This window comes from Synchiropus splendidus, chromosome 1, assembly GCF_027744825.2.
Source record: "Synchiropus splendidus isolate RoL2022-P1 chromosome 1, RoL_Sspl_1.0, whole genome shotgun sequence".
NCBI classification, from domain to species: Eukaryota; Metazoa; Chordata; class Actinopteri; order Syngnathiformes; family Callionymidae; genus Synchiropus; species Synchiropus splendidus.
Window position 1 is genome coordinate 2881789 of NC_071334.1, and position 142572 is coordinate 3024360.

At 46.6% G+C, this 142572-nt stretch overlaps 7 protein-coding genes across 10 annotated transcripts in view; 3 read left to right on the forward strand and 4 right to left on the reverse strand.

The window, feature by feature from the left end:
* The first annotated feature begins 2952 nt into the window (after positions 1-2952).
* LOC128765604 (insulin-like growth factor-binding protein 3) lies at positions 2953-24017 on the forward strand. Its single transcript, XM_053876411.1, has 4 exons — positions 2953-3328; positions 7360-7601; positions 11355-11474; positions 22142-24017. Exons 1-4 carry the CDS (start codon positions 2992-2994, stop codon positions 22265-22267), a joined length of 825 nt encoding a protein of 274 aa, XP_053732386.1. The 5' UTR covers positions 2953-2991; the 3' UTR covers positions 22268-24017.
* Positions 24018-25827: 1810 nt separating this feature from the next.
* On the reverse strand, positions 25828-28505 carry LOC128762764 (insulin-like growth factor-binding protein 1). Its single transcript, XM_053871247.1, has 4 exons — positions 28063-28505; positions 27819-27982; positions 26798-26926; positions 25828-26666 (listed from the first exon to the last, which is right to left on the reverse strand). The coding sequence occupies exons 1-4, from the start codon at positions 28484-28486 to the stop codon at positions 26556-26558; spliced, it is 828 nt and encodes a 275-aa protein (XP_053727222.1). The 5' UTR covers positions 28487-28505; the 3' UTR covers positions 25828-26555.
* Positions 28506-37368: 8863 nt separating this feature from the next.
* Positions 37369-83728, reverse strand: LOC128767022 (adenylate cyclase type 1-like). Its single transcript, XM_053878703.1, has 20 exons — positions 82731-83728; positions 80274-80423; positions 74591-74709; positions 70400-70511; positions 63243-63370; positions 61826-61984; positions 61192-61333; positions 52065-52220; positions 47219-47413; positions 46195-46292; positions 45679-45763; positions 45453-45542; positions 44281-44546; positions 43238-43364; positions 42479-42595; positions 42133-42279; positions 41962-42060; positions 41771-41885; positions 40486-40610; positions 37369-40226 (listed from the first exon to the last, which is right to left on the reverse strand). The coding sequence occupies exons 1-20, from the start codon at positions 83343-83345 to the stop codon at positions 39912-39914; spliced, it is 3360 nt and encodes a 1119-aa protein (XP_053734678.1). The 5' UTR covers positions 83346-83728; the 3' UTR covers positions 37369-39911.
* Positions 83729-99770: 16042 nt separating this feature from the next.
* Positions 99771-101954, reverse strand: LOC128770668 (tripartite motif-containing protein 16-like). Its single transcript, XM_053885849.1, has one exon. The coding sequence runs from the start codon at positions 101815-101817 to the stop codon at positions 100207-100209; it is 1611 nt and encodes a 536-aa protein (XP_053741824.1). The 5' UTR covers positions 101818-101954; the 3' UTR covers positions 99771-100206.
* Positions 101955-103186: 1232 nt separating this feature from the next.
* On the reverse strand, positions 103187-110529 carry LOC128748035 (NAD-dependent protein deacylase sirtuin-5, mitochondrial-like). Of its 2 annotated transcripts, XM_053846849.1 has the most exons (8): positions 110362-110529; positions 110176-110300; positions 109861-110086; positions 109487-109574; positions 107135-107188; positions 106929-107052; positions 106432-106547; positions 103189-106126 (listed from the first exon to the last, which is right to left on the reverse strand). In XM_053846849.1, exons 1-8 carry the CDS (start codon positions 110384-110386, stop codon positions 106063-106065), a joined length of 822 nt encoding a protein of 273 aa, XP_053702824.1. In that variant the 5' UTR covers positions 110387-110529; the 3' UTR covers positions 103189-106062. The 2 variants fall into 2 exon arrangements, with proteins under 2 accessions (XP_053703653.1, XP_053702824.1); XM_053847678.1 differs by lacking the exon at positions 106432-106547 and having other exon boundaries at positions 103187-106126.
* Positions 110530-111267: 738 nt separating this feature from the next.
* On the forward strand, positions 111268-122365 carry LOC128769804 (alanine aminotransferase 2-like). 2 transcript variants are annotated; one of them, XM_053884205.1, is made up of 23 exons: positions 111268-111539; positions 111605-111693; positions 112757-112846; positions 112908-113016; positions 113152-113285; positions 113697-113940; positions 114005-114084; positions 114145-114281; positions 115084-115258; positions 115318-115473; positions 116070-116167; positions 116263-116355; positions 116602-116731; positions 117794-117883; positions 117948-118056; positions 119001-119137; positions 119194-119437; positions 119526-119605; positions 119667-119803; positions 120087-120258; positions 121349-121504; positions 121744-121847; positions 122204-122365. In XM_053884205.1, exons 2-23 carry the CDS (start codon positions 111685-111687, stop codon positions 122286-122288), a joined length of 2769 nt encoding a protein of 922 aa, XP_053740180.1. In that variant the 5' UTR covers positions 111268-111539; positions 111605-111684; the 3' UTR covers positions 122289-122365. The 2 variants fall into 2 exon arrangements, 1 of the variants encoding a protein (XP_053740180.1); XR_008416517.1 differs by lacking the exons at positions 120087-120258; positions 122204-122365.
* Positions 122366-140272: 17907 nt separating this feature from the next.
* The window catches only part of LOC128771325 (pituitary adenylate cyclase-activating polypeptide type I receptor-like), a 24650-nt gene continuing 22350 nt past the window's right edge, over positions 140273-142572 (forward strand). For both annotated transcript variants that reach the window (XM_053887055.1, XM_053887936.1), the window contains exon 1: positions 140273-140519. The gene's annotated coding sequence lies outside the window, so the exon portion shown is untranslated. The remainder of the gene's footprint in view (positions 140520-142572) is intronic.

Consider the following 142572-nt stretch of genomic DNA (forward strand, 5'->3'; position numbering starts at 1 on the left):
CATTAGCTGGTTGTAGTGAAGCGTCATACCAAGAGAAGAAACTGGATCTGAGGTCGGCTGAGGTCTCAGGGGTTTAAACCAAAGAAAGAAAGTCTGCAAACTGTGCTCACTTCCAAAACTCACCAAACTTTGGCTGAACAAGACCAAGCAGTTGTGTTTCAGGAGACCCGGACAAACGTGCAGACGACGATCGGGTCGGAAAAATATGTCAGAAGTTGAAAGAGACAAAACAGAAATGAAGTCGGGTCTTAGCTGGAGAGCGTTCCTTTCTGGTCGCTTGTTTTTTCTCGTGCAGTCTCAACACTTTCTCTGCTTCTGGGATGGAAATCACACAACGGCCGACACTGAGAGCTTTATTTTTTCGGAGAGCGCCCCCCTCTGGTGTTTGTTTTTGCACAACAGAAGGGTATTCTGGACTGGCAGGGGGCTGTGCTGCGCCTGCACTTTCCAAAGCGTCTTAATAATGTTAAATCCCGTGGGGTGGAGGAGGACGGTGCAGGGGGTCTGGACGTGGGGCAGACGTGGAGGAGGGCGGAAGGTGAGAGTCAAAACATTTCAGTGTTCGCCATTTCTGCTGAGCAGACCAACACAAATCGTCTTGTTCAGTCAGGAAATAAGGATGATCCCACTACCATTATCCTGGATTAAGAGGTCAACTTCACCACACCCAGAATTGGGACTTCAGTGCGCAATTTTGTGGCCAGAAAAATCCCTGCCAACATGAGCGAGTGCATTTAGGAATCTCTGTCGTGAATAGCCTCATGATCAGACTACAGTTCTGGATCCTGGCTGCACGACGCCCATTCCTAATTCAAACGTTGGGAGAAAACAGAGACCGTTTGTTTTAACATTCAACATGTGTGAAGAAGGTGGCGTCCACCAGAGGGCAACGATGAGCAGCAGCATGAATTAAATACCTGTTTAAGCTTTAGATGGGTGGTTTGGGGTTTGACTCGTCGTCCATGTGCAGCGTCGATCCAACGGTCTCTCCTGGTATCCTTGTCTCTGAGCATGTCTTTGCTCGGCTGCGAGAGCTCCGCCTATAAACCACTCGCTGTGGCGGGTGGCGGAAACCGATACTGGTTTGTTTACAAACTGATGGAGTAGGATCTTCTAGCTTCTATTTATTTTTCGCCGGTGGCATGTCAGACTTGTTCAGTTCGGAATAAATGCTCAGCGCATGAACAGTCATGTCTGAATCGGATTGTATCGCTTCGCCTCATGACAAGAGGGAAGACTTGATCTCCAAAAGAGATTGAGGAAAAAAGTGCCAGTTCATCCAGTCTGAAATCCACAGATGATGACAAAAGAGTGTTTTTTTTTTTCTGCACACAGAACAGACTGACAGGGCTGGAGGTTAGTTACAAGGAAAGACATTAACTTGGAGACTCCACAGTGTTTCGTCGATGAAGTTCAACAAGAAATCACATGCTATTGAAGAGCGGTAGGAGTCCTGATCCAGGGTTCTAGGAAGCTTAGTCTGGCATGGATGCGATGATTTGTCCAGTCAGGTGAAGAGCCAGCTGGTTGTCGGAGCTCATGGATGGTGATGCAGGCAGGAGGTGCACCACAAGCTCCTATTGGTGTTGAATGGAAGGTGGTTTTATACACGAGGTTTTATCCCCCCAATCCTCCATTCACTTCAGAAGATAAGGCTGAAGTCTGAAGTCTTCCATGTGAAAAGGAACAGACAGAGAACTGAACCCTGTGAACCGCATGTATTTCTCGTCATCCCCTCCGCCGCCAGTTGTAGTTGAACTCCAGGAGTTTGTCTTTAAATATGGTGTTGGGCATCATGACTGTATGAAACCTTCTAATCTATAAAATAATTTGATTCGATTCTACGGCAACAAAGGCGCCAGAGAAATCCAAGAACTGCATTTCAACCAACGTTATGATATTTTTTCATTTTTCATTAGTTTTTATTTAGTTGTGATTTTCTGTCTTTCAAATTCAGTTAGTTTTAATCCGTTTTTTGAGTGGGTTAATGAGTTTCAGTTTTTGAAAAATGCTTCGTTTCAGTTTAGTTTTTATTAGTTTTAGTTGTTTTTTTTTTACCCTTCAATATGGAATATTAGAACAAGACTGTAGATTGAAATAGGTCACGAAAATAGTCATTAATAAACACTGAACAAAAGACACAATGTAAAAAAATGCATCAATTTGGGAAGATGACTACCAGGCCAAAATAAATAGATAATAAAATCATCTTCAAAATGCTTCTTGAAGACATAAATAAAGGCGATAATGTTGAAAACTTTTGCAATAATTTTACTTTGATTTGATAAGTTTTGTAAAACAGCATTCAGTTTCAGTTAGTTATTGTCTAATGAAAAAAACTTTCGTTTTTATTTATGTGTATTTCAGTTAACAGAGTTTTCGTTTAACTAGCACAATTTGAACTGAGCTCCTCGTGTCACACTCTTGAAATCTGTGAGCCCCACACATCTGAATGAGTCTCCGCGACATCAGCAGTGGGATGGAATGAACATTTTCATAACATAGTTCATTTATTTATTTCCATTCAAAGTTTAGTTTTTGAATGTATGTATTTATACATTTATATTGCTTGGATTAAAATGTTTTCTTTTTTAAATGGGACGCCTGATAAATAATAACCATAATAATAGAAAGAGAGAAAAAGGCATAAGGATTTGACACATATTTGACCACATAAACAAATAAACTCGTGTTTTGGATTATGAAGGAAAGAAAGGGAGTAAAAGTTTTCTCCTCATGGATCGACTCGACTCAGCTATGAGCCCAAATCAGGCGCGCAGCTGATACATTGAGCAGCGGAGTCCGGTTCTGGTCCCTTATTTCTGACTGGGTTACATTATTCATGGGGAGGAGGGTGTAACGCGTTGGCCCCGTATAAAACCAGAAATTTGAGTAAACGAGCGCACACATGGAGCGGACCAGTCGTCTCGCTGCGTTCAGCCCCCGCGACGATCCGCACACCGTCCCTCAGTGACCCGGTTGATCGGCACGATGCGCGCTTTCCGCCTGCTCTGCCTGGCCGTCGCGCTGGCTGCGTGCGCCGGTCCTGCCGCCGCCGTGGGCCCGGTGGTCCGTTGCGAGCCGTGCGACGCAGGCGCGCTGCTGCAGTGCAAGCCGCTGCCCACTGAGTGCGCGGAGCAGGTTCGGGAGCCCGGCTGCGGCTGCTGCATGACGTGCGCCCTCGAGCAAGGTCAGGCGTGCGGAGTTTACACTGCGCGCTGCGGCTCCGGCTTGTCCTGCCAGCAGCAGCCGGGAGAGAGTCGACCCTTGCAGGCGCTGCTGGAGGGTCGCGGGGTGTGCGCCAGGAAAACCCCCGTGCCAAAGCAAGGTAAGGGTTTGTGCCTCGTCCGCTACATTTCTCACCAGGATATTTGTCAGGAAACTTCCAGAATGATGCGCGACATTCCAGCGCGTGAGGTTTTAGAGATGAGGTCTGACATGGCAACCAACCCGCAGAAAGTTGAACTTCCCTCCACCGCCGTCGCTCCTGCGCGCGGGAGTCATCGCTCGAGCGGTGACATTTCGGCTCAGTAGGACTCGTGGATTACTGCGCCTTTACGCGCGAAACCTGGTATTCTCGCCGAGATTGAAGAGAGTTGCGTGTTGTTTTGCGCGCGCGGAGCTGCCACTGGAGGGTTGGCACACATGCCACCGAGGTGTCAATACAGACTGCTGTGTGTTTAGGTGCTGCTGACGTCAGACCTGTGTATGTGTGTCTGTTTATTCGCAATCTTGGTTATTTGGTCGGACCACAAAAATGTGCGGCGAGTACGCAACCACTCGACACATTGTCACACACACAGACACAACATTGTGAACAACCACACTCGCAAACAGTTTCTCCATTAGGATTTTGTAACGAGTTTTCCAAGTTTGTGCTACTGGTGATGTCCAGTTCTGGCTCTGAATTTGGAAGTGAAACCCCTTCGGCTGGGTGAGAGACTCGAGTCTGCTCTCCACTTTGGGAGAATTCCTGGAGTTGCTGGACAATCTACATGCAACAGCGGATGTACCTGGTTTATCTGAACTTGTGGGGACCAATTCTTGGAGCCCAGTTCAATATGGTGGTCTCTTCTCGCTGCCCTCTATTGACAGGTCAACTTTGCTTGAACGGGAGGAAGTTACGACGCCACCCCTGGTCACGGAGGTGGCATCACTCACTAACTCGGTTCTCAGTCTTATGCGACGTCACGTTATTGAGTTGACAAGTGTGTTCTGTCTAAACTGATTTGTTGTTGTTTTTACTGTTGCCGTCTTCGGTAAAGAAGACGTTTGGATGTTTATTCTTGCAAATACTAGTTTTTCCTTTTATCATTTGGAAAAATATTGCCATTTTATGTACCTTGTTGCTCTGTCTAGCAAGTATTTGTATTTACTCATGTTACTTGCTGTTGAAGAGTCGACGGTCGTTTTACGTAGTGGTGGTGTTGTTGGACGTTGGACAGTGGGTCTGGTACCACAGTTCTTTTACACTAATCTGAATGAGGAGACAACCTTTGTACGTCCTGCCTGAGTTGAGATTTCTAGTTTTGCACATTTCTGAGACGCTCCTTTAAAAGTGCCCTTCCAGATCCGTGTTCATCCCAAAGGCTTGTCATTGCAGCAAAGCTGGACGGGGCCATTACTGGTTGGGTTTTTCTCATTTATGACATCACAAATTGAGACGGCATATAGGGGTTGTGTGGGTGTGGGATCGCAGATCGTAAAGGGAAAAGCTGGAGCTGCTGCTTTATGTTTTTAGTCACATGAATTGTGTCCTGCGGCACTTTGGTCTGGCGATCCTGGCAAAGGAATGGTGACAACAAATGGTTACGTTGAGGGTGTCACGATGGTATTCCCACTCTGGTTTCAAGTGTTCTCAAAGTCGGCGGCGACGGCCCCAGACAGTGGTGAATTCTTTTGTATCTGTCGGCACCTTTGTGAGGACTTCTTGAGTGTGGACTCGCACCTGCCTCTGCTGGTCAGGGTGTGCAACAACGCTGTTTTCCTCTCAGCTGCAGCACAAACATGTTTATTTCTCAGGTTTGCAACCCCAGGACCATTTCACGCACCATTGAACAGGACTTTTTTTTAGAAGTCTGCATGTATTTATAGTGCTCGTGCGCCGCCTCGTTGATGTTGTCGTCGCTCGGGTAAGACGGCTGCTACTACAGCGTGTCACAGATCAGCTGGTCTCAGAAGAGCGGTGGCTTTTCCCTGGCGTGTCGACCGCAGTGCTGCAATCTACCGAGGTCTGCTTTCAGTTAGAAACCATCGGCGCTCCGCTGGTCGGGACATCTCGCTGGTTGTGGCCTTGTGGTGGCAGAACCGACTGAGCGGCGGGACGTTTGGTGCCCTTTTTATTAGAGAGGAGCCTGCTCTCTGGCTGCCGCATCCCTCGCTCCTTACAGGAATCTATGCCAACGTGAAGGACTATTAATACCTCCAGTCCCTCATCGCACCCTGCAACTGCAGTCTCCTCACTCACACTTTCCCTTCTCCCTGTTGTTTACTCACTTCATTTCCAGCATTCCATCACTTTTTTTTACTTGCCAGCGGGGGTCAGAGGTCGAGCTGGTTACATACTCCCGGGCGGGTGACTGCACCGACTGCTGTATGGGACAAACAAACCATGACACCAACAAATAAGCCGTTTGCTGTGCGAGTCAGCGTGCTGCCGCATCTCTGTGGCGTCCCTCCCTCATATTTCCTCCCCTGGGGAGTGCTCGCTTCACTTCATATATCAGTCAGCTCCTCTTCAATCGTCCATATTCAGGCTTCAAAGTCTTTGTGCCTTGTTTACTACGAGCTTCAGTTTCCCTGTTGCCTCCATGAACCAGTGCACACACCTTGTCACATTTCCCCACACATAGAGCTCAAATTCCACGTCATGCAAGACATGCATCACAACCTTGAGAAGACCTTGAAGAGCTACCATCTCCTGTGATCCTTTGGCATCTATAGAATGATCCAAACTTGATACCCCTCCATCACAGAGGAGGGGTATCACTGTCTACTCTGTCTGCTTGGCTTTAGTGCCCCGTCTCCCTCTTTGGGTGAAAGCTATAGACAAACTTCAGACCTAAATAACTAACAGGAGTAGCCGTGAGCCACTTTCCATTTCTCTCGGCTTCATGCCACATCATTTTCCTCCTTGACCACAGCTTTTGTGATCCCTCCTCCCTTTGTCATCCTACCTCTCCCTCCTTTTGAAACAGTGATGAGAGAACGTCTCTTGGGATCCTGAATTCACTTGCCCGAATGTTCTGGAAACACTGGGTCGACAGTACGGTTCTCCTAGTTCCTGAAGCTTCTCTGTCCATCTGAACCTGTTGAAGCTGACCACCTCACTGGCTTTCTGATGATTTATTTATCTATTTTCATTGGCACCAAAAAAAGAAAAAAAAGATCAGTCCCACTGCTTGTCTTGTGGGGTCACATCATAATTTTGCTACAGAAACACATTTCCTTGTTCTCAAAAAACAAAGTTTCATTTTTTCCAACAGTTACACTATAGATTCGGGAACAACTTATATACATGTTATTTATATGTGTATTATGACACCTCCCTCCCCCGCCCGATATCAATGCAAAATAAGTTATACACGCAGTTTAAACTTTTTTTTAAACTTCTTCATGCCATCTATTGTCTCTGTTACTGGGCTTGTCTTAAACACTGAGCTCATCACGGGTTATTTTCTCAGCACACCAGTCCCTCAATTCCACCAATCGCTTTTGTCTTCTTTGTCCCTGTGGAACAGAGCAGCAGCTACTGTTTGAATGAGCCGCTCACACACACCTTTACCTCTCAGACTCCGCCCCCCTCCAAACCTCCGCCAGGCTCCGCCCTTGTGAGGTGCTGTCAGCCCGGAAACTACTTGCGGAAAATATAAGTCCATCGTAAAAGTTGGAGCATCAGTCGCATCAGTTTTTAAATTTCCTTCCACGTGAAATCCGCATATTTGGATGGATGTATTTTCAGGGTAAAAATGGACTCTATTTTTTATTTGCTCATTTGCAAAGCTCCTTACTTCCTGTCATGTTGTTTCATCGCGACTTTCAACGGAATTTTTCATGTATAACCTGCTGCAAAACCTGCTATTATTGGCCTTAACAATCAAAAACGTCTCATGGGCTACATTTAAGTTTGAGTTTGACTGGTCACCTAAATAGATGACAGGGTGGTCACAATCGTATTAATATCAACATCAATATCAATATCAGTCAGTATCGTTCTAAAAATTGCAGCAACATGAAGGCCATTTGTCAGAGAAACCAAGACCTCTGGACAGCGCCTCCCGTGTCTCCGTGAGGAACGGCACCTTATTTGTGTTCAGACGACTCACTTTATTTTATTTTCTAATTTTATTCTTTTAACAGAAAACAACCACAATCAAGTAGAGAACAACAGCAACGTGACATCGCCGCAGCTTCCAGGCAACAGGATCGTAAAGTGCTTGTACGGGCGCGGGCTGACGGACGGACGCGCGCCACTGCAGAACAAACTGATCAAAAAAGAGCAGAGCAGAAGAACGCACAGCTACAAAGTGGAGGCGTCTTTGGGAGGAACCAATGTGGACGTTCAGAACTTCTCGCTGGAGAACCCGAGAGAGACCGAGTATGTAAGTAGAAGTGTCTCAGCCAGATATTACAGCGGGAAGTGGGGTTGATGTGTGAGCAGGTGACAGGGCTTCAACACCCCAAAAATGGTTCTACCCAAGAACAAACACATGAAATGATGTGGACATATTGAAAATGCGAACTTCACTAGTTGTTCATTATGTTTGTGGCACACTACTATGACTCCATGTAAGATCAAGTGCCACGTCCCACTAAAGGTTTCTAAAGACTGAAGCGCACCTTTAGGCCCATTTGCTCCCTTTACTTTGTATATGTACCAGTCAAGTTTCAGACAATGTTACAGTCGCAGATCCCATACTTCCGTGTGTTCTTTGCATTTGCATTGCTGTTCCCCAATATATCCACCAGAGGGAGCATCCCACAGTCAAAGTTTATGACAACAACAAACTCCGAGACCAACATGGCAACTGTGGAAGAAGCATTGATGTGAAGCACTTGCACAAAAGTGGAAACGGGGGCATCATTGTAGGAGGCAGTGGTTGGTGAGGACGTTAAATATATCGCGACAGGAGGATCGAAAGTTTCCGGCAAGTTTCCGTTTGTGTTCTCTTCGTGTCTCATTAGAGCTATAGATCGGGTAGTAAGAGCAACACTGCCCCCCAGGGTTTCTAGCAGTACTGCTCTGTTTGGTCTGTATCCGAAAGCTTTGTTGAAACGTGCAGAAATACAGAGGAAATGAAGGCAGAGCACGGACAGAAGGACCCGTCTGTGTCCGGATGTGTGTGCAGTCACCGGGAGTTGACGTGTGACTCGCAGCTCGGTCCGAACACACCTACTTTGGTGGATATTTTGTTATACTTTGTTTCTGCTTTCTAAACTCATTGAGAAAGCATTTAAAAGCAGTGAGACAAACCAAACAAAAGACAACAAACTGTCGACAAAGAGAAACAGTAGGTTTAAAAGATACATGTATTTGTATGTAAATGTATCTTTGTGGTATCCCTCCTAAGACAGCAATAAAGAAACATGTTCTCGCTGCTCTACAGATCTGGAAGCATTTCTCAAGACACAGTGTCAAAGAGGACACAAAAAGAGATGTACTCCAGGCAACAGGGAGCAGCAGGGGGGTCACGGTTCGATGCCTTCACGGGACTCAACATTGATTTCCATAGGTTGTTAATCTCAGAATTATTCGGAGTACATTGACACTGATAACAATATATAAATAAAAGCAATGTACATAAGTATATTTTTTGATGCAACCTTTATTTTTCGTTTTTAACTGCAATTTTCTTTTTCTTTTTTGCATCCTTTTAATTCAACATTTATTTATTTATTTTACCTGCCAGGAATGGGCTCCTGCAAATAAATCTTTGATGTTCTTGGATGAAAAATCAAGGACATGTAGGACATTTTATGGCTGAAGGCAAACAAGAAATCCACTGGAAGTCATTTTAGAAAAAGAAAATGCTAATCTGTCTAAAAATGTACATAGAAAATGATCATAAAAAGCCAACCTTAGAAGAAAGTCCTGGCGGTTTGAAATCTTCTGCTCACTCTAACTAAGAAAAAGTCCACGTGGCCTGACCGTCTGCTCAGCTTGGCCAAATCCAGAGGCTTGTTGGGGTCTATACGAGCAGAAGCTCGCCGACCCCAAACCACCCAGGGCCTCCAACAAACTCAGGAGCCAGAACTTCAAACACAGCTTGTGCGTTTGACAAACATGTTGTATACATCCTCCACCTCTCCCGCCGCCAGGACAATCATTTCAGTGTTTAGATCTCGACCTTGTTTAGGCTTTAGCTCCTGCGAATGACGCAGATGTGTGTCTTCTCCGCGTATGCGGGAGCCGCACGTGCAGGTAGCGTCCAAACAATGCCGCCGCTGGCTCATCAAGAGTTTGCCCGAAGCCCAGCTGGCGGTCGGAGCCCTCCACGTCGTGTTGTCGGAAACAGCGGCCGTGGTGATTACACGCCTGCGAAGAGGAAGGTGAAGTTTATACATCGTTTGGTGAGTCTGTGTTGTTGAAGTCGGACCAGTCTGTTTTCACACACGGCCATTTCATTCCCTCTGATGTGATGTTATCGTCTCCATCCGGCCTTCTGTTTGCCCCCAAAGTGATTTGCAGTAAACATGTGGACCATGTGCCACAGAGAAGGTCATCTGAAGGTCCCACAAGGTGAACAAACCGGCTGTACCATTTCAGCACCTCATCATGCCTTAATATCAATATTGTCTCCAAAGGTTTCCTCCTGCTGTCCATGAGCAGATTCTTCTTTTCTTGTTAACGGATGACTCCAAGTCTGAAGGTGGGAGTGGAGCCCAGAGAGGTTCCGGCGTCTGGTTTGGTGGACAAGAATGGTCTCTAGATGCCCCGTAACGGCAATGAGCACAGCTCAACACCAGCTCCAAACCTCGAATCAATAAACCAATAAACATGGCAGTGGTTTTCCCTTACTGATCCTGAAGTTAAGGTGTGTTGAAGTTGGTTCCATAACACTTTGTTTGGAATCCAGCCTGGTGTTCCACTCATCAACCCTGGCAGATGAGCTGCCCGTCCGTCCGTGAGTGTTGGAAGTCTCTGAACGAGGATTACAGGACCATTATTGATAGTTTCCATGGTGTTTGCCTCTTCATTTTATTTATTTTTTACTGGTGTTGAACTGAGCTACCTGCACTCTGCTGCACGAGGGGTGTGTTGTAGTGAGAAGCCTGGTTCAGGACCACAGCTCCTTCAGTCCAAATACTTCATGGTTCTGGACCTCAATACACAACAGGCGCCACTGTTTCTCAGACTTCGTTGTTTTTTGTTTTGTTTTTTATTAGCACAGTTTTCATTCAAGAAACAATGCCTCAGTTTCTTTTTTAAATGGTTGTGGACTTTCAGTCAGTTATTCCCTCGGTTTGAGTAATCAAACAATCTGTATCTATGACACAACCACGGACAAATTCACCGCATTGCCACGACTCATTGAAAGGGAATCACCAGCTGTAACTCTGCGGCTATATGACACCGCATTAGTCCGGTCGTCTAATACCATTATCTGCACAAGCAGGTTATGTATCTTGATGAAACTAAGTCACCACTAAGAAAAATCACCATTGTGTGTGACATTAACTGACGCTGTTGACAAACGACTGAAAAATAAAAATACGCGTTGGATCTCAATGAAGTAAATGATCCATAAAATGGGCATGAACTAAGATGATACAATGTTTTTTGTAATACTTTTATCTCCATTAACAAAGAAAATACTTTCATTCGTAGCTCGCCTTGTTTGCCGATTTGGAAGCCATGTTTATTTGCTGAAAATAAAACACAATGCATTCTGGGTAGCTCTCGCTCCCAAGGCTAGTAAAAGGTAAACGCGATGGACACAATGAGGAACCAAAATATCTCGGTACAACAACCAAGATGAGGAGTGTTCGCATGGTGGGGAGGCAGAACATTTATCTGGGGTTGGAAACAAAGAGAAAGACCACGCAGCAATGGAAAGCGATCGTAATGTTAAGACTTGAACAACACAATAGAGGGCCCCTTCTCTTGCTCAAAACGGTCATAAAACTTTCTGAGTTGATTGGAAACTTCACGACTAATAAAGGGTGAGGTTTTTGGTGGGACATTACATATGTGACGGAATGGGATTTTATGTATTTATGAACATATTCCAGGAAAGGAAGCTGTGATTGGTCTGTGTAAAGGTCTAAACGCAGCCTGCCAAATGACAAACCGACTGCGTACACTGTGTCTAAAGACTGGTGTTTAAATGTGCGCGTCTTCGCTGTGTCACCAGGGTCCATGTCGGCGTGAGATGGAAGGCATCCTCAACAGTCTGAAGATCAACAACGTGCTGAACCCGCGAGGCTTCCGCATCCCCAACTGTGACCGAAAAGGTTTCTACAAGAAAAAGCAGGTAAGTGGCTCTCCCTGTCTCCCTCCACACACACACACACACACACACACACACACACGGACCTGCGGACAGAACCGCCGCATGCCCCGACACTTCCGAAGAATCTCCGCCGACTCATTCCAGCCACTCACACGACCACATTCCCCCTATACTTCTCACAGGTTGCCCTGACAGCCACATCAACACTATATTATCAGAATGGCTAATAAGCACGTATCTCTCCAGTAAATGCATGTCTGACTCACAGGAAATGAAGCGGGTCAGGTGTGTTTGTGGGTGTGGGAGAGTGTGGGGGGGCAGGGATGTAAGAATGTGGTCTGGGAGCGTGTGTGTGGCACGGTGGATGTGGCGGCGGGGGAGTGTTCGCATGGCGCTTGTTTGACGGCGGTAGTGTCGGTGAGGATGCTGCCGGTGAGGTTAAAGAAACAAACAAAGGCCCTCGCTGGTTGGTCTTTTTCTTGTCTGTGGTTCCGGTTCAGGCCACCCAGGTCCTAATACCGCTCCCTGGACCTGGACCACGGCAAGTCTGGTGCAGTAGCTGCCAGCAAGACATGAGGCAGAGCTGTGAGTTGGAGGGGGTGGGGGGCTCCCGTGTCATTGAGACTCTTATCTGAGGGGCTCCGGGATCCATTCAGGGAAGTGTATGAGTCACCCGAAAATAAACCTCTGGCAGCGTGACTCACTCTAGTCAAAACACACAATTATTCTTTTCCTGAAGTTTGAAATTCCAGCGTGACTTTGTTCGTGTCATGCAGCAGGTTCTGGCCCTTTATACAAGCGACGGGAAGTTTTGAGTCACTACACTGACTCAGATCTTTGAATCTCGTTTGGCAAAGTGACTAAGATCAAAGTCGTTTCCGAAGAGTTCCCCAACACATTTGTGGTCCGTCCGGCCTGGAAAACTAAACTGGCGGATGTGGTTGTGACCCTCTGTGGGTCTGCAGGTCAGAAGAGAGCAGAGTCGCAGCAGTAACTGCAACCGTGTCTTCCTAGCTCCTTGACAGGTTCTCAGTCCGTCACATAGGATGTATAGCAACTGTAAGGGTTTTTACTGCAACACCTTAACATGCGTTGACTCTTGTGCTTGGACTTTAAAGGAGAGTCTCGTGTTGCCATGACACAATGGTGGTGTGGCCCAATTGGTGCTGGCCCAACTCTCACTGTTACTAGGAAGGAAAAGCAAGTGAAGCCCAGATTGCCTTTTATTTGGTCAAAACCAATTGAAGTTATTTTTTTTTTTTAAACAAACCTATTAAAAGCACATATGACACATGTGGACAGAACTGGTATCTGGGTCCAGGTTTGCCTTTAGCTGCCCAAAGCTCCGGTCTTCGACCACAGAAAATGGCTGTTTGTATCAAACAATAAACTCCATTAGCATTGGTTTCGCCTGCGGTTCGCTCCTGCTCACTTTAGCCACTACCTCTTGGTAGCGCTAGAATTCACGGTGGTGATTTGAGTCCGACTTCGCAGTGTTGCGGGTGGGTCTACATCATCATCATCACAAGGGGCATGGTTTCCCGGGGAGGTGCTGCTAACGGTTGTGTTTTGCCATTTCTATATCGTAATGTAGAACTTAAAGCCACAATAAAATGACTCATCATGTATGAATAGTATCTTGCGAAAAAACGGAAAGAAATCGCCCCGTTGATTTTCTGGTATAGCCCTAAAGAATTGACCTTCACAGACAAGTGTTGAGTTGGAGCCTTGTCTCTGTACTTTGGTCCTATACACACAAGGACACACCATTATCTTTCCGATCTGTTTCCCTAATGTTCAACACTGACTGACGACGAGCTCAACCAAGACAAGGGAGAGTGGCCGGGGTAGAGGTTTTTTTTCTTTCTGTTGTGGCTTGAAGGTCAACGTATGAAAAAAAAACTCTCTGGAGATTGTACTTTGCTGCTTGTTACGAAAGAGGTGCCCAATCCTTGTCTTTGAATTTGTCTTTGAAAGACTTAGGGGTCCTCAAACACAAATGCAGAAGGGCCTTAAAACCTTATTTTTCCAACTCTAAGGGCCATTTATTAAGGTTGGTCAGGTGACTGAGTGCTGTCGCAAAATCACTGAGATTTTCACTGTCCACTTTTCTTTTTGCATCAAACTTGCATAATTTTCATACAACAGAGCTGGCAAATTGTGTATGCGCATACGTTTTCCCTATGTGTCATTTTTTCAACTTTACTTCTATTTTAAACTAGTAGATGTACTAGGAACAAAGAACAAACTTTCAATGTCAATTCTGTGTAAGACCGAGCAGCCTGGTGGTCTCACTTGAATAATATTGTGAGAAATAGTCAATGAACCGATTGCTATTTTTTTAAATGGCACCAACTGTTCAGTGGTTATTGTGTCCCTCATAACTCTTAACAGCGAGGTGGGGCCACAAGGTAAATCAGCCTCATGTTCAGGTGGTCCCAGCACATAAGTGGTGACATCATATTGACAGAACCCCGGTTCTTGTCTTTCATGTGGCGTTCAGGGACCACAAATAAGCATCTCGCTGGCCTCGGGACTAGAGCAGAGGCAAACCTGTACCACCAGGGCCCATTTGACTTCCAAGTCGAAGACCCCTGGACCAGAGAAATGAGTGTACAGACGAAGGCGTAGAACTGGTGGTGACCGTCTTATGTGGAGGAGAGACTTGTACGAGACAGACCCGATGGATTCTGTGGACGGGACCTAAATTTCTGTTTCAGAGTTGCTGCAGGGGCCACACGCATTTCATTAACCCTAATTGAAGGCATTGAATGAAGCCACAAAAAGGTTCTGTTTTTAGCAGCTGTGAGAAATACTTGTGGCACAAGAAGCCTCAAACAAAAAAACTCATAATCCCCTTCACAATGAAGACTTGACAATAGGAATGACTCCGAGCGCTAAGCCTCTAGGTAGGACTCTCTTGCAGTACACCGTGGCCCCCAAGTTAGTGATGACTGGAACTGGAGCTGCTGTAGTCGCTGCTTCGACACTGTCCTAATTTGCTCCCCTGCTTTAGTTGGCCTTGGGAAAGGTACTTAAATAACAACCCAGAATCTCAAAATGACTTTTTAATCTGGTGAGCAACTGTAAGATAAGACTCAGTTCTGTGTGTGTGTGTGTGTTGCAGAGTGCCAGCCTTCTCTCGCTGGTGTGCGGCTGAGGCAGAGCCGGGAGGGAGGGGGGGTTGGTGTTAAATCCACTCAGAGGGGATGTGTCTTCACGGTGCGTTGCAGATTTATGACCGGAAACACTGCGAAGAGGAGACCGTGTGAACCGTCTCGAGTGACAATACTGTGAAAAGAAGGAGTGTGGGGGAGGAGAGGGGGGGGAGGGCGAAGCGTGGGCCGTGAGTGGGGGGTGGTGGTGGTGGAGGTGACGGCTCGAACAGTGCTGGAAGAAAGGTCTTTGCTCATAAGACACTAGATTCCCGGATGGTTGAAGTGAATCTTAATGTTTCATTTTTTAACATTGTGATGATTCGTGATCTTAACTCTGACTGTAAAATTTAGAATTTCTAAAATTGTGTGTTCACACGCTTGTGTGATGATGGTGATGATATTCTCTCTTAACATCTCTAACATGTAGTCCTTATTTTTCCAGAGGTCAGATGAAGGTGAAAACTTCACAACACAAACACAGGTCTCCCCAACTCCTCTCAGAATTTAATTTAAAATCCCTGCAGTCACACCTTTTTAAGAGCAACCGGATAGTTTCCTTGTGGCTCGCATAAGACTGTAGACTAAGATGAGCAGCAAGATGATCCCACATATGGACCATAATGTCTGCAGATGATATAGTGATTCGTGGTGAGACAATGGAGGAGAAGCTGGATAAGGATGTGCATGAGAGGGAGGCTGGGCGACCAGAGGAGAGGTGGGGAAGGAAGGGGAAGAAAAGGCTGGTGACTCATATGGATGTGGGGGACTCCCCTGGTCTTGTACAAGTCCATGAGAAGGTAACAAGCAGACGTTTAGCACGAACAGACGCGAGGACCAAGTCACACACAGAAGTGACCCTTGACTCACAATTATGTTGCACCAGCATCTTGTGGATATGTGTTGACATTTTTTTCCTGAAAGACACGTTTTGGTCGTGTTCCAAAGTCAGGGTCTATGCTTGGGTCCTGTATTTTTTACCTCATTTTCATGGATGGTAAAATGTTTTTTTTTTTTTGACTCACTGTAAACAGGATTCATGGGAAGGACCATCTGAATTTTTTGTGTGACTCTGTAAAAGACAAGTCATTGTGAAATGAATGTGTCCACCAGTTCATGACTGACAGTAGTAAAAATGGTGTGTAATTACTACCATGTACTTACAGAAGGATCTGAGTGACTCATTTAGTGGGAAACTTGAGTGACGAGTCACAGGGGACACCACAATCTAGTGTCTCCAACTGAGTCAGAGGAGCTCCACAAAATCATTTCCAGTGATGAGAAACATTCTTGGTGAGTCAGAAGCCTCGGGGTTTTTAAGGAGAGAAAGTGAGCAGGGTCGTGACTCGCCGTCGCAGATCTGTTTGTGTGGCTGGTAACCTGAGTGAATCTGGCGCGCTCGGCTGCAGGACCTCTATTTTTAGCGGCGGTTCTATGAATTGGCTCAGTATCCCGACGGAGGCCATGCGTGCCCGACACAGAGCCGCTCAGTACAACTGTCTCTCATGGCCACTTCTGCCGTTCGGCCTCTTTTGTCAGGACTCCACTGTGGCTGCCACTTCCTTGTTTGGCCAGGAATCACTCACAGAGGTGTGTGTGTGTCCGTGCACCTGTGTGTGTGGAAAGACAAGCGTTGGTCACGTCCCCTCACACGTCCAAACTGTGGGAAGGGGTCCATGCTTGGGTCCTGATTGTCTTTTGTGTGGACAGCGATACATGCATATATATTAGGGGTGGGACTTTTTATTACGATTAATAAATTACAACCAAAAATGCGTTAAAATATTTTAATAGCGGTTAATCGTTTTTATTTAATTTTATTTCATTGAACAGTTTGCTCTCCAGACAACAGGGACCCTTTGTCAGTGCAGGAGTTCCTGCTCCACTGATCCCACTGATGCACAAGACACGTGGCAGCTAGGATGAGAACAACAACAACAAACATGGAGGAATCCTCCCTGAACCAAAGCAAACTAAAGCAGCTGTTGGCTTTGGTTCAGGGAGGTTTTTCACTACACAATGACCAGGGTTTCCACCACTCTGAATGGACTTGACATTCTTATACAAATATTTTCAAGACATGAAAAGAGCTTTAGTTTCAAATCAGGTGATATTAAAACTTGAATATAGCCACCATGGTGATTTATTGTGATATTGTCAAACTGATTTATATTTGGTTGTTTAAATGTATGTGTTGGTGATATACCAAATCCATTCAAATTGGAAAATGTGGCTTCTTGTGGCAAATATTCTTTTTGTTTTGTTTTATTTATTTATTTTATGATATCTATTTTTTAAACTTTTTTTACGATTTAAAAAACAATTATTTTTATTTTTTATTTTTTATTTATATATATATATTAACTTTTTTGTATTTTACTACATTTTATTATGTTTATGTTGCTTTTTTACTTTTTTAGTATTTAAAAAAGAAAAAAACATTTTTTATTAATTTATATTTATAAATAATAATTATAAATAATATAAAGTCTACTATGCCTGTAATCACACTCTCAAGTTAAAGATGAAACTCATGAGCGAGTGAAAATACAAACAAAAAGAAAGCAGACGCACCAACATAGAGGCTCACAAACACATTCAATATGAAAAGACAAAGCCACATTGGATGCACAAGAGAGGCAAATGCACACAGACGATCAAACTCACAACACATGAATAAAAACGGAGATAGGACAGAAGAACGGTCATAAATCAGTGCAATAGCCCAAAAGCATATGCAACAGAAACAAAGCAAAAAGGAGCCAAAAATAAACACAACAAGCATGAAAGCAAATGACTTGTCTAGTGGAGAGAATCCTTCAGGTTGTGAGCCGCATCAGATTCAGTCGCCTGAAACGCTCTTGGCTCTTCTGTGCGACTGTGAGGTGGGCCGGCTGGAGCTCTGCTCAGGACGTCCAGCCTCGTACCGAGCGTGACTCAGACGGCTCTGTGGAAGCGAACGCAGCAACCACAACGACTTTATAATAACGGACGTGCTCAAGTCCAGACGGCTATTTTCTGCTCGGCTCCGTGTTCCTCCAGTTTTCATGTCGCTTCATTACGGCTTGGTTCCCAAACTGGAGGCAAACATGCCTTTCTGAGACGAAACGGAGCGTTAAAGGTGCAGTCAGGAGTTTTCAGGGTGAGAGCGAAGCGTCACCTGCAGATCTCAGGAGCTGAGTTTGACCCTAGAAAGGAAGCACAACGTGGTGGGTGCCATCAGGATCTAAAGGATCATCAGTAACTGTGATTCATCTGGTCAGTAAGTCATGGAAAACCTTCACATCAACTCGATTCCAAGGGCTGATTTTTGATTCATGTCATGAATGGACGACAGTTTTGCGGTTCGGAGATCATTCGCGAGCTTTGTGCGTGTGCAACATTCTCAGTCGAATTCCTCAACTCACGCAGCAGCTTCATTCACCAGCCCACATTCAGTCCTCTATTTTAAAGCTGCTAAAAACACCCAATATTTTGGGCAGGATTTCGGCGAAACTCCTATTGAACGTTTTATTTTTAGAATAAGCAATATCCTGAAACCGAAAACTCACACACACACATGCAGCATGTAGGCAGCTCTGAACGCAGCAATCACTACAGGTATGAGCAGCTGTTTGTCCTGCGGTCCGCCGCCTGCTTTTAGCGCACGTGAAGCTCTGCGGCGCTCTGAGAAGGCCGCGGTCACAAGAGTCTGTATTCATGCACATGACACGCTCCCCCCACCCACGCGCTCATACACTCCAAACCTTATTAATGTGTGTGAAATGTTTTTCTGCTGCGTGGACCGGTCAGTGCGCCGGGGGGTCTCCGAAAATAGAGCCAGGTTTACTTTTGGACGTCCAAAACAGAGTTCAAGTGAGAAGTGACTTTTGGGTTGGACACATTGGCTGCATGCAGTTGATAAAACAAGGATGTCAGACTGGGCTCTAACTGCATTCAAGACAATAACCAAGCACTTATGACAATAAATGAATCTCCAAGTAAGACGTTGCATCACGGAGCTCTTAAACACACGAGGGCTGACAATAGATGAAGATTTTTATCTCAATGAATCGCACTGAGTTGCACTGAGTTAACTCACCATTCATGGCTGATGACTCACACTTCGTGTCTGTTCCAAATGTAGCTTAAAGGAAGATTGTACTTGAAAATGGTTTCACAAAATGCGTGGTCCCACGCTCTACTTTGTGCTTTGTTTGTGACTTGACAAGACGAGACAATGACTAGACTGGATTAGACAGGCCATGACCAGACAGTCACTTGACTTGATCTGGAGACTTGACTTGACAAGATGAAACAATGACTAGACTGGATAAGACAGGCCATGACCAGACAGTCACTTGACTTGATCTGGAGACTTGACTTGACAAGACGAGACAATGACTTGACTGGATAAGACAGGCCATGACCAGACAGTCACTTGACTTGATGTGGAGACGTGACTTGACAAGACGAGACAATGACTAGACTGGATTAGACAGGCCATGACCAGACAGTCACTTGACTTGATGTGGAGACTTGACTTGACAAGACGAGACAATGATTTGAACCAAGAGTTTCTTGACTTGACGTAGAGACTTGAATTATCTTAACCAGACAAGATGATGAGTTGGTTAGACAAGTCCAGACACGACAAAAATGTCACTTGACTTGATGCGGAGACTTAACTTGACTAGACGAAATGATTGCTTTACTAGTTGAGTCGAGACTGGACCAGACTAGACTGTTGACTTGACATGGAGATATTACTCACCTGACAAGAAGACAGACCTGACAAAAAGGGACTCGACCAAACAGTTTATTGACTTTATCTCGAAAATGGGTGGTCCCACGCTCTACTTTGTGCTTTGTTTGTGACTTTTTTTTTTTTTTTTTACATCTTTATTTATTTATCTGGTGGTTGTATTTTTCTCTACTCATGCAGGCGACACTTGTTATTCCTCTGTTGTTTAGTGATGACTTTGCGTGTTGTGCTGTGATAGGACTTTACTAGTTTCTGCTTCAGCTCATGTTGTCTTTATTCAATTCATGTGGTATGTTTGCTTGTCGACTGACGCTAGTTTTGGTAAGCAACTTATTTTCTGCTGATTCAGTGTTGTGCTCAACAGTGCGTTTCTGTGACCTCAGTCGAGTCCCACATTCAGCAGATGTGAGTCTCTCTCGCTGGTGACCAGGTTTAACAACCGTCTCCACTGGTGTGGCACCAATACTGCTCCCTCAGAGCGACTCGCCTGCTGCAAGTGTGGGAGTCAGCTAGCAAACTGGCTGCAGGATTGTTCTGACTTCAGCATGACAAAAAACAGCTGTTGTTTGAGAGGAGTGCCAACGTGTGCTGTGACAAGTCACTAGTGTGTGTGCTGGTCATAATCAGCTCCAGATGATTCAGGGCATCCCAGAATAGTGGCTCTGGTTTCCCTGCTGCCCGCCTGGTCGGCCTGGGCAAATATTTTAGCAGCTCCGTGTTTACCTTCACTCGCTATCGAAAATAATCTGCATGTTGGTATTCGACCTGCAGAAAAGTGCTGACGCGGCGGCACGTGGAGATCCGCTTTCGTGAGGCCACCGGCTACATCACCTCGCCAGACAGACGTCATGACGGCGAGCGCGACTCACCGTCCTGATCGATCACTCGTCAGACTGCTGCGAGACTGAGGTTGTGACTGCTGAAGTGTGATCTGTGAAGTGAGAGCTGCTCCCGTGTGTTAGCAAAGAGCTGCCCACCATAACCACAGCGACCAGACTCACGATGAAAAGCTTTTGTTTTTCAGAGTCAGGCGTTTTCAGGGCATCACTCAGGAGCACTGTCACTGAAAACAAGTGTGATGGTGGCGAAGTGAATGATTCAGGTTCTTCATGTTGTGATGGGACAAGATGAGTTCGCTAGACGAGACTGTTTGTTGACTTGACATGAAGACTTGGCTTTATGGAGCCAGACGAGCGGTGACTCCAGTGGACAAGACAGCACTCGACCAGACTTGTTGACTCAATGTGGAGACTTGACTTGACTTGACAAGATGAAACAATGACTAGACTGGATAAGACAGGCCATGACCAGACAGTCACTTGACTCGATGTGGAGGCTTGACTTGACAAGACGAGACAATGACTAGACTGGATTAGACAGGCCATGACCAGACAGCCACTTGACTTGATGTGGAGACTTGACTTGACAAGATGAAACAATGACTAGACTGGATTAGACAGGCCATGACCAGACAGTCACTTGACTTGATGTGGAGACTTAACTTGACAAGATGAAACAATGACTAGACTGGATAAGACAGGCCATGACCAGACAGCCACTTGACTTGATGTGGAGACTTGACTTGACAAGACGAGACAATGACTAGACTGGATAAGACAGGCCATGACCAGACAGCCACTTGACTTGATGTGGAGACTTGACTTGACAAGACGAGATAATGACTAGACCGGAATAGACAGGCCATGACCAGACAGTCACTTGACTTGATGTGGAGACTTGACTTGACAAGACGAGACAATGACTAGACTGGATTAGACAGGCCATGACCAGACAGTCACTTGACTTGATGTGGAGACTTGACTTGACAAGACGAGACAATGACTAGACTGGATAAGACAGGCCATGACCAGACAGTCACTTGACTTGATGTGGAGACTTGACTTGACAAGACGAGACAATGACTAGACTGGATTAGACAGGCCATGACCAGACAGTCACTTGACTTGATGTGGAGACTTGACTTGACAAGACGAGACAATGATTTGAACCAAGAGTTTCTTGACTTGACGTAGAGACTTGAATTATCTTAACCAGACAAGATGATGAGTTGGTTAGACAAGTCCAGACACGACAAAAAATGTCAGTTGACTTGATGTGGAGACTTAACTTGACTAGATGAAATGATTGCTTTACTAGTTGAGTCGAGACTGGACCAGACTAGACTGTTGACTTGACATGGAGATATTACTCACCTGACAAGAAGACAGACCTGACAAAAAGGGACTCGACCAAACAGTTTATTGACTTTATCTCGAGACTTGATTTCAAGAGTGAGACACGACTCGACCCGGCTGTTACTTAGCTTGATGTGTAAACTTGAAAGGGCAACACGGGACGATGACTTAACTAGTCGAGACTGGACTCCACCATACTGTTAGTTACTGCATGACTTTACAGGGCAAGATGAGACTTTGACTTGACTGAATGAGAATGCGTCGGACTCTTGCATGACTTGACAGAGCAAGATGAGACTGTGACTTGACTAGTCGTGACTTGACTCCACCAGAGTGTTAGTTGGCTTAATGGGGCAAGACAACACGATGACTTCACCAAACGCAACGAGACTAGTCAACCAGACAGGTTGACTTGACTTGACATGGTAACTTGACTCAACTGTACAAGACGGCGAAGGCATGAGGAAGACACAATGTGTGCGTGACATCAAACAAAAACAGACCTACACAGGGGCAGAAGAAGGAGAAATATTTGATTCCTAAATCATTTATTTTTCGTCCGTATTATTATTGTTGTTGCTGTTGCCTTTACAGTGTCGTCCCTCCAAAGGCCGCAGACGAGGATACTGCTGGTGCGTGGACAAGTATGGACAACCGTTGCCAGGCTTCGACAGCAGCCACCGACTGGAGACACAGTGTCACAGCCCCGACAGCCAATGAGAGGAGGCTGAGACAGTGGGCACGAGGAAGTGAGGAGAGCAAGACAGAAAGCTGACCCAAATCTCCTCTGCATGTAGATTTAGGGAAGACGTCTGGAGGAAGGCTGGATCTGGGCAAAGGGGCGCGGCCAAGCCTCCTTGCCGCTCAGTGAAACTCTCGTCTTATGTTTTAGGTTTTAAAAAAGAGGCGAGAGCGAGAATCATCTGCACTACAGCCGGAGAGCAAGGAGGGCCTTTCCCACTCCCGTTCAAGAGGACTTGTTTGTGACTATGACCCCCAAAATTGTGAGTTTGTCATCTGTGCAACTCGCGACTGTTTAGAAAGAAGGGGAGGGGTTGAAGCTTAGCCTCCCTGGAGCTACGGGGGGAGGGAGGGCAGGGAATTGAAGCTTGTGCTGCCAAGTACCACCGACACTGTGCGACTTTGTACCTTTCTGTTTCACTTTTGTCTTGTTTTGTGTCGATAAATCCAAAAAAAAAAAAAAAAAAAAGAATTGTAATGTGGACTGTCTGGTTCGTGCGTTTTGCAAAGGAAACTTCAGGGTAGCGTTGAGCTAACACGTAGCGTTGCATCGCGATGCTAATGGCTACATATGAAATCCACAGTCCCTTTTTTAGAGGGACGGTTGTCAGTCAATAATAATACTGTTGTGATCTATGACATCACTTCCTGTTCGGCCAGCAGATAGTCATTTTGTAAAGATATTCTTTTGTCAAACGACTCACAGCAAGTATCACATGAATGTCTCATTCAGGTTTGTGGGACTCGTCTCTTTGGGGGAGTCCAGCTTTTCCATCCGTCCACTCGGCTGCCTTGTAAATATGTACATCATCAGCATGAAAGCTAACAGAGCGACGTGGCTGTCGCCGCTAAAGACGTTCAGGGTTGAAATTGCCAAATGTAAAGATGCAGAAACACGTTAATTCTGGGATGTCTGTCATAGCTCAGAGTTACGCTACCTTGCTCGCCGATTGTAAGCAGCTTGGGAGGAGTCTGAATGGAAGGAGCCAGTGTGGAGGTGGGTTGTGAGGCAGCAACAGAACAAACTAGCATGCACAACAACATGTAGCCCGCTGTATCACATGACTGAACCAACCCTGAATTACTCAATAAAAATAGCAGATTCAGGACACACGATTGAAAACAAACCTAGTCCTTTCAAACACATGAGCTTTGTAATACTTTAATACTATATACTGTCTGTTTAAAAATGCACACGTGAATTTGTCATAACATTATGACTGCCTCACTGATCATGTGTTGGACACCTGTTCTTGGAAGCCCCGCCTCCCACCTTCAACTTATTGGAAGACTTTTGACCCAACAACGGCTGCACTTTGGGTATAGACATTTTTAGGGAGTTACGCTGGTTGGTCACAATCTTATGGTGCATCAGTGTTGTCATTTCTCTGCGCATTCTTGTGTATTTTTATGGACATAATGTTAAAAATTGTTATAGCGCCAAGTGTCTGACTCGATGACATGGACAGTTGAAAATAAAAAGATTTTCTTCAGAAAATAATTTTGAGTTTGATGCGTTTCAGTCAATAACATTTGTTTTAATTGTTATTATACAATAATTATATTTTTAAAATGCATTGAAAATAGTAATTGTTATTATGTCATTAAATTAAATGAAAATTAAATTATTTTCCACAATGGTCCTTAAGCTCTGTTTATTTATGGATTGACTTTAATTTTTCTCGACTTCTTTAGAATATTGTCTTTTCAAAAGATACCAGACTTCAATGCAAAAGTGAGGAACAAAGGAAACGTCTCTGCAAGAGTCGACAGGTTTTCATGTCCCACCACCTGTTCCTGTTCCGGACACGGGTGCATGCAGGAATACTGAGGAAGGGGTTCGCCAATAATGAGTGAGGGCGAAACGGCCAACAAAAAAAAAGGGAACTTTGACCCTTTTTTTACTCAAAACTTGGGCAAAAATTCCACCGGTCTCTCCGTGCACTCCCTGCCATCCGGTTTCCAACTTCTGACTGAGCGCTCTTCTTGTGGGAAAAAAAAGAGAATAAAACCGAGTTGAAGTTATCGGCTGTTCAGATCAGATTCAGTCTTTTATTTTGGAGAAACTCCGTCAGCAGAAGCGAAAACTTCACCTGAAGCGGCCGCAGCACAAATCCGCCGCTGTGGAGATGCAATCAGGCAGCTCGCCGTCTGGAATGTGTCAATACGGATGAAGCAAAGGTTCAATTTGCAAAGGTGTAAAAATAAACCTGGTGGTGCCGCGCAGGCTGGCAGTGGGCACCGGAGGCTGCAGCGGATTCCTGTCGCCCGACCAAGGCAAACAGAAACGGGTCAAAAGGCAGAACGGATTTGTGATGAAGCTAAAGTTAGAGCAGAACTGCTGCGCGTCAAGATAAAGGAACCCGGGTGCTGGTTTCATGTTGTCGGAGGAAAACTGCTGCTACAATAGATAAAGATCAGTCCTCGCTCAAACGCCACTGCAGTGCCTCGCGGGTGTCACGGAAGCTCGTGGATCAGGGGTCTCAAACTTGAAACACGTGGGCTATTCATGGCCCTTTGGATGCAGTTTTGTGGCCCAACTCTGGGGGGTCCAGTTTAGCCTGAGAGAGGCCCTCACAGGGCATCTTCAAGAGGACCTTGACCAAAGAGGGTCATTTTGTTGCAAATCAATAACTTCGATGAAACGAAACGGCAAAACCATAAGACCCCGCACCTGCTCGGCCTTCGATCTAGCTTGACCAAGACTTTGCCTCTGGCGCCCCCCTCTCAATGGAACGTGACACCCCTATCGTAGATAAAGACCCTGTGTTCTCCGCGAGTCCCTTGTCTCAACCAGAGAGTGGGCTGAGCAAGAACAACTGGAATGTGGAGACAGACATAGTTTAGTCAAGTCCCTTCCATTTCAGAGGAAGTGTCCTTACTTCTTGCACTTCATTCCACATGCTGGAACTGGAAAGAAAAGTGGTGACCTGGATGTAGAAACTTTTGTTTCCTTTAAGTGAACTGCCATTTGAGTTGACTTGTTTCGAATGCTGAGTCACTAGAGTCGCATGCATAAGACATGCAGGCATTAGCCAAAAGTGAACGCAAAAAGTGCTCCACGGGAAACAACTAAAAAAGACAGTGTAAATACTTGAGATTTACAGGAGACGGTTTGGCGCTCGATGTGAGTATGTAGCTCATATAAAGGTCTACATCCATTCAGGAAACCAGCTGACTGCTCAGCGGGCATATCTGCCTTGTGTACAACTAAGCAAAGAAAGGACAAAAATACGAGAAGGTATAACCAAATTTAGACCCGGTGACTATCGGAGCTTTTCTCTTCAAGCGCATTGATGTGTTCTGAGAACCCGGAGTGGACATCCGACCGAGTTTTCTGGCCTGTGATGTATTTCAATATGATGAATGTCAAGCTCACATGACGTGACAGCTTTCAGTAACTTGCATCTGTGAGTGTTAAAACAACAACCTTTTGAGTTTAATGTTGGTTGTTACGCAAAGAACTTGGCGGTAGAGTGCTCTCTGGCGCCCCCGCGTGGAGCACTGCACTGTACTGAGGGAAAAAAATCTCATTCACGTGAGGTTAATGTTTTTATTAAATATATCACTTCTTTCTTTACATAACATCTTAGTTACAAAAGTGTACACACATGCGCACATACAAGCAGTTTGGAACATTGAGCTCTCTCCGACAGCAGCATGTTCTGTAGAACCGAGCCCAGCGGACCGGTCCCAGTGGTGGTCATGTGGTCAGAGTTTGTTTTTTTTTTCACAACTCAAAGCACAACAGACAGATAAATATCGGAGGTAGGTCGATGTACAAATACCCGTCTAAGAGGCGATCGGCAACCCCATGGAATCATGGGGGATGAGTTCTGAGAGTGAGTCCAGACGTCACGGGTCAATGTGTCACGCGGTCGGCAGATCAAAAAAATTAAATATTTAAAGAAAAAAAAAATAAGAGAAAACATTTGTACACTCAGTGCTTTCCCCGGCTCTCACAAACCGAGCGGCCCCGACGATGGAGTTCGTCCGCGCCGAAGTACATTTAAAGAAATCGCAAGGCATAAAAACAACAATAATAAAAACATAAACAACACAACTGATATAAATAAAATAATTACATAAAGTCGTTGGAATAAATAAGGCTGAAGAGTCGAAGTGAATGCATTCAAAACAAAAATAAATTTCTCTCTCTTTGGGACGGGAGTTTGAGGAGTCGGACCTGCAGTCCCACGACGACAGTGTACCTGAATCAGACACCACCATGGACAATAAATAAACACACAACTTCTTCTTCTGGTCTCTAAGGACACTCTTCTTCGGGTGCCAGGTCGGTGGAACCCAACATCCTCTTGCCGTTCCAGGAGTGGACGCACCAGCACCGACCCCTCTGTCCGTCCAGCGAGGACTCACACTGTGGAGAGTCAGAGGCAACAGTTAGCTTTCCTGCTCCGACGTGCCCCGTCACGGCGGGCGACGTCACCCGAGTCGCCCCGCAGGCACGACTCATTTTTCAGCTCTGACATCACCGCGTGAGGAACCGACCTGCTTGGGTTTGTAGAGTCCGTGCTTGTCGCAGTTGGGGAGGTAGAACCGGGTCAACTTGTCCCCCAGTTTCTGTTGGGACAGGCCGATCCTCTCCAGTGCTCGCTGAAGCTCGACGTGACAGGGACCCTGAGGAGGAACACCATGGCTCATCAGTGTGGCTCAGAGTGGACCACAAATGAAACAAATGATTCCCTAAAGAATATGCAGTGCCAGGTCTTATTCATTCACATTCAAGAGTCTCAGAGCAGCCCGGGGCCACAGGCAGCCTTTGGACGGCCCTGTCTGCTCATATGACAAGTAACATGGATTTTCTAGATGTTAATATTTATATTTACCTTGATTTTTGTTTGTTTTGAATGTTTTAAACATATCATTTGTGGGTTCTCTGTATAGGCTTCGGCCCCTACAACAGTGCTGAGTCCGTCAATATCCCTACCTTATATTAAAGCTATATTTACACTTTCTTTTCAAGTCGCACATTGTAACACTAAATCTTACACGAGCAAAATCGCTTTCTAAAAACAGTTCCAGAAATAAATTTTACTGTATGTTTTGCTTGTATTTTCCCAGCATTGTACTTAGTGCATCTTTCAACATTGCATCATCCCTGTACAGGATGAAGCGTCTCATTTGGCCCCTAAAAATGACCCCTCGATCCCCTTGCAAGGTTCTCTCTGTTGCTCTCATTTTAAGAGTTGGATTCTCACATAGTTATGTGTGAAATATATGCATGAATATTTAATCACGTTGTTGCAGTGCACCAATAGAGAAACTCGCGTCATGGAGACGCGTTTCAATGCGCATCAAATCCTCTTTATATATCAAGTTATTCTGCACGAATATCCTCATATTTTGGGATTACAGCCCGTTATACCACTCGCGCAAACGTTAAACTCTATATTTGAATAACACAGTTGAAGCGCAACATCGCTCCCTAGTGGCACACCGAATCCCAGGCTCCGGTCATCTTTGTTTTAAAACTTGTTGGGAGATGGAAATGAGAAGGGTCGAGTCTCACCTGTTCCACCAGCTTTTTGTGGATCGCGTTCAGTTTGGCTTTCATGCTTTCTTGCGCGTCCGCTGCGGCCCGCGGGTCATACGGTCTGTTGTGGCCCGGGAGGAAGTGAACGAACCCCGGGTCCGAGATGACCGCCGTGTTCTCCGTCTCCGGTTCCCCCAGGTCTGGAGCGCAGGGAAGAGTCGTGAGTGTTGGGGAGGGGTGGTTACCAGTGGCTGCGTGGAGGAATAAAGAGGCGCCTCACCTTGTGTCTGAGGTTCCGGTGTCGGTTCGGGCTCGGTGACTTCGGCGCACACGCCTTGTCCGCGAGTGAGCGAGTGCAGCGGCCGGGGGTCGCCGGGTCTCGGGGCGCACCTCAGTCCGGAGCCGCACGGCGCCGTGTGGATCCCGCACAGGTCCCCGGCTCTCAGGGCGCAGGCGAGGCAGCATCTGCAACCGGGCTCCCGCAGCACCTCCGCGCAGCCGGGCTCCACCGCCGGACACTGGCTCAATCTCTCCGGGGTGCACGGGGCGCAGCGGATCGGCTCCTGCCCCGGGACCGGGGAGCCCAGCGAGCCGGGGGAGAGCGCGCCAAGCAGCAGCAGCACCAAGCTTTCCAAGTGGGATCCGAACATAGCTGAGAGGTTTTGGGAGAGAAATATTGAAGTGCGGTCGGCGCGCAGCCGCATTTATAGCCGGCGTTATGAATGACCTGAGAGGAGAAGGTGTAGTGAGGCGGAGCGCTGCGATTGGTCCGCTCGGCCCAACTTCAATACAACAATCGCGTCAATATTTATTTTGGAACAGCCAGTGCGCACGTACCGCCGTGACGACACCAGCGGCTGATGTTGCAACGCAGGACTCCCTTTCCTCCCCCGGATGCGAGGGAGTAATCCCTCCCTCAACACCCCCCCCCCCGCCATTCTCCTCCCTCAACACCCCCCCCCCCCCTCCCTCCGCCTCCTCCTCCTCCTCTGCGCACACAAAAACTTTCTTCACTGCAGAAGTTAATTACCTCTCATTAGGACAAACCCATCGCTGCGCGCTCGCGGTGCGCGCCCCCGAGAGTGCAGCTCTAATTTGGTCAGTGAAAAGGCTGTGGTGGGGGGGGCGGTCAGAAATAGCATCGCAAATGAGGGTTGGGGGGTGGAGTGGGGTGTCGTCATGCGACCCCGGGACCTCCGCTTCTGGGTCGAGTCCCGGAGGCGTAATGACCGGTTCCTCGACATCATGGAGGCCCGCCACTGACATGCGCTCGGACACGTCGCCACCTCTTCCCTCTGCTGCCCCCACGGCTCACGCGCTCGCTCAGGGCAGCAGGTCTCCACGAAGCCCACTCTGGTCCACGTCACGTCATCCGCTGTTTTAGCGGGAAAAAAAAAAGCCTCACGCAACGGCTTGGCGGGATTGCATCATCTGCCGTCATCACGTGATTGAAAAAAAGACGAGATTTGACACCAAACTACACGGGCTGACGTCATGTCACGCGACCCTCTCTGAGTTTAAACGTCCAGTTTCTTGAGGCCTGTGTTGTTGCATCAGCCGAGTGCTCACATTTGGGCAACTCGGGATTCGAGTTTTCTTCTTCTTCCCGTCAAAAAGATTTGACTTTTCTATTTTTAGACCACTTCATTGTTTTGCTTGCTTGTTTTTCCCCACAAAATGTATTGAAATATTTCTATATTAATTATTTCTTCTTTTTTAATTCCAACTTTCATTTTTTTTTTACTGCTCAGGCGTTTTTCCTATATAGTTTTATTATGCCCATCTGAGTTATTTTATTTTTTTGTGATTATTTAATTTTTCGGTTTCTGCTTTTTTCATTCACGTTGACCGTCACAACAATGCCTTTACCCTCCCGTTGCTATTTTCAATTAATCTCTTTTTTTTCCGAAATTACATGATTTTTTCTTATTTATTTCTTCCATTTCCCCACCGAAATGTTGATTTTCTATTCAAAGTATTCAAAGTTTTTTTTTTCTCTTTGAAACTCCCATTTCTTTTTTCAATGAACTCACTTTTTATTGTTATTTTTTGATCATTTATTTTTCTCTCTCATGGAACTGGAATGCTCACTCTATTGCTGGTCCATTTTTTAAGGTTCAATTCAGTCAGTGCATTTGTCCTCACGTTCAACTGCATCCGCTGTACTGCTGTCCCCTCACTTGTATCGTGAAGCCGATCATGTGGTCATTTTCAACTTCATCTTTCACTGCTTGACTCCGCAGTTTAGTTTCAAATCCAGTTCTCTGGGTCCCTCTCGGTCACCCTGCACCCTCTCACAGCTTTCCTTCAACTCCGCCTTATAGTCATGGATTTTTTTAAAATCTATGTTTTCCTCAGGAATGAGGCTTATTTTTCCCTCCTTTGCTTTTCTGTCACTGAAAATCACAGAAGTTGTATCATTTTATTCGATTTTTTTTTGAGGCAATATCCTCCGGATTGTAGCCCCGCCTCTACTGCTGCAGGCTGAACAACCCCGCTGTGTTATCATGAACTGTTGCACCACCTTTAGAGCTCCACCACACTGATCTCTCAGAAGCTTCCCATTTGTTTCCCTCTTGTTGCTGTGTCCTCACAAGGTCGCCCTCTGGTGGACACTGATGGGTTCCTTCCCATTTGGTGTTTGGTTTCTCCTGGAATCTTTGAAGCGCTGGAATTGTGACTCACAATTAAAGTCTACAGTCACCCGATGAGTCCGTGCTTGTTCATCTCCAGGTGGCTCGACCACCCGCATGTGACCTGGCCTGTGTTTCTCATGGGGAGCAGCAGATCCAGGACGTCGATGAAACATGTGACACGAGCGCCAGAAACACTGTGTCCAACAGGAAATCCAAATGTTTGTTTAATATCAGCTGTGGTTTACGGGAAGCCGCTTCGTCCTACAGTCCCAGCAGGAGCCCACTCAGTTGTGGGGGCGGGATCTTGCCCAAGGGTTTTCATCTGTGGCCTGACCGGGAATGAAACCTGCAACCTTGTGCATGTGTGGAATGGAAGCTCCAGTGAGTCAAGCCAAGTTCTGTTTGAGAAACTGAGTGCTGAAGTCTCCGTCACTCCAGGCGGTTTAAACGCAAATTCACATCTGGATTTCATGTCAGTCATTTGAGAAGGCTCTGATTCAGTCCTCCAGCGTTTGATCCCGGAGCATCTGGTTGCTAGGTGTGTTCTGGCGTCCTCGGGTGAACTGGCATCGCAGGACGTCGCCTGCAGACACGAGAGGAGATCTTTTATTATCGATTCTGGGGCGCCACCCTGGAACACGGAGATGTCGATGGGTCGCCCTGGAAACTTCCAGGACCACTTCCAAACATTGGAACCCGAGGCTGTCGGAGTCATCTCGGGTCAGGAACCAACCTACTTTTCCTGAAAACACATGCACACAGCGGGACCCGGCTTCAGAGGGCCCGACCCAAAACACTGAGCTAATGCACGGCTGCCATGGGGCCTCAGTGTGTGTGCGAGACCAGCTCTTTCAAATGTCACATGACAAAGATCAAACACACTTGGCATGGGCCTGGAATGTTTACTTTTAACACACACACACACACACACACACACACACGCATGCTCAAAGACACACAATGGAACGCACCTTTTTCTGACACACGTACAAATGCTAGATCACCTCTTAAAGAGACACAACACCCGCACGTAAACATAACTTAACCTGGACTCTAAACCAAACTGAAACCCAGTTATATAGATCCAGTTATTTTGAAGTTTTAATCCACAAATTGAGACTTAAAAATGGCTCCACAAGGAGGTGTGTGTCCAAGAATTGGTCCCCACAATGGTAGCTAAACAAGGTGCACGCGCACACACATGTGCTAGGTGTCAGAAGAGGATCCATCAGGACAGACATGGATGTTTGGCGTCACGCCCGCAGAAAGAATGCACACCTGTGCGAGTGCTCAAACCCCAGCCTGAGGTTCTCCTGGGTCCTATACAGGAGTCAATAACTTGAGACACAAATGCTCAGGTATTCGTATTCTCCACTTGAGAGACACAAGCATTGTGTTTTGTTTTATATATGTGATGACATCGGTGTCCACCAGAGGGCTCCCTGTAGCAGATCAAACTGGCAGCATCAAGCCATGACTTGGATTCATTCGCACCAGTTTCTGACCATCGAGTCAAGCTGTTCCAAAGAAACACATAACAATGGTGGTATAACAACATGTCAGCATGTCAGTGGGAAGTGATATCGACAGAAGACATCACATTAAATCTTGCATCATTGGGAAACATAAGATTTGTTTTAAACCACAAGACAGTATTTATCATTGTTCTTCAGAAGACAATAAAAATATAAGCTACACAAAAATAGCAGTGATGCTACAAGTACTGTATTTAGGGTTTGTCATGGTATTTGTAGTTTTCTAGTAGTAGAAGCACCAGAAGCAGCTGCTTTAGTAGTAGTAGAAGTATGAGTAGTAGTCATAGTCACAGTATTTGTAGGAGTGGGAACAGCAACAGAGTAGTATAACTTCTTCAACGGTGATAGTAGCCACTTTTTTGGTGGCGGATGCAGCTGGAAAAGCAGCGACAAGAGTACAAGCAGCAGCGGTAGTAGTTGTAGAAAAAGTATCTGAGGTGGCAGAAGTATGAGTAGTGGCTTGCTGGTGGCTTTAGGGGGAGTAGCAGTAGCAGTATTAGACAGAGTTGTCGTGACAAGTTGCAATGCAACAGATTCAGCTCAAACTGCAGGTCAGACACAAGTGGGTCTGGTCCAGGTGGGCTCACGGCCGCCGTCCCACACATGTGACACCACTACAGGACTCTGGGTGTCAAAAATAGTTTGAGTGTGAATCAAGGCAGCGGTTTGGGTTGGACGAGGTGGAGCCTGTGTGGCCTCCAAGTCAGTGTCCATTGTTGAAGAACTGGTGCCAGGTGAAGACTGGGTGGTTTTCGAGGCTAAAGCAGAGATGAACTGTGGCCTGGTTCAGGTTAAAGAGAGGCTGCAGTCACCCAGCTCAGGTCTGGGACACTTGCTGGATCTGGGGACAACCATTGCGCCCAGCTGGTGCGTGGCAGAACCTCCTGCAGGATCATCAGGGAGGAATGCAATGTGAAGAGACATGCTTGCACTAATCCCAGTCAAAGTTGTTCTTTTTCCCCTTCTCATTCGAATCCCATAATCGGATAATCCATGTCTCATTCAAGGGAAAGGTAACGGAGCCCTGAGAGGAAAAACACTGAGACTGAGCCGAGGTCATTCCTGGCCGAGCGCTCCTGGGATCGGAGCTTTGACGCTGCTGTGAAAAGGAGGAAATGGATTTTGGTGGTTGGACGTCGGCGTCCTGCTGCAGGATGCTTCACACGTGTTTGTGTGGGAAACCCAGGAAGTCCCGGCTCCCATGTGCCAGCAGCTATTGTTCGCAGCTTCCTCCTCTCTGGCGCTGGGTTCTCTGCAGTTTCGCTCGGCTAATGAGAAGCATAAGGAAGTGGCAGCCAGAGGACCCGACTTGGCAAAGTCGTCTGGAATGGGATTTCATCACGTCCTCTCCGTCCAAAACCGACAGTAACAACAAGCCCCCTCTCTTTCTCCTCCCCTCAGAACGGAGCGTGAGGACTTCTTGGAACAGTTTGTCCAGAACATCCAGATCAAACACAAACTCACAATTCTATCACTTACAGTAGGTCAGCTGCAGCAGGAAAACAGCTTTGTTTTTCATCCCGCTGGCGCCGGAAAGGCAAGACACTATATTTATTTATTTGCAATCTGAGCACCTGTTGACTGTTTTGGGGCCCAAAGTTCCACTGCAGATCTGAGTCAGTGGGAGTCACTCTGTTTGACTCGTGCCTAGTCAATGGCTGATGGACTACGGCAAATGAATCAAAGACACGCGGCACACGCGGCACACGCTGGCTCACGATGCCATGTCCAAGAGTGACTCGGCAAGTCAGTCGTCTGCCTGGCATGTGGCATGCAGCGGGTGCTGTAGAAGGGGTAAATGTTCAGCCAAGGGGTGGCGCTCCTGAAGGAGTCACGATTCAATATGAATCTATGTCACGTTGGTGTGCAACACGAAAGCATGTGGACGATGATGTCCATTAACGCAATGGTTTGTTGCCAGACATGTTCACTCTCAAGTCAACAAAAATCACCCATTTTCAATTCATATGGAGTGCACAAAAAATTATTTTTTATTTATTTTTATTTATTTTTACAATTTATTTTTTACAATTTACTCGAATTCGGTTAAATAATTTTTTATTATTTGTATTTTAAAGATATTTTTTCTTCTGTACCATATTATACAGATTAACTTCTGACTTTCCAACTATGAATTCTAAAAACTATAAAAGGAAAATTAGCAGTAGTACTGCTAAACTCTTGTCCTCAGATGCTATAATAATAATAACAATAATAATAATAATAATAATAATAATAATAATAATAATAATAATAATAATAATAATAATAATAATAATAATGTTATTATTATTATTGTTTTCTTTTTATTTCATATCGGAGGATGATAAATGTTACTAATACTACTGGTATTAGTACTAACAAGGCAACAAACCAGGGCGCCAGCTAAGGTCAGAATCTGAGACCATGGTTCAGGGTGGCTTCCTTCTCTAGGCTGGCTGAAGGTAGAGTCCAATATTGTGAGTGTGAGTTTTCTCAGCAGGAGGTGGGCAGACATGCTGGAGAGGTTATCTCTCATTAGACCTTGGTGCTCCCCGAAGAGCTGGAGAAGGTGTCCAGAGCCATGGACATCTGGCCTGCTTTTCTTAGAGTGCTGCCGCCGCGACCATCAGGTTGGCGCTGGATGAGTAATTTTGGCTTTGAATTTAAAAAAAAAATCAAGTAAATTTAAGGGACAGCTTTGAACATGACTGAAAATATTCGGTGAAGTTGAAGTCTTCTGAGAAGTCTGAGGACTTTCCTATGCGGAGCAGCAAACAAACCCTTCTGTTGATAAACAGAATGTAAGGTCTCCACTGTGGGTCAGCGGATCACCACGCCACACCGCCGCGACTTATTATGTTCTCGGTGTTTTCTCTCGTGGCGTCACATTCCATCAGCGTGGAGGAGGGAGCGCGTTGGTCGCTGTCTTACACAACACGCAGGTCGTTGACCCAGAGTGAGATTCGGCGGCTGAACAACAGACTCATGATCGCAGGGAGGATGTTGTTGTTCAGCGGCTAATCACAGAAGCCGCTTCGTGTTGTTGTTGATGAAAGCTCCACTTTGAACTCTGAAACTTTATTCGTGTCTGGTGGGACACAACCAGGATGTAAACAAACAAGACCACGGTGGAAGTGACTCTTTGAAAATAAAGTTATCAATGAACTGTACTTCCATTTCATACTTGAAATTTTTCCATTTGCACTTCTCCTATCATGGTTGAATTGAGCCACGAGTCTTCACGGCCGTGACCTGAAAGAACATTCAAAAAAACGTAAACGACTGAGTCGTCCTCATGAAGTGGTTCCCAGGGAAGTCATTGGCTTGAGCGAGTCACAGGCGGGTGCTGGGCGACCTCTGAGGGGTCAAACCAGTTCACACGCGAGACACGTGAGGCGAGTCCGTCCGCCAGCAAACATCTAAAACGTATGGTTTACGATCCCGAGTCGACGCTCTAAAAATCCCTGCAGCCTTTGGATTTGGAAAGTGACGTCAAAGTGCCACGTGGCGTTGCCCTCTGCCACTCACACATCCTTCTGTTGTTAAGCATCACATGACCTTTGTCGACGCCCGGGATCGACCGCGGCCTTGATCCTGGTTTGTTCCCACCTACTTGACGTCGACGTAATTTGGGTTTGATGTTGAGCTGCAGGTCCACATGCTTGTTTGGTGCCAATCACGCCCTGAAATGCCGCACAGGACGGAAGAGACGAAGTTAAGGACCTGGACTCGAACAGAAGGTGAAAAACATGTCCAGTCTTTCTTCCTGTGTTGGTACAAATTACCTGGAGAGTCGAGTCAATCTGGATGTGGCGACACTTCACTAGTCCTCTGACGCATCCTCATCAGCTTATGTGTTGCCGGGTCGTGGGGGCAGCAGCTTCAAAAGGTCGCGCCACACGCCTTTCTCCTGGGCGACATCCACCAGGTCCGTCTGGTCCCAAGGTCTCATCCCTCCACCTGAACCTGGGTCGACCTCTCGGTCTCCTGCCATCTGGCCGTGCCTGAAACACCTCCAAAAGGAGGCCTCCAGGGGGCGACCTCATGAGCTGCCCGAACCACCTCAACTGAGAAGCAGCAGCTCTACTCCGAGTCTCTCCTGAGTGACAGAACTCTAAGGGATGTTCCTACCACCCGTCATTTCTTGTCCTCGGGATCTCGTTCTTTCGGTCACGACCTTCAGCTTATGACCATAGGTGAGGGTCGAGAGAAAGACTGTTCTTGCGCCATCTAAGACGCACCTCAACTTCTCTTCACACGAGGATTGCAACATTGCACGACACAATGGGCATCTAAAGGGAACAATAAACCTGCTTTGTGGGAGCAACGTGTTGCTTTTAGATGAAGTTATTTTTTTCACCATCAGAATGGGAGCAGCACAAATGAAGCTCTTCACATGACGCTGATTCCTGCAAACATCCCGTAAACATGCGACTATCAGAACAGGAAGTTGTCAGAAAACCCAAGAGCGACGGAAGTTTTTGTTTGCGGAGAACGTGGTTGTAAACGACTCTCTGGGACTCAAGATTCAATGCAAAGTTCATCAAAACAAAGATTAACCCCCCGCCTTCCCCTCCTCCCCCGCTCCAGCGTCACAGCGTTTACAGTAACTCTTGTTATGACACCGGGTTAAGGGGTGAGTGGGCCGGGTGGGGGGGGGAGGCGGAGGGTTTAAGTGCCATTGACCTTGTTGAGTGTCCCGCTGAGCGTCATCGCTGCTGACTCAGCAGGTTTAAACACAAGCCGGTAAACTCTCCCCAGGTGATTGATGGCTTCCAGCAGGTGGCGCTCTGAAGGTGGCTCATTAACCAATGGCTGTCTGAATCATGAATGATCGAAAGAAGACACAAGTGTTTGTTTGTACAGCGAGTGGAGCGTGACGGAAGTCTGGAGTGACTCAGTGTTCTGGAATAAAGTTCCAGGACACTGAGAACTACCAACGCAAGCTACAGCAGGGAGCGCTCCACTTTCTCAATTCAGCCTCAGTCCAGAGAGACTGGTGGAGATCCAGTCCGTCATCTCGGGATACAGACAAGACCACCACCTAATCTGACTCCAGACCAGGCGTTGAACCTTCATTTTAAACAAGTCAAGTTAATCTGTCCAAACGTATCATTGTTTAACGTTTTGTTGAACATAAATGAAGATGTACGTGTGGGTGTACCAGCAGGCTGTGCGTCAGAACTGTGTGACTGTTTTTATCTATTTTTTTCCGAAATGTCGTTTCACCACTTTAGCACACATATGGAGCCCATAATTCACCCCGTATTTCTCTCTCTGACGTCCAAGATCACAACATCTGCGCCGGACTTTGACCCAAACATCTTACATCATGTGTTTTCACCGCTCGGCTCTTACGCAACATTCACCACGTTCACCTCTTTGTTATTTAAGCCGGGTGTTTGTGAGTAGCAGCACGTGGACTACTTTCTCCCGGAGCCACGCCCCTTTATTACCTCGCCAACGTCAGTGCAAACACTCAGTAGAAAATAGTCTTTAACAAATGTACATTCACAAAAAAAAACAAACAAACCCAAAAACATCTGGATAAGTACAAACAAGACAATATCAGCGATAAGTTAGATCTCTCTGAAAAACCAGTAGTAATCACAATCAGAACCCGTATCGCACAGTATGAAAATATCCAATTTACAGGAAAAAAAATGTCGTACAGCATCAAATCTGTCCACGTTCCACCAAAGAAAACATATATCAAGTGTTTCAGACTGAGCTCCAAACATTAAGACTTAAGTTACACGTATGGCTGCACAATATCTGGGAAAAAAACAACAAAAAACTAAACAAAACAATTGGCAATATGAGCGTCCTCCCTCACCATTTGAGGCTCCTCCTCCAAATGTAGATGTTACCCAAAAATCCTGATGGCAAAAGGTTGTTTTCGGGTGTCAACTCATCTCTAACGTTGAGGTCATGAAAATATAGACCAGCAAGAGGTGCTGTTTACATGACTGAAGTAAAAAGGAAGATTTCTTTTCGGGAAACAGGTGAGCAGAAGTTTATTAAAATGCTTGTGCTACACTCTTTAGTTCTCATTTGAGCCTGGACTAGGTTTCAGGATCCTCAGCCTTTCTTTATGCTGCACATCAGTTGCCTTCGGGAAATTCACAGCTGTGCCCCCGAGATGAGTCACCCCATATTGAGTCCCAGTTGGACAATGGGAGAATTCTCACCACACCGAGGACACAATCCAAGATGGCTTCCCCGAATGCAAACAGGATGTGGAAGTTAGGAATAAATGAACAACACAATCCGGAATTTTGTATTTCCTCTTCATGCTGTGGGTTTTGTCGGAAACAGAATGGTTGCTTGTATTCAGACAACGCACACATGAGAATATATTCCGTGGATGTCGTCGCCATCTTCTTTTGCGACCTCGATAACTGGAACACACTGAACTCGGATGTGACGGTTTTCCCAGCTCAGTCTTCCGTCTTCCGAGGTAAATGAAAAGCAGTATTAGATCCAGGGCCAAAGAGAACTAAATAGAACAAGTACCAGTTTCTCGCTGCAGAAGTCTGAACCTGCACTGAAAGGATTCAGTTCCACAAGAGGTTTTGGGAAGTAAAATAGCTCCTACCTTTGGGAAGAGGCTACGTTCGGACTGGATGAGTGTATATGGGTGTTTCCTTTTGCTCAGCGAAAAACAGCAGTAACTTCACGATTAACGTCTCATGGAGTGTCGTAATACATATTGTACGACACGTCGGAATCGCAGTTTTCCGTCAATTGTGCAGCCATACTTCCAAAACTGCTCACAGGAAGAGAAATGATTCAGGCATTCAACAGAAATCACAATAAAATCCGTAGCCGAACACCCAGTTGTGCTACAGTCCAACACCGAAATACTTTGATATGTTTATGAGAATAGGTTGGCACGTTCAAAATAAGCGAGCAGGAGAACCTGAAGACCGACCGTCCTGAAAAGTCCTGGACCAGAAGACACGCGTCAGAAAAGTAAAATATCAAGAGATAGAAAAAGAAGCACCGTACATTCAAGAGGACCGCTACGTTTCTGGCATGCATGACGTCAAAACCCCGTGCATCCGCTGATCGGGCCGAAGCATGCGTGCAAGAGCAGTGCATGCTGGGAGGACAAATCCGAATAAATCAATAAACCGTCCGTGTGAAAACACTCAAATATATTTTCTTCGTAAAAGCAGCTTCAGAAAAATAGTAAACGTAATATTTGAACGATATATAAAAGAGTTCACGCACGCACGCACAAAATCTTCAAGTTAAACTCCGCAGGGAGCCACACGATACCGAAAATAGTTTTGTTCTCAAGTCATGCGTCGGTTTCCAAGGACAAGTGAGGCTAACAATGCTAACGGCTACATCGGAAAGGAGGCCGGCTACAGCATGCAGGAGGTCGTAACGAGGAGACGTTATTGCTACATGAGGAAGATTCTGGAAGTCGAGCGCCACACGGAGGACAGACAGGAAACGCAGCAGCGGCATCGTCAACATGCACGTAAACGCATCACCTGTGGGCCCAGGTCTGCCCGGGGCCCTCGAGGCAACGCCCTGCTGAAGTTTGGCGACCGGAAAACAAAACTGCCAGTTCAGCGAGGAAAGAGAGCACAGCGACGCCCCCTGCAGGTCACTCGCCGACAAATCAATAAAAGGCAACAAAGAAAGATCGGGAGACGCTGAGTCGTGGTCGCTAAGGCAACAGCACTGATTTGGTTTGAGAGAAAGGGGCGAGCAGAAGCTTGTTAAAGGAATTTTCTGGATTTTGCGTTGTTTGTGCTACACTCTTCAATTGTGCGTTGATTTTTGGGAAACCCTTGCAGGATCCTTGGCCTTGATTCAGATCCAGAGCACCCAGGCTGGAGTGTCCAGCCTCCTGCGGGCATGTCGAGTCTGAAGCAGACCCCGAGCCGGAGTCCTGACTCCCGGTCGCAGTGCCACATGGGCTTCAGAAGAACCACAGAAAAACACTTTCAAGAGTTCCTTCACACGATGTCTGCAGGGATGGAGGGCAGGTACCTGCTGGTGCTGGTGGACGTGGTGGGCTTCACCGAGCCCGGACTTGGGGTCCGAATGGAGGCATAGGTGGTCACTGTGCGAGCCGGGCTTAATCTGGTGCACACGCTGCCATGCGTGAAAGCGCTGGAGCGGCGCTTCTGCTGAGACGGAGCGGGCTGGCTGCCTTGTCGCCGCCCCTCCAGGAAGTAAGTGAGCATCTGACCTTTGCCCTTGACGCTCACCTGACCGCGGCACACAAAGTTATAGGAGTCGACGATGAGGCGGTGGACGTCCTCGGTGACCTGCGACGGAAAGGGAGGACGTTTTAACGCCTGTGTCTGGCCAGTATGCCATCGCTACACAGACCGCCACTAGGGGGCGCCGCTCTGCCCACCTCATGCGTATCGGCTAAACCTGAAAATCGCAGCATTGAATGGTGATTTGACAATGAAATGTCCTACATTTCTGACCGCACATGAAGGCATCACCACTGACCACACCCACATCTATAGCCCGTTTTTGCTGAAGTGTCGATAAACAGAAGTAGAAGTGGTTCTCTACCTGGATCTTTCCCTGCACGCCCGTGCTGTCCATCCGGCTGGCTACGTTCACCGTGTTCCCCCAGATGTCGTACTGAGGTCGCCTGGCTCCGATGACCCCGGCTACCACAGGACCCACGTTGATACCTTCACACAGGTGGACACCGAACTGCCTTTTAGCCAACGTTAGCGGTGTGTGTGTTTATCTGTGTGAGATGTTTGAGTCAATAAAAAATCTTTTTTTATTTTTTTATTTGGTGGGTGCATGTGTGTCAGAAAATATGGACTGTGTGAGTTCTTGAAAGCAGTAGTACTGCAAAACACTGTGCACCAACGTGCGTGAATTGTGCGTCCATTAGTGTGTGTTGGAGAGACTTTTGAAGAGTTCCTCAGAGGACCGAATCAGTGATGGACACACCTGACCGCTCCAAAGTCGCACACCTTGTTCCTGGACATCAGACGAGCGCCACATATTTGTGTTTGGTTTCTCGGACAGGATGGTGCAGTGAGACTTTGTCATCAAACGCAGGATGCAACACAATAGAGACCAGAAGTCTGCGTGACGCGCTTCCTGCTGCCAGACTGACCAGTGCGAGAGCGACCCGCTCCCACAGCGCCGGGTCAGGCGGTCAGCAAGCGTTTAAATAGACGCCTGTGTATTTATATCTGTGTGTGTGTGGTGATGTTTGTGTGTTCATTGGAATGTCAGTGTATCTGTGTCCCTCCACCAGTTTATTTGAACTGTTATTGTGTGAGGGTGTGTGGACTTATCCGGTGCTGTGTTGTGTTGCTGTGTATAAATACATGTTTGACTTTGGCTGCATGTGATAGCAAGGTGACATGTACAGGTATGTTTGCCTGCTCACATGTTGTAGTGTACTGCAGGGAACTCATAAGTGTACTGCTAAATATTGCACATTTGTGTACGGAACAGTTCCACCGATCTCCTCTCGCCCCGCCCCTCTACGCGGCATTTGCGGCACCATAGTACCTGCCTCCTTTTTGAAGTGAAGTCATGTGCGACGCCAAACGCTCACATTTGCCCACAAATCTTGCCGCAAGGACCGCGACTCGGACGTGAAGGATTCTGACTCCTAAGTGCCCAAATTCCCATCATTTACGGAAGTAAAAATCGGACATGACTAGTGCGGCATCAGTTGAACGCAAACAAACATGGCTGACCACCAGATCCGCCGCTGCTAAGTCAGACTGAGTGGGACCTCGCTGCACGGCAGTACATGACCGTGGTGGAATGCTCGTGCACAGGAAGTGAAACCATATATTGTCGTGTTGGTGTCGTAGCTCACCGACTCTCAGGACAAAGTCGTTGTATGACTGGTAGTTGATGGCGTCGAGAACGTCAAACATCTCGATGGCAAAATCTGAGACGGTGCACAGGTGTGACGTGATGGACTTCTTCTCCTGAGAGTCACACACACGCAGGCGAGGTGAGTTGAAGTGAGGTGTCCTGGGCTGTGCAGACAGCAGTGCTGTGTACCTTTGAGGCCGTGGTGGGAACCAGACCCACCGCTGCCATGTAGGTGCTGCCGATGGTCTTGATCTTCTCGATGTCCCGGTAGCAGTCCTTGTCCATCAGCTGTGGGCGGAGTCAAGATTAGAGAGGGACACCACGGGACGTGCAACTGTCTGACGCGGATTCACCGCAGACCTCATCGAAGTCGGCGATGATCTCGTTGAGCAGCCGCAGACACTCGACCCCCATGTTGTTCCCGTCCAGCTCGATGTAGAAGTCGTTGAAGTTGGCGATGGAGGCGAACAGAACTCCCACCTGAGAGTAGGACTGGTAGTACAGGTCCTGGGGAGACGGCACATTGTGAGGGCCGGAGATCAACGAGACGTTTCCCCCGTCAGAGTAGAGACACGCTAACGGTCCCAGTCCGGAGTCGCCACCCCCAGAATCCCCAACAAACACTGTTGAAACACACTGGCACAGGCAACCCAGACGGGGAAGCGGCCAGCTCCGATCCGCTGCTGCTGCTGCTGCTGCTGCTCACCATGTTTCTGGGGTTGGACATCAGGAAGTGTTGAGCCACGTGAGCCGGCAGGAGGTTGAAGAGAATCCTCTTGTTGTCCAGTTTGACCTTCTCCATGTCGTCTCTCTCCTCCTCCGCCTGGAGACGCAGGGACAGGGAAGCACAGCTGTCACTGACTTTTCACTCTGTAGGCGTGTAACACTGTAACTCTCCACTAGAGGGCGGCTGCCGCACGTTCAAAACGAAAAGAAATGTGCCGAGTTCAACCTCGCTGTTTTTGTTTAGTATATTATATACACAGATATTAATGGTGAACAAAACTTTCTTCTTAATAAATCATTTTTACTTTTTTTTAATATACATTTCTATTTCACGAAGCCACACTGGTATCAGTTTTATTAATTCATTAAATTATTTATTTCCTTTGCATGTTCTCAGCATGGAAATCAGGTGTTGATTCTGAAACTTGCAGTCAAATATTATTGATCTCTTTCGTCAGCGTCAGCGGGACGTTCATTCCAATAACGTGAATGAGCCAACGTGGAAGTTCAGTAAGCATTTCGGAGGTTTTCCCTGTGTCAGAGCGCCCTCTGGTGGACACTCTTCGATCAACTCACCTGACTGAAGCATCTGATTCATCCTGCTTGTTCAGGACCCAATTTGAAGCAGTGAGTAAGTTGTAACTATGAGGGCCATATAGTTTAACATGGCATCAAAGAGCCCACTGTCCAGTTCCCAGAGCGACCGGTTCTCTGCACTGGCTCAGTCTGTCTGACCCACCTGAGTGGCCCACAGGTAGTCCAGTCGCAGCTTCAGGTCCAGTTGTCGAGAGTGAAGAGCCAGAGCGCCGGCGAACAGCAGAACGGCCAGAACCGGGTCGTAACCACGAGCGTGCAGGAATCCTCCCCTGGAACACACCGGCGTCACAGTCAATCCGAGTCACTCGCAGGTTCTTCGGCCTTCACATCAGATTTAGATCTGAGGAGTAGAAACTCCTGCCAAACGTCAGGTTCTGTCCGTCGCACACTACTCCTCAAAGAAGACTTGAGATGACACCAAAGAACAACTTTGTCATGGGACAGTTGCCACAGTTATATTGTTATTAGTAGAGTTATTATTTCTATTTTTATGATTTTGTTAACACAACCCAACATCCCCAAAAGCATCCATGTTCTCGTTCATCGCGTCGCCTATTTTAATTTTCCTTTGTTTTTCAACTGTCCCTTGCCGTACTTAAACAAATAAATGAATCAATTATTGTTTTAATTTTGTTGCTAATTATGTTTATTTATTTATTATTGTGATAAATTACGCTGAAATTAGTAAATTAAATTAACTAATATGGCCCACCATATTAATATTTATTTAATTTTTAATAATAAATATATATAATTTTCATCTATTTCTCATTATTTGCTTTGTAATTTCTTTGTGACATGTGGTTATTTACACCATAGACAGATGATGAATTAATACGTTAAATCTAATATGACTATATATCAGATTTATTTATTATATAAATGTATATTTTTTTATTTAAATGTTTAAAGACAACAAACTTGTATTTATGAGTGACTTCTGCCACTGCATCCCTTCATCTCTAATATTCGGCAAAACATTTATTTTCTCCCATTTGATCCTTCATCCAGAGGTTTATTTTTTTTCACCTTTCGAACAACTTCTATTTTACTGTCAGCTTTCTCTCCCTCGTGCTCTTTTCCTGTTGAAGAAGGCGGCTAAATACTTGATGAATCTCAAGTTCTGGAAAGATACCTACTTGGCTGGTTCCGTCGGACTAAAAATAGAAGCGTCCACGCACTCACCCCACGGCTTGGCGGTATCCGCTGGTCTCCATGACAACGGTGTAGGTGGCAGAAAGGAGGAGCAGAAGCAGGATCTTGGGGAGCGAGGAGACCCGGAGGTACGGGAGGACGGTGAGGGTCCCGGCCACGCAGGACAGCAGAGCATACGCCATGTTGGGCGGCGGGCGGCCCGCCGAGGTGATGTTGACGGCACCAAGATGGTCTGTAGGAATGTCGACGGATCGGTTGATATTGTGCTCCAGACGCCCCCATGGAACACACCCCACCTGGTGGGAGAGGAGTCTACTGACTTCAAGGCCAGAGAGGGGGTTGTTCTTCAGCAACTCAAACACCCAAGTGAGTGAACCTCAAGACGCTAGTGGAGGTCGGTCGGACCCTGAGAAGAACAGGCCCTGCAGATCCACACATCCTCACCAGGTGAGAGGAATGTCTGGTCCAGCGTTGGATTTTGGTGGTCTTCTCTGGAGTTCCCATACATTCCTATCAAGCGGCCGCCCACAGACTCTCCTGTACGTTGGTTTTAAAATCTCCAGCCTCACATGCTTCCCTTTTCACACAGACCACAGGCTCCCGGCGACCGACCTGGTCTGCTGTCCATCTGTGTGTTGACAGTCGAGCACTGCCACCAACGTGGCCCTGTGCTCCAGGATTCTGAACCTCCACTTTACCCTCGAGGCTCAACTCATCAGCTCCTCACCAGACAACTTGATTTCACACTTGATACTGTTGTTTTGGGGATTTTTCAGTTCGGTCTGTGTCTGTCCTCGAGGAGTTCAGCACTATGGCTGCCCAACTATTAAAAACAAAGGATTCCCAGCTGCACAGAGGATGAAGTGCAACAACAAAATATGAAATTGTGGGGAACCACACTGTGTAAGTCAGTGCCCAATATAACCAGCGACAGCTAGAGACCCTCATGAGCCCTAAAACCAAGACACGACTAGCAAGAGAAACACACACCTGACTCTTGTCAGGACCTTCAGAAGCCCATGAAGTGTCTCAGGTTTCATTCCTTTTAACCACTGGTTTCTGCTGGGTAGTTATAAACTAAAACTAAAACTAGAACTTCTGTGAGACTGAAACACAAAAGAACCGGACCAGAACAACCGAGCAGAGAATCTATGGCTGGATGATGCGTTCAGGTGCTGTCAGATGGGAAGGGAGAGACTCACCATACACGCCTGAGTGACCGAGTATGTGAGCAGAACCAGGAAGACACACAGCAGGGTTCTGATCCGGATGGTGAGGCAGCCGGGCTGACACTGGGACGAGAGAGAAACAGGAAATGGCTGGAAGTGAACGAGTCGCGGGGGCATGGCCACTTGGCAGAGAAGTCAATTCATTCCAAACTTTTTGTGAAACAGATAATGTGCTGCTGACTCAGGTGAGTTACTGTACCTGGACACTGGTCAGGTGCAGGTACATGACTCCGGCCACATGGAAACACACACAGAGGAGCAGCAGCAAGAGAACCAGCAGCCCTCTGAGGAGCGAGAAGAGAAGAGTTTTTCTGTCTTTGTCTAAGAATGGGTCATTTTCCTCTGTGTGTTGCCTGGTTTAGCTGTACTTGTTGGCACCAATTCTTGGAAACACACCTACTTGTGAGGACATTTTTGCCAGTCCCCACAAGTTATAAGCGCTAATTGACAAAACAGTACACCTGTGAGGACCGCATGACTTTGCGGGGATATTTGGCTGCACCCCATGAGGTTAAGGCTCAATTTGAGGATAACAACGTCATAAAAACTTATAAATGGGTTTCAGTTTTGTTCAGAGTCTTGGTGAGACATGTGTGTTGGATGGATGGGGGAGAGGCTGGGGAAAACATTGTGTCAATGAGAACCCTCACAATGTCCCCACATGGGTAGAAATACAGTTCTGTGTGTATGTGTGTGTGTCTGTGTGTGTACTGACTGAGGAATCATCAGCAGGTAGATGAGTCCAAACAGAGTCGCCAGGATCAGAGACAGAACCACAGAACTGATGAAGTGATCGTCGTCCACCTGCTGATACTGAAAGAGAGAAACCGCTCAGCTGCCGATTGGTCATCCGTAATCCAGCCAGTCAACAGCTGTAAAATCCTAATAAAACCTGCTTCCACTCAACCCTCGCTCGCAAGCCTTGAAACCAACAACAAAGGCAGTCGCGGTCAAAGATGCTCTCGTGTCTTCAAACATCAGAGGGGAATTTGTGTGCAAAACTGAAGCAGACGCTAAACTAAATCAAGCCAAAATAAGTGGCTGGTATTTCTTCTAGATACATATCAAAGTGATGAGCGCACACACACACACACACACACACACACAAGTCCCCTTTATGGCTCAGCCCACGCACACACACACACACACACACACAAGAGACAAATCACGTGTGCCGCTCAGACGTTCCCAAATCATTATCTGCGCCACCTCCTGAGAGGTGGGTGGAATTTCTGCCTCTCTCTCGTTCTCACACACACAGAAACATCACAGACAACAGGCGTGGGAGCACAAGAAAAAGGGGAGACGGAATTAAAGAGCGGGAGAGGAGGGGGAGTCACGAAGCCTCGTGTGGGACCAGATGAGTTGAGAATGCTGGTGTAAAGTTGGGGATCAGAGCACATGAACCCTGAAACACTTGCTGGCCATTTCTTTCAATTGAGTGTAGAAGAACGGGACAGTGTTTTAAAGTCAGATCTCAGTGGAGGCACCGGCTTTGACTCTAAGCTCCGCGACCAGGGTTTGGAATCTCAGCATTGGGGTGCGATCTGGAAAAAGCAGCACTTCCTGTTGCTTAATGGAAACAGGAAGACAAAGTTTTGTGTCGTCTCTTCTCATCTCTTTAGAGTTCAGGGCAGGGTGTTTAAACTATGGAAATAATTGGTGGTAACAGGCTAAGTCATGAACAGAACCCCCTCTTGTTTATCTGACCACAGGGCATCGTCAATGCAGGCTCTCACCCGTCGCTCCCGATCTCTGCTCCTGTAGAACAAGGTCACGTAGTTCAGGTCCGACGTCCCCGACTCGGTCTGTCGCGCCTCGATCAGTCGACCAATGTAGCGGTTGACCCGCGTCGCCGGCGAATGCTGAACGGCGGTGGCAGAGAAGGACGTGCGACTCCGCAGTTTCTCCGATGCCGTCCGCAGAGCTCGCCGCTGAGAGAACAGAGGAGGGATGTGGATCAACGACGCTGGTTCAGGAGGTTGGTTGCTCCTTCTGAGTCAAATGTCTTGGGAGCTGTTTTTCTGTCTTCCAAGGCATCTTTAAATTTCATCCATTCATGTGAGCGATATTCTAGGCCAACACAAAACTGGAAACCCAAATGTGTCACTGGACCACCAGACCTTCGCGGGGGAAAAAAGAGCTGAGCCGAAAGGCGAGAGTCTCAATGTACCACTCATCTACGTTCCAACCCTCACCTACAGTGAGGAAGAATTTGAACACCCTGCAAAGTTCTGCTACTTAGAAATGATGGAGGGGTCTGAGATGTTCGTCGTAGGTGCATGTCCACTGTGAGAGACACAATCTAAGAAAAAAATAATCCAGAAACCACAGTGTATGATTAACAATTTATCTGTATGATACTGCTGCAAATAAGTATTTGAACACCTGTCTGTTAGCTAGATTTGAGTTGCCTTTAAAAAGTCCACTTCCACTCCACTTATTCAGCTTTGGAGGGAGCTGAAACTCAAACTCAAAGCCCAGAAACCTGACTGATCTGGAGAAGCTCTGTCTGGAGGGGAGGGGGGCAAATTTCGCCGCAGCACTGTGTGCAAACCTGAAAGATTACAGGAAACGTTTGACCTCTGTAGTTGCAGACAAAGGCTAGTGCACCATTGATTTACTCACGTGTTCAAATAATATCACAGTAACACTGTGATTTCTGGATTTTTTTTCTTCGATTGATGTCTCACAGTGGACATGCACCCACTGTGAACATTTCAGACCCCTCCCTCATTTCTCAGTGGGAGAACTTGCAATCTTGAAGGGTTTTCAATTATGTATTTTCCTCCCTGTATGTCACAGAGGCGCCTGTACAAGTGGCATCCAGTTCAGAAGCTCCTGCTCTTCCCGAGCTTTTGTGTTTTTGTTTTGTCTAGTCTGTTGTTTTGTTTTTTGTCTTATTTTTGTGTGTATATGTCGGACCCAACACGGGCACTGACATCCTTGCGGCCGGAGATATTGCTTATTGCTATCATGCCATTGTCCGCACTCCATAGCATTACACGCTACAGGTGATCCGACCTAGCTGGTGCTGAGCTGGGAGGGACAGACAGGAGGGAGTCGCACTGATACAGACTGTCCATCATTGTGGGGTCTCTTCCCAGCAACGTTAGCGACGACAGCCAGATGATGGAAGAGCTAGCAGCGCCGGTCTAGCATCAGTGGGAGAGTGAGGCGCCATGCTAACGCTGAGCCACGGCTTGACGTGTTCCCGCTCTCACTTCATGGCATCCCATCTCTCTCAAGTATTTGTTTAATTTTTAAAAAATATATATTTCATTTTTAAAAATTATTTTCCTGGATCTTCAGCACAGCGTTTTCTTTATTATTGTAATGATGATTATGTTGCTACTTTGTCTTTGTCTGTATGTTTGTATGCTGGCGTAACAACCCAAACTTCCCCATTGTGGGAAGAATAAAGGCAACCTAGTCTAATCGATCTTTGGGTCAAGACCGAAGGAACAAGGTCGCGGATGCAGGCGGTCAAAATGAGTTTCCTCTGCAGGGTGGCTGGCGTTGCCTCAGAGATACGGTGAGGAGCTCAGAGCAGAGCTGCTGCTCCTCCCCACGGAGAGGAGACAGCTGAGTTGGCTCGGGTACATGTTCCCGATGCCTCCCGGTCACCTCCCTGGGGAGGTGTTCCCTGGGAAGAGGCCCAGGACATGTCTCCTGGGTGGCATCCCTGCTCAAACTGCTGCCTCCGCGACCCTGCCCCGGATAAGCGGGAGAAGAAGGAAGGAAGGAGGGAAGAATGGAAGGAAGGGAGGAAGAAAGGATGGAAGGAAGGAGGGAAGGATGGAAGGAAGGAAGGAAGGAGGGAAGGAGGGAAGAATGGATGGAAGGAAGGAAGGAAGGATGGAAGGAAGGACGGAAGGAAGGAGGAAAGAATGGAAGGAAGGAAGGAAGAATGAATGGAAGGAAGGAAGGGAGGATGGATGGAAGGAAGGAAGGGAGGATGGATGGAAGGAAGGAAGGAAGGATGGAAGGATGGAAGAATGGAAGGAAGGAAGGAAGGATGGAAGGAAGGGAGGATGGATGGAAGGAAGGATGGAAGGATGGATGGAAGGAAGGAAGGAAGGAAGGATGGAAGGAAGGGAGGATGGATGGAAGGAAGGCCATTATGGTTGGAGAGAAAGGAGAAATTTCCAGGGGTAATTTATACAATAATGGAACGCTTCCTAAAATTTGGATTTCTTTTTATTGCCAAAAATAATCATCTTTTTGGATTGTTTTTCTTTTTTTAATTATCCATAGATCCATCTAAAAACATCCCAGCACGGCCGCATTTCTGAATCTAGCGTTCCACTATGTCACGTGACATGTCCTGTAATAAAGCTCAGTGAACTGCAAAGCACTTTCACGTGCTCCACTGCAGCTCACCGGCCAGTCGGTGACCATGTGACCGTTGCTCTTTGCTGCGACAAATGTCCACTAATGTCACACACCTCTCCGTAGCAGCTGAGCAACAGGGCGGCTAATGCTATAAGCATCCATGACAGAAGTCAGCGGACGATTACAAAACCGGACCAGAGTGGGACCAGATTACAGCAGGCGGGATTACAATCTCGCGGGATATTCCCGACAGATGATGACAAGGCACCAACAGAGCGAGCAGCTGACTCACTGTTGTGTCACCACGCTGGAGGAGTCATGTCTGTGTGAGAGGGAGGAACACCAAAACATGAACCCGGAGGGAGCCGCGGTATGAATATCGGTTCAACCGGGCGGCTGGGACCGTGACGCGTATCAAACCCAGATTAGAGTGTTTTCCACAAGAGGGAGATTATGTGCGGCAGATTAGATATCAAAGCAGGATTGAACAAATATTTATTTTCCTATTCTTTCTATTTTGTCTCTGCAGAGGGCGCCACAGAGACTCAGTGACTTTTTTCTTTTCTTCTCCACTGACACATGAAATCAGCATGTAATAATGGAAGTCTGAGGACTGTCTGATTGAGGTGTGAACTGTGGCATAATCTCCACCTGGACTGACACTTCGTCCTTTGACTCTTTTGAGAGGAAAGTTAACATGTTTTGAGCCAGTCATCATAGGATGGCATACGTTGGATTTTTATGGCCGGAGAATATCTTAGAAATTTACAATGAGTCAGTGCTTCTGTCTTTTTCTCCTAGAGAAGAAGTCAGCGATTCAACATGACTCTGAGTCTTGATTGTGTCAGTCATTTGATAGCTTTAGTCGCCGAGAAGGAAAAAATGCGACATGATTTTTCAACTTCACAGCGCGGTGCGACTGCTAAAACGTCATATAAAAGGCAACCGTGAAGACATATTTGAACTTTGCCTTTCAATATTCAGTGCAATGTGTTTAGCTGGTGTGCTAGGGCTGAGCAGCCAGATGGTCTGCCACAGCACCATTTTGAGTTATTTAACATTTTAGAAATATTTTTTTATAAATATTCAAAAGCGCCAAACAACATTCTGATCGACAGCAGCACTCTCATTCCCTTGCTTACCTGAGTTTCCAGGGTCTTACTTACTTAAACTTAAAAGCTCCTATTTTCTGTTATGAGAAAACATTTACACTTCTTTCTTAAATCACACCGTTTGTTCAGGAGATATTACATTGAGATGCCTGGGTAGCTCTTGACTCATGCACAAACCCTAGGGTCTAGCGCAAGAGCTAAAAAATGAAATTGAATAAACAAGAAGAAAACCAGGGCTCTGCGCTCACATGGCTGTCAATGAAACACAATGAGTACAAAGTATATTAAGTGCTCAGAAGTTCGTAATGGCCTGGTTTTCTGTCGGAATATTGCATTAAACAATGAGTGCGAGTTACAAGGTTGGCCACATTTTCGCAAGAGTCTCAGTCCAAACCATGCTGTGTCCATCATTGACAGTGAGACCACTGGGCTGCTCTGACCAACCAAGATTGTTGCTAAGACCAAGAAAATGCCTGGACATCACTCAAATGTGTTGGCAGAAAAATGTTTTTTTTTTCATAAATATGTTGGATAGTTCAGAGTTCTGATAAATCACATTGGTTTGATGTGATTGTCCTACATTATGAAGTTGAAATTTCAACTTTTTCCCCCATTGACATTGTAATTAAAGAGTAAAAAGTAATGTTAAATAGCAGAAAGCCTACTGAAAATCACACACTTGTTCTGCTTCAGAGCATGAAAATGACCTAAAAAGTAGACTGGACCGAAGCAGCCCAGGGACGAATCAGACCCTCACTGCGTCCGAGGATCGAGTTACATGTGAGGAATTAGTTACGCAATTTCTTGATGCAACAATGAGCTTTGGGACGCTGTGTGAGGAACAGAACAGGCATTTGAAAACAGAAACATGTTTGAGGATCGAGCCAAGCGCATATTTCTTCTGCCGCACACACGGTTTTAGAGTCCAGGCAGCTTCACTCGTGAGACCAGAGTTTAGAGTTGAAGATTGAGTAACTGCCTGGAAAGAAATGGACAGCACTTCTGAGGGCGACTTGCAGAGAGTTACACAATTAGACCATGTGGGATGCGTTTGGAATCTTCAATTGTGATTCACGCGTCACGCCCTCTCAAGTGAAACATGTCCAGTTATTGAGCTCTGTGAAGCTCCTCCACACACCTTGTCATCGTCCTCGCAGGTCATGACGTTGGAGAATGGGATCTCGGCCTTGAACATCTTCCGGCAGTGCATCAGCTGCACCAGCAGGTAGCACACCGTCTTGAACTTCATCCTCTTGGCAGGTTTGATGTCGGACAGAATCAGGCCCGGGAAGATCTGTGGACACACAACCAGAGAGCTGCAGGGCTGGAGAAGCAATGTATAATGGGGGTTTGAGTGCATGTGTGGAGAGACGGAGGAATAAAAAACGTATTATCATCGACACTTGAGTTATCGGTCTCCCTCACACACCTAACTTTTCTTCCTCCAGGCTGAGTAAATGAGCGTCTGCTGCTATTAACAATAGACGAGAGTTAAGAGTCAAAGACGCTTTTATTCATGTGTTCGTTCAAACCGGAGTTTCTACTCAAATAATGAGACCTAGTTTTGGGTCACATTTGGGAGATGAACTGCTCAAAAACAAATTTTGTCCAGTAACAATCAGCACACACAAGTCACAAACACTACGTAATGAACTAGACACCTCCAGAAGCATTGCTCCCACCTACGGTGGCCTCTCAAGGCCATAAGGCAAATCGTGCAATGGCATGTTTTACGCACATATGTAATATAGAAGAACCTGCAAACACAAACTGCAAGGCGTAATATAGTTGCAAAAGCTGCTTTATTTATTCATTTTATTTTATTTTTTTGCCTAAAGTTCTACAGTTCACTCAGGGGAAGAAATGTAGGCGGAGCTAGATGTAGTTCTACAGACTACATTAGTGCGAGGTTATACTTCCCCTACTTGGACCTCTGGCTCTCTGGACCCTAGCAGGCTCTTGGATCTGATCACACAGAAGTGTCTTGTATCACTGCACACCAGAACCGTCACCGCCTCCGTCCTCCAGAGAGACGTCTGTCCGGGTCAGAGAGATACAAGTGGTCTGACTGTCGAAACTGATGCACAAATAAGACTCTTTCTTCACTTCTGTTGGACCTCACAAACCAGTGAATCTCTCCACTCTGGTTCCAGTCGCCACACTGAAGAGTCAGGTTTTTCCTGCCAGGAAAGAGTACTGCTCAGGCTCGGGACACACGAACGGGGAGTAGTACTCAATAAAGAAATCTTAGGGTTCAAAGGTGTGTAGACCTGTGTTGTTCAAGGTCAGGGATGGAGCCGAAAACAGGCACAATTCTCTGAAGAGCTTCTCCAGGCTTCAGGCCAGTGAAGAATAGAATACTTTGGAGGGGAAGGTCCGGTTGGTTTTGGTGTTCAACGTCTGATGAGAGGGTGTGCTGTGGGTGCTCGCCACGTGATCCGGGCCAAAGTGACCCCACCCTGGGGTTATGTTGGTGGTCAAGTTCTGAACTTCACAGCGTTTAGCAAGAGAAAGACACCAGTCGTGAAGTGCTACCCTAAGTCAATGATATTTAAGCACATTCAACTTTTGCACTGCATCAATCAGTTGACCTTCCTATTGGCTCATGTGTTTGGAGTTAAACTACTAAAAAATATTTATATTTTCTGTACAAAAAATGACACTTTTTTTCATTCTAAAAAATACAGATTATTGCAACAGAAGGTCATGAAACACATTCCTTCAACCACTTTCAGCAACGTTTCAGATGAATACACTCTTGTTACACACGACACACTCTCCACTTTTATAGAACTGTGTGTAGCAGTAATTCACAACTACGGTGGCCTCTGGAGGACATAAGGCAAGTCATATTTGATCACGCACATGAGGCACTCGTCTGTAAATATGACCTAATGGTACACGCCAGTTTTTTTTTTTTTTTTTTCGCATTTCATTTCAGACACACCATTTCATGATACAATGCTGAGTATAACCAGGCAAAGCAGCTCCATTGCTTGGGGGCAGAAATGCAGTTTTTCCAAGCTACTGCCACTTTCTTAAGTTTAAGTTTAAATCTACACTTGCAAATGAGCTTCCCCATCTGTGACCTGTCTGAACCTGAGAAGCGTCTTAGATCTGAAGACACAGAGAGACCGTTCCTTGACCACGCACCAGAACTCTCCACTGTCCTTCAGAGAGACGTCAGTGATCACCAGGCCCACGCCAGAGAGGTGCATGTTGTCTGGATGCCGAAACTGATGTACGTGAGAGACTCTTCCTTCAGTTCTGTTGGACCTTGTCAACCAGTGAACATCGTCAGTTTGTTTCCAGTCGCCACACTGAAGAGTCACGTTCTCTCCCCCCGTGAAGAGCACCACAGCAGGAGGCTCAGGCTCTGGACACACGAGCAGGTAGTAATACTCATAAAAGTAATCACTGGGTTCAAAGGTGTATAGACCAGTGTGCTTCAGTGTCAGCGATGGGAACATCAGGGTGTCATTGTGACTCCTTCTCTCCTCTCTCATTGTATTATAAAGCGTCCACACGTGTGGTTGGTTTCCACTGATGCCAGAAGAGTTCAGCTCCAGGCTGTCTCCCACCGAGCGGAGGATGAACTCAGGTAGTATGTTAAGAAAGAATCCTCTCAGAACGTCACACCTCTGATGGCTCTTCTCCAGACAGTAGTAGGTGATGTAACCAAGCGGTCTGTTGGCTGTCAACAGAAGAGAAGATTCCTCCTTCGCGAGCTCGAGTTTGTTCCCTGGAAAATCATCATCATCAATGGGAGCCAAGTACTTATTTGTTCCTTTCGGATTCCAATATTCATGAGCCCAGTGGACACTCTGGTTTGGTCCCGGACTGTCACAAGTCAGCTCCACTGTCTGTCCAACATCCAAGGAAAACCTCTGATGGCTCATGTTCCGCGTGTCACAGACGAGGAGAGTGGAGTTCCTCTCGTGCGTCAGGTTCCTCTGGGTCCAGCACTGCTCCAGGTACTGACCCGAGTCTGAAACCTTCAGGTTGGAGATCCGATAAGAAGCTTCTCTCACGAGGCTGGAGTCATGAGGCATTGAAGAGTTCCACAGAAGCTCCATCTCCTCCCCGGTCCATCGTGAGATCGAGCAGAAGTCAGCTGTTTTGTCCAGGGTGAAGCCATGCGAGAACCCGGCTTTCTGGAGGACTTGAGCGTGGACGTTGGAGATGAGCGCCACCACCAGCATGACCTCTGCAGCCACAGCCATGTCTTTGTCTGTGAGCGTGAGTCCACTCTGGCTGCTGCTTTATCGTGCTGTCAGAGAGAAATACCGTCCCCGTGGGCCTCCGCCAAGCGAACATGGAAAAAGCAAGAGCAAGCAAGCTCCGGGACCCTCCTCCTGCTTCAGGTCAAGAGCCAGAGAAGAACAACATACTTTGGAAGGGAACGGTCTTGTCTGTCAGCGTTGAGAAATGAAAGCAGCCAGAGTCCACTCTGAGCTGCTGCTTTATTGTGCAATCATATGTACAATTCTTGGAAGAGGCTCAGAGAACATCCTGCTTATCCAGGCCTCGGGCCAGTGAAGAAACAGCATTCTTTAGAAGGGAACAGTCCGTGTTGATTTTGGGGCTCAATGCCTGATGAGTGGGCGTGCTGCCTCCCGACGTGCTGACTGTGGACCCATGTTATTTGTGTTCCGGTAAGACAACACAGACGAGGAGTGTGGAGTTCCTTTCGAGCGTCAGGCTTCCCTGGGTCCAGCACTGCTCCAGGTACTGACCCGAGTCTGAAACCTTCAGGCTGAAGATCTTATATGAAGCGTCAGTCTCATGAGGCACTGATGAATTCCACAGAAGCTCCTTCTCCTGTAGCAGCATGACTTCATCCTGGACAAAACAGCTAGTCAGCAGTCATGAGGTTGAGCGCCACCAGCAGCAGGACCTCTGCAGGACGTGTCTGATCAGACACCTCGCTCAGCGGACCAACGGAAGATGACAGAAAGTTTCAGATTCAGTTAGAATGTGGATGAGCTGCTCGACGTCTGCGGCGTGCACCAGACCACTAACCTGGTGTAACCACCTGGCTATTTGTTGCTATTGCCCATCAAGACATTTTCACAGCTCAGACAAAACTCTTGAAATGGCGACCCAACAAATCCACTGAGCCCTACCTAGGACAATGTGGGGCCAGGCCGGTCGGTGGCACTGGCAAACGCTGGCAACACGGCATGGTGCACATCCAGAGGATGCACTGTTATTACGAGTCACTCTCTGTCACTGACTGATCTGGTCCGCTGGAAATTCCATTGCACATTTTACCAACTGACGGTTACTGGTAAGCACATGCGTACATGGTTATATCGCCCAAGGTGATGAAGTTTTTTTTACTCATTCATTTTCTTTAACTTAAAATAGCCTAGAATTAGAAACTGTTTGTTTTCATGTGGTATTCCAGTTTAAATCCAATAACATTATCGGACTGTCTCGGGAACAATACATTGCACAGGTCATACGCTTTGGAGGAGCTTGAAATGTTTATTGATTCAATAATGCTGGATAAAAAAAATAGAATATCAGATAAAAACGTACAATTTCTAAATCTAGACTATTTTAAGTTAAAAAAAAAGTATTTTTAGGATTAAAGTAAAAAAAAACTTTATCACCTTTGCGCAATAAAACCATGGACGCATGCGCTTACCAGTAAATGTCAGTTGGTAAACCATGTGCAATTTCCGGTTCCGGCATCGGAATTTCCAGTGGGAAAGGCAGTGACACGTACGAAATACCTGAGACAGTGGCTCAGGACGTGTGTTTCAACTATTAAGGTCAGCTGCTACATGCTCCGTCAAAGTCAGCAAAAGTTTTTCAGTAATGCCATTGTTTTCAGAAGCAGTTTAATGTCCCCTGCAGCAGCCGCTTTCAAAAACTATTGAATGAAGAGACTGAAAACACTGGACTTGTAAAAATGAAAGGCCTGTCCGAGACAGAACTGGCGCATGGATGACGGCTCAGCGTGGACAGGGAGGAGAAACAGAGGGGATGGTTGTGATTGGACGTCACGAAAGGTTGAGATTTAGGCAGAGGCTCAGAGATCAACCTTCACCCAGGTTCACGAGAAAGAAGACATTCATGATCTTAAGGACAATCATGAGCTTAATATTGACCCCAGTGTTGGCACAAACCAATCAAAAGCCTTGGGGGCGGGGCTTATGACAGGGCCCTTGACGGCCGGAAATTCACCAGGGGTCATGTCAGCCATCCATTTTCTAGACTCAAGGACGCAACGCAAGCGCGGAGTCAGTGTCTTAAACCCGTCTGCCTGAGTCATGGTAAAATCCAGTTATGACACCATGACTCGGCTGAATGGACTGAGGAGTCTAGCATTATTGATCATAAGGGACTCAGAAAACCCTGTTTTAGAGGTCCTGCCCTGGGGACCTCCCTGCTTCATCCACAGGTACTCAGCGCTGCTCCAACCACCAGGGTGACAACAACCACCCACGTCATAATGAAAGGAGTGAGCGACAAGTTTGGCGACTCCAGCAGCAGCTCTCCAGACTATGGAGGCCTCAGGGGGACTCAAGGCAAATCTCACACAAGCAAACAGACACAAAACATATGTTTGTGGCAGGTGATGGACAAAGGTCAGGCCCAGCCATAGCCACGTTTATTGGATATAGATGCATCTACAGATATGACCTCCTGGCACATGAGACTTTTTTTGACAGTGATTATATTTCATGCTTTATTTACCAGTGAGTGAACTGAGTATAACAAGAAAAGCAAGCTACTTTAAGGCGTATTTGACTGTATTCGATCTATACTTGCATAGTAGCTTTCCCATCACCGACCTCTGGCTCTCTGAACTTCACCAGGGTCTTAGACATGAACACGCAGAGATGGTCACCAAAGACCACACACCAGAACTCGCCGCTGTCCTTCTGTGAGGCGTTAGTGATGACCAGGCTCCCGCTGGAGAGATACATGTGGTCCTGTTCCACGTACTCATGAACGAGTGACACTCTTCCTCCAGTTCTGTCGGACCTCACGAACCAGGGAATCCTGTCTTGTTTCCTGTCGCCACACTGAAGAGTCACGTTCTGTCCCGCAGTGAAGAGCACCTCAGCAGGAGGCTCGGGCTCAGGACACACCATCAGGGTGTAGTACTCACGATAGATTTCACCGTGGCTACAGATGTACATATCTGAGTGGTTCAAGGTCAGAGACGGCAGCGTCAGTGTGTGGCCGTCAGTCACTTCATCCTCCGTCACTGGCCTGTGCCTCGTCCACACGCGTGGTTGGTTTCCAGGGATGCCGGAGCAGTTCAGCTCCAGACTCTCGCCCGGCGAGCGGAGAATATACGCTTGTGGTGCGTAAACAACATATTCTCTCAGGAAGTCACACCTCTGTTGGCTCTTCTCCAGACAGTGGTAGGTGATCTCACCAAGAGGCGCGTCGACGGTGACCAGAAGAGAAGATCCGTCCTTCGCTCGCTGGAGTTTGTACAATGAAGACGTCTCATCATCAACGAAAGCCAACTCCAGCTTTTTTGCTCTAAAGTGCTTATAGGCGAAGGCCCACTCGACACTCTGGTTTGGCCCCACGCCGTCACAAGTCAGCTCCAATGTCTGTCCAGCTCTCGGGTATATATTCTGACTGCTCATCTTCTGCGTGTCACAGACGAGGAGGGTGGAGTTCCTCTCAAGTGTCACTGCTCCCCGCGTCCAGCACTGTTCCAGGTACTGACCCGAGTCTGAAACCTTCAGGTTGGAGATCCGATAAGAAGCTTCTCTCACGAGGCTGGAGTCATAAGGCATTGAAGAGTTCCACAGAAGCTCCTTCTCCTCCCCGGTCCATCGTGAGATTGAGCAGAACTCAGCTGTTTTGTCCAGGAAGAAGCGATGAGAGAACCCGGCTCTCTGGAGGACTTGAGCGTGGATGTTGGAGATGAGCGCCACTAGCAGCATGACCTCTGCAGCCACAGCCATGTCTTTGTCTGTGAGCGTGAGTCCACTCTGGCTGCTGCTTTATCGTGCTGTCAGAGAGAAATACCGTCCCCGTGGGCCTCCGCCAAGCGAACATGGAAAAAGCAAGAGCAAGCAAGCTCCGGGACCCTCCTCCTGCTTCTCCAGGTCAAGAGCCAGAGAAGAACAACATACTTTGGAAGGGAACGGTCTTGTCTGTCAGCGTTGAGAAATGAAAGCAGCAGGGAGCAGAAGCCCAGCTTGGCTCACCAAAGGAACATTCTAAAAAGTCGGCGAGTAACTCTGTCTGCTGCTCATATCTGCTGCATGAGATGTGACTCGTATCTTGATGAGGCACCTTGCTGAGTCTCTCCAGGCCTGTGGAGGCCTCATCATGAGGAAGGGTCTTCGAGGCAGAAATTAAAAGTGAATTGTGTGAGTGACTCCATGACACCACCAACCAGTCAGTCCTTCAAGCCACTGACCCGACCTAACTCGACCTAACACAACACGAGTACGCGATATACGACTTGCTAGACGGTCGACAATATGTCTGTAAGCACGGTTCTCAGTGTGTTTTAACAAATATAAGAACTCATTTCCAGCCTCACAGTCAGTTTATCAGGACACACCGTCGATTGACTGCTTGAGCGTCGACTACTGAAATTCAAGCTGAAACAGAAAACCTGAAGCGGCGCAGTTACAAATGAGGCGAAGTGGGCGTGGCCAAAAGACAGCAAGACGCTGTTGTCAGTCAAATACTCAAGAGACAATTCACTGTGATTACTTAAAGATTTTTACATAAAAAAAATGCTAATGCTAATGTTAGCCAATAAGCTTCATGTCCCCTGTATGCTGTCGTCTTATTGGTGCACTGCGGTGCCCCTACAGTCCTGGAGCTATTTTGTTTTCGGTGAATTGCCATGGACGACAGAAATGGTTTCGTCTTAATGGAGAAGTTTTTTTGAAGCCAGCACAGAAAACGCGCGGATTGGAAAATGCTCGGCTTCATGTGGATATAGCTAGGTTTACTGTTCAGGGAGAGAAGTGCTGTGTGGGAGAGGAGGACAACCACAAGTTCAGAAGTCCAAATATTAAGGAACTATGGACAAGTGTGTGGTAAAAGTGTTGCTACCATCACAAATGAATGTTTGAGAGTGTATCAGAATGAAAGCGCATCCTGAATGAGGTGCTTTCATCCTCTCCTCCTCCAGTGTAACTACAGCGTTTGTACACATCGCAGTGTGCATGTGAGCGCATGACTGAGCAGCACACAGTCGCATGTGTGTGGGAGTGTGTGCGCGCAGCTGGCCGCAAGCATCTCTAAATCTGCGGATTAAAGAACGAACAGCGACAGATGTGAAGCTGCAAACATCAGCGAGCGTCCGCTTTTCTTCTGCTGCCACACCCAACGACACCTCATGCGCTGCCCAGGCTCTCACACTCGGATTATTCTCTCTGGCAGCGCAGATTTGTGGTCGTCGGAATGAGCCTCTATTGTCACACTTCATATTCCAAATGTGAACCCATGGCATCATTTAATCTGACAGATTAGGTCACTTATATGTTTTTGGGCATCATCCAAACACTGGATCAAAATGCACAACTCTGACTCAGACAGCCAACATACTTTTGGAAGTGTCTACATATGGAAACAGTAAATTACAGAATAAAACAAAACTCTTCATCTTCAAAACGTGTGTCCTAATCTTAAAGTCCATGTCTTCTCAACCTGGATATTAGGATTGGAGTTTCATTTACATTAAGATTGTATTGAGATGATGGTTTCACTCGTACATCTGTCCATCATGGTAATGGAGTTTGTTTCCTCATCCCAAGGTTTGAAAGTGTTTCGATTCCTCTCATTACTGGCTGCTTTCTCACACTTCCATGCCATGCAACAACAAAACCCTCATGTTCCTAAAGTTTTCTGCATGTTGAGTTTCACATTAGAATAATAGAAGAAGTTTCACACAAAACTAGATCCATAACCCAAATGATTTTTGCAGCTTAATCCTTTCAATGATCTTAAATACATATGTGGATTGTCTTCCTGTAATAGGAAGGTTGCTGGTGTGACGCCAGCATGTTGACGTGTTCCTCAGCAAGACATTCATCCCAGTCCCTGAGGACAAACTGAATTTCCCTTCAACAGAATCCATTAAGTCTTACTGTCATCTCTTTGTTAAAAAAAATAAAAAATAAAATAAAATATATATATATATATATATTATTATTATTATTTTTTTTAATTCCACTTCAGAATGAAACTACAAAATACCTAAGTCCGAAACACGATTGTAGTTGTGGGAGAAACCGTGTCGCTGAGAGTCGAAAGTGTGTTACTTTGCGGCGGTGCGACGGCACGATGAAGAAGGTCTCGATGTGATGCTTCTGCAGGAAGGCGTGTCGCTCGTGCCCGAAGCCAGGCTCCACCTCGTAGTCCCCGTTCAGACACTCCAGAGTGGTGCGTGTGATGTGAACCTTCCTGTGAGCAGACAACAGCGTGAGATCAGATGCAAAGAAGAGGGGGACGTCAGATTGATTTTGTGCTTGATTTTTGAGCTACGGAAATCCATATAGATATATAGATATATATATATATTCAGAACTATACATCGCTGCCAGAATGTCTGGTAGCAGAAATATGGAGTAGAAGTTTATTCCAGTTTTCAACAATAACAAGTGCATTTTTTGCATTGTTTTTATTGATTCTAACTGAGTCTAAAACTGAAAATTGGCAGCACGTGACCACAAAGTTGTTGTCTGAAAATGAATTTATCAAATGTCTAGTAAACAAAAAAAATTAATTCAATTTAATAAATATGTAAAATATTTTGAAAACAGGAAGAAGAATTATTTCCACGACAATACAAGTAGATAATTACAAACAATTGGGATAAATAAAACAATAATTCAGCGTTATTATTATTATTATTATTGTCATGATTTTGAAAGTCACTAGTGTGCGCCCACTGACCCCGGGAGCCCCCCGGCTTCCATCACGTTAGCCAGCGTGACATCGTTGGACCAGACGTCGTACTGCCACTTCCTCAGACCCAGGACTCCACACAGCACCCGCCCGGTGTGCAGACCCACGCGCATGTTCAGGTCGACTTCTGTAGCTTCCACCACCGACCTGCAGGGGGAGCACAAGACAACTCACTCCAAGAGATGGCTGAGCTGTGTGAGACATGGCTGCCTTTCCCTCCACCTGTGGGATGTTTTGGGGCACTGAAGTAACAGAGTTTACTTGGATCAAATATTACCGATGGCGTCTTTCAGGGTGTTTAGATCAGTGTTTTTTCAACCGTTTTCAAGCCACAGCTCACTCCACTCAATGAAAAAATCCCAAGGCACATCACCAGAGGAACCTCGGCCAAAGCGCAACTGTGCTCAGTTGAAAGCCCTGGAGAAACTTTCTTTTCATTTGTGAAAATATTTAGCTACTGACACTCGACACTCACACACGTTTCTGTTTAAAACTGTCTCCAGAAAGGGGCGGGCCATACGGCAAAGTCATATCATGTTAAATAACTCATGATTTTATTCTAGTTCGAGGAGTTTCCAGACAAAATCTTTATCATTCTTTGCCTCAACTTGCTTCATCACAACAATTATTCTTTGTCTCTTCACATTTTGGAGCAAATTTGTTTGGTTCTGCATTTACTTTTCGTCCCACTTTTAAACCTGCTGAGCAAACTTTGAGTGTCAGTAATGTCTAGATGGGAGACGTCACATTAGCCGGGAGCTCTGTTAGCACTGCGCGTCGCGGGTCCATTCTTCTGTGGTGACGGTGTTGGACCGGCTTCTTGGCTCTGAGCGTGTAAGGGACGAGGAGTGCCACCCTCAGCTCTGCTGCGACTGATCGACGAATCAATGCATCAGCATGGATCTAGAGAAAGTGTCATCTCCTCCCATTGGGAGATGGTCAACACATTGTATTTGTTGATGACGCCATGCATCATGTCGTCCACCTCTGTCTCCGGACAAATAAAGTGGAACTGGATCATTTTCCACGGCTCACCTGACCCTCGCTCACGGCACACCGGTTGAAAAACTCTGGGTTAGAGCATCAGCTCTCCAGAGACAAATCTGATTCCCACGAATGTCATGTTTCACCTCTGGTCAGCTTCACACTCACTGCAGATTATATATGTAGGAGCATAAAAGTGCTGCGCAGCAGGACAGTTTTCTCCTTTACGGATGGCTGCACTGAGCGGTTCGCCAGCAGGAGGTCGGACTCTTCACAGCAAGACGGAGGGGAGCAGAGTCTGCCTGTGTTTACATGGTGTGTGACGCAAACACATGCACACGAAGGAGGGGATGTGCATCTGTCCTCTGCAATAATGGCTGCAGCTTCCAATATATAAATAGAAATAGAAATATAAACTCACGCAATGGTGTCAATCATGTCCAGGCCCATCTCCACGCAGCAGTGGGCGTGGTCAGCTTTGGGCTGGGTCAGCCCAGACACGCAGTAGTAACAGTCTCCCAGGATCTTGATCCGCCGGCAGTGGTTCTCCTGCACAAACAAGCAGGACATATTCCTGTATTGCACTGCATGAAGTGTACACCTTCAGACTACACATTTTCAAAATTCTAGTTACCAAAATGTAGACATTCTGCATCAGTAATGCTACTATTTAGTTGTTATTAAGTGCTGCATATAACCAAGTGAATGCCAGATAATCCTGTGTCATTTCCACAGACTACTGGTCCAGAGTACCACGTCACCCTTTATGAGTACCCTGTACTACTCCAGAAACATCGGGTATTTTTGTGGAAGCAGATACAACACAACTTTCTCTTTTACTACAGCACCACGTACCATCACTTATACAACAGATAGCAAAAAAAAACAACAAAAAACTATGTTGTAAACTGCTACCGAAGCGGCATACACCACAACATTAGAATCTCACATGTGATAGTACTTCAATGGCTCCAGATGAGAACAGTACTAACCCTTTTGCTCTTCAAGCACAACGTATTGACAGGAAGGTACCACACTCTGAGAACAAGCAAACGTACCACAGTGGATAAGACAGTACCTTGGAAGCAGCAGATAATACCTCATGATCTGGGCGAACGCATGGGACCAACTGTTCTAAGAACAGAAACATCCCGATCACAGCGCTTTCACTCAGAGGTTTGAAAATGAAAAGAATGAATATTGACCAGTCCCTGGAGGCTTGAGGCCACAAATGCCTGATTTTGCGGCAGATTTGTTTTAAAAATTGCGATCATTTATGTTTCTGGAACAACATGACGGGAAACAAGAACCATTACAAATGGACTTGTAAAAAAAACCAGTGTTAGTTTCCAGCCAAAAAAAAAGTTCCAGGCTGCAATGATTTTAAGAAAATGTTTTCAAAAACAATGCTGGTTTCAAGTGCAAAGAACACACACACAAAATAAATGAATAAATATGCATGCTAAATAAAAAATGATGATTAAAATAAGTCCATCTTTTATGATGATTGTTTCCCGACTGACAGTGTATCGTGAGCACTTGTTCCGGAGCTTCTCAGAAGGGCGGAGCCTGGCGGAGGTTTGGATGGGTGGAGTCTGAGAGGTAAAGGTGTGTGTGAGTGGCTCATTCAAACAGTAGCTGCTGATCTGTTCCACAGGGTCGGGATGTCGGGACAACCTGGAGAGAGATGGATCTGGCAGCCATGTTTCTTTACGTCCGCCCCGTATAGTGTTCGGGTGACGCTGCACTCGTCGGACATTTAGGATTCAGGATCCTTCACGTCTGAATTGCGGCCCTTGGTGGCAATATTTGTGGGCAGATGTGAGTGTTTGGTATCGCACATGACTTCAATAAGGAGGAAGGGAATAAGATGCTGCACATGCCATGTTGCGGGGCGAAGGGAGACTCATGTGATGGGTGGATTTGGTGGGAAAGTCGCTGTGATTGAGCAAGACTGCAGTGTCCTGGAGGGACTGGTAGACCATCATATACTGGACAGCTCTTCTCTTATAGACTGGTAAGGAGAAAGACCTGGATCTTTCATCATGCCAAGTTATATCAGGCTTCTTGCCCTCTTTGAAAAATCTGCGGAAAATTCTATCCAAATCTGTGCATAACTTTTGAAGGTACTTTGAACACAGATGAACACCATGGAAAACAATACCACCTTGGCAGAGGCGTCATGATTATTAGCACGATTTTGTGTGAGATTTATGTGCCTTAGTGCTCATGAACCACACAGAAACAGCACAGTACAAGGAGCACAATTGCAGCACCAGACCAAACCAAATACAAGCTGAGCCACGACAGGGGCAACGTGCTTCTAGAAAAGCCCCATGTAGGAGCGGAAACGTGATGACAGCGCTGAGCGCGTTGCTCTGCATCAGCTACTCCCACGTTGGCACATAAACGTGAGCGTGCACATCGTTGGTGCAACTTTAATTGGTCTGACATGCTCTTGAAGTAGAATGCCACCCACAGACACACACACACACACACACACACATCAGCCATTTGTCACACAATAAGCAGCAACTCCATGACTGCGCGACAACAACACACCAATGCAGGACAACTGAAGCAGCCCGGCTGCAGCTTACACACAGGTGAACTGAGCAGAGGCTGGACGGACACACACACACCTAAGAAGACTCATGGTAACTGCAGGCGAGGAACAGGAGGAGGAGGAGGAGATGAGAGGAGACGTGCTGCTCTGGATTTCTGCTCACGGGAGCAGAAAGATCCTGGCGTGGGAGGATATGAGATTCCAGAATGTGCATGATTATGTGTGTGTGTGTAATCAGAGAGCAGGAGAAACATCAGCTCACAGCAAACATCCCCTGCTTCCATGTGTGTTCTGCAAACACCTGGGCTGCACTCTGTCCTCCATTCATCAGTGCAGTTTGCTGCGTGCAGCTGTGTATTTGTGCGAACGAAACGTATCCATGTATTTAGTGTCTGTTCCTTGTGTGTATTTTAGCGTTTGACAACCTGCTGTTTTTATTCAACATACAGCTAAAGGTGGGTGCGGTATAGAAAATTCCCACAGTCCTGAACGCACCATGCGTCCGAGAGGTGTCGCTCTGCACTTTATCCCAGAGAACGAACGAGAGAAAAGAAGAAAAGCAGCGAATGCAAGTCAAAACTATAACGTGCGTGGTCCCGCAGACCGTCCCGTGTAAAAGAAAAATACCGTAGTTCACGGACCATAAGCAGCGACGTTTTTCTCGTGGTCTGCACCCTGGAGCTCATACAAAGGCTAATATATGGATTCTTAGAGGCTAAAGAGCGTCAAGCTGCCAAAGTATTGATCCTCGCCACAACAAACCCATGACATCACAGATGTTGTATTGACCTTTAAGCGCTGAAAATGCGCTGTTTTCGCCCGCAAGTCCGAAGCCCCGGCCACAGAGCCGATCTCCTGGAGGAGCGGAGACGAGAAGCAGCAGCTGAGACCGGCTGTGGTGTCGAAACTTGGGACACATTTTGAGCGCTTTAATGTCAATAACAGATGTGAGGAGTTGATGATTCCAGTTCAGATCATTGGCCAGTTTGTTTCCAAACTAGTTTAGAACTGATCCTCCTGCATTTTTAAGCCAGGTGCACCACTGACCTTTCTACGGCGCCGGCAACACCACAGCACCTGCGGCTTATGTATAAACAACATCTCTTTTTCCTGTTAGCTTTAGTGGTGCGGCTAATATTCTGGTGCACTCTATAGTCTGGGATTTATGGTACTTTATTTTCGTCTGATCAGCTCAAACCGGTAGCACCACTAGTTTGATCTACGGTGGCCTGGAGTGAATAAAAAGTCACAATAACAAAGTATCCATGAGAAAGTTTTACAGAAGTATCAAACTTCAGTTCTAGATTCATTGAAGCCATGAATAAGCCTGCGGCACAGATGCTTTTACTGCAGCCTAATCTAAAGGAAAACACGTTATAATCCCCACCACTGACATATAACCGCTAATGTTTGCTAATGTGATGCTAATGTTTCCATAGCTCCAGGTGGAAGTGCGTACAGCTGGCATTTTATGGTGTGTTTCGTCAAGGTTGTGCAGTCTACTGCGGTGTTCCTTGTGTGAGTTCATTTTTGTGCTCACCTATGAGCTGACGTGTCTTGTCTGCGGCTTTGGCGGAGTGAGAAATCTGCGACAGCTCAGAAGGACTGCATTTATCCATATGTTCTGACGAAACATGAGAGTCAGTGTGCGCCTGGGAGTGTGTGTGTCAGGCAGTCAAAGTGGCGTCTCCAGGGAACACACACAGACTCAGCTGCTGTGACGGCGCTCGTTTGAAAGTGATTTTTTCTCTCACTGACTCGACGGCGTATAAATCTCAATCAGGATGCAGCTGGAGCGACACACACACACACACGCGCGCGCACGAGAGCCTCATCGGAAGATCTCGATATAATGGCTTACTGCACTGATATGCCGCCACACACTGGTGGATCAGGCCTGGCCTCTCTCTTGGCTAAGCTGCCGCTGATGTCTAAGATGAACTCATGAGGGATAATCCTGCTGATCATGTGACTCACTGGAGCGTGTCTATGTCTATGGTGAAGTGATGACTTCATGAGGAGGCGCTCTAGTGACTCTCAGTCACATCCTTTTTTTTTCTCCAACAGCTGATAAAGGGCCGGGAAGTCGACCGGAGACCATCAAATAGGTTGCTGCTCGACTTCATCATGACAACAGGATCATCATTTCTGGAAGCTCACACAGAGACCAGTGTTCTGCAGCCAAGTGTGACCATTGCCTTCCTCTATGTGAATCGGCATGTACCTTGCAGTTGCGCCCACCACTCATGTGGTGCAGTGTGTTCTGTCTCACTGTAAACATGCATCATGTTTGACCCCCAAGTGTCTCCTCTGAGGCCCATTTATGCTCCCTATAGGCACGAAAATGTACCTCTCCTTTTGAAGCAACTTTACCGTCACTGATCACCAGTGATGGGGAGATGAGGCGTCATGAAACAGTAGTGCAGGGTTGATGAAACAGTGTCCTCATTTTCAGAGGCCGCTAGATGGCGCTCTTGGCTCCGAAATTCTGTGAGGTTTCATTGAATAAGTTGTTTATGCCCAAACATGTTAGAGTCGACAGCGCCATCTGGCGGCCTCTGAAATCCAGCACACGGTTTCATGAAACCTCATCAACCAATCGCTACTGATCACATGCTTCCATACGTTCTTTACCTTGATATTGCTGTTCACCAACATATCCACCAGGGAGAGCAGCCCAGAATGAAAAGTTTATGATAGCTACAAGCTCCAAAACAAACATGGCGACTGTGGAAGAAGTACTTCAATGCACACGAGACGAAAACGGGGGCAGTGTCGTAAGAGGCGGTGGTCATCAACGTTACGTACGGACACAGATACGGATGGATGGAGCCTGTATTTCTCCCCGTTTCCACAAAGGTTACGGATACGGAGGAGTACCACCAGGAATTGTGGTGGGCAGTGTTGCCGTTACTACCCGAGAGAGACACAAAGAAGTCATAACAGTGACAGAAACTCTCCAGTTGCGATGTATTTAGCCGCCTCAACGACAAGTTAGGTTCGCAATACTTCTTCCGCAGTCGCCATGTTGGTTTTGGAGTTTGTCATTGTCTTAACTTTTGACTGTGAGCTGCTCCCCCTGGTGGATACACTAATGAACAGCAATGTAATGAACGCATGGAAGCATGTGATCAGCGATGGAAATGCTGTTTGACCACAAAGAGCGGGTACATTTTGGTACGGAAAGAACGCATAAAGGGGCCTAGTACATTTCCACCATTGTTATGTTTTCTTCAATGTTTTCGTGGTATGAGGTTTCATGAAAACAGTGTACACCTTTTTATAATATTTGAATTTGAGCTCCTACTTCAATGAAACCTAACAACACTTTTAAACCAAAAGCGCCACCTCCAAAGTATGGCCATTGTTTCATGAAGCCGCATCAGCAAATCACTGGTGTTTTGAGAGAGTATTGCACATCTGTTTCTCCATAGAACTGTGTGGTGTTTCACAGGTCTGTCTGTGTCTGTTTTTCTCTGCACAGCTGTGTCTTCTGCTGAAAGTGTGTTGCTCAACCGTGACATGACCATTTTCATAATTCTCTGCGCTGCAGTGAGTTTTTTTTTGTTTTTAGTCTGAGTGTGAGTGTGGCCTGAGTTTGGCCTGCAGCGCTGCGTACTCGAGATTTGTGCACGGCTGAGGTGAAATACATGTATGTGTGTCATGGTGTGTGCTCCTGAATCCTCATGCAAGTGTGTGTGTGCACGTTCTTCAACCATATATTGGCAAACCACCAAGTTACAGACATGAGCTGACTTGACCATCTGACCTCTGCCGTGTTGTTATGGAGTCGAGGTGGAATTTTAACTTCCCACAGTGAAACTCTCCTTCAGTTCACTTTGGATATTTTTAATGCTTCGATCGATAGTTTCTCTGCATGTGTAATGATCCAAAATAAATTATTCATTTATCTAGTGGGAAGAAACTGGGAGCCGGTCCAGCAGCCGTCGACTCAACAGTTTGCAGTTAGCATCTTATTCTTAGCAGCTCCTTCTGCTGCCGCTTCAGCTGTCGCTGGGAAGAGGACCAGGTCTCTGTCAGAAAAAAGTGGAATATCCAGAGCAGGTTTGAGTAGCTCAGGGTTTAGTTCACAAATGTGGGAAGTATAGATTGTGTTCAGACTTGAGGGGTGAAGAAAGAGCTGAGGGTGAAGGGCAGAGCATCGACTGGGTGGCTTCCACGCTCACCTGTGCTCATGAACCTCGGAAGACAGTCGAGTCAGTGTTTTGTTTTACCTTCGTGACAGTAAAGGCTGGATTCACTTCCAACACAAAGCAGCAGCAGATTTGGTCAATTCAGATATGATTCCGCCTTAAAACATCTCCCAAGGAAGGCCGGTCATCCGGCTTGGTGAAATTAATGACTATTTCTCTGGCAATTTTTTTAGCGTCCCGAAAGTCACGCTCCGACTGGCGGGTGTTGGCGTTAGCGTTAGCTGCAGCGGTCTCACTTTCATGAGCATGGAAGACTCTTCGTGATCCGTCAAATGCTGGTGCTTTAAATGGTGTGTTTAATTTGTGGTGTTGACAACTTTTAACATGCTCCCCTCCAGAGCATCTTCCCTTTTCCTGCATGACCTGCAGGATGCAAACTTTACATGACAGACTGAAAAAACCTCCATAGGAGACCTGCTTCTACCGAGTGACCAGCGCAGCGAGGGAGGAGCGGACGCATCGCAACACACGTGATTGGTTGTTGTCATCGGCAATGACAGGCAGTGATCGGCATTCACCGATAATCGGCCGATCATGATTGGTGATAGATTGATCGGATAGATTGTACATCTTTAAACTGCGGAATCCATGGGAAAAATGAAAAGTTGCGGCATTTAAAAAAAAAATTTAATAATAGGAAAAAATGAAGAACAACACAGGTGGATTAAGGCCAGATATTTCAGCAGAAAGTGTAACATTGATAGGACAACAAAAGTGGCCTCGGTCATGTAGAACTGCAAGATGGAAAATGGCTGTGTGCTGGAGGTCATATTGGAACCTTTTGAAGTGTCGACTCACCGTGGCCAACTCATCAAACTTCCCGAAGAGCTCGTTGAGCAGTTTGACCAGCTCCTGCGCCGTGCACTGCGAGGCCAGACTGGTGAAGCCCACGATGTCGGCAAACAAGATGCTGCAAGAGAAAGAGAAAGAGGCCGTTATTCAGCGCAGTACCAGAGCATCCTCCCTCCGACTGTGATCTCGCAGGCCTGGAGGCACCCAGCGTCCAACCACCGCACAGCGCTACAGTCCAATCTTTGATGAGTGGATGTGTCTATTTCGCTCAAGTCTGAAATCCATTAGGCCTTCGATTGCTGCCGCAGGTTTTCAGGGCGGTGGAGAGATTCTGGCTGGTTGGTAATCAGATGGCGACGGCAGAAGTTAATGAGTCGTAATCAGGAGAATCGCCGCAGTAATGGAGTGTTTGTTTCACCGTGGAGATGCGTGACGGACACAGCAGGAGTTGTTTGAGAATGTACCACGACTGTGTGCAGCAGGCTGCGGTGAAAAATCAAGGTTCAGCAAAGACAAAAACAGAAAGCCATCTGTCTGTTTTCTCCCGCCCAGCCGAGGTTAAGAGCCGGGGCAGCAGCCTGAGCACCTCCAGCTCCACCGGGGGAACATGGAGGTCACTTCAGACACATCATCACTCCAAGACTGAGAGTCTTGGCCCATGCATTACGCCGAATAGGCTCCGTTAGGCTGACATGCATGAGGGATCGCGAAGCAGCCTGAAGCACCAGAGGTGTTCACGGCCTGCTAGGTCCAAGCTGTGGGATCCCAGCAGCTGGCCATCAACGATGGACCACCGTATGGTCAAGGGTAAGGGATCAACACCCAATTGCCTGGCACTTGGAGGTGTCCTGTCCCAGCTACGCTGGGGTTCCCTGCATTGGTTCTAGAGGTGGACATTCAGTCTTCCACATCTGGATCCTTGTATCGATGATCTGGATCTTATATTCACTGTTGGTGGAACCTTGGCTTTTCAGCGACCACTTCTAAGTCTACAACACTCCCTTCATCGAACAGGCAGGCATGGACTGACATGGGAGCCCCTCAGAGGCAGTGCGCCAGCAGCTCATGAGACCCACTTCGACTGAAGGGGAGTCATATCCCACCCTTTGGTAAAGATATATGCAGGGAAACGGTAGCAGATGACTGAGGGAAGCAGTGTTCCAGCTGAGACATTATCAAGACTGGTGCATATCGAGACCAAGATAAAGTCCAGACATTTGGAGAGCAACGAGAGACCAAGACATTTGGAGGTCAAGACCGAGACCAGAGCAAGGCAGTACACATAAGGAGTCTCAAACTGATCTACCGGATTAGTTAGTGTAGGATCAAAAGCCTGCATCCACTGTGGGCCTTTTGTGGATCAGTGTCATAACCATATGTCAAAGAAAAAACACAAACAAAACTGAACAAAAAGCCAGAATCCCTCTTTGACCAATGATGACAGTTTTCTCCGTGGGTCTCGATCGGGCTTGAATAGAAATCTCGGGTCCGCTCAGACTGAGACCAAGACAAGGCAGAGAGAAAACGCATTCAAAACCGAGACCCTGCAAAAGTGGTATCGAGTGCTACAACACTGGAGTGTTCTTCCTGGTTGTTGAGGAGTAACGCAGGTCAGCAGCCTCAACGCCATACAGCTAATAACTGCATTTTCATTTCTGATGTGGAACCTATTTGCACATTAAACAACTAGTTATTGCACACCAAAAACTACTGCTTGAAAAATAAACACAGAAAATATTGGGCCAGGACGAATCTGTGTTCAAAAAAAACAATCTTGATTCTTTTCATTAACACTTATAAACTTAATCATAAATATTGTCAAAAATAACCCACAAATATCACAGAAAAGAAAAAGCTTCATAACAATTAGAAATTATTTGGGATGCTCCAATCAGGATGTTTCGATTATCCATGGTGCCGATCATCACCGATACAAATGGATTTACGATGAATTTGTAATGAAAATAATGAGACCTTCTGTGTTCATGACATGACAAATGAAATCATTCAAATTCAGACGTGTTTTCATATTCCTCTTCAAGGAGGAAAAAAGAGGAAGGGGTTGATCCAATGTTGAAAACTGCGAAGGACAGAAATGCCGTGTGGGTTTACATGTATGTCCGTGGAGAAGAGCAGGACGTGAGACGTCAGGCGCAGTGCCAGCAGGGGGGTGTGTGGGGGGGAGGATGGAGAGCAGTCGACTCGCTCCCTTGACCTGCGCGCCCACTCTCCTGCAGCTCATGCCATGCCCAGCTCCTTGTTAAGGCCTTGTTATAAAGCAATCAGCTCAGAGCTGGGTCGTTCGCTCTCGCCCTGAATATTCTCTCTCAGCTGAAGAGGCCATGATCATGATGAGTCACCTGACGGAGTCAAACTTTCACCGCTCTTATTCTGAAGGGCTACAGTGAGCGTGTGTTCAGGATAACACTTCAGTCACCCTCTTACAAGAAGAGTCGGCGACTCGCCAGGAACATGCAGGAAGGTAGAGGAGGAGGCTTCACTGCAGTGAAAGTCTTCTGCGGCTGAGGCAGAGGATGCTGGCTGTGGAGTCAGAGGTTTCATGGCTCAACAATCGCAGGATGATTTTACTTTCACTTTGTGCAGTTGACAGCTGCTATTCCAAAGTAAAAGAAACCCACGGTTTGGTGCGCAACTCATGCTGATTCCTGCCACACAGGACACGGAATCGAACGCAGTTCACGGACGCCAGTCGCGCCCTTGAACCGTCCTTCATTACATCACAATGGGAGGCCACGGCCGCCGCCTCTGCTCAAACCTGTCGGTCATGAGGCTTCATGACACTTTGATTTGTTTCGTCATTTCTGTCCAGTAAATCATTTGATCGATAGATTTATCAACACATAAATATGACCTGTGTTTTGGTCATATTTATCTATTTATTTTTCCACTGTAACCACTGAATCCACTTCCACGAAAAAGTAGGCAATAAATAACAAAAAAAAAAAATGAAAAAGAGAATCAAGCAGATTCACAAAAGCAAACAAAACATATTGATCTGAGTCCAACACAGACAATAAAATAAATAAATACGATGAACCTTGTCGACCATCATAGATAAATGAGTGACAACACCAAGACAAAAATGTAAAAAGAAGCTAAAGACGAATTGCTTGATATGAGGTGAAGAAGAATTAGTAGCGGAAACAAAACAAATAAACACATCTAAATATATTAGACACACAAAATATCACAGATACCAAAGACAAAAATGTAAAACTAAGCTAAGGAAATAAAGTCAACCACTGCATTCAAAGATAAGTGAACTGTAGCAATTGTAGCAAAAATGCTGCTTCAAAAAAATGAATAAATAAATAATAATAAATAAAAACTAAAAACAAAACCTGGGACTGAAAAAAATTTGAGTAAAGAATGAAGAAAAAAAGGTCAAAGTCGCAAGTCAAAATAAATTAAATGAATAAAAAAGCATAGCATTTTAAAATAATGAAATGAAAAATAAATAGATAAAAATAAAAACTGTGACATAGACACACAGGAAAAAAAGAACCATAGCAACAAAAGACAACTGAGAATCTAGTCAATAGATTTAGTGTAATGCAGTAAGTGGCATCTTAAAAAGAAACAACAAGATGTCACTGTTGGTACATCTGAAGAAAAGTCTTAACACTTAAAAAAGAAAAGTACAACTGGACAATCGTCAAAAGAGAAATTCCACAACTGAACCATAATATAACAAGATCTAACAAGACGACTCAGTGAAACGACTGCATTTTGAACTAACTAAACATGACTAATATAAAATGTTATCTGATAACTAATATAACTAAATAAATTCCATCCACCTCACCACAAACACCATTGTTGAAACGTCAATGACTTTGGAGAAAAAAAAACACAGCTAAAATCTTCCAAATGGTAAAAATGGCATGCAACATTTTTTGGCCGAGAAAAAAGCAAGAGAGTCAAAGCATCCAAACACAATAGAATTCTTGTCAACGATGAGCAGCAAACGGCCTTCCCGTTCACGTTCTAACAGGATTCGACCCCCTCCCTCTGCAGGAGCTGCTTCTCATCTGCGCCAGATCTTTCGGTCCTCTAACCTTTATGCGGCGTCCCAGCTCTAATTGCTGTTGTTCTATTCTGGACTTTGACGTCACAGCAGGTGACACCTGGATCAAAACGACCGCCCGCCCCGCCGTCGCCATGACACCCCCGTACCTGACATTGTCGTGACGTTGGATGTAGATCTTGTGAAAGATCCTCTCCGGCGGCTTCAGGAAGTCCTCCTTCATCTCCATGGCAACGTTCCTGGGCAGCAGGCTCATTAGCAGACGCTCCTGAGGAGGCAGAAGAACTTCAGACGGACATGTCCGTGGAGACTCCAGCCAGGCCTCTGCCCACGTTCCAACAAATGTTTGGCTGTCACTCATAACTGAGGGGAAATGCAACCTTAAAATCAAGTTGAAACTGAGAAGGTGAAGCATCACAATAAGCCAACTGCCCAGATCCAGGCTCCTGACTGGCCCAGGGGCCAATTTCCATGAGGGTACAGAGCCCTTCCCAAACCATGTTACACTTTTAGAACCATTCATTGCTTTCTCCTGACCGAGGCCGACGTCTGTGTCCGTATCGCCGGGTCTGAGCAGCCACCCATACTAGGACCGCGAGGTCAAAGTCACCTGAGGACGATGAAGCCGATCCGATAACCTCTCAGGGACCAGACGGGTCCTTCTTCGAGGAGCGGTTTCAGTCATCTATAATTCACACTCCTCATCCCGGGTGAGCTGCTCAGAAAAGGCTCCATTTTCCTGTTCGAAACTGCAGTTCAAAGACTTGATCCACTTGCAGTTGCGCGATTGTTGTTGTTTACATCAGAGACCACCTTGCGATGACGTGTTTATCTCGCACTATTATGCGCCCTCCTTCTCTCAAGCCGACACATCATTTTTTCCCCTCACTCCTCCATGCCTTTCTCACGCTCTCTCTCGCTCTTTCTAGGACTCTCGATCCATAACACACATTTTCTCACACCATCTGATGCTTCCTGTCTCATTGCTTCTCTGGTCTCTTCAATGCTATTTTTCTCCCACACATTTCGCTCTCTCCATCACTCACTCACAAACCCTTTCTTACGCTCTCTTTCACGCTCTTTCTCTCACGCTCAGCCATGGCCCATGCTCTCGTGATGTCTGATCTCTGCCTGGTTCAGGCTCTTTCACTCTCTTCTTCTCTTCAGGAAAAATGCTCACGTGTCCTCTCTGCTGCCGCTCTTCCTTTTTGTGTGTTGCTCGGTCGCTCTTTCCTAACCTCTGTCGCTCTTTCCTATCCTCTGTCGCTCTTTCCTAACCTTCCTGCTAGGGCTGGTCAATTAATTGATGGTTTTTATCGGGATTACGATTATGTTTTCCTCCGATTATGAAAACGTTATGAACACCCGTCTCCCCAATGTCTCTCATTCTGTCCCGGTGCACCCGAACGCTGCACCATGGATCGTCCAGAAGGCACAGTGAGCCGCTACACAGAGTGGCGCGAGGCTCTGCCTGTCAGCGAGAGCGCTCAAGCCTCTGTTTACACGCCGTGTTGGACGCTAATATTAGCCACTGTTAGCTCCCGACTCGGTACATGGTATTCAGCTTCAGAACCTCCGAGGAGCAGACGCTCAGCCAGCGTTCTGAGTCACAACAGCAGCAACAGCATAGAGATGTTTTGAAAAAAAAAACAACAATTATTGGGAAGTAGATAAATGCATAAGGACAATCGCTCGCGCCTTGTAGTGTTGGGATTAACGCGTTATTAAGTAACGCGGTGTGGGATTCTTATTGTGTATATTTTGTCATTATGTTTCCATGTTAGCTGTAAAAGACCAGATGAATGTTGTCGTGGCGGCAAGCTATGTGGACGCTTGACAACAGGTCCAAAACAAGCATTTCCAATCTGGCAAAACGTCATCCAACCTGAAGCCGCCATGTTGGAGATACCCTTTGTCAACATCCCCATAGATCGTGAATGGAGTGCGATGGAAAAACGCAAAAAAAGCTCTTCGAAAAAAGGCTCGGCGAAAACGAGTTGGGAGTGACAGGACAGACAGAGAAAGTGCGCGACACTTCGAGAAGTTGAGCTTTATTGGTGGTGCGGAGCCGTAAGAGTGGGCTCCATCGTCGTAGGTGAACGATGACCCGGACACTCTTATCTTGATCTCGTCAGTCACCTGTTTTCTCGCCTATTCCATCCACCGCAGAGGATCTGAACTGTCACCGGAGTTCGGAGGCGTCTCACCAGATGGTGTGCGGATGGGTCAGGGAACTGTTCATCGCCGACATTTGCACCTTATATGAGAATGTGACGTATTTAAATATTTTGATGAGTGTGCGTGTGACAGAGAGCTATTTAAGGGAACGTTCTGAAAACTGTGGGGTGGCATCAATAACATGTTCTGACCAAAGTTTGGTGTGCTCTCTTCCACGGCAATACAATGCAAATGAACATTGTATTGTAATTCACAGTCATTTAGGCTATACTTTCTCTTTTTCTAATGAGCACAATATTCGGATGTTAGCCACAGTTTTGCCACCAAGGTCCTGGTTCACTAACCACAAGCGACTCCTTTCTTCTGACAGCTTCTGGCGTTGTTCTCCTTAATTTGTCATAACCTTTGGAAGTTCCAAATGTTTTTCACGATTGGAACGGTTCGTACAACCCAAAACACGAGCGTGATTCACCATGTTTCAAGGAAACGCAGCAGAAACGCCTTCAGTACCGCTCTGTGCTGAGCAGTGAGTCTCTCCAACATGGCGGCGTCTGGGTTGGACGACGCACCGTGAAAACCCTCTGTTGTAGATCATTGGTCAATAAAGTTTGAAACTTCAAAGACTGCTACACATAAAATGGTTGAATAATCAAGATTATGATATGAATCACACCAATCTCGATGATCATTTTTGCCGTCATGGTCCTAATCCTCGCTCTCTCTACCTCCTCTCTGACAATAGGCTCAGTCATTCCTTGATCACGAAACCTTCTGGAGCAATTTATGGCTTGGAGAACCAGGGGATGTGGCCGCACCTTGATGTGCTAATGAAAGCTCAGTTAAGCAAAGGCAAGGAGGTTGCCCCGGTAACCAGGGCTGTTTACCCAGACCACCACTACACGCTCTCATATTTAATTGAATTTGCTTTCATACCGGCTCTGCAACATGCCTTAATCTGATTTTAATATGCTTCGTGTGGGACCTCCGGCCGCTTCCCTCCGCCGCTGTGGGCAGTGACCCGCTGTCGACCCGCACAGACGGATCCCGATCAAGGCTCTGAGTGCGTCTCCCTCCCCGAGATAAACCGTGACCTTTACTGCGAGTAGAGAGGCCATGAAAGCAATCTGCTTGTGTAATTACCTGTCAGAAGGGAGCCGCTCGCAGCCCAGGAAAACACAGGATATCATCATCGTATCCGCAAATCCCAGGTGCTAAGTGTGCGCGCGGCGGGTAATCAATTCTCGCCTCGGCGTGGGCGGGATCCGAGCGGGGCGGCGGGCGGGGAGGGTGCGGCTCCAAACAAACTGTTTCTGTAAAGTTGCCCGACTGTTAAACGACTGGGTGAAGGTGAGTGGGTGGAGGGGGAGGTGGGGAAGGAGGGGGAGGGCCTCACCGTAATTGTTCCTTCCTAAAATAGCTGCTGCCATAGTTACTGCCGGTTGCAGGGGGAATACATTTGCACCTGAAACCTTCAAAAAAAAAAAAAATGGTGTCAATTGGAAACTTGCACGACCATATTGTCTGAACACGCCAGAACATTTGGTTTTGATTCCTCCATGCAAGGCCAATCCAGCCCGACGTCATTGCACGTGGGCCATGACGGCTCAATACCAAGTGCGTCACTGTCACGGCCCAGCTGCGTGCCGGCGTCTGTTGGAGGCGGAGTTACCGAAAAAACTGCTCACCAGTGTTGGAGTGTAATGTATCCTTTGCAATACAAATGAAACATTTAGAAGATGATGTCGCAATATGGAGACAAGGTCACCGCTGCATGTTATTAACTTGCTCATGTTTACATGTTACTGTCGTTTATCTGTTGCCTATAAAATATTACGTTTACTGTTGCGGTTGTGTTCACACCATATTTTTCTTTTTAGCTTACCAAACTGTTTACAAACATGTAGCTACTTCACTTGCGCTCTCATGTGAAGACGCGTTTAATGTTTGTTTGCGTGTCTCTCTTGTTGTAAATGACGTCACCGGACGAGCAGCACTCCTTGAGCAAACTTAACCCAATATTTGGGCTCTTCTGTTCTGTTTCACTTTGGGTTTGCAGTTCTAGCCTTGCCTCAAGAAAACTAGCAGAGAAGAGAGAATTTACAGACTTCGGTTGCGGTCCCCAAACGTAATTTTCCCAGATGTTCAGATGACAGATGAGCTGGATGTCGATGAAGTAGCGGAAATTGAGTTCATAATTTAGTATCTGCTCAGTTCTCTGTGGCGTAAACCAGATACATTTGCTCAGACGACAGTCACGTCAGCAAAATATAATGTCGGCCTACACACACAGGCACGAACACACACACAGAGCAGTTGATTTCTATGTCTCTTCATCGTCAAAAGTCGCTTGAACGTTGGCTTTAAACAACGCTTTGGTGCGTCATGATGCTGGTGTTACTTCCGCCTGAGTTAGACCCTCCCACTTTAGCTCTGCTTAAACTGGTTCGACCGCCGCGTGGAAAGCACCAAGGTCCGGAGGATCCAGAGGCGAGTCAGTGTAAAAGGCCTAATAAGACCGAGACCAAAGAGGAGGCCGAGACCAGGACAGAGGCAAAACAACTTTGTATCCCAATGATAGCATCAAAGATTAATTTTGCGAAAATAAATAAATAACATCACGAACATTTGTCTACTTTTTCAGTAAGGAACAACTGCAGACTAATAGGCTTCTTGTTCGGCCCGCAACAGTTTTGGAGGAGAAACCCAGTGGCTCAGCTCTGTCTTCCCCACGACAGACTGACACTGAGTCCCCATGACTGAAGACGCCTCCATTGATCTCACAGCTCAACACAACACTAATGCACATGCTGTCCACGCTAATGTTCATATTTAAACGCCTCTTCTGTGTCCCATTGTAACATGTTAGAGAGTCACTGAGACCATCCATCCTCATCCGCTTAACTGTTGCCGGGTCGCAGGGGCAACAGCTTTAGTCGGTCGAACCAAGATTGATCGGTAAATAGGGAGCTTTACCTTGTGGCTCAGCTCTCCCTTACAGACTGCCTGGAGAGAGCAATCCAGCCTTTTCCGTTTGAGAACCATGGCCTCTAACTTAGAGCTGCTGATCCACATCCCACCCGCTTCACACTCAGATGTAAACCGATCCAGCGAGAGTTGAAGAGATCGCAGCGTGATGAAGCCAGGAGAACCAAGTCATCTGCCAATAGCATTGACTGGATCCTCAGGCCCCCAAACTGCAAAGCCTCCTCCCCAGAGCTGCGCCTCGAACTCCTGTCCATGTGAACCAAGGACAGCATTGGAGAGAAAGCACAACCCTAGAAACATACAGAGCTTGCATCCAAGGATCCGGACACAACTGCCGCTCCTGGAATACAGGAAATGAATCGCCCTCAACCCAAATATTGCGAAGCTCTATTTTCTAGACAGTAAGCCACTGTGAAATGGTGACTGTCTTCAGGTGGATGAATAAATGAACTGATGACTTTGGCTTCCTCTGACTGGTTTCAGGCTCAGGATCGCTGGATGTCTGAGGTCAGCAAAGCGATGTCATCTTTTCACTCCTTCAGGGAGTTGACTGCAATAAGGCAGCAGCCTCACCTAAAGGATCATGCGACATCTCAAGGGACCAGAGGCGCCTGATCGTATTTCATGACCGCGTCGAAAGCAACAGTGGAGCTTGCTCAAGGGTCCCACCTGCTTCTCGTTCTCGTCCTCCAGCCGAAGACGCTCCTCGATGCAGCTGCGCGCCTGCAGGAAGACTTTCCTCTGAGTCCGCTCGGTGAGGATCCGCACGAAGACCCCCGACAAGTTGACGCTGGCGAACAGAACGGCGTTGGCTGCCAGCTGCAGAAAGGAGAAGCGTCCACATTAGACTGCTAATCCAGAGGTCGGACGAAGGTCAGATCGCGAGGGGCCGACTTGAGGACGAAAAGTGTTGAAGTGCTGTATTGATTGAGGAGCTGAGACAATTGGTGCTGGAGGACACCTTATTGAGAAGATTGACACTGTGACCTCTTCAGTGGGGCTGTAAATAAAGGCTAAAGGTCAAAGGTTATTCAAACTGTCTAATACTATAAAGCAGAAGAAGTGTGTGTGCACTTGTTTATCCCACTATGTGTGTGATCCCACTATCCGTGTGAGGACCTAATGACTTTGTGGGGAGCCCTTTTCGGTGGACGCCATAAGATTAAGGCTCAATTTGAGATAACTGGGTCATTATATTTAAGCTACAGTTTGGTCCTGGTTCCTGGTTAGCCATGTGTTTTGGATGATTAGGTTTAGGGGGAGAGACTGGGGAAAGGACGATGGCCATGAGAAAACTCAATACAAACGTGTGTGTGCTCAAAGTTTGTTGTTGCCTCTAAATATTGTAACTTTACTCGAGTCGAGAGCATGAAAGAGAGAGTGTGCAAGCGGCTAAATGGCAAGCGAGCGAGCGATTATGAATTGGAAAAAAGTGAGAGAGCGTGAACGAGTGCTGCGGCGTGGGTGACAGGGAAGACAGGAAGATGAAACGTGCACAGGACTGCATGAAAGAGTGGCGTTTGAAAGCAAGAGGCGTGCAGGAGAGTGAGCAAGACACAGACAGAGGAGAGGGTGAAAGTTAGAGGGTGAGAGACACGGAAAGTGCTTAAAAAGAAAGAGTGAACGTGTGAGATGGTAGTCTTGGTGTTTCAGCTTGGTAGAGAGTGGAGAGTCAACCAGAACCAAAACATTACATGGCCAAGTGGCAGCAACACTTCTGCTGACTCAGCAGTGAGTTCAGTTAAACACGGAGCGTCAGAGCGTCACAACTTCTCCTCAGGCTGGGGTGTCCTGGCCTCACGGTCCCGGGTCAACGCCTCAGACTACTGGAGCAGAACTAGCTGCTGCGGGAAGTGTGTCAGTCTGCTTGGTTAATCTGGTGAATCAAAGTCTGGGCAGAGCTCCAAGCCTCCTACTCTGGAGACAGCAGCCAAAATCCATCATCCACCTCCAGCTCACTTGAAGTCGACCGGTGCATCGCTTCAGTGTCGAGACGAGCCGGAAGAGTTGACTTTTGCCTGCTGCTACCGATCACCGATCAGCATGAAAGGCTGAGGTCACTTCCTGTTCCTCAAGCCGGTGTTTCAGAGTAAGAGTATGTGGGATCAGATATTGAGTTCCGGACGTTTGTGCTGACTTTTGCTGTTTGTGCTAATGTTAGAGCTGGTCTTTGTACATAGACTCTTCGTCCATAAACGCCTTAATATAGTAAAAAAAAAACAAAAAAAAAAACAATAATAATAATAATAATAAAATAAAATAGTTCAATACTAGAGCATACATTTTCAAAAACATAAATGCATAAATACAAGTGATTTAATTAAAATAATTAAAAATTATTATATGACAAGGAGAAACAAGTTGAATTTAAAATAGATCCAATAGGTCCAACTTTGTGATAACACGACCTCAAATTTACACAGGAGTGACAACACAAGAGGGATGGTACCGTTGACTCAATATTGGTGAGTTAATGAGTAGAAAAACAGATGAATGCTGATGACAGCAAAGAGGTCTCAAGAGTGACAATAGAATAAAGACGTCTAAAATTCATGAAATGAATAATTCAACAATTCGAGGTAGTTCACAAATTAAATATTTAAAAATATACAATAACTAGTTACTCATTTGTTGATTCATCAAAACACCATCTTAATCTTTCAATGATTTATGCACTATTTTATGCATTATTTTATGCATTATGCATGGTTTTGCTTCCTATAGAAAATAGAAGAAGAAACAACATGATTGTATTTGAAGTGGAAGATGATTTAGTTAAAATATTTTAACAAGGAAAAATATGTTTTTTCATTTTTTCTAAAGGACAATGGGAGACACAACTAAGTTTAAGAAAAGCATAAATAAGTTGAGATTTTTTTATTTACTTATTTCTAACAGCGCCTTCATTCAATTTTTTTGACAATTCGTTGGGACTTTTCGTATGTATGACATGGATTTTCCGATGATGCTTACAATTTCTGTTTTAATCAGAAATATTCTCTTTTTTACTCTCGTCTCCTTCACAAGACATTGAGTTCACGCCACGAATCTGACTCTTTTCTTCTATATAAACGTTTTATTCTTCGTTGAAGATGGAAGCGGCGGGGTTGAGGGTTCAAAACTCACGGGTCTCCAGAGTTTCTGCTTCCTCCCGGTGAAAGACGTCGCGATGACGATGAAGTGCGAAGCGGCCAGCATCACCCCGAACAGGACCGCCAGCGTGGTCCGGACCGGCAGGAGCGCGTAGGCCACCAGCGTGACCAGCATCAGCTGCCACACGCCTTGCTCGGGGGTCGCGACAGCGACGGGTTCGGACGCGCCGAGCGCCAGCGGGAAGGGGCAGCAGAGCAGCGCGAAGGTGAAGCTGAAGAGAAGCGCCAGTTTGGCGATCTGCTGCAGCTGCGTGGCCTGCAGGTACTTGACGTTGGTGACGATGAAGAGCGACAGGAAGACCACGCAGTGGACCGGGTACGAACCTTTGGACACCGACAGCCGCGGGCCGGACAGCAGCTCCAACAGCGACAGAGACGACGCGGCCACGATCAGAACCGCCAGAGCCTTGAGTGTGGCGGTCTGTTCCAGCTTCAGGTTGTAGTTCTGGAATAGAACCTGCAACTCCTGGCTGCTGAACTCGTCCTCGCAGGAGATGGAGCGCAGCGGCGCCGCGGCCGGACAGCGACCCTTCCTCCGTCGGGTCTTGACTCTTTGGAATGGCATCTCCTCCATGCTCCTGCCATTCATGGAGCGGGAGAGCCCCCCCACCGCCGCATCAACGTGTCCACCTCCCAGCCGGCTGGGATTCGAACCTTCTCCCGGTTCATGCGCCCCGAATGTCTGAGGCTCGGTGTCGGCTCCTCCACAGGTCGCGTGTCTGGATCTCAACACTTGTGATCCGTCACTGCGCGGGACTTGGTGCTGGCGCGTGCAGGACGTCCTCCTCCTCCTCAGAGACCAGCGGCAGGTCCGGATCCAGAGCCCGGTCCATCCTCCTGCGCCGCCTCCGCCTGGAAATGAAGTGATTTCCCTTCAACGTCTGCAGTCAGCGCTGATGTGGTTCCGGCTAAAAATAGCGCCGTGCAGCCTCGCAGAGCAACCATTTGGTCTTTCCCACATCTCCTCCCTCATCGACCTGACTGCGTGTTCCAGACCAGCAGGAGGGTCCAGCGCTCACGTCCGCGACCCACATAGTGACGACATGCTCACGCATTGTTAAAACACGGTCGTCGATGTTATTTTTTTGGAGGATATATATATATATATATATGATTTTATCAGAGACAGAAATCCATGTTTTTTTTCCCGAACATTTTCACCCCAAATGTTCTTTTAATTTTTTTTTTTTTAATTAGTTAGTATTAGTATTTATAATTTATTTATAATAACTGTTGCCTTTCCCCTGTAAAATCAGGCATTTTGATTTAGGAAACAAAAGACGAACTTAGTGTCCAGTTTGTGGTTCTCCGGGTTTATTCAACTGGGAGGAGGCTACGGGGCAGACCCAGGGCACGTGGCCCATTTTGTTCTGTTCGTAAGCAGAGAAACTGATCCCCCACGCCAGAGACAGCCGATGAATTGGGAAATAAACACATCAATTCACTTTTCTCTCAAACCTAGAAACCTCATGTCCTCCTTCACCACCTCCATCAATCTCCTCTTTGGCCTTCCTCTCCACCTTCTGCCTGGCAGTTCCAACATCTCAACATCTTCATCTACCAATGTACTGGCTACATCTCTCCTCTGTACATGTCTTTACAACATCTTCATCTTGTTTTCCCTTCAGCTTCTCCCTTCAGTGGTGGCCACAGCAGATCATCCTCCTCCACCTCCCCCTGTCCTCTGCTTCCTCTTCTCTCAAACCTACAAACCTCATGTCCTCCTTCACCACCTCCATCAATCTCCTCTTTGGCCTTCCTCTCCACCTTCTGCCTGGCAGTTCCATCCTCAACATCTTCATCTACCAATGTACTGGCTCTCTCTCTCTCCTCTGTACATGTCCAAACCATCTCCATCTAGCCTCTCTGACTTGGTCTCCTAAACACCTGAGCACATGTGCTGTCCCTCTGATCCTATCATCATCCTGCTCACTCCCAGAGAGAAGCTCAGCATCTTCATCTCTGCTCCCTCCAGCTCTGCCTCCTGTCTTTTCCTCAGTGCCATTGTTTCCAATGCATACAACATGGTCAGTATTTCATAAAACATTCGACATGAACCTGAGGTCTTCTTCTTCATTTTTTTTACCATTTGGTGGCTCGTTTTGTTGCTGCCCCCTACTGGAGGAGCCACACAAATGATTGTCACAGACACATTGGTGACCTTGCCTGGGGGTCAGGATCCGAGGTCTCCATGGAGATGGACGGCTCCTGCTCAGCAATGAAGGAGTCAATCTAAAGCACTTTGCGAGCTGCTAACAAAAAGTCTCTTCATGCGAGTAGTCAATAACTGGAGCGTCGATAGCCGAGATCATTTAGAAATCAATAACCAGCCGCGTTGCCACCCAGACGGAGAGCGGGAACAATGTCGCACCCTTCAACTGGAATCAGTTGATTTTGCTTTGATTGTACGAGCACAAAGCGCCGGAGCGCGGCTCACGTTCTCAAGGGCCACCGTCCACACCAAATCAAGGGTTGCTGAGCGAAGGACACTAATCCTCCTGGTTGTCAAGGGGCCTGGCGTGACTAACTCAGCGAAGGTAATAACATGCTAATACAGAATCTTCCCAAACCAATATCAGACTCCTCAAGAGCAGAGGATAAGAATAGAGGTAATTCAATTTAATCCTGAGGGGCCGCATCAGAACTCAACTCTCATTTGCAGGGAGTCTCCAAATATCACAGCAGGAATAAACAACCACAATAGACCCTTAAAAAAGGGGGTCTGGTGGAGACCTGGATGAGTTGGGTGGAGGTTGTCGAGTTTGATTTAGCCAGTGAGGAATTTAAAGCTCAGAACTACACAGTGGATCCAGAGAGACTGGAAGCCTGTGGAAGTTGGTCGTGATGGGTAGATGAGGTTTCATGAAACAGTGTCCTGATATTTAGAGGCCATCAGATGGCGCTGTCTGCTTCAAAATGTTTGAATTTGACCAACGAAAACTTTCTCAATCGAGAGCGCCATTTAGTGACCTCCGAAACATTAATACACCGTTTGATCAACCCTGCGATACTGTTTCACGATACCTCATCTACCTATCACTAGTAGTCAGGGTATTACTGTAATGGACCTGGGTTCTGAGCATCTGACCGACAAGTTTGGATCAATAAATGATGAGATCATTTTTGAGAGCTGGTTGTCTCAGTTGGAGAAGAGGGTGACTTGACCTGGTTGGGTTGGTCAACAAGAAGAGTTTTAATGTTTTAATGCTTGGTGAGTTGTGCCCAGAACTGCTGCAAGACGCCGTGCAGTTTTGATGTCGTGTGACTCCAGCACAGCAAGGTAAGAACAAACAATGTCTGTTGATGACACGGCCGAGAGGTGAAGTGATGGATACGACGTGGCAGGGAAGTGACCCTTGTCTCACCCTGCAGAAGTGCGTGGTGGAGCGGAGACAGCACAGGATGATGGTTGGAGGCGGAGCAGAATGAAGGGAGATCTTTAATCAGGTGTCATGAGAAAGTGGAACCGGAAGAGCGAGTGCTTGGAAAATCTCCAAACCACGTGTCAAACGCAAGGCCCAAGGCCTGCGAGTCACAATGTGTGCAACCAAGAGCTTTTGGTGGGTATTTTTTTGCTTCAAAATGAATTTAAAAATGATCTTACAATGATCCAAAAACTAGATCTACTAATCACTACAGTGTCTCACGTTCAGTCATTCTACAGGATGCTCCCAAGAGCAGGAGAGGGGTAAGGGTTAACCCATCCTCACTATCGTGGTGTGAAATATTGATGTTGGGAAAGAGGACTTTTGCGTCCTATACTGAGGACAAAGGAAGTCTTCTGTGTTGCATGTTGACACATTAGGCTTTCAGTTGTAACACCACCGAACACTGCATATCCCGAGGCCTTGGGCGAAAGAAAGACAGAGGTTGGGGTCAGGTGAGGCATGGGACGGTGCTCCCTTTGCTCTACATGCAGCAACATGTCAATAGTCAATTGAAGCAACCCTCCACCCCCGCCCCCAATTTCCCAGCGTCAATATATTACGCCGAGGGAGTGAGGATGGGTTGTAAGGGCGACAGATGTGATGTCATTGCCAGCTTGTCGCCACTCCATCCTCCAGGTCGTGACGTCTCCCACAAACTGGTGGGCTCCACTTCTTTCTTGTTTCTCTTTGCCTTTTTCGGAAAATCGGAAATGATTCCTCACAGGCAGATGTTTCCGCATTTCATGGCGGATTTGCGAAGCCGACATCGCAACATTTTCTATCCGCCAAGTTCAGAGCACAATCCATCTTCTACTTTAATGACAGCTAAGGATTTGGGGTTTTTTTTTTTTTTGGATGGTTCCCCCACCCCGTCGTCATGGCAACAGAGAGCAGTAAGTATCAGCGGCGAGCGATCCGCCTTTTGAGGTGTTCCCCCGCTCTGACGCTCTGCGTCTCTTGTTTTCTCTCCCCGTGAATCTTTCAGGTGGTTTGAGACGACGAGTTGTAGCCGGTGCGATTGTACCTCGCAGTGACGCACACACCCCTCCCACTCGCCGTGTACTCGCTGACATTTCCCCAAATTGAGGCTCTGACATGAAGGACGCCGCGGTGCAGACGACAGCGTCACTCTGTGTGTTTGGTGTGTGCGTCAGTGCGCAGGGAGAGTACATTCATAAATCTATAATAAACTTTGAAAATGTCAGAGCAAGTCCAGCCACCTCCTCCAGAGCAGGTGACCCCGAGATTGCGGCTTTGATTTGTGAGTCGCCTCCCTGCCGAGCAATCACAGTCAGGTGTGTGTGTGGGCTTGTTTCTCCTACTTTGCGTGGACTTTCTTGACAAAACACTATCTTTGTGAGGACTATACAAAGACGAAGACTTTCAAATAACTGGGAAATTGGGTTTCAGAGTCCTGGTTAAGGAGAACAGAAATTGCTTGATGTGTGTCAATGTTTTGAGTTGTTCCCTTACCAGACTGGACATCTGTTTTCTGATTTCACTGGAATCTGCTACCCAGACAACCTCCGAACGAAATCTGCCCGTCGAAAAAAAATGACGCACCACAAGCTCCCTTCAAAGAGGCTCGGCCAAAGTTTCACTCAGAGTGTTGAGTGGGTGACCATGCTCCTCACTGCTCTTGCCTTCCACTCAGAACTGGACTCAGGAAGTCAAGTTCTGAAGTTTGAGTGTTATTCCTATGGACGATTCTGGTTTCCTCCTACTGTTCCAGGAACATGGCAGGATACCACAGATCAAATTCGTGTCAAAACTCATCTTCTCAGGCACAACGCAGATTCAGAGGAAGTGTGTTCCTCAAACAGATCAAGAAACAACTGCCAGTGTTTAGGACACAGATACTAGAAAAGCACTCAGAGAGCCTGCCCTCCCACCATCTCATATCTACCCATATTATGGCCTTGCTTTGGTTTTATTTATACAATTTCATCCTGTTTCTAGCGTTTCAAACATGTTTGACAGCAATGAGCTCAGTCGACCAGCAGGTGGAGCTAGTGTTCTGAAACATGCTTGTACAACACACACAGTTGGAGCGTACAAGAAAGAGACAAATCCTTCAAGAGAATGTGTCGATCCAGATGGTGAATACAGGCTACCCTAAAAGGTAGTTATCTGCGATTCATCACTCAATATTAACAGAAATTTAAATCCCCTTTTTGAGTGATTTTGCTGCGCCTGGAGTTATCGGCTGCGTGCGATACTCCATGTAGTTCAACACAACGCACGATCCACACTGCCCCGCCTGGAAGGCTACGGAAGGAAACCATTCTTTTAGTCCATTGGAACACCTGTGCATGACATTCAACGCTGCCTTTTTGTCAGTATAGGACGCAAAAGTCCACTTTCCCATCGTCCTTATATCAGGTGTGAGGATGGGTTGGAATAAGAGTTCCTCACGCAGAACTTTTTCAATCTCCCGATATGACGTGGCTTACCTGCGCTTTTGAAAGTGCATCACGAGTGCGATGTGTGAACATCAGGAAACTATATGTCGCGGAAGTGTGGAAGTCGTCATTCTAATCCGCCTCAGAAGCAGTGCAGGAGAACTTCTAGGTGGTCTAGAACACACCGACTCACTGACGTCGTTCACTCCCATTTATGCTCCCTTTACGTACGAATCATGGAGGGTTGAAATATGTTACCGTTACTGATTCTTTGCGTTCTTTATTTTGGTAAAGCTGTTCACCAATATGCTGTATCCAGCAGGAGGAGCAGCCCAGTGTTCCAGTGTCAAAAGTTTATGACAGCAACAATCTCCAAAACCATCATGGCAACTGAGGAACACTATTGATCGTGTAGCTCTTGCACAGAAGAGGAAACAGAAGCAGCGATGTAGGAGGCGGTGGATGGTGAGGCTGTTAACTATATCGCCACGGGAGGACGGAGATTTTCCGCCATTGTTATGTCTTCTTCATGTCTCATTAGAGCTACGTATCAACGAGTAACAGCAACACTTCCCCCCACGGTTTCCGGCGGTGGAGTTCCATTTGGTCCATATCCGTAAGCTTTGTGGAAACGTAGCGCACAGACAGAGGGATCCTTAGGTAACGTTGAGCATAAATGGGCCCGTACCGTGACTAGAAGAAGCTTGTGAAACTCGTGAAATTGACAGGTTTAGAGAACGTCTCGTGATTCAAGACGCGTTTCGTAAAAATGGTCCTCGACAGCAGGAGAAATTCTTTAGGGACACGTGGGAACACAGTCGTCGTCAACGCTTGTCTGCAGCTGCAGCAGCGTTTGCATTCACTAGTAAACCTGCTCCCTGTCATTCATACCAACCCAATTAGCCGCACTCCTCTCATGTGGAACCGGAAAAAAAACCTGCTCAAACCTAATGTGGGAATCATTTTCCTGAAGCACTGAGGGGATGTTGGTGTGACGTAGGCGGAGTGTGTGTTAAAACACGAGATCAAAGGGCGAAAAATGAATTCAGGACTTGAAAACCTCCTTTATGTTGCAGCTTTATTGTCCCGCTAGGCACCAAAGACTGCATGTCTGCAGCGCAGGAGGAGGGGGAACCCAGTGACGGTTTGAACACAAATCTGTGTCTGCGTGTGTGTGTGAGTGTGTGTGCGCGAGTGGGAGATATTTTTAATTCTGTGTGTCAACTTCTCTCATCTCCCGCCGCTGCAGATGTCGGAGAAAAAGCAGAAGGATGCAGCGTTCAAACTCGCACGTGCACATCCTGCGTTTTTCATTAAAGTTCTTTCAAGGGAATTTTAGATGAGCACCATTAAAATATGAATGAAATCCTGAACCAGATGAATCCTGATGAATTTGGCAGATTCAGTGTAAAGGCCCAGGATGGAGAGCTGAGGCAGATCTTTGCCCGAGACCATGAGGGACACGAGCACGACTCAGCTGCTGCAACAAACTCCAGCCAAAAACAAGAACATAAAAATACACTGCCCAACAGTGGAAAAAGCAAGAGTTAAAATGTAAAATATTATTGCAAAATTGTCTGTACACATTTGCTGTCATTTATAGGTGAAAAACAAAATAAAACTTAGACACATAAGGTTACTTACATGTCACCGTAGTTCTCTGAAGTGAGTGACGCCCTCAAGTGGCTTTGCTCTTGTATGTTTTGCAGGACCAAATAAATAGATAAAAGACATTTCCCAACGATGAAAAAACTTCCATCATTTAAAGATGAAATATACAATCAAAGTGAAACTTCTGGACATAAATTAATGTTAGGTTCCCTACATGTATGTATCATTCTCTAGTGAGGGCTGAGCACACTAGAGGGACAACACTTGTCCACGACCTTCAGTTAAATAATATCATTTTCATAATCATTTTCATCATAAATAATAAATTGTGTTTTTATTTATTGATTTTTTTGGGGGTCTTTCTGTAGCCGTCATTGATATTCTGTCTCATTTTTCAGTAACATTGCGGCTAATATTTGATGGTGGTCGGTCAGTTATTTCACAAAACTGAGATAAAATGTACTTAGTTCAGATCGAAAAACATCATGAGATGAATTTCTGGACAATGACTCGTGTAATGGCGAAGGATCCCCAGACACCTTTAAGTCCAGACTGAGGGACTCACACCTCACTGTGCTGAGGCGGATGATTCAGCCTGGAGCAGCTGGCGACGACCTAATGACTCGGTCCGCGTTGCTGCTCTCACAAGGCTGGAAGTGGGATTAAAGTCGTCCCGGTGGAAACAGATTCATCAGGTGTGGAAGGTAAATTAATTTTAAGCCTCTGCAAAGAGGACTCGTCTCAACCAGACACGGCTACATGACGCTCGCTTCTCTAGACTCTCAACAGGCGGAGAACGCTTGCCACGAAGTCGCAAACGCGTCGCAGGGCCAGATGAGTTTTCTCTTTCAGGAAATCCAGAGAAGTTGTGCGAGACCATGTGGAAGGAAAGACGCGAGGCAGTGACACAGAGAGAACCTGCTCCTCAGGCTGGTCGGAGGCCCACAGTCGTGATGGGTAAATGAGGCATCATAAAGCGTTTCGACAATATGACACACTGTGTTGATGCTGTATTACTGAATACTGACGCCTGCTGGACATTAAAAATCCCTGCAGGCAACCTACTGAAATGACACAGATTCCATGACCTCATGCAGTCCTCCTCAAATCGTGGGGCGGACCGGCACATGTGACCTCTGGGAACATACTTGTTTACTAGAATAAAGTGTGTTTGCACATCAACTCATGATTTTTTTTATTTTTAAGGCAAATTGACAGACAAAAACAATGTTTAGAAACAATGTTGTTTATATTATTATTTCTTTCTTGTTGTTGTTAACAAGGATACAACGTTATGCAGAGTTATATTTTTAATAATTTTATAGACAAATGATACTATTTACAGAGAAGCGGCGAGTTAGGGGCCGCGAAACGTTTACTTCTTCCTCTGGGGGGCGCAACACAAAACAATTGAGAAGCACTGACCTAGTATATACAAGAATAGCATTTCAGTCTTTGCATTCATATTGTATCATTCCAAATCTTTATATAACATGAACATGGATCATAATGTGAAATGGAAATGATGTGAGTGAGGATGCTTGTGGACTATCTTTTTTTATTGAAATAAATAAAAGAATTTTGCAATGTTTTACAGTTTGCTAAGTTAAGTCGGTTGCGTTTTTGCAAAAAATAAATAAATAAATAATAACAATAATGTGAATAGTGAACTAAGCATTACTTTGAACATAATTTGAATTAGAACAGAAATCTGAGACAAACTGGGTAAAACAAGGAGATTGAGATATATACGTTATTCTCCAATAGGAGATCAAAATGGTCCAACTTGTGTTTCCTCTGGAGCTGCTCCATAATCCACAAAGACATTCACAAGGAACCGTGAGATGAGATTGTTTCAGCACTTGCATCCTGTAGACAGATGCTCTTCCCTACAAACACAGTTTGGCACATTTTGGCCGAGTCGACACAGTCACGTGATTGTCTTAAAGCGGTAGGCGCACAGACGCAGGGATTGCTCTGTGAGCTCGCACGTGTGTCGGTACATCTGTGTTGCGGGACCCATCACAAGCTCACAGGACTGATCTCACAGGGGATGTTGGCCCAGTGGCCCCAAGTCTTTCTCACCGGCCCGATTCACACCTTAACCCTGAGATCTGTTCCGTTTTTCAGTGCTCACGCTGGCCATCCGATATTTTGGCCTCTATGATCTATTGAGCGACTGCTTCCTCAACAAGGAAAGTGACCCCACTTGTTCTCCAGGCAACTGTGATGGGTGGTGTCATTGGGCCAGGGAACCCTGATGCCTGACCCCCGTGCTGACCTTGGATTAGAGGAAGGAGAAGGAGGGCTGGATGCAGCTAGTGATGTTGACGTCTAGTAATGTGGGTTCTTGAGCCAGCCCTCAACTCATTTGAGAGAAAACTGATCTTGAGAACTTTTCCTTTCCAAATTCCTCGAAGTTGAAAAAAACGAAGATTTGGGAAATTCTTATGACCTGTTTGTTGTCAATGATATAAGAGTGCTTTTCCTTGAGGGAAGCCATTTTAGGCTCAGAAGTGAATCCACAAAAAAACATTTCAGGAACTTAAAGCATCATCTCAGTGTCGACTCATCAGCTCTGACAGGGAAGTATTTACAGAGAAATGTCATGAGATGACTGCAACACTTGCAGGGATCCAACAAACACACACACACACTCACTCTAAACAGCTGCGACTCCTCATCTGATCACTCGACGCTGGGCAGAAGCACAAGAGGAAACGTGTCTGAGCGTTAAACACACCAAGGCCCTCGCCGCCGCTGGAATAAGTTGTTCACGTTTGGTGCTGCGAAAATCTCCAGCAGAGCCTTGTCATCCTTCACCCCCCATTATCAAGACCACCACCATGACCAGCACTGCACAGCCGCCTGCCCCCGGGGGGCGCCACTGCAACCCGTGATTAGCATTTACATAATGAGCTAAATGTTAGTTGCAGCCTGAGACTAGTCGCTGTGGGGGGGTGGGGGTAGTTGACCTCTGCAGGCAAAAACACGGGAGCGGAAAAACGGGAAAGGTGCGGAGGTCTGCCCATGTGACTTTGTCCATTTGTATTGTTTGTTTTGATACATACATTTTGACACGTCTTTTTGTGTGTCTCAGTTGCTCAGCTCAGAGCTGCAGGTTATTTGTTGATGTTAACGCACAATAAAAACAATTGTTTTAGCAATGACATTCAGATCCTTGTCCCCACTGTTTCCTGAAACTGCTGTGATGTTGAGGGTCGCTGCAAAGGGGGGTGGAGGTGCTGGTGTCCGCCACACCGCCAACCTGACACATCAAATATTCAGCATCGGGTCTTGACACGTGGAAGTAAATATGGTCATTATCAGCTCTCACACCCACAGTAAATACGAAATGACGTGCCGCAGCCAGCCGGGAGGCGACCTGCGGGTCTCACATCCCCATCGACTCCTGATAATCGCCATGGAAATGAGATCCTGGTGAAGCATGTGTATGTCACTGTTTGTTGCCGGAAAGGTCCAGTTGTTTGGCCTTCATGACCTCAACAATAGTCGAGGACGAGTGAGATGAAATCTTTGGCTCCCATGAAAACCAAACAACTCACACATTTAGCTGCAGCTGCAGTCTGGAAAAAAGAGAGACAGCTGTTGAAGAGAGAGAGCGAGACAAGTGAGCAGAATACAGAAGCAGCAAGGGAAGATGAGGGAAAGAGAGACAGGTGACACGAGAGTTAGGAGAGAAAAAGACAGGTGAGAAGCGGTCTGCTGAGAGAAAGACAGGTATGCATCAGCAGGAGGGTGAGACAGGTGAGCAGCAGTCAGATGTGGGTGAGAGAAAGACAGGTGACACGAGAGTTAGGAGAGAAAAAGAAGCACTCTGTTGAGAGAGAGACAGGTATGCATCGGCAGGAGGGTGAGACAGGTGAGCAGCAGTCAGATGTGGGTGAGAGAAAGACAGGTGAGCACGAGAGTTAGGAGAGAAAAAGAAGCGCTCTGCTGAGAGAGAGACAGGTATGCATCGGCAGGAGGGTGAGACAGGTGAGCAGCAGTCAGATGTGGGTGAGAGAAAGACAGGTGACATGAGAGTTAGGAGAGAAAAAGAAGCACTCTGCTGAGAGAGAGACAGGTATGCATCGGCAGGAGGGTGAGACAGGTGAGCAGCAGTCAGATGTGGGTGAGAGAAAGACAGGTGACACGAGAGTTAGGAGAGAAAAAGAAGCGATCTGCTGAGAGAGAGACAGGTATGCATCGGCAGGAGGGTGAGACAGGTGAGCAGCAGTCAGATGTGGGTGAGAGAAAGACAGGGGAGCACGAGTGTTAGGAGAGAAAAAGAAGCGCTCTGCAGAGAGAGAGACAGGTATGCATCGGCAGGAGGGTGAGACAGGTGAGCAGCAGTCAGATGTGGGTGAGAGAAAGACAGGTGAGCACCAGTGTTAGGAGAGAAAAAGAAGCGCTCTGCTGAGAGACAGACAGGTATGCATCGGCAGGAGGGTGAGACAGGTGAGCAGCAGTCAGATGTGGGTGAGAGAAAGACAGGTGACACGAGAGTTAGGAGAGAAAAAGAAGTGTTCTGCTGAGAGAGAGACAGGTATGCATCATCTAGAGGGAGAGACAGGTGAGCAGCAGTCAGATGTGGGTGAGAGAGAGACAGGTGACACAAGAGTTAGGAGAGAAAAAGAAGCGCTCTGCAGAGAGAGAGACAGGTATGCATCGGCAGGAGGGTGAGACAGGTGAGCAGCAGTCAGATGTGGGTGAGAGAAAGACAGGTGAGCACCAGTGTTAGGAGAGAAAAAGAAGCGCTCTGCTGAGAGACAGACAGGTATGCATCGGCAGGAGGGTGAGACAGGTGAGCAGCAGTCAGATGTGGGTGAGAGAAAGACAGGTGAGCACCAGTGTTAGGAGAGAAAAAGAAGCGCTCTGCAGAGAGAGAGACAGGTATGCATCGGCAGGAGGGTGAGACAGGTGAGCAGCAGTCAGATGTGGGTGAGAGAAAGACAGGTGAGCACGAGTGTTAGGAGAGAAAAAGAAGCGCTCTGCTGAGAGAGAGACAGGTATGCATCGGCAGGAGGGTGAGACAGGTGAGCAGCAGTCAGATGTGGGTGAGAGAAAGACAGGTGAGCACCAGTGTTAGGAGAGAAATAGAACTCCTCTGCTGAGAGAGAGACAGGTATGCATCGGCAGGAGGGTGAGACAGGTGAGCAGCAGTCAGATGTGGGTGAGAGAAAGACAGGTGACACGAGAGTTAGGAGAGAAAAAGAAGCGCTCTGCTGAGAGAGAGACAGGCATGCATCGGCAGGAGGGTGAGACAGGTGAGCAGCAGTCAGATGTGGGTGAGAGAAAGACAGGGGAGCACGAGTGTTAGGAGAGAAAAAGAAGCGCTCTGCTGAGAGAGAGACAGGTATGCATCGGCAGGAGGGTGAGACAGGTGAGCAGCAGTCAGATGTGGGTGAGAGAAAGACAGGTGAGCACCAGTGTTAGGAGAGAAATAGAACTCCTCTGCTGAGAGAGAGACAGGTATGCATCGGCAGGAGGGTGAGACAGGTGAGCAGCAGTCAGATGTGGGTGAGAGAAAGACAGGTGACACGAGAGTTAGGAGAGAAAAAGAAGCGCTCTGCTGAGAGAGAGACAGGCATGCATCGGCAGGAGGGTGAGACAGGTGAGCAGCAGTCAGATGTGGGTGAGAGAAAGACAGGGGAGCACGAGTGTTAGGAGAGAAAAAGAAGCGCTCTGCTGAGAGACAGACAGGTATGCATCGGCAGGAGGGTGAGACAGGTGAGCAGCAGTCAGATGTGGGTGAGAGAAAGACAGGTGACATGAGAGTTAGGAGAGAAAAAGAAGCACTCTGCTGAGAGAGAGACAGGTATGCATCGGCAGGAGGGTGAGACAGGTGAGCAGCAGTCAGATGTGGGTGAGAGAAAGACAGGTGAGCACCAGTGTTAGGAGAGAAAAAGAAGCGCTCTGCTGAGAGACAGACAGGTATGCATCGGCAGGAGGGTGAGACAGGTGAGCAGCAGTCAGATGTGGGTGAGAGAAAGACAGGTGAGCACCAGTGTTAGGAGAGAAAAAGAAGCGCTCTGCTGAGAGACAGACGGGTATGCATCGGCAGGAGGGTGAGACAGGTGAGCAGCAGTCAGATGTGGGTGAGAGAAAGACAGGTGAGCACGAGTGTTAGGAGAGAAAAAGAAGCGCTCTGCTGAGAGAGAGACAGGTATGCATCGGCAGGAGGGTGAGACAGGTGAGCAGCAGTCAGATGTGGGTGAGAGAAAGACAGGTGAGCACCAGTGTTAGGAGAGAAATAGAACTCCTCTGCTGAGAGAGAGACAGGTATGCATCGGCAGGAGGGTGAGACAGGTGAGCAGCAGTCAGATGTGGGTGAGAGAAAGACAGGTGACACGAGAGTTAGGAGAGAAAAAGAAGCGCTCTGCTGAGAGAGAGACAGGCATGCATCGGCAGGAGGGTGAGACAGGTGAGCAGCAGTCAGATGTGGGTGAGAGAAAGACAGGGGAGCACGAGTGTTAGGAGAGAAAAAGAAGCGCTCTGCTGAGAGAGAGACAGGTATGCATCGGCAGGAGGGTGAGACAGGTGAGCAGCAGTCAGATGTGGGTGAGAGAAAGACAGGTGAGCACCAGTGTTAGGAGAGAAAAAGAAGCGCTCTGCTGAGAGACAGACAGGTATGCATCGGCAGGAGGGTGAGACAGGTGAGGAGGAGTCAGATGTGGGTGAGAGAAAGACAGGTGAGCACGAGTGTTAGGAGAGAAAAAGAAGCGCTCTGCTGAGAGACAGACAGGTATGCATCGGCAGGAGGGTGAGACAGGTGAGCAGCAGTCAGATGTGGGTGAGAGAGAGACAGACGTATTCTGAGGAGAGAGACAGATAAGGTGAACAGCTGCTTCTCCTCTTAGACACAGACATTTCAATGGACGTGGTTGAACCGCAGCCTTATGTAGGACTCCTCAGTCAGAGTGTAAATGTCCATGAAACTGGCATCTGTTCGAGGTAGGGCTGCTTCCATCTCGCCGTGAGACTGAAGTTTGAACTCGTGCTGAAAACGTGGCGTGGTGGAATACGCCTCTCCTTTCATCCCTCGAAACAGAAGACTCAACATCTTCTCCCTTGTCTCCAACCTGTCGTCTCGGAACACTTCCCAACTGTCTGGCCGCGCGCATTCGGACGTGCTTGTCACTTCACATCGCCTTTGTCTTCGTCCCCGTTCCCTCCTCCTCATCCCTTCATCTCCTCCCTCCTTCGCACGAGCTCCCTGCTCAACAGAGGTTTCCTCCCTTTCATTCTCCTGGATGGACCAGGCGAGCGGGGGTGGTGGGGGTCGGGGGGGGGCGGGGTCTCTAAATCTAAAGACGGGGGCTCTAAATGTAAACAGTGGCACGCAGAGCAGCTTAAGGGAGCTAAAAATAGAGCGGCGGAGCGAGAGCAGCGGAGAGATAGAACCAGGAAGCTTTGCTTTGGAAAATAAATAAATATTGCACCGACGGTGGGGATTAGTGCTTCCCCGGAGGATTTTCAGTCCGAGGGCTCGATCCAGAGCATCAGCTGCCGTCATCTTGATTCAGTTTAACCCTGGCCCCGAGATTTCCAGATAATCGCACGCATGAAATGGAAAAAAAAAGCAAAAGACAAGCGTCTGGAATCTTCTGTCGCAACTGACTTTGAAGAGAGCTGTCGAGAGAAATGTATCATAGCTGCAGATTAGGCTGGAAACTGGAGTAGGAGAAAGGAGCCTCCTCCTCGGTGTGATGCCGACTGGCTCTCAGGGCCTCAATCATTCTGAGCCCAACAAAGAGGGTCACAAAATCCCCCCTGCCACGAACGATTCCTGTGGATCACCCGCTTCCTCCTGCTGAGGAACGGCGTTTGCCTTCGTGTGTGGAGGTTTCAGAGGCTTCCAATTGATTTTAGATTTGTATGAAATAACCTCAAATTATCCATGTAGTAAACATTCTCACCATCAGTGTGCAGCCCTTCTGCAGTGGGTATCACTGTTTCGCACCTGTTGACGGTGTTTTTTGGTGAGAGCTTGAGCCCTTCCTCCGCTTCCCCTTTGCACCGACAAGGACAGGGAGGACTGTGGCTTCCGTTTCTCTAACAGCCGTAAGACCTCAGTGATCCAGGGGTGTTTATGAAGGAGCAACCCTGTGTTTCCATCTCAGTCCTCAAAGGGCCTTGTGGGTTCAGGTGTTTGTTCGAACCAATCAGATGCTTGGAACAAAAACCCACACCCACAACAGCCATTTTGGAGTTCGGTTAGATACCACTGGTGTACAGCTGCGAGTCCGAAACCGAGACCAAACTGGACACAGCAGGCTGGAGAGGCACTGGCTTTAGTCATTTACAGGGGTTGAAGTGTTCCAAATCTACTTTACTTGTACAATCTGTGGCTCACAAAACACCAAAAACATTCCGAATTCCAGGTCGGAGTTTGCCATCAAGATGCCTTCAGGGTCCACTAAACAAATCCGACAAACAGCCAACAGTGTGATCAAATTCACAGCTTTTGCATCAGGTATTTTGATGTATTTTTAAGCGCACCCAGGCCAGCGCACGTTTGACCAAAGCTGAGCTGAGAAGAATCCGTAGTTTGACAAGTGCACTGCCCCCTACCATGAGGCAGTAGAACTGCATGCCTCACTGTTCCATGTGCTGAGCTTTCAGACAGTTGCAAACAAAACAGAGACAGAGCCGCATCGGCTTTAGTACGGACATGCAGGCCAGGTGTGGTAGCGTTTGAATGGTGGGATTCAGAGGGAGTCAAAGCACTTCTCAGTGAAAAGGTTTGACAGTTAACTGTTGAACTCCAGTGGAAATGATCCAGCATTTAGGGAAAGCAGAATAAATATACACATTATTATTATTATTATTATTATTATTATTATTATTATTATTATTATTATTATTATTATTATTATTGTTATTTCTTCATAGACTAATAATTTGTTCCAATGAAAGTATTTCAGTACTTGCTGAAATTACTGCTGCTGTGAGAGCAGTGAATTTCAGTACTTGCTGCTGTAAGCAACTAAAGTGTGTCTATATAACCAATAATTCTGGGGCGCCCCGTTGCCCATTGCACACATCACGCTCCACCACAGACGCAGAAGCTCATCCTCCCACCAGAAGGAACATCTCTGCAACCGGAGAACACAACTCACAACATGGAGTTGGACGGGATGATGTTGGTCTTTGGTGTTTATAACGGAAAAATCCCAAATGAAAAATTTGAATGACGGCAACACAACTGCTGCACATGGAAATGGAAGGTCAGGACACCTGAAGGAACAGACCAGGTGAAGATGGTGGCGCACGGGAATGAGATTTACTCCACTAGAGTAGAAGCTTTAACTGTCGGCTTACAACGCTGCTTTCTTGAGCCTTTTCATTGAGGTTGTTCTCAGAAATGTCCCAGTTATGTTGGGTTGTTGGAGTGAACAGATGAGGGAAGCATTGAAAGCAACGTGGCTCTTTGCTGTGTTGTCTGGACACATTCCATCCCACATCCACGTTACGTATAAAGAACATAGTATTACTATTACCATTGTTTAATATTCCCATCATGAATGATTGAGGACCCAAAAAGCGGCATTTTTGATGCTGTTTAACTGTTTTATTTGAGACTGACTTTTGGTCATTACATACAGATGCGAAGGAAACATTCACTTATATCAACTCAACAATAACAAATAGACGTTTAGAATTACGAGACTGGAGAATCAAAACATCCTAAAACAACATGAAGTGTATTTGAAAGTGTTACGTGGGTATGAGGATAGCACAATATTGGCAGTAGAGCTGGACGAACACGACGAGGGAGCGTGGCATTTAAAAGAGCCGACATGGTGAAAGCAGAGAGTTCATGGATGAAATATAGGCTATAAACTGAGACTGAAGTTCACCGGACGTTAAAACACATGATCGCTCCAAACACCAATGATTTTCACTACATACATGAGTCGATTTAGTTGCGCAATCTACATGTGATCCCATGGAAGAGGGCCGGTTCTGATCGTGTGACGTGGGGATGCAGGACCAGTGTGTCTCAATGTTTCAGTTTCAGGAACTCGCAGGTGGATCCAACATATACTCCAGCATGAAGAGGCTGAGTGAAGGAGGTCTGGACTCTGTGGAGGAGGGTCATGGTGTCGGAGACGCTGTAGAAGGACAGGAGCCCTGCAGGGTGATCCAGGTACACTCCCACCGTGGAGGACGGAGCACCGGAGACTTCAGTTGTGACTCTGTTGTGTTTAAAAGAACAGCCAGAGTTGTTACAAGATAATGACCAGGATTGGTGGTTACGTCCAAATGAGCATTCTCTTCCTGATCTGCTGATATCCTTGTATGAGACTGCTACTTCTCCAGTGTATCCAGTCCACTCCACCTCCCAGTAACAACGTCCAGTCAGCGTCCCCTTACTCAGGACCTGAGGATAGTCAGTGAACCTGGCAGGATCATGAGGAGGAGCCTGATCTTTTCCCATGTCTGTCACCTTCCTTCGTCCTTCTGACAACTTCAACTCTGCGTGTGCAGTGTTTGGATCCATGGTGATGTCCACAGAGTACCTGAGGAACTCATCTCTGGTCTTGGGCTCAGGAGCGAGCATCAGTGAGATGTTGGACCAGGTGTCTCTCAGAAGGTCCTGGAGTCGGGCTCTGCTGGCTGACACGGCTGCTGCCACTTCCTCATAGCAGACCTGAGGAGGGGCGTGGGACGATGAGGAAAGCGTGTCTTCACTGACCTCTGACAGTGAGGACAAGTTCTGGAGAAAGACCGTGTGACTGTCGATGAGTGACAGCTGCTGCAGCTCAGCATCTTTCTTCTTCAGCTCAGTAATCTCCTGCTTCAGCTGCTGCTGAAGTCCTCGGACTCGAACCATCTCTCTCTGCTGCTGGGATCTGATCTGCTGCTTCTCATCAGAAATCATTCTCTGGAGCTTCTGGATCAGCTTGTTGAGGGTCTTCTGACTGTCCTTCACTGCTTTATCAGCAGAGATGGTGATGTGCTCCTCCTCCTGCTGAAGCAGCTTCAACTCTTCCTCCCTCTTCTGGATCCTCCTCTGGATCCTTCCTCGACTCTGATCCACCTCTTTCTCTCGCTCTCTTCTCTCTGCTGTGGCCGAGACAATGTGGTGGTCTTTGTGTTGGTCCTCAGCACAGAGGTGACAGATCACCTGCTGATCATTACGACAGAACATCTTCTTCTCCTCATCGTGTTGAGGGCAGATGATCTCCTGGAGCTGCTTGGACGGGTGGATCAGCCTGTGTCTCCTGAAGGCCGGAGCTTCAAGATGAGGCTGGATGTGTTGCTCACAGTAAGAGACCAGACACATCAGGCAGGATTTGAGGGCTCTCAGTTTCCTCCCAGTACAGACGTCACAGGCCACATCTTCAGGTCCAGCATAGCAGAGGTCAACAGCTCCAGTCTCTTTCAGCTGCTCCACTAACTCTGCTAACACAGTGTTCTTCTGCAGGAGAGGCCTCGGGGTGAAGGTCTGTCGGCACTGAGGACACCGGTAGATGTTCTCTTCTCCACTGTCCCAGAAACCTTCAATACAGGCTTTACAGTAGTTGTGTCCACAGAGAAGACTGACGGGGTCCTTCAGGAGGTCCAGACAGATGGAACAGGTGAGCACTTCGACTCTGTTCGCCTCCATTTCGCTGCTGTCAAGGAAACGTTCCCTCACAGACTGTGAGCTCGGTGTGGCGTGCCGGAATCTGACGAGACTTGTTGGACATGTTTTCTGACTTCCTTGAAACCACGTGATGATTCCTGTCAATGATCCTTGTTTTGCCGTGGCGGCCAACAAAGGCGTGTACCAGAGGTTGAGATTAAAGGCCCAGATAAGTTGACATAAAACTAATGGCCGGAACAATGCGACTGGGACAAATCGTCGCTGAATGAACCTTCAAGATGGATGGGTGAAACTCAACCACACCGACGTGTTCCCAGGTGTATACAGGCATTAACGCTTGTACCCACAAGTGCGTGCGCCAGACGCCACTTGGTGCTCCATGATGTGAGAGTGATGATGCGTAGACGTGTGTGTATTGCTGCAGGCTTCATTCTGCTGAGGCGATACACACGTTGCAGTTCCCACAGCAACACAATCTGCATGTGTGTGGCGCTTTGTGTGTGAGCTGTTCACTGGAATGCTTAAATTTAAACCTGAGTCAAGAGTGGATGGATTCAAAAACTCACCTCACTGGTGACATTATAGCCAAGTCATTGGCGTCATTCACTCTGAAAATAGTCTTCATTTTTGTCCACTTGCAATAGAGCTTTGAGCCACCTATCAATGGACTGGCAAAAGTGCATTGTTTTTATTTTTATTGTCAAGTTTTTTAATGGCTATTTGTGTTGTGATCAGCAGGCTTTTGCTTGACAAATGGGACATTGTGTTTGTTATACTTTATGTGCAGTACGTTATGGTTACTGGCGACCTCTAGAGGCAGACACGGAACACCTGAAGGCTGTGTATCTGGGTTCCCTCTATTTCCCCTACGGACCCACTGCCTGATATATTCTCTTTTCATTTTAGTTTCGAGACCACGCCATGCTTTAAGGGTGTTTTATTGCTTTTTTTTTCTTTTGTCAGGTATTTTTCGAGCTGGTAAAAATACTTGAAGCTGTCTATGATTAGCAACGAGTCTGGGAACCTGTTTGACTCGCCAGTTGTTATGCCAGAATCAACAAGTGTGCGGCAGGATGACAATGGAGACATTGGCTCAGTTATTAAAGACACAAAAAAGTACTGCCAATGATGTCCAATGAAACACAATTACAATCAAGTGATCACAATCAAATTTAACACCAAATATAATATATATATAATAAATAAATGGAACATTTTATTGAACATTGTTTCTTGTCACAAAACAGCAGTACGAATGCAGCCATTACGACAGCAACACAATCTGGTCCACCAGTGCCATGGACCTCACCCAATCCAGAAATCGTGGAAAAATATGAATAAATCAATAATGATACAAAAGTAACAGTTAAGTTATGAAACAAAAGTGTCTGTCTCCAATGTGTCTCATGTTTCCTGACTGTTTACGATCAGTTTGAACTCATTTGAACACTTTTCCCATTGACGAAATAGTGGAAAAGTTTTCACTGACGTCGTTGATCATTTCACGACTGAGAATTTGTGGATGGTCCCCTAAATTCAATTTAGCGCTGCTGGTGAGAGAGCGAGGGCTTTCCAGGGACACAGACCAACAGACAGCGTCTGTGGTGGAGCGGATGTCTGTTGAATAGCCAATATCCATCGAATTTGGTCGCGGTCAAAGCTCCGCAGTTCCCGTTTACCACTTGAACATCCACGAAAACAGCGCTCGGACACTATGGTTAGGCGAGATCTCCCTGTATTTGAAGGTCCAGTCAGGCTTCGCCCTCGTACAGAAGGAGCAAATGAATGGTGAGCATTGCCAAAACGGCCATTTTGTGTAAACAATAAGCAGCAGATGAGTCCAGAGGGAAGACCTTTGAGGCACATTCACGCTTTGACCTACATTCGCTCAGCCCTCTCTGGTTTCAGCGCGTGAGCTGGGTAGAACCGCAGAGATTGGTGTGAAATCACCGGCTAACAGGCGGGAAATTGGTTGTTATTTTTGGAGCAGAGACACGAGGGACAGTCGGACCATCAGCCGCTCCGCCATGAGTGGGCGATGAAAGAGAATCAGCAGAGGAGAAGACACTTGACACAAGCTGGACACCTGAGTCACAGGAGTCACAGCTCCTGCAAACATTTACGAAAAGATTTACGAAACCAAGGATAAGCACGTACCAAATGATGTCATGCATCGAGCACAAAATCATTTATGACAGTGAGATACGACAAAAATTCTGTCGATATTTATTGTAAAGGTTCATACACAAAATGGAAATAAAGCAATGGAAAGAAACATCAAACTGAAATCACAAGACGAAATGTCGATACTCATTTGAAAATTGAAAAACAATTGAAACCTAATAAATGATTAGTCAAAGGAAAACACTGTGAGACAGAAAGGGCTGAGGAATCGGGGGTGGGTGGAGAAAATGCAGGAAATATTCAAGAAAATAAAAAGATTATTATTAATCAAAGAACAGTTGGTCATCATGTTAACGCTATTGGGAACGCAAACCGTTGTTCCTGACAGATAATGTAAATAAAAAAAATGTAATCAATGAAAAACCAAAAGAAAAAAAAATGGAAAGAAAAAAAAAAAAAAAAGGAAACGTGGCCGACTGACAGGAAAACACAATTGTATCTGACGTTCGTCCTCGAGACTGCGATGTGAAATGAGATGTGCTGGTTCATGTTACCAACTCACGCAGTCAGTGTTTCACAGGAAGAGACTGGGGAAGGCGCCAGCGTGCGTCTCGTCTTTCACAAGCAACACCACACCGCCCTCTGTCGGTCTGTCCAGCTACACAGCCACTCAACCCCCAAACACCTCAGACGGTCTGCATTTCTCGAAAATGAAAGGGTAGTATTACCACGACAAATACAACTACTACTACCACCACTACCAATAATTATGAAACAATAGATTAAGAGTCAACAAGTGGCAACAACTTTCCCATGGAGTGGACAGGACTGACATGGAAAACACCTTGGCCATGCTTCTGTGGGACCTGAGCATCAGGTCCGAGTGGACAAGGCCATCACCATGGGACACCAGACGTAAAGTAGCAGGAGAAGTAAACAATGTTGGTTCATGAGCCATGATGCCTTGCGCATTGAAATAAGACGGATGGAAGACTGGATTCAGTAACAACTCTAGTATAACAGAGGAGTCATCTTGGCTGGAGGACAACGATTCCCAGAATGGGGACGGGCACCTGAGAGCAGGAATCAGGCCTGCGTCCATGATGTCCAGCCAAAAATGAGCCCCACAGACGAATGATCAACCAGCCACAGGGCAGAGTCCACCAGTGCCACGGACTTTACCTAATCCATGTGTAATGACCTGGGATCATGACTGAGAGTTTGACTCTTCACTTATGATGGTTTTATTAAGCTACGTAGCCTCACAACTGCCCATTTTCATCAGTCCAAATTGAGAAAACACATTTCTGTTTTGGTACTTGTGAGCTCACCCTCTCTCTGCGATCCAAAGGGTATCTTGCAGGACGTGCCTCCAGGAGTATGAGGTGCCGTACTCCAGGTTTAGCCAGGAAGGAAAGGGTTTGGCCCATTCAGACTGGAGCTCCTCGACCATGGGTGTCAGAGGGTGGAATGTCTCGCGTAGGATGGAGAAGATATAAACTCCAGGTGGAGGAGTCCAGGTGTCTTGCAACATATTCTGAGGTGTTACACTTCAAGGCTTGTCAAGTGGACTTTTCCATCCAACAAAGCCCATGAGACGTAAACCTTCCTGGTCGACTCATAGATGTTGCAATTGGATGTTTCCGCTTACTCTGCATTTCCTGAGGGTCAAGCAGAGGTGGGCTCGAATGAGGTGGTGCGGGTTGTCATTGTAAGCGCTCCTTGCTACTGTGCTTGTGGTGATACATGATATATATACTTGCCAAAAATGAGGCATTAACATCCCATACCAAGCGGCATGATCACCCTAAAGGTGCAACCAACCCCTCGGACTTTCCGGTGAAGTGCTCTTTATGCCGCCAGGAAGTGCCACAGCTGAGGCACATGACATCTGCATCTCACTGGGAAGCAAAAGATTCTGGAACAAGGATGTGTTGGTGTCTGGATAAGGTAGAAAGATATATTCGGAAAACATGTCTGTCAAGCTATCTCAGTGTACTCTTCTAGATCCTTCTAGATACATGTTTCTTGTATGTAGCAAAGCACTGGGCAACTGGGCCCTCGAGTGTTGTGGTGGCCATGAGTCGCTCCAGCTCATAAAACCTCAAAACAAGTGTGGGATGTGGGCTATCTGGTTGGTCCTTAGATTTTGTGGCAGCAGAGGGCGAAAGGCAGGATTTCAGCACACGGGCCCTGGAAGTGGAACCTGAAATAGAAAGGTTTCTATATTAAAACCAAAGATGAATCAGCTGGCAGACAAAACACTTGAGGCCCTCCTGCTTCCTCAGTCCCCATCAGAGTTCAGATCATGACGCTCGGGAAGAGTGACCCTCGAGCGCCCTCTAGTGGTTTACTTTTGGATTTTTCCGCACATCTTACAAAAAAAAATAAATAAATAAAATAAAACAAATCCACCTCTACAAAGATGAGTCGCTTTTTTTTAATTACAAAAGCAGAGAAATTAGAGGACCCTCAAACTAAAAGGAAACTTCAGGAGCCTTTGACGTGTACCTGCAGGACATGGTCACTAGTGTGGGCTCCAGGTTGAACTCTGCGACAGGGATGCCTCGGTCCACCACCTGATGTGCAAACATGGCCACTGGAAACATGGTGGAGGATATTCCCGCCTGCGGTGGTGTCATATCACGGAGAAGAAAGTAGAGGCTGTCGCTAAAGAGTCTTTCACCAGCTCAGTTCACACTTGAGTTATTTTCAGCACTTTAGCTTTCAAAGAAGAGTCACATTGAAACATCTGTTCAACCCCAGGAAGGGATATTTAAAGATGTTTAAATCTCCTGGGGTAAACAAAAATCCTCGGCCAAAATAATAATAATGACAAATAAATAAATAAATAAATAAATACTACTACTACTACTACTACTACTACTACTACTACTAATAATAATAATAATAGCTCAGTCACATGATTGTAGAACTGTTCAGTAGTATTCAAAGTGAATGATCACTCAGGAACATCTGCTTCCTGAACAACCGGGCTCATCCCTCACCACCAAGCAGAGGTCACAGTTGTTCAGCACGTCGTTGGCACATCTCAGTAAGTCGTGGTCCAGAGGTTCTCCGGTCCAAACGACCGCGGGCCTCAGCAGTCCGTTACAGCCCAGGTGATCACACCTGAGGACGCAGTTCTGGCTGAGAACGTGGTGCGACTGGGAAGAAGAGGAGATGGAGGATCTCCGCTAGACTGAAGTGTCACCTGGGCAGGTCTTCCTCCAGGATCAAAGCATCCTCCGTGTTTCGATCTGGAAGTCTGGGAATCCAAATCAAATCAGTCACTTTAAAGTCACATTTAATAAAGACACCCATTCAGCTGCAGGAGAAGATTCTTTCCCTGAGATCACAGGCCACACGTAACATCACATGCCGTTTTTGGCGACAATTGTACTAGGCGCTTTTAGCTTGTGAAGGTTCGTTCAATTATTTCACGTCATTTTCCTCCCACGTGATGTTCATTCTGACAATGAATACTCTAATCAGGAATGATGGATCAGTGGAGGGATGGATGGATGATGGATAGATGGACAGAGCAACGGATGGATGGATGAATGATGGATGGATGGATGGATGGATGGATGATGGATAGATGGACAGAGCAACGGATGGATGGATGAATGATGGATGGATGGATGGATGGATGGATGATGGATAGATGGACAGAGCAACGGATGGATGGATGGATGGGTGGATGGATGGATGGATGGATGGATGGATGGATGATGGATAGATGGACAGAGCAACGGATGGATGGATGAATGATGAATGGATGGATGGATGGATGGATGATGGATAGATGGACAGAGCAACGGATGGATGGATGGATGGGTGGATGGAGAGCCGTATGAACAGATGACAGATAGATGGATGATGGATGGCGGGATGGATAGAAGGATGGACAGGCAGACGGGTGTACAGACAGATGGATGGACAGACAGATGGATGGATGGATGATGGACAGATGAACAGATCAACAAACGAATGGATGAATGGATGAGGGATGCATGGATGATAGGCAGATGGATGAATTCATGAATGGATGGCTGAATGGATGGATGGATGATGGATGGATGGATGGATGGATGGAGAGCCGTACGAACAGATAGACAGATAGATGGATGATGGATGGTGGGATGGATAGAAGGATGGACAGGCAGATGGGTGTACAGACAGATGGACGGACAGACAGATGGATGGATGGATGATGGACAGATCAACAAACCAATGGATGAATGGGTGAGCGATGCATGGATGATAGGCAGATGGATGAATTCATGAATGGATGGCTGGATGGATGAGGGGTGGACAGAGAAATAGATGGACGGGCTGATGGATGATGGATAGATGATGGACGGATGGATGATAGTCAGATGGATGGATAGATTTCCTAACTCAGGATATTGTATCAAAATGTATTCAAGCTACGTAATCGGAGTGTGCCACACCGATGGGAGCTCCGCGTCCACTCAGTATTTTTAATATTGTTTACACTCTCCTTTCTCACTTTTTGCCACAGTCCTATGCCGCATGTGTGATCGTAATACACTTTTGGAGATCCGTTTGTCAGTCACGACAGACGTTAAACCAACTTTCACTTTCGACTCCACTGCAGACGCACTTGTGTGGACCCTTTGTTCTGAGAGTCGCCTCCGCAAAGGAGAGGGAGAGGCAAGCGTGCTGGCGTGTAATGGTGAACCCACCAGACACAGATAGACCCACCCAACATCTTGCTCACAAATGTTCAGTCTCTGGGGAACAGGACGGATAATCTGCACGCACAGATCTATTTGCGGGACATGAGGAGCTGCTGTCTTTTTGCTGTCACGGAAACATGGGTGGACACATCCGTTCCAGACTCCGCCGTCACCCCGGACAACTTTACCATCTACCGGATGGACAGATCGAAGGACTCAGGCAAGTCTTGCGGAGGGGGGGTGCTTCGTGGTTAAGTCCTCGTGGGCTACAGATGCACCCACTATAAGAACTTACTGCACCCAATCCATGGATCAAAGTCAGACCCTTTTATTCAGCTCAGTCATACTTAGAAAAGTCTACAGACAAAGGCTGTAAAGACACAGTCGCTTCACCAGCTATATGGATTTATAAATGAGCTTGAAAACTCACACCCAGATGTCGCCTTTATTGATTTGGAGGACTTTTAACAGAGCCAACATGAGAACAGTTCACACTTGGTTTCTCTACCAACTAGGGGGGAGCAGATTCGGGATCACTGCTACACCCCATTCCAAAACAGTTACAAATGCCTCCCCCTCCCAGCATTTGGTAGATCTGACCACGGTGCAATTCTTCTCCTGCCTACATACAAACAAAGTCTTAAAGTGGACAAACCACTTTCCAGGCAGATCCACAAATGGAGCAGAACAGCTGATGATGTCCTGCTGCACAAGACTGCTTTGAAACAACAGACTGGCAGATTTTTCTTGTTTTGTTCCATAGTTAGCAAGTGTACTCTGTGTGAAATAGTTCAGAAAGTCTTGTCCAGTCCAGTCAGCCCTGCCCAGAAGCCCAGTGTCCTTCGTGCATCTCTACTCACCCTTTTCCCTCCAGTGCAGGACAGATGGGGTTGTTGTAGTTGTCTTCTTCGTAGTAGCACTCCAAACACCGTGTCCGGAACAAGCTTCCTGATGAACGAAAATGAAATTATATATATATATATATAAAACCATATATGGTTGCCAAGCCTCGCAGGCATGGTTGAATCCCACTACTGCTGTACATATGTTTATTACAATGACTTTAAGTCCCTAAATAGCTTCTCAAACAAATCCTGTGTTTGCTGTTTGCCGTCCCATGACTCAGATGTTGTTAGCCCCCGGGGCATGAATGGCTCTATGTGACTTTTGGAAGAACAGCGATGTTGCCTTCCACATGTCCAATTAAAGACCCCCTCACTTTGCAGTGCCTCACCGTGCATCTCCAGAAGGTTCTGGGATCCAGCCCTGCGGTGCAACTCGTCCACATTCTCCGTGATAACGGTGACCTTCCGCTCCTGCTTGCTCAAAACCTCCTCACACTGGGCGATGGCCTGGTAGCAGGGATTCGGGTCGGCCGTGAGAACCGCCTGTCGACGGTGGTGGTAGAACTCCCAGATGCGCGAGGGGTTCTTCGCGAAGGCGTGCGGGTTGGCGAGGTCCTGTCCGAGAGGAGAGTGAGGGAACGTTCAATCCAACTACCCTCAATGGAGCCATTCTTGTGTTGACAGCAACCAGCTGTTGGGGATACCTGAGCCTGCCATTTCCTCCAGAACCCAGCGAAGGATGGCGTCTCATTGTCCGAGCTCAGACCAGGTCCGGTGATGATGACAATGTCCTTGGACTGGGAGAGGAGCTGCCTGAAAGCCGACAGGTCTGTGGAGAAATAGGCCCAGTGAGAGGCGCCATCGTAACGGAGCGCGGGAAGAGGACAGACCTGTGCTTGGCTGACTAGTCAACATCCTCAGACTTGTGAGGAGCTGGGACAACGTCAGGCGGCTGTTTGGTTTGAACCATCCGGATGCTTCTGTCCTCCATTAGAGGCCCACACACATGGCTTCCAGTGCATGTGAAGCACCGTGGAATTGTCTGACCAGATGGTTCACAGGCCCAGTTGATCTTGTTGACGTTACCATGGCGACACTAGGCCTTAGTAGGTAACAAAGCAACTATCAAATAAAGGCAGTGCAGAGGTGAACGGTAAAAGGTGATATTGAGTCTCGTCCAGTTGATAGAGCTTCTGTCGCCAGACAGGTTGGTCGCTAAAAAGCTGGTGACCACAGGACAGCTCAGCTCTGTCTACACCGTGACTGAGACCGCATGAATGAACGCCTATACTGACCATGGACCTGGACTTGGAGAAGCTGATCCTTATGTCAGCACAGAAAACTGATAAAGCCAGCAGCACCACTTCACTTGTCGAATGCACTGAGGATACATATGCACACACGCACACATCCAAGCTCGTATTTCTATCCATGTTAGGACGTTTGGTAGTTTCTCATGGCCTTAACCCTTTCCCCAGCCTCTCCCTCTAAAGCTAACCATCTAAAACAAATGGCTAACCTTAACCAGGACTCACCAACCAAACGTACAACCAGTTATTTTGAAGTCTGTATTGTCAAACTGAGGCTTAATCTGGTGGGTACCAGCCAAATGTCCCAACAAAGTCATACGGTCCTCAAAGAATAGTTTTGTTGTTAAGAATTGGTCTCCACAAAGTAGGATAAACAAGCCCTCCTGCACACACAAACAAGGGCTTGCTGCACAATTGTGGGGACCGCTTATTGCCGTCACCCTTTCCCCAGCCTCTCGCCCTAAACCTAACCATCTAAAACACATGGCTCACTTCAGCCAGGACTCTGAGCTAAACTTAAACATAGTTATAATGACGCACTTATTTTTTTGTCTTCATCACTTCAAATTGCGGCTTAACCTTGTGGGGTCTGCAAAAAGGCCCCACAGAGACATAAGGGCCCCACAAGTGTTCTATCCAAACTTGCTGAAACGCACGCACAAGTCGGGCTATCAAGCACAACCTTCTCTAAATGAATTTATTGTATTGCCTCCAGTTGAAAAGTAACCAGTTGGACATGTTATTCATCAAACTGAAAGGTGGTAACCTTTTAAAATCCCCCCTCAAGCTCCTTAAATTATTTACATGATTTACTGATTTACAGGGTAAATTACAAACAGTAGTGTGCAGCGTCTGCGTCGAGAATTCTCCACTGCGCTTTCAGCTCCGCAGCCAAAAGGAATCATGGCATCGGTAAATGTTGATTCAGTTCTTTTTTTCCGCATTGGTTTTCCTTGGTGTGTATTGTCATTTGTGGTGCTGCCAGCGGTGCCAACGGACCTCTCTGTTTGTCTGCTCTGAATAATTATTCTGCCGACTCTGAAGATGAGATGCATTTCCAGCATTTAAAAAAATATTAATGCCACTTGACTGAATTGTTTTAAGATTGCTTGAGCCTTGAAATCATGTTTGTTATTATTATGTTGTTGTTTTTTAAATATTATTCTGCCAGAAACAGTGACTGTGAAAAAATTGTGCTTCAATGTCATTGAAAAATATTCAATATAAATAAGAAAAAAATGGTAATGGGCTGCTGCCAGGAAGTGTTAGTAGACGTTATCAAATGTGTCAGTCAAGACGTAAATAGAAGGTTGGCTTAAACTGTGGAAGTAGTTTAAACAAAAGTAAGTAAATAAATTAATAATTGTCAAAATACATCTTTCTTTCAATCAGTCATTTTAAAAATAACAGGGGTGAAAATGTTTAGAAAAAAATATGAATTTCTTTTTCTGATTAAAAAAATAATAATATGAATAGAATGATCTGAACAAAAGTGCTTCCATGAATAAAGACAGCTGCAATTTATCAAGTCAAAAGTGAAAACATTGTAAAAGATTATCAAGTAAAGAGTGTAGACAATACTAATAATAATAATAATAATAATAATAATAATAATAATAATAATAATAATAATAATAGGAAGAAGAAGAAGAAATCTGAAAATATATATTTTCAGTTATGTAACAACATATGGTGACGACTGATACTCATAAAAAAACAACGTAGTTTAGTACTACTCCCAAAGTCAAGATAAGTTTAATAATTGTATTATTAGAATATTTAAAATATTAAAATAATTGTATTATTTAGAAAATAATACAATCCATTATATACACAACTCTGATAACAAAATAAAAATAAAATAAAATAAAATATATTTTTGGTCTGTGAGTGAAAACGCGGACCCATCATGGTTAAAAGTTATGATCGACGAGTGATCATGAGAAACTGGGCTGTGATCGAATATCTCCGGCAGGTGACGCTCCCCGGACGTCGAGAGGTTTTGGACGTGAGCTCTGGAGACTCCCACAAGGCAGGAATGAAGCCCGTCACCTTCATCCGACAGGTGCGCTCCCACGTGACTCGTCTCGTCACGGTCAGACTCGTCATGGAGTCGCGTCCTTCAGGTGCTGGCGGCGTGTCTCCACCCGGAGCTGCTGAACTACAACATTCTGCCGGCAGATGTCGCTGACAGAGCACGAGAGTTTCTGGAAGCCTGCGACGGTGGGAGCGTGGGTGAGGCCTCTAACAAATATAAACATGAAATAAAAAAATAAATACTAATAATTATCGTATTAAAAAAAAAAAAAAAAGTCAGTCCAAAGAGTTCTACGGACAGTCTGATCAGCTGTCCTTGATGTGCTCCTTCAGGTTCCTACACCCCCTCCTCTGGTCTGACCCATGTCCGGAGAACCATCGCCGAGTTCATCACCAGACGGGACGGAGGAGTGCCGTCACGTGGCGAGGACGTCTTCATCGCCAGCGGCCGTCACAGAGCAATGACGGTACCCACAGCACATATGTTTCTCCTCAGTTGTGTATAGAGCTTGAATGACGTGTGTGAATGGCGAGCGGGGCCGTGAGGGGGGGGGGGACCTGGACCCTGCTGAAAACTCAAAACCAGTTCCACTGAAACTCGTGCCCTGGAGCTACGAAGCAAGATAATCCAGGTCGCACCGTAGCGGCTCGGTGGAAAGGATGGTGAATGGGAAGGTCACGTGACCCCGCCTGACAAAGTGTGAGTCAATATTACTTTTACATCCAGATGGAGCTGCGGAGTCCTTTGAAGTGTGACTAAAATGGCAAAGTCACATGACCCATGAAGATCATTGAACTGAGAGAGAAGAAAGAAAAATGGACATTTTTTCTCTTTGTTCACTTTTCTTCTTGTGTGACACTAAACTACTGTTGCCAAGGTGATATTCAAACTGCTGTCCGGAGCTGAGGGTCAGACCCGGACCGGTGTCCTGGTCCCCTCTCCCGGCCCTCACGCCCTGCCGATGCTGCTGGACCACACACGGGTGACACTGGTGCCCTACCAGCTGAGAGAGGACCGGAGTTGGGCTGTGGACCTGGAGGAACTACAGCGATCGCTGAAGGCCGCCAGGGGGCGCTGTAACCCGAGAGCCATTTTCATCAGCAATCCTGGAGACCCGACAGGTCAGCGGGAGGGTTTTAGCTGTCGGGTCAAAGCTGCCGCCACCATCACGTTGTGCTGTTTCAGGTCATGTGCAGGAGAAGAGATCCATCCAGGAAGTGATCCAGTTTGCATCCGCCAACCGACTCCTCCTGCTGGTGGACGAGGTGACACAACAGTTTCACTTCATGTTGATATTTTAAATGACATTTAATGTCGATCTCCAGGTCTTTCAGGACAATGTGTTTGGAGCAGAGCGCGAGTTTGTGTCCTATAAGAGAGTCTTGTTTGAGATGGGTGAGGAGCACCGCAGCACGGTGGAGATGGTCTCCTTCCACGGACTTGCCGCTCCGTGCCTCGCAGAGTGAGTGATTCAGTAGTGGAGCGTCGATGAGGCTTCATGAAACAGGGTCCTGACTTTCAGCGGCCACTACATGGCGCTGTCCGCTGTAAAAAGTTTGCACTTGAACAACTCATTCACATCATTTCGGAATCAAGAGCCCCATCTAGTGGCCTCTGAAAATGAGGACACTGTTACAGCAACCCTGCAATACTGTTTCATGAAGCCTCATCTACCCACCACTTGTAATTCAGATCTCGACCATGGAGGCTGTCACTTCATCACCAGAACCGTTCTCCTCTCAAACCACGATTCAGCATGAAGAAACCGAGTATCAAGCCAAGTCTAGAGTTCTCATCTTGTTCTTAAGAAGCCGAACCTTAAACCTGAAGCTCACAGCGCCTCCCTCTGGCCAGGAAATGGTGCAACCATTCACACAGGTCTCACCAAGTCAGTCCAACGTCCAGGTCATCACTGACTCATGGCACCACATCACAAGCACCCAGTCAGACCAAGTCCTGTGCCACATGTTCTTCTGACCATTTGATGATGAAGGTCTTCCGTCAGTTGACCAAGATGTTGTTCCATGGAGGGATCAGTCGAACTTATGTCACATCCCTTGTACTTCTCTCCAAGTCATGCCTTGATCTGGAAACTGACTGTTGAGCATTTAGAAATGGAAGACTTGAAGGCGCAGACACGGTTCTCTTCTTCCTCTTCAGTCGACCAGCAACATTGAAGCACCTGCCTTTGCTCATCAAAGCCATGGGCTACTGATGTCTTCCACCCTGAGTCACAAGGCAACTGAGCAAGCTTTGTCTTCCAGATGTGGCCTGATGGCCGGCTATATGGAGGTGGTCAACATGGATCCTCAGGTGAAGATGTTCGTCGACACAACGTTAACCGCCGACATCAATGCGCCGGTCAGCGGACAGCTGGCTCTGGACATGATGCTCAACCCACCTCAACCTGGAGAACCGTCTTGGCCCAAATACACACAGGTACAAAATCAAAGCAACAATACTTCTGACTCTGATGACCACCTTTCCTCCCATCAAAGGAGACTCTTCATGTCCGGACGGCAATTTCTGATAATGCTAACCGAGCTCTGGAGCTCCTCAACGGTCTTCCCGGCGTGAGCTGCCTGCCCGTGAGCGCCGGAATCTTCCTCTACCCTCATCTACGTTTACCTCCAGAGACTTGGGATCAGGTCGAGGTTGGTGGAGACAAGCTCCCATGAAACTAGTGTCTGGGTTCATCTTGTCCTGCTGGTGTGTTGCGTGAAGCCCATAGAGCTGCACAGTGCTGACAGAGGATTGTGGATGAAGTAAATGAAACTGACTCCTCACTGTGCAGCAACCGCCTGGTCTCACCCTGATCAACCAGGCGGTGGTTGACCTCACGTGCCTTCTGGCATCAGAACTATGCCGGAGCACAGGTGCTTGCCCCCGGTTCTGACAACCGGCAACTCAACAGCCTGACATGTTTAGCTCTGAACATTTCAAATGTATTCTCAGGTACTTTTCACAAAGCATCACCTCTGCTCTGTTCTGTTAAAAAAAAAACAGTCAATAATAATTGAAAATACAGTATAATGTAAGTAAGTAATGTAAGTAAATACGTATTTTTGAATCAAAACACTATTAATTTGACATCAAATTGCGCAGGCGAAGTAAAATTAAATACGTTGAATTTATAGATAAATTCATAAATATTTATTTACATGTCTGACGCTACAAAATGTTAAAATTCTCCAAAACCATTTGAGCTCAGAAAGTTCAAAATGAATACAAATGAATATGTGTTTCTCAGAATTCGGCTGCCAGTTGGTACTGCAGAAAACTTTTGGAAGAAGAGAGCGTGTTGGTCGGTGCTGGACACGAGGACTCGATGGGCAGCTTCCACTTGAGGTGCCGTCGTCATCATCATCATCGTCATCATCATCATCGTCATCATCATCATCGTCATCATCATCATCATCATCATCATCCTGTTTCTCCACCAGACTCTGCATTCTTCTGCCGAGCGAAACCCTGGAGGACGTTCTGACCCGTCTCAAGTCTTTTCACCTCCGTCACTTTGGTCGACATGAAGTCAGGTGAGTTCACTTCACCATGACATGAATCATAGAGGTCATGGGGTCCGGCCCTGCGATGCATGTGAGAGTCTGTGTGTGTAAGGCCCTGCCTCAGTTACCCTCCTGGAGGGCATTTCACTTCTCCAAGAGAGAATGTATAAAGTAAAACAGTCGACGAGCCAGTTGGGTACACTATGGACTCGTAAAGCAGGTTTCGTACTCGGGGCCAAATGAAACAAAACCAAACCGCATCGTCGTGTCTTCAAGATCCACAGCACCTGCAGCTCGCGGCAGAGGCATGAGCTCCACACTGGAGGTGAACCCTGTGGTCCGCAGGATCAGGTCCCAGACTGGCCTGAAGGATCGGGCGGCGCAGTTGGCACAGCAGGTGGCACAGGTGAGACCCAAGTCGGGCTAATTCGTAAACTGGGTTACAGGAGCTTCAGTGCTGATTTAACATGCAAACCTTTTATTTCTGGACACTTTATTTATCGACATGCAGCAAGTGTTTATTTTGCTGTCATGCAAGCAGGACAGGAACCATAGCCTCGCTGCAGTTACACACCGTGAATTCACTGAGATGTTTATCAGTCCGATTTAGCCCAGGAATTGAAAAAAAGAGTTTTGATATTGACTTAAATTGTATTCTATGGATCAAAAGCACTGGCATATGGTTTGAAGTTTAATGTCCTGGTAACAGAACTATGGGTGAAACCTGATCTGAGACAGGGTGGGCAATTACATTTCCTTTAGGGCAGAAGAAAAACGTGACTTGAATTTACCTTCAATTTTGTGACGATAAAATTATGAAACGTTATGAAATGTATAAATATTATTCATATAGAACATGAAAACTTTATTTGTGGAGCAACACATATTGTTTCACGAGATTTTTTTACGGAGTAATATTTGACATCAACGGAGAGCTCAAACAAAAAGAAAAATAGAATTCAAATGCCAGTGACTGTTTTTTCTTTTCTTTTCTACAAAGGCCTAAAATCACTCAGTGATGAAAAAAGGACATTTTTTATTCATGTGCATTTATGATTTTTGAAATATATATTTGCATGATCATATTCTTTACTTTTACCTGCACTTCCGATCTCTGATCCTTCACGGAGATCTTTTTATTATTTTTTTTATTTTGTTAAAATTCAAATATTTTTCTTCTTACAGTGGTGATACTTATTTTATTCCTATTTTGTCCTTTATTTTTACTTTCTTCCATTTGTTTGTCTATTTCCTCTTCTATATCCATCCATCTGTTATATCAGTCATTGAACATGTTTTTGTGGCCGTCTTGTCTCTTCACTAGTGATTTTGGAAAGGCATTTTTGAATATTTTGTCCAACTAACTGGTTAATGTATACAGTGACTTGCCGTACTTCCATGTTTCTGCCATGAAGCTTCTGGCTCTGCACAGAAAAGCCTGGTTTAATGTAGAACGTTTGCTCATCAGGGGGTCCAGAAGCCATTCACCAGGGTCATCGACATCAGCTGTGGTGACTCCCACCAAGTGGGAATGTCACCCACCAAGTTGGTTCGCCAGGTGGGTGTTTCTCCCATTTCTCCCCTCATATCAGTCGCTTGATGTCGTCCGTCTTCCCTGTCAGGTTTTGGCGGTGTGTCTGCACCCTGACCTGCTCCAGGACCAAAGTCTCCCTCAGGATGTCCGACAGAGGGCCCAGAAGCTGCTGGCAGCCTGCGGCGGAGGCAGTGTGGGTGCGAGAGAATTTTCCAGTTTCACTGTCTGTCATTCTATTGTTGCGTCACTGAATCACAACCCTGAGCCTGGGCTCCTGGTGGCTCTGCAGAGTCAACCTCTCTGCCACAACTGTTGAAAATGTTGGCGATGACCATGTCGCATGATCGCATCTAATAACGCAATTCCAACCAATCCCCACCAGTTCTGCGAGGCACGGTAACTTTTGCGATTTGGACATGAGGGATCCTGAATCAATTTCTAAATGTGCAAATTTCCATGAATAAAACGTAGAACAGACAGAAGTGAAAAGCGGAACTGACTTGTCACCCGAACACTATACGGGGCGGACGTAAACAAACATGGCCGACCTCAAGATCCATCTCTCTCCAGGCTGCTTCTACATCCCGACCCTGTGGAACAGATCAGCAAGTGAGCCGCTCACACACAAGTTTGCCTCTCAGACTCCGCCCCCATCCAAACCTCCATCAGGCTCCGCCCTCGTGAGGAGCTCGGGAACAAAATAACCAACGCTTACAACACACTTTCAGCCCAGAAACTACCCAGGGAACATCATTATAAAAAAGATGGACTTATTTTATCATCAGTGTTTTTATTCTGCATGTACATTTATTTATCCGTTTATTTTGTGGGTTTGCACTTTAAATACTCACTGTTTTTTGCCAACCAAGGAATATTTCCTCAAAATCATTGCACTGCATTGCATTGAACTTTCACCGCAGTATTTTTTGGTAAAATCTGCCACAAAATCAGATATTTTTGGCCTCAACAATGAAAAGAAAAACAAGTCTGATAAAGGAAAAAGTCTGGAGGGTCTAATCTTCCGTCTCTAAGTGGTAATACTGTAATTACTGCTTTGAATTTTACGGATATATACAGGTAGCTCACATTAGTCGACGGACTCAAGCGCCAACAACTCCAGTGACCTCTCGCTTTCTTTCAGGTTCCTACTCCCGAACATCTCGTGGAATCCCACAAGTCCACAGAAGTATCGCCGAGTTCATCACGCGGCGGGACGGCGGCGCCCCTTGCAGCCCCGACAACATCATCTTCTGCTGCGGCTCCCAACGGGCTTTACTGGTACGACAAACACTGATGGCTACAATGAGCGAAAGAATTAAAAATATCGTGTTCAGCTGTTTGGGCACTTGATGGCGAGTGGCGAGGGAAAGACCCGGACCGGGATGTTGACGCCCTCTCCCTGCCCCCACACTCTGCCTATGCTGCTGGATGAGTGCGGGCTGGTCATGGAGTCCTACCACTTAAAGGAGGACAACAACTGGGCCATCGACCTGGAGGAGCTTCATCGAGCTCTGAAGGACAGTAGAGGGCGCTCCGAGCCGCGAGCCATTTACATTAGTAACCCTGGAAACCCAACAGGTGGACAGATGGAATTTCCGACCCTCGTTCTAATGAGCATAATATTTAAGAATCTATTCAGAGCGAAGATGCAATTCGTCTTCTTCAGGTCACGTCCAAGTCAGAGAGACAATCGAAGACGTGATCCGATTCGCTGCAGCTGAGCGGCTCGTCATACTGGCAGAAGAGGTGAGAGCGAAATATGGTTCTTGGGTTTGAGTTTTCAGTGACGTCTTGTGGCATTTCCCAGGTCTACCAGGACAGCGTCTACGGGGAGGACCGAGAGTTTCTGTCCTACAGGCGAGTCTTGCTGGAGATGGGGGCCGGATACGCAGACACGGTGGAGATGGTCTCGTTCCACTCTCTGTCCAGTGCCTGCATGCAGGAGTGAGTCAATGGTTCTTCACGACTCTCCTCTATTGTCACTGTCTGAGTCATGGAGCTGCCTCTGGCATGGATGCGCTGCTGCTTTCAGTCCTGTCCAGTTCCGGCTGGCTCTGCCAGCTCCTGCGCTTTAGGGATGAGCCACGTCTCCAAACGTTTCGCCTTACACTTGAGAGTTCTGTCCTTCAGCCCACAAACGTTCTTATACTCCCTGGTCACTGGGTACAGAGGGAGAGCCTGGAGACTTGAAGTTCCTCAAATCTAAGTGGTCTTTCTTCTTGTCCAGGTGTGGCCTCAGAGGAGCCTATATGGAAACTATTAATCTGGACCCATCGGTCAGTGCATTTCTACAGAACATGCAGGCGACCTCCTCCCCTGCGATTCTGCCTCAGCTGGCGATAGACGTCATGGTGACTCCGCCCACTCCAGGAGAACCGTCTTATGAAAACTACCGACAGGTAGCCTTTGACCCTTCATACAGAAACACCACTGTTCAGATGCAACTACTATATTTTTTAAATTACCTTTTTAGCATTTGAAATATCATTGATTGCCATGAGCTCAGTCAGACAGCTGGTGAGAGTAGTGAGATGGAACTCACCAGGTGGAACTCATGCGTCTCCAGAGAGTGATGGAGACCCTTAAAAATGGGGTGTCAAGATGATATTCAAGGCCAACATCTTGTCAGTTATGGGGCTTTGATCTCCCGTACCTTCATGTCTTTTTAACTACGTGGCTTCAATTCTTCTTCTTTTCCTTTCGGCTTCTCCCTTCAGAGGTGGCCAAAGCAGATCATCCTCCTCCATCTCCCCCTGTCCTCTGCTTCCTCTTCTCTCAAACCTACAAACCTCATGTCCTCCTTCGCCACCTCCATCAGTCTCCTCTGTGGCCTTCCTCTCCACCTTCTGCCTGGCAGTTCCAACATCTCAACATCTTCATCTACCAATGTACTGGCTCTCTCTCTCTCCTCTGTACATGTCTTTTCAACATCTTCACCTTCTTTTTCCTTCAGCTTCTCCCTTCGGTGGTGGCCACAGCAGATCATCGTCCTCCATCTCCCCCTGTCCTCTGCTTCCTCTTCTCTCAAACCTACAAACCTCATGTCCTCCTTCACCACCTCCATCAATCTCCTCTTTGGCCTTCCTCTCCACCTTCTGCCTACGACATGGCTTCAATTTGATGCTAAAAATGGAGCAAAATGACCACTGATGTTGGGCAAAAACTCCCCGGTCTCCTGGTCTCCGGCTCAGCGTCTCTAGGGACTTGCCCCTGCTGGCTCTCGTGGTCAGTGGAGTTTAAGACCTCTGCCTCAATGGTCCTCCAGAAAACCACCACGCGTTTTCAGGTTTCTCTTCATCTATTTTTGAGTTTTGACAAACCAATAATGAACTGAGCCAAAAATCGAACTGCCATTATTCCACTTCAAAGTCCGGAACCAAAATCAGCAGGTGAACAGTCAGAAACCAAATCGACGTTCAGATGCAACCAACTGACCCAAACTGACGGAGAAAATAAAACAAAATCCGCAGCTGATTCTTCTTGTTTCAGGAGGTGGAACAAACTCTGACGACTCTGGCGGAGAACTCACGGAGAGCCTGTGAGCAGTTGAACAGTATCCCGGGAATCAGCTGTCAGTCAGCAGGAGGCGGGATCTTCCTGTTTCCTTGTGTGCAACTTCCTGTCTCCTGGATCAACGAAGCCAAGGTCAGGCTTCATTGCAGCATTGCTGTTTGTGGGTGCAACATTGCGTTGTCGTCACTAGCTTACAACTAGAAACTGACCATACGTGACCTTCTGCCTTGAACTGATGCCCCTCAACCAAGCCACCGTGGAAGCAAATTTACATGAAACAAACCAAAGTCACGGCGTGTGGTCCATTAAAGCCTGCAGGGTCCCTGACCTGCCATATTCATGAACTCGCTGTGCTTCAACGCTCTCTTCAGATCTGCGGCCTGCAGCCCGACCAACTGTACTGCCAACGATTTCTGGAGGAGGAAGGAGTTTGTTTGGGAGCAGGAAGTGAAAACAACAAAGGTTTCCACCTGAGGTGAGAAGCTGAGCGAACTGTGTCCACAAAAATAGTTACAAATATTTTAACTTGTCTGCGTTTTCACAATATATAGATATTGACTGAATTATAGATGTTGTTTTAAACTGTTGCTATTTTAAGGAAGATCAAAGGAGTATTTTTGTCCAAATACATTTTTTGTGCAAATGAAGAGGAAAGGTTTTTAAATGAAGATGAAAGCTGGATTTCTTTGAAAGACTTCCAACTGACATGTTAAAAAGGGTGTGGTGGCTCTCAGCTTAGTAAACTTGGCCTCCCACGAGGCTGCGAGTTTTGCACTTTGATCCAAGAGATCATTTCCTCATTGTTGACCCTTCTCTGTTCCTGCCGCTCAGGATTTGCATTCTGGTTCCACCGCCTCTGCTGGATGAGGTTCTGCTGCGCCTACAGTCGTTCCACCACAGGATTCTCAACCTTTAAGTGAACACAACTTCGGAGTGTCACGATCAACAACGATGCAACAGATGGTCAACGATCATGCTGCTTTACAATAAATCCATTCACTTTGACTGTTGACTCTCCTTTTTTTCTTGTCCTAAAACCCACTTGATGCCATGCTGTAGCTCCTGTATGGATCCCCACATATATGGACTTATATGGGTATATGGAGTAGTTTTCACTTTTGATGTGCTTTTCCTTCTGTTTTTTTGAGTGTAGAAGAGAAGTGAATGTCAATGATTTGTAGCTCCAGTGTTTCCGTAGTGGTTCGGATGAAGCTGAGGATGGTGCTCTTCTCGTCTGTTTCTGGCCAAAAATCGTTTGCCTATAAGTAACACTGTTTTTTTTCGAAGTTTTTTATTTTGTATAGTGTAATTTAGCATTGTGTCAATTAGCATTGAGCTAGCAGAATTTTTGATGTACGAATGTTGTGCCAAATTAATGACATTTGAATGTTTGTCTAGTCTTACAGTGTCTTTAGTAAAACAATCGGGAACGGCATCTGCCAACTTACGCTGGAGGAAGGGCAGAATATCACTATTGTATTTTCTGTAACATTGGATTAATATTGACAATGACAATGTATTTTTGGTGTGTAACACTGGTTAAGTAAGTTTGAGTCAGTTTGAATAACAGTTGAATTATATATATATATATATATTCCAACTGTTATTCATCATTGTTATGAAGCTCAACATGTCATCGTCTGTTTACTTCAGTCAGTTTCAACAGGCCCCAGTGAAGTAAACATGCTCGAGTTTAACATAAATCTGAATGGAGTCAAGCTTCCTCTGTTTGCCACACGGTGTCACTGTTCGCAGAGAAAAGCAGTCCCACTGGTGGCTTGGTTCACAGATGCACCGGACAGACAAAAATCATGAAAAACAAAATCAAATGGTATTGGACAACGAATGGATAACATGGGGTTCATCGAACCAAAGAGTCTTCAGCAAAGACCTGGTGGAGAGCGTGTGCGAGGATGAGGAGGGGGCGAGTCAGCGGGGGGCCTGGACCTCAGCCTGGTGGGTGAAGGAGTGAGCTGCGGTCGCCAGGCCTCAGCCTGGCAGCTCATTAGAGCCTGGGCGCCGGATGATTTGACAGCCCACCATTTTACGCCTCCCCCACTTCCACCATCGTGGAGTGAGGTCTCGCACATGTCATTATTGTCTCTGGAGGGATGGTTCCAGAAAAGCTGGCTTCCTCCTCCGCCTTGAGTATTTTCACATTGAACTGCTGCTCAAAACAGAGGAGCAGACGTGTGTTACAAATATATATATTTTCACACTACGGTTGTTGTGATGTAGCTTTGGTTTTAGAGCTTCACCTTCATTCATGAATATTGAGGCTCTTCCTTCTCACTGTTGCCACAGAACTTTCCCCAGCTCAACAGACCTCATACCATTTGGACAGTACGAGGACCTGTGGCTACAGCTGTGGCTCCACTCCGAGTCTCTGGTGGGTGTCTCAGCTGCAGTTAAAGCCGTCTAAATTTGGTCTCAGTCATCGCTGGGTTGTTGCGGAGCCATTCTCTGCATCAAGGAACCAATGCTGTCGCCTCATAGCAGTGCTCACAAGAACTGTGACTCATGGGTCGACTCGCTCAGCCACCTCGTTCATGACACATGGGTTAATGGACACTTGTGTTTGGGTCCTCACTCGTCTCTCCATGGTGGTCATAACAACTTTGGATGTAACTGGCTTGAACGTTCTCTACATGGCGCTCGTATTCCTACCTCAACAGGTCGTCATGTGAATGTCAGCTTCCATTTTTCTTGGTCTCCTTTCGCCGGCAAATGTGATTAGATGTTCATGTTAATCCAATCTGAGTTTGGCCGTTTTGTTTGGCCATATGCCCGCTCTCGCACGCACATGCACCCTGTCACATGCACCGACATGCACGCACACCTGCTAACTCACGCGCACACGCACATTGCTTGGATCTCTATCCTTGTGGGGACCTCTCATTGCCATACCCCTTTCCCCAGCTTCTCACACTAAACCTAAACATCCATAACACATGGCTCACCTGAACCCGGACCCTGAACCAAACTGAAAGCCAATTATTATTATGACCCAGTTGTTTTGAAGTCTTCACCCTCAGACACACTCACACACACACACAGAGAGACACCAGTAAAACAGAAAACAGCAACTATCGGATGTCTTCAAATGTGTGAACATTTGTCATTCAGTGTGAAATATGTTCCCCGTGTTGTTGTTGAGCGGAAGGAAAACTAAAAAAGTTACAGTTATTAATAAAACCATAAAGGTGTGAGTGCTTCTGCGAGGGCGTCCCGCTATATCGCTTTAGTCACACTGTTGCCATGGAAACCTCTTCCGAAGCAGCGCTGCATCTTGTTATCGCTGTGAAGACGTGTTGCAAACACACACACACACACACACACACACGCACACACACACACACACACACGTTCCTGGAAACAGAGGAAACACAGCGACTCCTCTCACCATCTTGTTGTCAGCTGAGGTCTGGACACGAGGCATCAGGAGAATGTGTGGGTTTTGAAGGGACAGGTAGCGGCTTATCAGATCAATCAACAGGTTCCTTCACTCGTGAACAAGACCCAAACCAAGCCAAAAATCTCAGCAACAATTTTACCTTCTACCGTCTTATTGTGCCTGTGACTATGTCTAGTTTAAATTACGTGAATATAAACCTGCTTAACCATGTTGCTACAGAACATTTGACAAGGGTACAAGTCACAGGTTAGCGGGGGTGACACTTTTATTCGGCAAGTACCAGGCAGCTGTCCACGCAAGGCCAGGCAGAAGATGAACGTGAAGTTCCCAGTGTCATTCCAGGTAGAGCACCTGTGCGGGCTCCCTGCCTCCATACCTGGTTTTCCTTATTATTGCTGATCTAACTTTCATTTAGTGAAGGGATGGTGAGGTTTCATGACACAGTATTGCAGGATTAATGAGGCTTCATGAAACTGTGCTGATTTTCAGAGGTCTCCAGATGGTGTTGTAAAATGTTTGGACTTGAACGTCTTATTCAGTGAAACCTCACATCATTTCTAAACCAAGAGCGCCATCTAGTGGCCTCTGAAAGTTAGGACACGGGTTCATCAACCCTGCAACACTGTTTCATGATACTTACCCATCACTACTTTTATTTAACCCAACAACCGTCATCTTCAATCATCTTCGACAGATAGAAAATAGATTTTTTTAACCACCCGTTCATTACCATTTGCATGAGATAAAGCTGCAAAAATAATATTCATTTATTTGTTCCTCACATATCAAAACGTAAAGATCTCAATGAAGAACTGATGTCATTATTCTCAAAGACGGGTCCATTCATCTTCTGCCTCTGTTTATAGCAGCGCTCATTATTCCGGGCCCCTGACTCCTCTTCAGGGCTGAACACATAGGCAACAGAGTCGCATGTTGCATGACAGCGAACACACGCAAGGCGCAACAACAAAAGGAGCTAAAAGTGTTCAGGCCTCATTCCGAAGACAAAATGACTCCCTCTGAACCACGTATGCCGCCGCCAGTGACTTGTTTGATTCTAAATTATGCTTCTTTCTGAGGGCCAGCAAGTCAAGGCTTCGGCAGAGTCGGACGTGTTGGACACATGCGGCTCTGCGGTTCCTCAACAGCAAGCCTTCATTTTCAGGGAACCTTTTTCCATTGCAAACAAATGACTCGCATCACAAGTCATGACTTGCAATTACGATCTGTGTCGAGTCGCACCTGCAAATTTGCTCAGAAGTTGCTGACATCAGTGAATTTGAGTTGCCTTTTTACTCCGCCAGTGGTGGCTCGGGATATTTTAAATGTTGACTCGGCACATTTAACATCCGCTGGAGGTGCAGAGTTAAGACACTCCTGGGTAATTATCGGCCACTTGTTTATTTTAAGTCTCCACAGCCCCCCTCCTCCTTTGCTCCCTCACTTCCTGGTGTGCAGGCGAGTGTGTGTGAGGTGAATTTCAACAGAGTCGTTCCCCTCCCCTCCCCTTCAGCTCTCCTCATGAGAAGCTGCTCAGCTGGTGAAGGCATCATCACACATGCTCCGGAGGTGATCCTGACGTCACACCAACAGCAGGAGTTGGAATTCTCTGTGAAATCCGTTCATCTGAATTTTAGACTGAGCAACAGACAACTTTCTATGTGGCGGTAATAACACTGTAATAACAAGGGGCATATATTCATCTCTGATTTCTGTTTTGTAAATTTGTGCACCATAGCTCTGATCATCCAACGCCTCCTTCAGTTTCAAGTTCAGATGACCTCCTTTTGTTTCCGATGTCAGAGGCTGTTCTGCTCTGTAGTTAAGCAGATTATAATATTACACCCTTTGCAGGAGCTGATGCTCCTAAACGCATCGTGGAGCTCTCCAGAAGAGCTCCGGTGCTGAAGTCGGACTTGTTATTCATGGGCTGACATTTTCACCCGACACTTGAATAGTCAGCAGGCGCCGTCAGGACAGGTCACATTTCAGGATCGCGGATTCACTTTCCACTCCGTGGAGAAAACTCTACTCCCCCACCACCCGACTCACCTGCTGACCGCTGTGACTTGGTGGTCGAGCGAACATCACCCTCGATTCGTGATGGAGTACGACTTTTCCACAGACAAGCTGCAGAAGATTCTCCAGCTTCTCAGGATAGAACAAACACGTGATTACTGCGGCGCCTCGTACATGTGGGGATGTTGGATTCCACCAGGGGGCGCCCTAGTGAAGATCATTTGAAAGTAATCGCATTGGGGTTGTGTTGGCAAGAAAGTGGTGGCTATAAGGGATCAAGGGTGGCGATAAGGGAGCAACACAAGCGGCTCATTTCAGGCTACATTGCATCAAACTGTAAACGTCTTGAAGTCACTTTTGTCACGCCTCTGGTGTTCGGTGGTCGGGCTCTGGAAAGGTGCTCTGCAGGTGTCGTTCATGTGTGCGTGCGCTAGGGATGGGCGATACGAACAAAAAAAGTCGCGATAAATGTTGTAATTTTGGCTGTAATATTTAACTATAATGATAATAATACATTTTCATTCTATTCCATGTGTTGGACACTACAGTTTGAAACTGTTTAATGATGAAACTTATAAGTGGAGTTTGTCTCCAACATCATGACTTGTTGATGTCTCAATAGAACAGTGAACTCAGTGCAGAGATCAGAAACTCAATGTTTCAGGTCTCTGGTAGAAGCCGCTGGTGTCTGACAGGCAGCTCTGCCAGGTTTATTTAGGGGTTAAATGGAGCCGTCTGTCTGCTGTATCTCAGGTCTCTGAACAGTTGACTTGAACTATGGAGCAGTCTGGACACATTTCCTAGATGCTACTGAAGAAACATTAGAAATCCGGTGAAGAAATGATCATGGAGTCAGATTCTATTCTCCAGATCATGACACAAACTGTGCGTCCTTTGTCTTGTGTGATGAAAATCCTTTTCACAATTCTCTCTCATAAAATGGTTTGCCTTATTGAATATTTGGCTAATACTTTGAGTGTTTTAGCATGTGTTAGGTGTTTAGGAGACCAAGTCAGAGAGGCTTGATGGAGATGGTTTGGACATGTACAGAGGAGAGAGAGCCAGTACATTGGTAGATGAAGATGTTGAGGTTGGAACTGCCAGGCAGAAGGTGGAGAGGAAGGCCAAAGAGGAGATTGATGGAGGTGGTGAAGGAGGACATGAGGTTTGAGAGAAGAGGAAGCAGAGGACAGGGGGAGATGGAGGAAGATGATCCGCCACCCCTCAAGGGAGAAGCGGAAAGGAAAAGCAGAAGAAGAAGACTTTGACCTTTTTAGATTTTTGTTGATAGTCCTTGGGTCAATTGATGCTGAGTCATAGCATTAGCGCTGCCTGTGAGAGTGTGTCCGCGATCAGTGAACCCTAATGGGGACGTGTAAGAGGACGCCGCTGCCAATACCGGAGCAAAGCTCCGTCCAATATCCAACTGATTTCACCAGCTCAGCTGGAGACCTGCATGTGTTGATGTGAACCAAGGCAGACGAGCGCGTCAGAGAGCCTGTGAGGACCACTCCATCTCATCAAAGAAACAGAGATCCAGAGACTCAGAGTCGACCAGTGTCATGATCAAAGGTTAGTGTATTAAAAATGAATTTAAAACTGTGATGGTGAACCAAAGTCCACCACACTCTGTGGTGGACTTTGTCACACACTGGTGTCAGCTGACACCGTGGAGCTGGAGAGCGCAGCTCGTGGTCATGTTCATATGTGCAAGTCCAAAGCAGCGAGTGAGCCGTGTGTTTATGGAATTTATTGTGACATGCAGACTTGCCATTGTGGAGATTTTGTTTGGTGGTATATTGTGTACAATAAGTTATCGCTAGCGTGTGTCTGGCTTTACAGCAACGTACTGCTACTGTTTCCACATCACAGCCGATGCTGCCCTGCTGCCCATTGTTAAATCTCACACTCCCTTTTCTCCCGAGATGCCCATGAAAGCTTTGTTCAGAACCAGTGACTCAGGGCATCCTGGCGGAGTCAAACCCCCACAGAAAACAGTTTTGGCTCCCTGAAATCTGAGTCAAACTCTGACGCTGGCAATACAGAGACTGAAAACAAGCTGCCCGTTCCATATATCCCAGGAGCCAAGCCATGAAGCACCTGTTGAATGGTTGGGAAAACTCCCATGCGCCCTCAATCACCCACACGGTGGTCGAAAGCCAGCATATATGATATTGAAATATTTTATGTCTGCGCAGAAGAAACACAATTTCTGAGTCACTTCCTAAATGATCGTGAAGGTCTGCATGAGTCACAAGAGCTGGAGTGTGCTCTGGCTTCTTCAACCCAGTGAAGCTGAGTGACGTGGCTTTCTTATTTTATAGAACACAAATCGCCTCCTCTGGCTCGGTGTTGACGCAAACGCAAACGTAAATGGCTGACGGTCCTCAATAATGTAACAGCAAGTGAAGGAAAATCTTGTTGCCATAGAAACCAAACCTTGACCACAGGGCTTTCATTCATTTCCCAGCTCCCACTCTGTTCTCCGAGACTTTACGGCAGAATTATTATTGTAGAGATGTGGAGATGAAAGCGGATTTTTATCAGAAGGAAGCGAAAACATGAAAAAGCAAGCCAATCATTTTCATACGTTTTGTGATTCGATGTGAAGCTTTCATTGCTATAGAGAGTAACAATCAAACAACAGCAACATATCTATCAATATTTGACTTTTTTGAAACATTTTTATCACCATTTAATGTCATTCTTTTAAAATATAATATAATAAATCATGGTGTTTGTATAATCTCTGAGGCAAACTAAGAAGTTCCTCCAAATGTCCCATTGATTCAAAGACACGTGGATGTGTTCTGACACGGGACACTGGAGCCAGGTAGAATGTGAAGCACCGGAACAAAAATAAACGCAGATCACAAACTTTCATTCTTCTTTTATCCTCTTTGAAGTAGTATGTCAAACATGATCATAAGTATAAGATTAAGTATTTTGTCATGAATAATTTACCCGCTCAAAAATTCTCTTTATTTTACTACTTATTTATTTAATTAAACAAATTTATTTTTTAATAAGGATTTGCCATTTTGGATTTGCTTTCTCCTGTAAACTGCGCTAGAACTTGTACTTATTTAGGGGGAGACTTATAAAATATTACTGTCTCTGATTCAGTCATCAAAATTCATCAGATGAAGTATTAACCACAGTAACTACACATTAATACCACCATCGAACCTGATGGTTATGAAGCCTCTTTGGTGTTACTGTGAGTTTCAGATGTAGTCAGCCAGTAAAAGTCAGTAAAAAGTCAGTAAAATCAAAGAGGTATTTCTTCACACTTTGAGAAAGAGGCTGGTTTACTGATATTCAAGTGACATTTGACCCCTGGAGAACTGTCCGGACTCTGTCGCGCGACTCTCTCCCTCTTTCACTCTCATGGATGAGAGCTGCCTCATCGCTCCCTTGACGTCTCTTACTCGTGTGATGGACTCAGGCGCGTGACCCGGGTCCTTGACCCTGACGACTCTCATCACTGTAATGGAACTCAAACGTGTATCGACATGAAGGACGAATCGACGGCCCATCGTTCTGCACTGACTGTCAATCTGTCAAAGGGTCCAAGGGCGTCACTCCAGTTAGCCGCCGGTCTCCACGGCAACCGCAGCGGGAATCATGTTGAATCCAGATCGGGCCTGGTTCCCTGAGGTGGTTCACTTGAGCTCATTACACCAGGGGCCGAGGGGCAGCCCTCACCCACCATTACCTGAATTGGTGGAACAGCAGCTGCGTGCTTTTCCACCTGCCGCCAATTTAGATTCACTCAGAGGGAGATGGAGAACACGGCGATTTTATCACTGCAGAGAATCAAATCTCTCGTGCGACTCCCTCGGAGAGAACAGTTGAAGAGACTCGGTTAAAGACTACAAGACATGAATGTTGTGATGGTGACAGTCAGTCACACATTTCAAATGCTGCGCTGACTTCCTATATCAAGAAGTTCTGAGGTCCGTAAATCAGATATATCTCCCCAAACCATCCGACTATATCTGTCCTGCAAATACAGTACACCTCACTGTAACAAAGAGGAAAAAAGGCCATGAAGAAAAGTTTGCTCAAGAAAGAAAAAAAAAAGTACAAACTTCTCTGTGGCAAAAAGTTACTTATAAATAACATTTAAAAAAATAAAGAAAAATAAAAACGATCAAATACTAAGTAAAATCAATAATAATAATAAATAAATTGAATGAAACCTTGATAGTGTGAATGGAGCAGCAGATGTGTATACTAGAAGTAAAATATGACAACTACTATTAATAATAATAATAATAAAATAGTATTAGAAGGAAATAACAAATTAAAATGAAATGGAATTTTCAAATAAAAAATAACAAAATAAAAATCAAATTCAGATGTAGACATATTAGATGTAAAATAATAGTGTCAGAAATAAAAAAAATAAATGTAATTCAAATCTAAAAAAGAAAAAAGAAAAAAAGAAAAAAGAAAATTGAAAATATAGCCGACTTTGTTATATGAGAAGTAATAAATAATAATAAAACACATCAAAAAAATTAAACAATTTAGAAGAAAAATAAATAAATATGGACCTTGATAAATGTGAGCAGACAGTAATCCCAGCAGCAGATGCAGCTGCACGCTAAATAATAATAATAACAAACTAGCGTCAAAGTAAATAATAGTATATAATAATAGTATTTAAAAAATATAAATTAATCATTGGATTGGCAACAAAAGAAGGTTTCAGGTTCTCAACGGACAGAAATGAGGATGTGCCTCAAGAGGATTCGTCTGGTTGGGTTGGTAAAAGAGCTGCTCAGGCAACAGCCATGAGAACCAAGCGAGTCCTGAAGGGCTGCCGTACTTTCACATATAGATGCAGAAACCAACCTCCGTGCCCCAAACAAGCAGAGCCGTCCGTGTGGGAAGGTGATCCACAAGTGGAGGCCGCCGTGACCGGTCACCATGAAAACAACACTCAGGATTATCGACAGTCAGGAAAGGTGCGTGCTGACATTTCTGACCAGTGGAGTTCAAATATCAGCTTTAATTCCAGCAAAATCATTTTGTTAATATGCACACACACACACACACACACACTGCGATCGACGCTCGTCCTCCCACTCGCTTCCTCCTTTCAAACGTTATTGAAAACAAGAGGAATCTGTAGCGCTCCGCGCTCTCCGGCCCAGGATTGATTTTCTGTAGCCGTCCAAGAGGAGAGCAGAATAATGAGATCACAGCATGCATTTTTCATGGACGCGATGAAAGACACAGCCCGGAATCTACATTTCAAATAAACTGCAGCCCACGTCCCGCCCCTGAAGACCCTTCGCCTTCTCACGGGGTGAGCTCATCCTTCGGCGCCGGAAGCAAAGACCTTTCGGAAACTTCTGCACTGAGTGACTCTGCAAACACAGTTTTCCTCCGGCGCGTCATCATCGAGGATCTGAGGCTGGTTCAGGAACGCTACATCCATGTTGGTGTGGTGTCGCCTGCGTCGCCCGCCACATGAGCGTTTGGGCTGGGTCGTTGTCCTACACGTCCTGATCCTGCGGCCTCTGTCTCGCTGCGCAGTTATCTGTGGTGATGGGCTGCTGGAGACGCTGAGGAGCTGCAGCACGACGGCAGAGCTGGAATCTGTTGTGACAGCTCGGGCCTGTGCGAGCGACTTGTCGGCAGACACTCAGACGCTTCCCTTTATATTGTTTTTCAAATATCCACATCCTCACAGTGTCACCTTTCTTTGGCATTTCTATGTGTGGATCCATTACATCTATTGTCTCTTTTATTATTATTATTTTCACCTCTATAGCCAAGTGATTTTTCTCATCAAGCTCATGTTGTGTGACTAACACACAGCTCCTGGTCGGGCCCCCTGCGCCACTATGAATCAGAGCAGCAGATCTTCACTTTTGGATATTTTCAGTGCAACAAATGTGTTGAGACATGTTCCCGCTGCTGACTAACTGTCACCCAGCAATTCGGATATGGAAACAAATGGCAGCTTATTCCCGACAGCTGAGCTGCTAAAAGCCTCTGAAGTTGCTCCAAGGTCTCTAAAAACAATTCTTCTTTGATGTGGTTGCAGATTTTCAGTCGGATTCAAGGCGAAATGATGAATCAACCGTCATGTGACTTTGTCAAACCTCTCAAGAACACATCCAGAGATGGCGGCTGAGACGTGTGCTGAGACGCCTGGGGAAGGGTGACAGGGTCAGTTCTTCATTGATGACGGATTGAAGAATGTGTTTGTCACGACAGAGGCAGGACAATCACAGGACCATGCAAGCGTTCTCACACCGTCCCTGAACGCATCACCGGAGGAACACGCCTCCTGATTTCTTACCACCACTGCATTTTCATTGTAATAATAATAAGAAAAAGAATTTCAAGGAGTCATATTCCCGCATTTGGATGGTGGATGGATGGATGGATATGATGATGGGTTGATGACGAATGGATAGCGGGATGGACAGACTGCTGGATCGATGGAGGACAAACAAAAAGCGACAGATTGACAACAAATTGGACAAACTGATGGATGGATATGATGTCGCAATGATGACTGAATAGATGGATTGATCACTGGTAGAGAAATGTGGACTGCTGGATGGTAGGACGGATGGATGGATGGTTGGATGGATAGAAGGACAGAAAATGGATGGATCGATGGATACAAGACAAATGGAGGGATGGACGGCCGGATCCAATGTTGAGTCATTGACTGAATCATAGCGTGTGCGACAGATCGATTGATCACTGGTAGAAAAGTGAGGATGGATCGACGACTGTGCAGGTGACGGATAGATAAGAAAAGTGGATGGATGGCTGGAAGGCTGCATGGAACCAGGCACTGTGGTTTATAAAACTGTGTGGTCCCCGTGGACCTTCTAATGAGCTTCCTGGCTCTGGTGGTTTGGTGAGTCCTGGTGGTCAGTTAGTGTCTGAACCACACCATTGGCAGGAGAAGCAGCATCTCCTCTTCAGTCCCGGTGAAACTCCGGCCTCTCCAGCCATAATCCCGGCCATGTTTCGCTCGTCCGTCACCAGATTCCACAGCAGATGGATGTGTTCTGTGTCAGCTCACCATTTCTGTGATTGCTAATGTTCTGCTGACAACAGACCTTCAGGTTCAAAGGAAGCCTCCCCCTGGGGACGGACTCAGAAAATGGCAGAGCGCAAGTGAGTGACGCATTTGTCAGTTTTGATTTCCGAACGGTGCCAAGAACATTCAACTCAAAGGGCGGTTTCTGAAGCCGTTCCACATTTGAGCTCGATCGTGAGCTGTTTATAGATGAGTTCGGTGCTGGGAGAAGAATTTTCTTGCAGTGAACCGGAGACGACACAGACTAGTCTTAAATGACGTCTCAGTCATCTTTCTTCCCACCAACCTCACAACCACCGGAACATGTGCTTTCATGTTGTTTGCCAGCCAACGTTTTCCCAGTCTTCAGCCGTCCTGGTGTGGTCGTGTGTTGAGAATGCAGGTTGAGTTACCGCAGACTTTCCTCGTATCCAAACTCCATTCCTCTTCATCCTCAACCCCCTTGCTCCCTTATGAGGGTTGCTCCACATCAAAGGACAATTAAGAGTAGAGATAAACTGCAGTTAACTCACGCGAGAGACCATACACAAACAACGAAGGTTGTCCCGCACGGCTTGGTCGAAATCAGGAATTTCACACTTTTCATCCTTAGAAAATAGTTGTGGTCTACGTTCTAATTTCTGGCACGTGCCAGATTGAGATCTTGAAAATGTGGTCTGGAGTAATACAACTCTACTGTACCAACAACCACACCAGGTGAAAACCGGCATGTTGGGTGGCACAGGTGTCAGAGCAGATCACTCGACAGGGGAGTGTGTAACTGGTGAACGAGACCAAAAGAACAGTCAGACTCGGTCACGTCTCTTGGACTGTGAAGCATCTTCATAACAGCATTTGGCTTTGCATTAGCTGCAGCCACATGACTCTCCTTATAGCTCCATGACTCACGACTGCTATCAGAGGGAAAAAAAACAAAACTGCATAACTATCAAATTCCGTATCAGAAATGAGTATCTAGCGCCTCAAAGACAACTGAAAGATCCAACAAAATCTTCAGGGCAACACCCGAACCACTGTACGACTGTTGCTGCTGGGACACTGTAATGAGTCAGCCATCTTCACTCTTTACATCCAGCGTGACGTCACGCAGAGCACATTGATCTCTCACGGTAAAACAGCTTTACCGCCTCGACATTGTCGTCTGCTTCGGCGGCTCTCTGTCTCTGTTCGGGCACGAGATGCCATTGGCCCTAGTTGTCAGGGATCTATTTTTCCCTCCTTTTTAATTGAGGAGCTTTCAAGTGCATCTGCGGGGGCTCAGTCGAGTTCCGCTATCTATCTAAGGCACTGGCGGGAGTCTCCATGGTGACGGTGGAGTGCGGCGGAAGTTGGAGGAGAACACTTGTGGAGGTTGTCATTGATCAAGAAGAGTGATTCACTCACTCAACAAAAGAAACATGGAGATGCGGGTTTGAAGAAACTCATTTGTTGAGGGATGGGTTATGACTTTTGTGGCATATGGCGTGCGGGACTCACGGCGAGGAGGCGGCTGTAAGAGACAGCTCTGGCCACAGTGCTGCACCAAGTCTGTGCCACAGGCAACAACACCATCCGCAAACTGAGATGGGTGCAGTCATTCAAAAGGGGGTTTCAAACATCCAACGCTCTTTTGAAGCGTGCAAATGAGCAGAATATTGTTTTAACATTTTGTCTGATGAACGTGCCGCACTTGATCTGGCTGACGCTTCTGCAGAAGAGATCTATTTAATTTACGTTTCACGAATTAACTGCGGAAAAAAAACAATCCAAAATACAATAATAGACATATTCATAGTTTCCATCAAACGCTCAACAGGCAAAACAAGATTAAAGTTGCCCTTTTATTCTTCAGTGATTGAATATATTAATATGAGCACAAGATTTTTTTAAGGTTTGTATTTTCATTTTTATTTCTCTTCATGTTTGTATTTACTGGCCGTCTCACTTGATACACACTGTAGAATGAGCGACAACCACACCAAAAATGGCTGTCCTGCCGACTCTGTTCAGGTTTCAACTGACGAAAATGTCTGACAGGAAGCATTGAGATCAGCTTCAATGAACCTTGTTAGTGAAACCAGTGACTCACATGTCGCGGTGAGACATTTTTCTCAAGACCTCAGTGTTGTTGTTTTTTTTACGAGGCCAAGTCAGTTGAATGTGGAGAACACCCTTTATCTGTGAGCCTTTGTAGCAAGTGTGTTGGACTCTAGGCCCAAAGAGAAGAATGGGATGATACAGAAGCTGGTTGCACAGAAATCTCAACACACACAGCTTAACCATGTTTTCTCCCTTGCTCAAGGAAGTTTGATCTTAAACTCACCTTAACTCCTTCCTGTGCACTGGTTCCCCATTCACCGTTCGCCTTCGTTTTTGGCGCTGTATTCACATCATGGTGTATGTTTGGCGTCAAACGTGCACTGGAAGCCAACCTGATGTGGATGGATGAATGTTCACTGGAATCCATGAATCACTCTCTCATAAGCATCAGTGGCCTTCGTCCCTCTGTTCTCTCCCTGCGTCTCCAAGCAGCCTCGCTTCAGGTAGGAACTCAGTTGCCATGGTGATTCCTATCGCTGACGCCGCGCCGGCACGATGAAGCGGAGCTGCAGGCGACAGAGAGACGTGTCGTATTTACATTCCCAGAAAGTCGCACCTACATGTGTGTGTGAGACCAGCTCGGCGTAAAGGACAGGTCATTCAATACCTTGCCTGACCGATGCCCAGGGGCCTGGGCTCGGACAGAACTAGTCTCATACTGGATTCAAACCTGCAACCTTCTTGTCCTGAGTCTGCAGCTCCATTCTCCCGCCGATGATTATGTGCACTGGATGATGACTGCTGGTGCGTAAGGTCTCACCCATCAGGTCTCAGCACACCATCTTCACCATCACTGCTGTGTCTGTGATCATTGTGCAGTCAGAGCACAGTGAAGAGACATGTTCACTTCATGTGCTGTTTAAAAATGGATGTCAGTGCATGTGCTTCTACACATTAAGGACTAAAATTTACGACATGGAAACCCTTGATCTCATGTCGACATTCATTTTGAAGCCCATAGACCAGGTTCAACACGGTGTCTGCTTGTCACTGACTCCGTAGCTATGCCTCCAAACTTGAGTTGTTCCTCCAATACACTCATTTCTGATATGCCCTCAGTATCTTCATCTCTTCCTACTCTTGACTCAATCTCTAGCACAGTGATTTTTAACCACAGGGCCGAGGCCCATGGTTGGGCCGCGAGCGCCTCATAAAGGGCTGCTACAGTGGCAGTAGCGTGTCAGTGAATTGACTTGACAGCTGCAGTTTTGTGATAGTTACCAACTATGGAGAAGTTCTTGAAAAGAAAAATAATGAAGACAGTGATGCTTCTCCCAATAGTAAAAACCGTTCATGAAAGCACTTGTTGAACCAGGTCTTAAGATGATTTAGAGAAGCTTATGGCGACAATTTTGCTTAGTCTTCACTCATATCTTCTTTAGTCTTTATTTTGAAAATAAAATATATTATCCATATCTATATACATACCTTTATTATATTTATTTTATTTTGAATTTTATTCATGACATGCAGTTTCAACAGTCTGCATCATGTGTATGTTTTTTATTTGATGAAAATGACTTGAATATGAACATGAATATCACCATTTCTTCTGCAAAAGGTACGCCCCGAGGTCAGAAAGGTTAAGCCCCCTGCTCTAGCACACATCATGTTCCTGTCCTGTAAAGCATCTCTATCTATTGCAAGTTCTCTGAGAAGTCGTCTCCACCCGGCCCGCACTCTCCTCTTCACCTCCTCGGATTTCGGAGCCTTGATGATGAAGATTTACATCATCGGTTGAGCAGAGTCAACGTGGAGTACTGCAACACTGGAGGCCAGATGAGGGTGAAGTCAAAGGTCACAGCTGACCCCTGGGCGCATTTCATTCCCAGAGTACAACTCTATTTGTTATTTCAAAAGAATATTACTCTGGTTTCCATTTTATTTATCTTCAAGTTTGCACTTTCTCACGTTCTCCGTTGTCGCGCCATCAAATCTGTGTCTAGCTCTGTTGCCTCGACTCTGCGGTCTGCAGTCATGTTCCCGCTGGAGACGGAAGAGGAGGAACCTTCCATCTATATGTAGCACACTCACACACTTGTTCAGACAAAGGCGGCAGGGAACAGAACTCTAGTCGCGCTTGATGCCCCGACATCATCACTAATTGATCCTCTTTTCGATTCTGAAAGGGGGATGATATGCTGCCTGTATGGGGTTGCCATGGCAACTGCTCCATGATGTGGACTGCTGCTGGAATCTGGGGAGTAATTGGGGAAAGGGGGGCGGGGGCGGTGGGAGGGTAAGCAGGAGGCGGCGTCTGAACCCTCTGGAGCATGTAGAACCAACAATTGAGTGAGCATGAAGCACATGTGAATGGAAACACAGGAGGGGGAGGGGAGTTGAGGGGGTACCTGATCAGCTGTGTAGGAACCAGACCTGTTTAGGAAGAGATCAATCTGAGGATCACAGCCCTCAGGAAGGAACAGGACCTCCTGGGACTGAACGACAAGAAGCGGCCCTCAAACAACCTGCACCACACTCAACTGAAAGAACTTCATCGAATCAGTGATGTCATCGCTTTGGGAGAGGAAGAGGGCCATAAAATTCTGTGGAGTGGAAACAGGCAACGTCAGGTTTTACTGTTAGGGGGAAAAAGGCTCCATCGGTGCCGCGTCGATGTTGAAAGGGAAAAGCAACACGATGTAAGCGACTGGCTTGACGTCTTTTGGAGGCGTCTCAGGAGCCGCTTCTTCTCGGGGAAGTGATGTGAAGGATAAGCACCGCCACTTTCTGTGCTGAAACGTGCGGTGGTGTAAAGTTAGCGACATCATGCTCATGTTCTGGCAGGAATCAGTTTTTCTGTGTTAAAGAAATCAAGATGATTATTTAGATGACGGAACGCCTTTTTTTTAATACGTTTATATTGTAATTTTAAAAAGCGCAATTGGAAATTTGACAGCAGGTGGCGTTGCGTTCAGGAAGGCGGTAACTCTATCATGACGCAGAGTGACGAAGCCTTTAAAACAGGGGTCTCAAACTGATCCACGAAAGGGCCCTTTGGGACCTTGTCACCTGTTAGGTGTCTCAAGAGTTTCATTGGTTGGTTTACTCTATATACTTGGTGGGATGGAACAAAAAATGGCGCCCACCGCAGCCGGTTTGAGGCCCGGGTTGAGACCTTAAAACAGAATGTGGAACCAATTCCAGAACATCTCCTTTTGTTCCATCCTTGTTCCTTTATCAACATCGCCTGAAAACATCTGTATCTGTTTTGAAGCTGTTTTGCTTCCAAACACACACTGATGATGAGAAAGCTAGGAGGTGTTTGTTTTTGTTTCATTCTTCTGGTTCTTTTCTGAATTAACCAGTCCCTCCAAGTTTTCACAGACTTTTTTTCACCTGAAAAATATGGTCAAAGTTGCAATTTATGTTGCCATTTACGACTCTGGAAATAAGGACCTTTTCAAATTAACGTTTTTCATAAATCATGGTAGTGAGTGCTTGTTTAGTTCCAGAGCTCCTCACAAGGGCGGAGCCTGACGGAGGTTTGGATGGGTGGAGTCTGAGAGGTAAAGGTGTGTGTGAGCGGCTCATTGAAACAGTAGCTGCTGATCTGTTCCACAGGGATGTAGAGGGTCAGAAACAGCCTGAAGAGAGATGGATCTGAAGGTCGGCCATGTTGGTTTACGTCCGCCCTGTATAGTGTTCGGGTGACGCTGCACTAGTCACTTCCACTTTTTACTTCCCTCTATTCTACATTTTAATCAAATGTGGGTGTTTGGCGTCGCACGTGACTTCAACTCAAGGAGGGAATATGATGCCGCCCATGCCGCGTGGCATGTGGGGCGGGGCGAATGGATGCTAATGTGATGGGTGGAAGTGGCGGGAAAGTCACGGCGATTGGACGACATGGCAGTGCCTCACAAAACTCGGGGATTGGTTGGAATAGTTACGATCGCAACATCGCCAACTCCGGGTGGACTGTTGAATTATTACCCCATATGTATTACCCCAAATCTAACACATTCAAGTCTATCATAGAGTTTGAAATGTAACAATGTACGTGCTGGATATTTAGCTTCAAGAACAGAGACGTGTGACGTCAGAACTCGCTGCTCATTACAGTAATCTTAAAGCCATTCATTGACACTGCTCTCCGAGGTGCTGAACTTGCACACGAGCCCACACGTAAATGGTTTGCTGGGTTGGATCTGGATCATTTAACGCAGCTGTTTACACATCTATCAAACCAAATTGGATTGTGTGTGTGTGTGTGTGAGAGAAAGAGTTCATTAGTGTGTCAGAGTGTGTGCGAGAGAGAGAGAGAGAGAGAGAGAGAGACAGAATGGGGGAGGAGGTAGTTGAGATGCTCGCTGCATTCTTGCGTGGAGAGCGACACGATCGGACCACGGCAGCTCTCCGCTGGTAATTCCACCCACACAGACCAGGAGCTTCATTTGGAGGAGAATTTTTTTCTTTGTCAATTTTGCATCGCTTTCCCCCCCGCGCTGCTCCGGGTTCCATCTCTCCTGAGGTCCGCACCCTGCGCCTATTCCTCTCCCGAGAAGAGGAATAAAAGCCGGACTTTGCATCGGAGTGGAATTCATACCATGGTAAGAGAAATCCAGATATGACAAGAGCAAGACTGGGGCTGCACCAGAGAGATGAGCGTGGCGCATCTCCTGCAGAATTTTAAACACGCTGCAGCTGAACACGACTCGATGCTTCAAGGAAGCGACAGAAACATGTCCCACACTCATTGAGCTCTAATGAAGTCTTAACCTTCCCCTGAGCTTTGATCAAACATGATGCATGACACACGCTCACGTACAATTACAGATGCTTTATAGACAGAGCAGGGGTCCACACGCACCACAATAGGTGTGTGGTTGTGTTGATCCTCCCAAATCATCGAAGGGTTGAACGGCTCTGAAATCACAGACATGCTGATCCACTTCCCTTCTGGTGGCGACGCTTTATCGCCCATGGTTGGGTCGAGGGGGCAGCAAAGACACGCAGACGTCAGACTTGTGCTACGTGGTCAGCCAGATTCAAGACTGCGAGTTAGGGTTCTGCAAGTTGCCAGCTCATCGTCGTGAATTCACGGTGCGTCTGTATGTCTGCCAAGGACTGGGGAGCTGTCCTGGGTGTCCCCCTGCTCCGCCCCATGGTTGAAGGAAAGTGCAGAACAATGAAGGTTCAGTTGTGTCCACAAGGTGGTCGTCTCTGCTCGCAAGCCAATCAGAGCTGATGATCGGGGCGACGCCTTCTGCTATCTATGATCAGCCACTTCAGTGTCACTTGAAGTGGCGCATCTGCACACCGCCGCCCTTGGCTCCGCCCACAACTCAACTATAGTTCAAGTTCAATTGCTGAGCCAAACGTTGGACCTGCCATTCAAAACCAGGCGGAAGCGCCTTCAGGTCCAATCTCACCATTGCCAAGGTCCTCTCCAACATCTCAGTCACCTTCCCTTCACTCGCAAACAAGACCAGTTTCTGCTTCAGGAACCGGACCCTTCAAAACTCTCTGTGTTTCTCACCACTGATCAAGATGTTTACTCCACTAAATCAGAAGCAGAAGAGAGATAGATGTGTGCGTATGGTCAGTGTGTGTCTGTCTACGGTGTGTGACTCGTCTGTGTAAACCATCTGAGCACTGCGCAGCATCATTCATAAAACAGACGAGTCAGCGCCGCTTCCCTGCGTTTAACGTCCTGAGAAGTGGCTGTTAATGTCATGTTGTAAACGGACCTGCTCAACATCTGTGCCACGCTCAGATGTGGAGTTTATCCAGAAGAGACAAGACTGTCGGCACCATCTGGCCCATGAAGAGCCGTGGGATCTTGTTTAGATTCACACGACGGGCAGCAGATAAATGTCTGTGCGCTCGTGTCGTCAGCGTCTCTGCGACTCCGAGACACGGAGCAGGGACTCTGGTGTCAGAGTGCTGAGGCAGATTCATGCAGGTTGATGCAAAATTATGAGTCACTCTTTGAAGCTGTGGTCACCATGGCAACATGACTCAACATTTAATGAGGTTTGTAGTAGGTAGGTAGGTGGCTAGGTAGGATGATGGTGTCAAAGGGGTACGAAGTCACAGCATGCAGTCACCCAAAACTCCTTCCACCGAAGTGCACCAAGTGTCTCACTCCTGTCCCGACCCTTGGGTCGCCACCCTGTTGAAATGCCTGGAGGGCCTCAACTGGCTTCCCTTCATTGGCACGCCAGGGTTCCACGTTGAGTCTCTCCTAGTTGACTGTCATGTCACAATATGTCGAAGGAAGACTTGTTTCAATGTCAAGGACCTGCCACCTTTTGGTCACGACACAAAGTTGAGGCGAAGACCTTAAGCCCCTCCCACAGGATACCCACAAATTCCCGTTAAATTTCCAGAAATCTGGTACGTCCCCAAGGTTCAGGGAGTTGGGTACATTCCAACCTTGGATTCAAAAGCCCATGGAAGTCTTTGGATTCTTCAACGAAAAAATAAATACTGGATGTAACTCCAGTTCTACAAGTTCTACAAACTAGGCCATCAGCTTATCGCCTTAAAGGCATAGGCAGGGCTAGCCCCCTATATAAGCCCGCCACTCAGCAATAGTGAGAAGACCCAGCAGGGCAAGCAGTTACAGGGCTCTGCATGTACTCACAGAACTGAAGTTAC

What these genes read in the sequence shown, in the direction of transcription:
- LOC128748035 (XM_053846849.1), bottom strand. Translation starts at nt 110,386, where the DNA reads ATGTTGACTAGTCAGCCAAGCACAG. An exon ending in GACTAGTCAGCCAAGCACAG is followed by an intron (nt 110,301 to 110,361) that starts GTCTGTCCTCTT and finishes ATTTCTCCACAG; the next exon opens with ACCTGTCGGCTTTCAGGCAG. An exon ending in CTAGTGACCATGTCCTGCAG is followed by an intron (nt 106,127 to 106,431) that starts GTACACGTCAAA and finishes TTTCTATTTCAG; the next exon opens with GTTCCACTTCCAGGGCCCGT.
- LOC128770668 (XM_053885849.1), bottom strand. Translation starts at nt 101,817, where the DNA reads ATGGAGGCGAACAGAGTCGAAGTGCTCACCTGTTCCATCTGTCTGGAC.
- LOC128769804 (XM_053884205.1), top strand. An exon ending in GCCGTCACAGAGCAATGACG is followed by an intron (nt 113,286 to 113,696) that starts GTACCCACAGCA and finishes ACTGTTGCCAAG; the next exon opens with GTGATATTCAAACTGCTGTC. An exon ending in AGACTTGGGATCAGGTCGAG is followed by an intron (nt 115,474 to 116,069) that starts GTTGGTGGAGAC and finishes TGTGTTTCTCAG; the next exon opens with AATTCGGCTGCCAGTTGGTA.
- LOC128767022 (XM_053878703.1), bottom strand. Translation starts at nt 83,345, where the DNA reads ATGAATGGCAGGAGCATGGAGGAGATGCCATTCCAAAGAGTCAAGACC. An exon ending in GCAGAGATCGGGAGCGACGG is followed by an intron (nt 46,293 to 47,218) that starts GTGAGAGCCTGC and finishes TCTCTCTTTCAG; the next exon opens with TATCAGCAGGTGGACGACGA. An exon ending in GGATACCGCCAAGCCGTGGG is followed by an intron (nt 43,365 to 44,280) that starts GTGAGTGCGTGG and finishes GGTGTGTTCCAG; the next exon opens with GGGAGGATTCCTGCACGCTC.
- LOC128762764 (XM_053871247.1), bottom strand. Translation starts at nt 28,486, where the DNA reads ATGCGGCTGCGCGCCGACCGCACTTCAATATTTCTCTCCCAAAACCTC. An exon ending in ACCGGAACCTCAGACACAAG is followed by an intron (nt 27,983 to 28,062) that starts GTGAGGCGCCTC and finishes CCTGCGCTCCAG; the next exon opens with ACCTGGGGGAACCGGAGACG. An exon ending in GACTCTACAAACCCAAGCAG is followed by an intron (nt 26,667 to 26,797) that starts GTCGGTTCCTCA and finishes GACTCTCCACAG; the next exon opens with TGTGAGTCCTCGCTGGACGG.
- LOC128765604 (XM_053876411.1), top strand. Translation starts at nt 2,992, where the DNA reads ATGCGCGCTTTCCGCCTGCTCTGCCTGGCCGTCGCGCTGGCTGCGTGC. An exon ending in ACCCGAGAGAGACCGAGTAT is followed by an intron (nt 7,602 to 11,354) that starts GTAAGTAGAAGT and finishes CTGTGTCACCAG; the next exon opens with GGTCCATGTCGGCGTGAGAT. An exon ending in GTTTCTACAAGAAAAAGCAG is followed by an intron (nt 11,475 to 22,141) that starts GTAAGTGGCTCT and finishes TTGCCTTTACAG; the next exon opens with TGTCGTCCCTCCAAAGGCCG.